The sequence below is a fragment of the Amaranthus tricolor genome, chromosome 2 (assembly GCF_026212465.1).
Source record: "Amaranthus tricolor cultivar Red isolate AtriRed21 chromosome 2, ASM2621246v1, whole genome shotgun sequence".
NCBI classification, from domain to species: domain Eukaryota; kingdom Viridiplantae; phylum Streptophyta; class Magnoliopsida; order Caryophyllales; family Amaranthaceae; genus Amaranthus; species Amaranthus tricolor.
This window is the reverse complement of record NC_080048.1, coordinates 37,540,586-37,660,191: the sequence shown is the minus strand read 5'-3', so window position 1 is coordinate 37,660,191 and position 119,606 is coordinate 37,540,586. Positions and strand designations below refer to the sequence as shown.

The window sequence follows — 119,606 nt, the reverse complement described above, 5'->3', positions numbered from 1 at the left end:
ATTATTAGTAATGTGATATAGTATGATGTGGGTAAATATATGGCAAAGGTTAAATTATTTGAGGAAAATTCAAATCTAAGATTATTCATAGTGTATAGGTAAAAGAGTGGATTATTGGGATCAATTTATTTTTTTATTTATTTTGTATGATTGCTGAAAATAAATTTAGTTATTTGTTTTTAATTGTTTGACCTATAAAGAAAATTTAAAGACGATTATAAATAATAAATGATTTTATTTTTAGTTTATAAATGGAATTATTAAAAATAAACATTATATATAAGTTTATTCTAAACAGGTAAAAATTATTTTATTAATTTACAATTTTAATTTGCATTATTTTTTTGGGAGAAGAAAAACTAATGACTACACCTAATGAGTAATGATTCTTATCCAAATCATTTTTCCTTTTTCTTTATATTCGTGATAATCTTCCTGACCTCAAGTGCACGGCTTCAATTTTTTGTTTGTGATGATAGTTTATACATGAGACTTGAGAGACTTTTTTTTACGGTGTTTGTTTCTATGAAAATGCACTTAAATTATTTTTGGTGAAATTTATTAAAAACTGAAATTGATTTGAAAATAAGATAAAAAATAAATTGATGATAAAAATTAGTAGTTAAGATAGAGAGAGTATATGAAATTTATTTATAGGCTAAAAAATGACATGGTATTCATCTTGACCAATATTTTTACATTAAAGTATTTTTTATTAGCATTTATCTATAGTTAAATTGAATAATTAGGGAATATAATATACAACAAAATATATTATTGACAATTTTCAAAATTACAAAGTTAATTTATACATATAACTGTCAAAATCGAGTGTTTCTAATGCATAATATCTCTGACTTTATTTTTTCAATCATCATACATACTAATAAAAATATTAGAAGATGACAAACGTCATCCTTAGGGAGCCTTGACAATCATATCATACATAGTAATAAAAATATTGAAAAAATGAAAAATGTCATTCTTAGGAAGCCTTGACAAATGGAATTATTTTAGTGGATAATAGTTGATTACATAACAATATTTACCTAATTTAAAATTTAATTTTTTAAAAAATTGGAGAGGTAAAGTATTTATATACTCCCTCCGTCATGAATGATTTGCATCAAAGAGAAAAGTATTGTTTTTTAAGAAAAAAGTAGATAATAGTAATAAATAAAGAGAGAAAATGAACTGTATGGATGAAATTGAAAGAAAGTTAAAATGTATGGATGAGATTAAAAGAAAGTGGAAGACCATAGTCCAAAAATAGAAATGATGCAAATTAAGTGGAACGGACCAAAATGGAAAATGATCAAATTAAATGGGACGGAGGGAGCACTCATTTGTCCTCTTTGAATTGCATCAAATAAGAAGTGGGTAAGATTTAAAAAAGTGGTAATAAATGAAAAGAGATAATGAATTGTGCGGATGAAATTAAAAGAGAGTTAAAATATATGAATGAGATTAAAAAAAAGTGGTGGGCCATTGTCCAAAAATAAAAATGATGCAAATTAAGTGGGACGGACCAAAATGAAAAATAATGCAAATCCAATGGGATGAAGAGAGTAATTTATTATAGCAAGTCTATATAACTCATCTGGAATTTGATATATTTAATTGAATGAAAAAGTATTGTATTTGACAATAATTATAAATTTATCAGCATTTAATTTTTGTTTTAAAAAGTCATGTATTTGATAAATTTAATCACAATATATATATATATTTACATTATTTTTTAAGGTTATATTTTCATATATTTCATATTTATGTATTTGTACACGAGTTTCTATACTATTTTAAAAATAAAAGGATAAGTACTCCTATTAGTTTATTTTAATGTGCGGAATAAAATAAATTAAAATAGTATATGGGCAAAATTATGGGATGAAGGAAGTAACTAGCGTTTTAAATGCAATAGCAAACAAATGGCATAGCCATAATAATGGATCTTTTATTAAGTTAACTAAAATGATAATGTCACCGTCTTAATTCAATAAAATAAGATTGATTACATTAATTAATCAATTAATTAATAATCATCAATAATCAATAATCAATCAATAATACTCCTATAATATAATTTGAAACCTTAAGTGAAGTTTTCTTTTCAATTTAATTGTGGCTCTTTTTCATCATTTTTATTTGATTGTAAACTGTACTAGGTAAATAAACAAAACATAGAAAAAGAAAATAAAAACCAAGCAGAGACAATAAAAAAAACAAAGAATCCAAAAAAGAATATTGACTACAAATAAAACAAATATAAAATATGAGTTTTTACAAATAAAGATTGATTTATCAAACTATTTACCCTATTAGTATAAAACCTACATGGTAGGTTACCATTAACAAATATGTGGTATTTATCTAGCAGCGTTATATTCTTAGAACTTGATATAAATCAACTTAATCCCTGGTGAATGTAATGCCCAAAGCTTATACCACAAAGAAAATAACTTGAAAATAATTAATAATCTTATAAATACTCAATAAAATACATCTTTTAATATAAACTCGGTATTCTTAGTCCCTTGACCAAAGAGTTTATTTACATATGTATCCCTAAATCTAATGCACAAAATTTTACAATAAATTAATTATTACTTATTTTAGACAATAAATTATAATTATGAGATTTTAGGTCATTTTGATATAATGATTTTATAAAGTAGGATTACCAAGGTGTGTGTTAGAGAATACTTCAAGTATTCAAGACAATTTATTTGCTTTTAGTAAGATAGTAAAAACCAAAGAGGCAAAAGTCCTTTTCTTGGAGGAGAAGCGGCATACTCACATTAACACATAGTCTTCAAAGTGAGTTTGTTCGTCCGATGTTTTGTGCAAATGCTTAGTTGATTGTGAAAGATATCTATTTAGGCAGGATATTAATTGCGTACCGGTCTTTTTAAATAATATTGGTTTTTAATAGTTGTTATATTTTTATTTTTCACGCTATTCATTGTATGATTTTAATCTTTAATATTTTTAATTTCTTATAATAAAAAATTCTAAAAAGTTCATGTTATGAAAATATGCATTAAGACGAATGTAATAAAATCCCACTTGACTTTCTTTTACATTATACATAGAAAAATATATACCAAATAAGATCAGTTAATGAACAATAGTTGTTACATGAACTATAACAACTATTAAAATTTGGAGGAAGTATATCTTTTAGAATTTGATACGTATGTGGATTTTGTGTTGAATTAAGCTAACTTAATTCATCCCGCCTCATAGAAAGATCGAACCTAATCGGAACAAATAAGACTATTTAATGTTTTAGTGATTTTAAGATGCAATGCAAAAATTAAAATGAAATTCCAATCATCCGTGGGCAATAACTTTTTAGCGAGTGAATCATGATAATTCATATTTATTATAACAATTTTTTAAAATCTTAAAAAGAAAATTATAAAAGCACACAGGTAAAACTGAGCAAACACTGCTATAATAATAAAATAAGATAAAAATAGAGTCTTTTTCAGTTGAAGTAAATTTTATTTTTGTCCATAAGGTTATAAATTTGATTTTCATTTAACCCTCTATTTTATAGATTGCCATGTAAAAAAAAAAAACAAAAAACAAGAGAATAAAAAACCCAAGGAAAAGTTGAAAATCTATTATATAATTTTGTTACATATATAGTAGGTTGAGGGGAGAAAAAAAATGTAAAAATCAATCTTAAAATTTTTATTGAATGAGTAATATTTACTTTTCATCTAAAACTAAATTTATTCTCAAAAATTAATGATATAAAAGAAGAAAAAGGTGTAAAAAGTATAAAAAAAGAGTTATATATATATATATGATCAAATAAGAAGGATTTTAAAATGAGAATGGTAAGAAGGATTTTTGTTTGATTTTGTTTGGTTATTATATATACAAAAAAAGGATACTATGTTATAAATTAAGAACATTTTAAAAATTATTTCATAGTTACTTTTCTATGTAATATAATTATTTTTATAATTATGAGTTTTTTTGCTCAATCGTGATCATAGATTTTTTTTATTTTAGTGAAAAAAAGGGTGTAAAGTGATTCTTTCCCTTCTCATTTTCAACTCCTTCTCAATGGATTCCTCTTATTTATATATATATATATATATAATTTAATTTCAGTAAATAATCTTAAAAAGTATTGATAATAAGAAAAAGAAAATTTTAAAAGGAAAAGAAAACATCAAATACTGTCTTAATTGGAGTAAATTATTACTTTACTAGACAAAGGTCCTAACATCAATTATTATTAGACTCTTTTTATCCCGCTGCACATCCTACAATAAAAAACTATAAATCTTACAAATTTTTTTTTTCATCTTCTTAATTTAAAATTCATTTTTTAAAATTGAATTTCATTTTAATTGAAAATGAAGCAAGTCTATGTAATCATCTTAGGTCGTGAAATCGATTTTCAACTTGATACACCTTTTCTATGATAAAAAAAATCAATTTATCAAAATAGCTCAAAATCATTTTTAATTAATCCACAAAAATCCCTTTTCTATCCTCAGAAAAAAACAAACAGAGAAAAAAGAAGAGAGAGAAAGAGAGGAAGGAAAGGCGGAGAAGAGAGAGAAATCAAGAGAGAATCATCAAGAGAGAGAAAGAGAAATCTGATGTTCGAATGTTGAGAATCATAGACCTGACATCTTCATAGAAATCTCTTTGATCTTTTTCAATTTTTTTCAATTCTTTTTCTTCTCAATTTGATCATTTTGCCATTACTGATTTTTGATCATCAACAATCATTGATCAAATTATTAATCAAATGAAGGAATAAATAAACCTAGAAATATCTTGCCTTTTGATTTTGACCTAGGAGAGAGAAAATAGAAATTCATAAAGAGAAGAGAGTAAGCGGCGATGAACGGTGGCGATGGTAAGGGTGGAGAAGCTTCTGGTGTGGGACCGCCACCATCTCCGTTAGAGTGGAAATTTTCTCAGGTTTTTGGCGAAAGGGCAGCTGGTGAAGAAGTTCAAGAAGGTCAGATCCATTTCTCTATTTATCTTTTTAAGATTTCGATTTAGTAAATTGTTTTTTCTTACCGATCCATGGCTGTTTTTTTATTGAACTAGATTTTGACATTTGCAATTGTTGTTTTTAATAATGTTGAATTAGGGATTTTTATTAGTAGGTTTTAAGGAGCTTTTTTTATTGTTATAATTTTGCAGCTAAGTGTTAGTTTTAATATTTTGATGCAGTGGATCATGAGTGTTTTGAGGTTGATTTGAGTTTATTTGATGGCTTTAGTTACTGGTTTGCTTAATGCAATATTATGTACATTGGGTAAACATGGAAATATGAAGCTAAAGAAAACCTCTTATTGAGTTTTGGGTTAAAGCTAACTGAGTTGGTTTTACTTGAGGTAATGATAGTTTTGGTTGCAACTCTGCTGAAAGAGTTTTTAGTGTGTAACTGACTAATTTTGTTATGTAGGAATGTACCAGTGAAGTATATATTTGAAAGAGTGCGTTCTGATTGGTATTTCAATAGCCTTTGGAAATGTATTTCTTATATATAAGAAGTTTATGAGGAGTTTTCCTGTTAATGGTGAATCGGAAATAATTACTTTGTTCTTACAACTTACAAGGTTAAGGTTGAGTACCCCTGGGAGCCTAGTGGGAGCCTTTCAATGGTACTGGGTTAATCTTATGTTGATATCCCAATTCCCAATCCCATTATAGGTGGAGGAATGTGGTTGCATATGATTTCAGAATTTCTATGCACTTTCCCATGTCTTCCCATTTCTTCACCCAAACATAAAAATGATTCTTGTGATTTGGGTCACTGAATAATGGCCATTAATTCTGATGGGTTTGGTGATTGAAGGTTGCTTAGTCATATTATTTTCAGATTACTTATTATGAACAAGCCATATACTTTTGGTTGCAACACTTGCATGGTAATTCTAAGCTATGTGAAGCATGGTAAATCGCTTGATGTGCATTACCGTCATCCACAATGCTAAAGCCTGATTGTAGTTTTATCAATTGTTTCTCGTCCTTCATGCATTCATATAGCTTGCCTTATTGGCTTTTAGGCCTAAATCCCTTATATTCTTCTTCAGTTTTTCTTTACAAGTCATTTTTGGCCTCTATCTTCCTCTTTGAATTCTCTTTAGTTCCAATCTTTAAGTCGCAGTGCAAAACGCGTTATCATTCGTGATGTAGTAATGATTGTGATGATGAGGATAGTTTAATCTTAGAATTTTGGATCATACACTTCTTCACTTGAGCCAACAACATGATCATATCTTAGTCAATATATTTTTTTCTCTAAAAATACTGTTTGAAAACAAGGCCTTAAAAATTTTATCACTGGATACGTAAAAGCCTATACATTTGTTGATATTACATGCATCTTAAAGATGAAAACAAAACATATTTTTTTTAACCTCTACCGATATTTGGCGTAACAAGAGCAACACACATCACCACCGTTACCCTTGCATAAAATATTCTTTTCACAAATACTAAAACGACATTTCATATTACACGTCTTACTTTGTGTTGACCTATATTCTTTTGGGCTTTTACAAATTGAAAGTGTGACTCCTTTAGCTCCATTCATTAATAAACTCTCATTAACAAACAAGATACACAATGACTCTAATTCAATCAAGTGTGCTATATTTCCTAAAATAGGCGCAAATAGGAAATAACTTAGAATAATGTGAAGTACAGCAACTATACTTTAGCCTTAATCCCAAAAGATTAGGGTGAGCTACATGAACTAATAGGTGCCACATGAATTTTCTTTCCCCATTCATTTAAATTGTAGCATCAAAATTTCCAAATTTTGACCTTTTATATTCCTTACTGGTTCACCAATACTTATTCGCTGCACATGACCAAACCACCTCAAAGAATTCTCTCTCATCCTATACTCAATATCAATGACACCTAAATCTTCTCTTATATTTTTCTTTCGAATCCAATTTTTCAAAGTATGTCCGCACATCCATTTAAGCATTCGAGCATTCACATTTCGACAATTTCCATCTTCTTACTCCGTTCCTTCCTACAGCCTACACCCTAATTGATGCATATAGTAGCTTTGGTGTAATGACCATTCAATAAAGAATGTGAAGTCAACCAATAATTATAAGAAACTCATTTGTTACTCCCTTTATAATATGTATCTTTAACTATGTCAATGTACTTGAAGGTAGGGGTGTTCAAAACCGAATACCGGGTCGATCTGGATCCGGAAATTTAGGTACCCGGTTTTTCGGATACCAAAATTCGTGACCCGGTTCGGTTTAAACCGGGTCGGACCCCGAATATTCGTTTTTTTTCTATTTCCTTAAACATGCAATTTTTTTCTCTTATTTCTTTTAGAATTTTTTTTTACCTAAAAGCAGGCTCCTCCTTAGCTGAGACCATTAACTAAAAGCAGAAACAATTAATCATTCATACCATCTTGACATAAATATTTCCAACTCAAAACTACATTTAGAGTGACTTTTCCAACAAGAAATGTAAAATGTTTAAAAGGGGAGCAATAGCATTAGGGAAAAATAAAGGGACTCCATATTGACATTGTTTGGTCTAATGCCAAATGCCACATGCCACAAAGAAAGTCACTCTCCATGTCAAAAGTAAGATAATCTCCACCATTGTTCTATGCAATCAAGGCTTTACCATGACATCATTTTAACTGGAAGCTTTTATAGAATATAGGATATCTAGTCTATCTACATGAAAAAACGCATAAAAGCGCAGAGAGACAAAAATAACAAGGAAACTGGACAACAAAAAATGCAAAATAACTACCAAGAAGGTTGGCTTGAAGAAGATGGTGATGAAGAAGACTGTAGTCGTCGGCCATCTCACTTGTCAGGTGATGAAAATGTTAGGGTCCAGTTCACTTTCAGGCGATGAAAATGGTAGACAAGAGAGAAACAAAATTAAGTATGGAGAAAACAAGAAGAAGGTGGCGGCATGAAATATTCCAGGCTTTAGAAAAAGCCCAAGTATACATTAAGGTTTCCATTTTCCAAAACAAATATCAAAAAAAAAATTATAAACCGGATACCGGGTATTTGGTTTTTTTAAAAATGTGATCCGTATCCGACTCAAATACCCGGTTTTAAAATCGGGTACCTGATCCGGATTGCCCGGAATTTGTTGACTGGGTAAATTATCCGATTTTTGTATTCGGATACCGGATAATTCAGGTCGGGCTTTCAAAATCGGATATTTTTGAATACCCCTACTTGATGGTATTATCTTCTTTATTACTACTCACTGAAGTACTTTTTTGGGCACTTTTTAATATGCCTTTTTCACGTCAATGAAAACCATCTATAAATCTTTAGACTTACTCTGTATTACTCTGTTAGTTGCCTCATCAATTTCAATGCTACCATGGTAGACCTCAAATTCAAATTGTTTGTTCTTGAGCGATATTGTATCGCTTTTTTGCCATAACTAAATGGTGTGGCTCATCAAGTTTATACCTCTAATCCAGTTGGTGCAATCTTGTGCATTTCCTGGTAATGATTGTGATGCAGTATTGGAACAAATTCCTTTTGAAAATTGACTTTTGTGAATGAAATATATCATGTTTTGTGCTAGTTTTTCCATCTTCAGCAATTCGTTAAACTTGAATTGAAGCCAGAGTAACTATACAATCATGATAGACTGTATCAAATGTGTGTAGCATGTCAATTATTTGAGGGTAGCAAGAGATAAAGGTTTACTAGTATGATTTTGATGACGATCATTCATTGGAATGGAAGGAGGCATTTATCTATAATTACAGTAAGCTATAAATTTAATTGGGCTTTTATTGTTTAGGATAGTATTGACATGGGAGTTGCAATGCAATAATCCTAGTCCCAACTCTCTATCATGATTTTGTTTGTGGATAACTTTTAATGTTCATCACCATTAGACATTTCTTCTTGTTCATATAATGCAAATTTAGCCCTTGTGTAAGTTGCTTAATAAGTATTTAGCTATGTGGTCCGACAAGTGTATTTGTGTCTGCAGTTGATATCATTTCAGCTATTGAGTTTGATAAAACTGGAGACCATTTAGCTACTGGTGATCGTGGGGGCAGGGTGGTTTTATTTGAGAGGACAGACACAAAGGATGTAAGTCCTTTGCAAACTATACTTTAATGTTTTAAACATAATCACGAACTCATTCTCACGTGTCTTATGTGTCATTGTGCAGCATGATGTTTCTAGAAAGGATAAGGAGAGGATGGATTACATGTTTAGTAGGCATCCTGAGTTCCGCTATAAAACTGAGTTTCAGAGTCACGAACCTGAGGTACCTTTAAACTACTAGTTTGCTTGGTTGTCTAGTGTATGAACTCAGTATTACATTGACTTTTTCTCAGTTTGTGGATGACGTTGGTTTGTCTTTTTGATCAGTTTGACTACCTAAAGAGTTTGGAAATAGAGGAGAAAATCAACAAAATCAGATGGTGCCAAACTGCTAACAGTGCATTATTTCTTTTGTCTACCAATGATAAGACTATTAAGTTTTGGAAGGTAGGCACTTCTTCTGATGGTGCTTTAGTTGTCTCATGCTTATTTGCAATGAGTTTGAGATTATAATTTGTTCATTGCCATCTTATTGTATGCTTGCTGTAAATATTTTTATGTCTCCTTTTAGGGGATGGGATTGATGTATTTTTGTGTACTTTTACTAAATTAAGTCCTTAGTGGACCTGAGTTTTTTTTCGCTAACAAAGGACTTTTAAAATGGCAGTAGTTATCTAGTTATTGATGAATATGCATCTTGGAAAAGCCAATTTTGTGCACAAGATTATAATAAAAGTTAAAATTTTAGGCCATTTGCACCTTTTCGGTGCTCATTTGTTTTGAAAAAAGTATAAGACTGATAGAGGAGTTGTCTTGTTTTCTGATTCAAATCAAGATACTGTTCATCAGGAAGACAGATTAGGGAAAACTGTCGTCTGCTGAATTATTTTCTAACGCTTTTGTCTGTCATGAGCCATCAACTATTCTTGTTATGTATTCCTTAATCACTATTAGATTGCCCATCATAGATATCAGTAGTTTTTAAGTCACAAAGATAATAAGGTAGAGTTAGATAAGTGGGAGAAGAGAGAGAAATGGGGTGCATTGCAAAAGAAGTCATGTAGCAAAACCAAAGGAATACCTAAAGTAATACTTGAGGCAAACTCTTGTGGGCAAAGGGAGTATATATCACTATTCTTAAATGGAGTAATTGATCTTTACATTTTCCATGCCTGTGATTGAGATTTTTGCTTGCTTACGCCATTTCTTGGACATTAAACAGTATACACAAGAGGGATTTTCCTTCCTCAATCATGAACATGTTTTACATCTTCAATAGTTAATTTCCTTGCCTTTTGATTGTACTCTATGACAGGTCCAAGAAAAGAAAGTCAAGAAGATAACTGAAATGAATATGGAACCTTCCAAAGGTGCAGGGAACGGTTCTGTTGCTAGTTCAAGTCTTCTAATCAGTTCCAAACAACATCTTTTGAATGGAGGATATCCAGACAAATCGTCCAGTACCTTGAATAATGATCTCTCTGTCTCTTCAGGAGGGATCTCATCTCTGCGTTTACCTGTGGTAGTTGTATTGTAACTTATCTGATTTTTCTGATTTTCTTATTGGACTGCAGTCTTTGGTTTTTTATGCTTCACTCATGATAGGAATTAAATTTCCTCGTTTTCTCCTTGTTATCCACCTTTCTAGCATGTATTTTCACCTTGATACTTGGCTTTATCTAGCCCATCATTTGTATGGCAATGTGCAGAATGTTTCACTCTGGATTTAGATGTTAGCTGATTGAATCTTCACTTCAGATGGAAGTTCTGGCATTTAGATGCCTTTTTTGGTTTAAAGTGTCGAATCTATATTTGTATCCGCTTCAACATGATTTGTTCTTTAATGTTATACAAGTCACTTTATTCTTTATAATGCTTCAGTTGTTTGCACTTTACCATAAGAATGCGCTCCTGCATGCCCACTCTTTTTTCTTTTTTCTTTTTTTGCGTTATTGAGGTCTATACTGGTTATTTTTTTATAATCTTGGTATCAGTGTACATATCATAATCTTCCTTGACAGCTCTGTGTGGGTTTTAAGCTGGAATAAACCTGAATAATAATCTAGAACATAATAAATTGAGTTTGCTGTCAATTGCCTTTGTATATGTTTAGTGATAAGATATTTGTTTTTGGCCCTTTTATTTTACTTGTTGTATTTAAGTTGTATTCTACTAGTTTAGTGGAAATCGTAGATGCTAATGTTAAGTGCCTTGGATGTGCAGGTCACTACTCATGAGACTAGCCTGGTTGCTAGATGCAGAAGAGTTTATGCTCATGCTCATGACTACCACATCAATTCCATATCAAATAACAGGTATATTATTAGTAAGGCATGTAGTATTGTAGCTCACTAATACTGACATGGTATCATTCTCATTTAAAGTCACGTGCTTTTGTTTTTTTATTTTTGTGAGATTATTTTGCTGTTGTCGTTTTAAAATTTTGGAGGATTATACGTTTGTGTGTGTTTCTTCTTATTTAGGAAAAATTACAAAAAACTACCTAATTTACAGCATCTTTTACAAAAACTACCTAATCTAATTTTTTTTTTTGCAAAAAACTACCTTATATGATATTTTTGTTTTCAAAAGACCACCACTTGACGAAAATCGTCACTTGACTGTTAAGTGGGGCTTTGACTTTGCATGTGAGAGGCATCTGACTTCATTAAATGTCTTCATTCTCTTCAACAAGAAATTCCATTTACCTCAATTCCCTGCATACATACACTGCCTTCTAATTCTTCTTTTCTTTCTTTTATTGTACATCATGTCTTCATCCTCTTCAACAAAAAATCCCAAAGTTGATAAGTGTGGTTGATAAATTTTCAAGTGAGTTCTTGATGTTAGCAGTAAATGTTGGAGTAATTATCTTCATAACTTTGAATTTGAGAAAAATTTTTGGGGAAATTTGGAGAAGATAGAGCAAAATCTGTTATTTTTAATCCTTTTTTCTTCTTTCTCACTTCCTAATTTAGTTGAATTTGAGGAAACTTTTGGGAAAATTTGGGGAAGAACTACACTACTTTGATTATTTTCATTCTGGGTTTTTGGGTTATTAAAGTTTTCAACTTTAGTTGATGAAATTGGAGAGATTTTAAGTGTAATTAGATTAGTTTTAGTGTCATTAATCTTAAAGCTTCAACTTGAATAAATGGAAGTTGAGAGATTTCTGGGAATTTATGAGAATTAATTTGTATGCTTGAATTGTGTGGAAGAACAAAATTTGTTCATTATGGGTATATGAGAAACACTACACACAACCACACTCACCCACTCGAGCACCCTCAAGAACAAAATTTGTTCATTATGGGCATATGAGAAACACCACACACATGAAACCGTCTTCTTGGATTTTCCTTGGTCCACAAAATTCTCTTTGCAAAAGGAACTCCACACCCACATTTATCGAGCTTTGATTTTCCTATGGAAGGAGAAGAGATAATTCAATTTGGGGAAAGAATTAGGGTTCTTAAAAATTAAAGGGGAATGGGGAAAGAATTAGAAGAAATCATGTCTTAGAAGAGGAACAAATGTTGACTTAAGTAACTCACGTCACCCCACGTGTTGGTCAAAACAAAATTTTAACGATCAACATACGAAAAACGTTAACTGGTAGTTTTTTGCAAACGTTTATGTCATTTAAGGTAGTTTTTTGCAAACGTTTATGTCATTTAAGGTAGTTTTTTGCAAAAAAAATTAAATTAGGTAGTTTTTTGCAAAAGCTGCTATAGATTAGGTAGTTTTTTATAATTTTTCCTTTTATTTAAGGTAAATACACAGGTTTACTCGTTTTGGAGGATTGGTAATTTTTTTTCTTAATGGCTACAACTGACAAGTACATAGCTGTGGTCATTGGATCACCTAGAGTTATTATTTTTATTTCTTTGAACAAAACAATATGAATATTTGAATATTCTATTTTCTTTATCCCCTTGCACTTGCTATTTGTAGCTTTTCAATTGTTGGTTGAGAGTGGAAAATGAAAAAATGAATTAAATAGAGAGAATGAATTTGTGGATGAGATTGGTGATAGGAAATGGTCTTATTGCCAAATTTAGAAGTGTCGCAGAAAGGGGATGGCCTAAAATGAAAAGTATAATAAATCAGAGTTTGAGTAAATGTCAAATAAATTTTGAGAATAACTTCTCACTGATTTGTATCTCGTTCTTGTCTTGTCACTGGGGTCTTTTATGGTCAATGAGGATGCTTTGTATCTGTTAATTTATATAAAATAAATTAAGTCACTGCCAAGTTTCATGACTTCATTTATTGTATTCTGTTTTGATGGTTATTACTTCGTTAATGGCATTCAGGGAGAGAAACTAGCAACTGATAATTGGTTTTAGATAACTAGATTATGCTTGATTGCTGGAGTAAGGATAATGTAACTCTATGTGGCAACATGTGTTATCACTTTCGAGGCATTCATAATTTCTTAGACATATGTTATAAGATTTTTCCTTTGCCGTTACAATGATGCTTAGTGCTTAAAGTTAAAACAGTATGCTGGAAGCCAGTAGATGAGTTGTTTTACCATTTGGGATTAGTTTCTGGTCCTTGCTGTAGATAGATCACTGATTCAAATCTGCCTATGAGCCACCATGAAATCAAGTTTTGTGATCAATGTTGATGGTCTTTTCTCTCTATCAGTTGTAGCTATACTGAGTGTTATGTTGTGGTTTCCGACTTTCCGTGACATTCATTTTATCTCTGTTACAGTGATGGGGAGACTTTCATCTCAGCTGATGATTTGCGAATAAATCTTTGGAACTTAGAGATCAGCAACCAGAGTTTCAATATTGTTGATGTAAAGCCACAAAACATGGAGGATCTGACTGGTACTTTAATTTTGCACTTGTCCCTTTACCGTTTGTTGATTTTGCAGTTGTCCCATGCATAAGCAATTGGTAGCTTTGTTTGACTTAGCTCTAGGATTTTTATAAATTTTTTGATGTTTAAATCATGAGAAAGTGAAGATCACATTGAGCTAACTGAAAGCTAGCTTTTGGTAACATACTAGTAAGCTTTATTTGATATTGAGACATTGTATTAAATATTGGCTTCATCACCTTGTAGCAATTTTAGTGTTGACTGTGAGGTTATGGAAACCTCGATATTAGGTCAAAACTATGAACTGTCACAAACCTTCCACGTTGCCCATCAGGTGGTTTCCTATCGTTATTGCTATCAAAATTGCATCTGAGATCTTATACCATTCATCTTGCATTCAACTTGATTTTTATAGTTTCAATTCTATTTATTTATTGTCAATTTGAATATTATGGGATTAAAACTTTGGCAATGTTGCCACTTGTTAATATGGTTTCAATCCTTCCCTTGCAAAATCACATTTAAGTTCCATTATCAGATAACGTCTGCTTTTACTTCCCCCTGTTTACACATTGATTTTTTTAATTGCAGAGGTCATCACATCAGCTGAATTTCATCCGTCCCATTGTAATACGTTGGCTTATAGTAGTTCAAAGGGATCAATCCGCCTCATTGATTTACGACAGTCAGCGTTATGTGACAGTCATGCAAAATTGTAAGTGACGTATATTTCTGTTTCTTCTATCTCTTTGTGAGAGGTATTGCTTATTTCTTGAAGACAGGAAAGAGAATGCATACACAGATATACATGAGGCTATTTTTTTTTGTCCCTCCTCATGTGCTCTATTGGATCTTGGAGTTGGGTCTTCTATGAGAAGTCAAAAGTGTATATGAAATGAACTTGAATTAATGGATAGTAATTTCATAAGTTTGAGACATGAATTTTTTTGCGTGCAGGTTTGAGGAACAGGAAGTTCCTGGTTCAAAATCCTTTTTTACGGAGATAATTGCCTCCATTTCAGATATTAAATTTGCGAAAGATGGGAGATATATACTTAGTCGAGACTACATGACTCTTAAGGTTTGGATAATCTCTTTTGCTGCCATAATTGAATGTATGACTGGCTGCTGACACTGATGATTTACCAAATGGTTTTTCCTTGGGTTTACTGTAGAGTCTAGTAAGTGTATAATCCTTAGGTTCCAGTCTGCTTCTTCCTCTCTAGCGTATCAGTCTCTCTTCTGCTGGTCATTACAATCTATAGATGCAGTTCGCAAAACCCAAAATATACGTTTTTTTAAAAAATTTATGAGAAATGCATTTCAAGTGCTAGAGGGGTACTTAACTGATGGCTGTCTTTGCAAAATGCCGCACTTTTTTCCAACATAATCTAGTTATAATGTTTAAAAATAATTTTACGCTGTGCGTCTAGGAGTTGTCTGTTGTTGGTTTAAATTGAAGCGAGGAAGTGTCATAGTGTGACACTGCTACTTCATGCTGAGGGCCGAGGAGAGTGTGAGGTTGGCAATAGATCTACGATCTACACATGGGCTTTTTGGTGAACTGTTAACTGCAAATCTATGCTAATTTTATGCTGTACTGTTGAGTATCACTATGAGCTGTTAAACATAATGTTGTTGGCTTATGGCTTGAAGACCTTTTGACCTCCTGTTTATTTGTTGGATATAATTTGCTTCTGACGTAATTCTATTCATCTGGGTATTCCAGTTATGGGACATCAATATGGATTCTGGTCCTGTTGCAACCTTTCAGGTCCACGAATATTTGAGGCCTAAGGTGAGTTACGATGTCCATTGTGATTTAAATGATATAACTTGTATAGATTTACTTATATCGTAATGGATCCTCTTGCAGCTGTGTGATCTATATGAAAATGATTCTATCTTCGATAAATTTGAATGTTGTCTTAGTGGTGATGGACTTCGAGTGGCAACTGGTTCTTACAGGTATCTTTATGTATATGGCGCTGGGTGTTCTGTGCTCCATTATCTTAACCTTATTTCTAAGCAATTTGTTTTGATTTTTCAGCAATCTATTTCGTGTGTTTGGCTGTGCTCCTGGAAGTACGGAGGCTGCAACATTGGAGGCCAGCAAAAACCCCATGAGGTACCTCAAAATTTTCTGATGATATAGTAGGGAGATAACGGTGTTTATTTTTATGAATGAAAATTTGCCTAACATGAGTCTGACAACTGCAGGAGGCAAGTGCAGAACCCGACAAGACCCTCAAGGCAGACGAGCAGCGTTCCGCGTGTTGTTAGACGAGGTTCCTTCTATTCTATATCTGTGATAATTTAGGATCTTGTTTTCCACTCGAGTTGTAAAATCACCTGTTCAATTTATCAATCATAACCGTTACACTCAGCAAATTGGAATTTGTATGTCAGGATCTGAGAGTCCGGGTGTCGATTCCAACGGAAATTCTTACGACTTTACCACAAAATTGCTCCACCTGGCGTGGCACCCATCAGAAAACTCAATTGCTTGTGCCGCTGCAAACAGTTTGTACATGTATTATGCATAAATGGTGGAAGATATATTTGTTGCACAACTTTTTTGAAGGTTAATATCCGAGAAGGGCAGAAGCCTGTTTTCCCCTCACAGCACCAACAGTAAAACGTGAGTCATCCGGCCTTACCTGTTTGCCTTGTCGTAACTCGTAAGTGCCTCTTAAACCTGCAGCTGCTATTACAAAATCGGTAGACAACACAAATCGTCTTCATTTTTTCAGGTCGCAGCTCTCATTATTTTATAACCAACGCCCACAGATTCGTTTTTGTTTATTATTTGTACCCTCGACTGTTGCCAAAACAGATAGGTGCAGCTTGTTATTTACTCTTTGTCGGGATTAAGTCCGGGAAAATTGTGATTGTAGCTCTCCTACAACCAAAAACTAAAATGGATGTTTCATATTTTGCCACTAGAAGTTTAAGATGATTGTAGCCTTTCTTGTTTTCCCCTTTATTGACCTCAATTATTGGTGAGAAAAGGAGCTCTTCGAACATCTAGTGAATTGATTTATTTATTTCTTTTTATCATTAGTACTATCTATCCTTTTTCTTACCTTTTTCTTTTTTCCTTGGGGTAATTATGATAAATACCTTTTATTTAGAGGGATACTTTTCTTCTGATACTGTTGTAATATTCAGATAGTATATTTTTTTAAGAATTAAATTTTTATTATGTTGCACATCATTACAATGCTTTGCATTGCTGTTGTTTGAAGGCAATGATTGCTGACTAGTATTTATCCACATTATTACAGTTTTGTCCTAGTGGGCATTACTAATAATGACCCAAAGTAATTGTTTGTGAGCTACTTTTGTGAGCTCAAACAAGGAGTCTATATTTTCATAATCTCTTAGTGAAATCGTCTTATACAATAATTTCTGATCAGCAAATCTGGTATGAGACCGTCACACTATGAGACTGATATATTCAATCAACATATTTCTTTAATTGATAGGATTATAAATAATCATAAGATTCTAAATGTATATTAGATCAGCCTAATAGAAATAATTGTATCATAAGTTTATCTCCTTTGAGAATTTTTAAAATAAAAAGTTATGCAAATTAATTTTAAGGTGGGGACTATAGACGTATGGATAAAGAAACATTCTCTTACAAGGCCAGTTGCCAGCCTTGGCTAATGAATTACTTCTCGGTGCTTATATGCAAATTTTTGAAATAGATAAGCGAATTTATGTAAAAAAAAAAGCACGAAATAAGTCAATAATCAACTTATTTTAAAAAATAAGCGTTTAATTTTTAAACCTGAGGTTTGGTGCTATTCGCAGTTAATAACTGCGAACAGGTGCTTACTTTTTTAAAAAGGCAAAGAAGCTGTTTGCAGTTACTAATTGCGAACAGGGCTGTTGATTTTTTTGACCCTGTTCATAGTCACTAACAGGCCCATTATGCTCGATGTTGTTCACAGTTAGTAACTGCGAACAGGATAAAAAAAGTCAACAATCCTGTTAGCAGTTAGTAATTGCAAATAACTTTTTTACCTTTTTAAAAAAGTAAGCAACTGCGAACAACACCAAATTTCAGATTTAGAAATTAAACGCTTATTTTTTAAAATAAGTTGATTATTGACTTATTTCGTGCTTTTTTTTTTTTTTATAAATTAACTTATCTATTTCATATTTTCTTATATGTGGGCCCAAGACATTACTTCTACCATGTGAACAGTGGACACTTTGTGAAAATTTGAAAAAAATAAGACAAATAAGCAACTTTTTTCCCAAAATAAGCTCCTTGAAAACTTATTTCCCAAAATAAGCGTCCGTACATCCAAACCTAGGTTTGGTATAAGTCGCTGTTAGTTACAGCGAAAAAGGAAAAATAAAAAAATTAAAAGGGCCGAAGTCGCTGTTAGTAACAGCGAAAGAAGAAAAAAAAAAAAAAGGCCTAAAGTCGCTGTTACTAACAGCGACTTTGGGCTTTATATTTTTTCCAGTTCCTTCTTCCTCATTTCAGTTCGCGCATTTGCTATACATACGAGATCTCCCTCGTTTTTCCTCCATTAAAATGACATTCAATCCTTCAACTAAAGTCATCAAATTCCAAGTTTGTACCAGTAATTAGTTTTGTAGTCTTCCTACATCGACCTAAGGTATTTTTTTTTGTGGTTTTTTTGAATTTTCGAAAAATTAGGGTTTACTGAATGTTAATCAATTTTTACATTAATGTAGGTTCATAAACTTGCAATTTACTAATTCTTGTTGATCTACAGCTTATTGAGGTACGTTTTTATTATAAATTTTTTAATTTGGTGTTGATTTTAAAATGTATGTCATGTATAGTGGTCATTTACACTTAAACTCTACGAATATGTCGAATGTAGTTGTTATTTACCTTGATCTTCATAATTAAAAGTTTGTTCGAGAATTTGTTGTTGAATTTAAAATGTATAGTGGTCATATATTTATGAACATGATGGTGATGTTGATTTTGTATGTGTTGTTGTAGAAATGGATTCATTTCGTGTGACTGTTGTATGCTTTTGGAATGGTTCAATTCGATCAACTAGTAACAATGTTAAGTATGTTGGGGGAAGACGTAAACTGTTTGCATGCAACTCATACATGGGTTTGAATGAATTTAAACATTTTATATGCTCTAAGATTGGCATTGACACTACAAGAAGTACTGTTAATTTAAGTTTTAAGTACAATCTGAGTGGAGACTTGTTAGCTTTTCCGGTTGAGGATGAGGAGGCCATAGATGCAATGTGGGAGTATTCAAGGTCTACCCCTAGTCCTTCTTTAGAGTTATATGTAGAAGAGGTGCCCTTAGGGAATGAAGATATCAATGTTGTGGAAACAAATGCATTCATGAATATAACTCCTTCTGCTCCTTCTCATACGCCCTTCTCTACCCAAAAAACCCAAAATCCCTTTATGCCATCTTCCTCTTATCTTTTTAATGAACCCAATCAATTCAATTTCAAGTCACAAATGATGATACTTTTAACTTAGAAGATACAAATGAGCCGTGGGATGATGTTAATAGTGAGAGTAATGAATTCGTAGAAGCTCCTTCTGAGGACGATGTGGGTGTTGACGAGGAGGCTCTAGCTAATGACATGAGCTTAGGCAACATTCCAACAATCATTGCTCCTACACCCTATGCAATGGTTCCCCCTTTTAGATGGACACATTGAGGACAACTCTTGGAGGTCTTGGGATTGTGATACAACCTACACCGACACGTTAAACATTTCATTAATACTTAAGTCTTACTGCAGGCACAGGGCATTGCATCAGTCATCAGCTCCTCCCAAGAGGAGCCCGTACGGGAGATTGCCCAAGGCATACTCCGAGGGACGCAGTTTCAACACTTCATTCTGAAAGTGACTGCGCCCGACACCACTATGTACCAGTACGGTTTATCTCCTCATCATGCCAACGTTCATCTTGAGGAGGTTGACTTAACGTGTCTGGACTACGGTGCCGGGTCCTCACAGGGTGCCACATCATCAAACTATCAATCACCTCCCCTACCCGAGCGTCATGCGACTGCATCTTACTATCGTAGAAGGCGTCGTAAACCGTCACAATTAGACAGGGTACAGGAGGAGGATTAGCATTACAATAGTGTTTGTATATATTGAAGATTAGTGACATTTTGTATATATTGAACACTTGTACATATTCAGTATTTGTAACATATTGACTTTTGTGTATAATTTGTAATATATGTGTACATGTATATATTTTAATCGTATTATCAAACGTTTATTATGAATGAAATGATGTTAAATACTCAGACTTTTCGGCGATGAATCATTCCGCCAAGAATGCAGTATGAATTTAATCAAAAACAAACAGACAATCATATTCAAATAGGGATGTTGCTATCGGACATTCAACACAATTTCAAACATGTTCAACAAATCCATATCAAATTACATACTTCATTCGTTAACTTAAACTACCGTCGCTAACTAAGAAGGCTTCTTAAACTTTCTCATAATCCTTTCAGTCTCTTTTTTCCTATGCGTCATATCATCCATTTGTCTCTTTAGATTAAATACCTCATCTTTAAGCTCTTTTTTTTCCTTTTCAAGCCGTATTATTAAGTCTCTCTGCCATTTTGTACCCTCCGGAGCAATCCATCTAAAGTATGTGCATCCTAATCTGTCAACCAAGTAGAAAGGGTAAGCAACAAATTCACGCCCTGGATCGAAGTCGCTCCAATCTGTATTAATCTCAACTTCATAACCACAATCACAAAGCTCTTCAATACAATGCTCCTTTGACATCTACATAATACATATAATATAGTTACGTAAGTGAACTTTCAAAAATAATATTAACATTTATAAATTGAGAGTAAAACTAACATAATACCTTATGTTACCTTTAAAAATTGATTGAAAAGAAGAAGAATGATGTAGAATGGATATAATGAAGTATGGGAAATGATGGAGCTATTTATAGAGCATCATTACAACGGCTATTTTTCTAATTAACAACGATTACTTTAGTTCATAAAAAAAATAAATAAATAAAAATTAAGGGCTTAAGTCGCTGTTACAGCGACTTCGGCCTTTTAATTTTTTTTTTTCTCTTTCCTTGTTAGTAACAGTAATTTTACCCGAGGCTAGGCTTGGATGTACGGACGCTTGTTTTGGAAAATAAGTTTTCACGAAGCTTATTTTTGGAATTAAGTTGTTAAATAATCTTATTTTATTCAAATTCTCACACTTTGTTGAGTTGCAACTTCTATGTGGGCCCAAGACATTAGCTCTGCCTTTTAGAGTTTGTTAAGATTTTCAATGTAAGTTTTTATTTTCAAGTATAATGAAGCAAAGTTAAAGAAATGAAAAAATATTGATTACACCATAGCATAAATGTAATGAAAAATTTAAAACCTTTAACTTGTTATTTTTTTTTTGTATAAATTTTTAATCTAATGAATATTGTTTTTGTATTATTTATTTAGCTATGTGCAATACAATATTTGTTATTATGATTATTAACTTAGGGGCACAAATCACACGATTTATCATATGTAATATGTTAGGATTATTAAATGAAGATGAAAATATAAAATTTTTAAAGAGATATCTTTTTCAGAGACGTCTCCTCTAATTAGACCAATCCAACTATTATAAAAAATAAATATTAAAAAAAAAAATTCAAAAGTGAAATTTTATTTTGCTATCAAACATTCATAGTTGTTCTCCTTCTTCTCCATCAAATAAGTTTTCACCTTCTCTATCAAACCATTTATAGCTACTCTTTTTTCTTCTCCAATTCAATTTTCATCATTAAATTCACAAAGTAATTTACATTAATGGTTCATCTAAAGTTTATTTTTAAGTACTTTCGTCATTGTTAACCCTAGAACAATTTGAACCTATAATTATAATTGATACGTTTTTTTAGTTTGTCTCGTTAAATTTGCTATATTTCTATTCTCAATCATGACCCATAGTGTTTATTTTTTAATACTCATCCACACATTTAACTTACATTTCATTTCATCTACACATTTATCTCATTTTCCCATAAAATATCACTATACCTACTTTTTTTAGTTTTCTCACCCATTACCAATGTGAATTTTCATGGGATAGAAGGATATACATTATTATTCTTTTATTTTTTTTATGTGTATTTGATTTAGCTTATGAGACTCATCTCTTAAAGAGAAGATCTTTAATAAGACCGATTATATGAGAAAATGGTAATTGTTATCCAATAATATACAATCGATATGAGTTTATTTAAAAAATGCAGTAACTATTTAAACTGCGACAAAATTCAATTAAAAGATAATTATATCTCGGGTTATTTATAGAATTCTACAAGTGACTACAACATCTATGCAATCTAGTGATATACTTCTATCTACTAACTCTAATATTAGAGTCATCCCCACAATTTTGGTTGTATATATGACTTTCCAAATATTTAAAATATTGATTTTATAAATCTGTCTTTATCATAAAACGGTTTTATAAACAATTGGTTTACTTTAAAGCCAAATTGACTCCATTAAAGAATTTGGACCAAATGGGATTTAATGTAAGTTGGTTTGAGCATATAAACCCTCACTTTGCGGTCCATACACATATTAAATCGGATTCTTCATGTCTTAGTCGGTGCACTTGGTTTGGATCTATCCGTTTAAGTGACTTGTCATATCCAAATCCAATAGTCAAATATTAAAGACCCCAACTGGAAGTCTTCACCATCATCATATTCAGTGTATCCCGCTCATAGAAAAAATTATGGATAAAATTTGGGGAGGAAAGGATCGGCGACAACTCATAAGTCATACCTATAAAGGAGAGCGCGGCCAAAAGAGTCCCCCAACTTGAGAGAGATAAGAGGACGTAGCTATATGGGAAAAATAAAATGAATGCATATAAATAAAATAAATAAGTAGAACCAACTATAAAATAAAAGAAAACAAAAAACTAATAAAGATAAAATGATTTAAGGGAGTCTACCATCTTAAAAGTTATACTTTTGTATGGATAGCACCTAATTTATTAGGTGTAATATTAATTTATAGTTGAAGAATTAAAAAAAATGTAAATAGATGGAAGAAGATATGGGACGAGATAAAATGAGAAGAAAAATTGCGAATGAAATTAATGATAAGTGAGTGGAAATATTGCTAAAAAGGTAAAGGTGCAAAGTAAATAGAAATAAATTTGGGCCGCCTAATTTGCGCGTGTAATAATTTAAATATTTTTTTTTATTTTTTGGGCATTTTCCATTTTGATCTTAAAGATATTAATTTTCAAAATTGATGATAAATGCCCAGAAAATTAAAATGTTACTACACGCGCGAATAGGACCGGCCCAAATTGACGGTGACGTTCAAGTTTTTGTAAAATTCCATTTATTAGGAACTGTCAGATCAAGTTGGCTAGACCGGCACATAGGCTGCCTAAAAACAGCCCGCCTAAGGCACAAAACTACACGATGCATTACTGTTGATAACACCAATTGGCACAATACAATTTGACACTACATAACTTGGCACGAAATAATTTAACACGACACACAACAAAGGCAATACATAGGCAGCCAAGCACGACACAATTGATTAAACTATTTTAGTGTTTATTCTTTCAAATGGTGTATAACAATATAAAAAAGGTAATGCTACAAATTGGCTTTTGACAATTTAATTTTCAAACTCATTTTTTCTCTTCACTTCATATACATTTTAATTTTTTTTTGTTTTGTGTCTTATCCTTTCACTATTAATCAATAATATAATTTTATCTCATTAAACCAAAATCAAAAGTACTTCAATGATAGCTAATATTTGTTTAGTGTTACAGTTTGCATCTCATGACCTTAAGATTATTTTTACCAAGGTACTTTTAGGTAGAAGTGTCTCCTTCTTTCCTTTTAAAAAAATAGTAGAATTCACGATTCTATGAAAATTTTCATTTATTCAATAGCAGCTTTTAATTTATATTTTATTTTTAATTTATAAGCAAAGTTCATGTGAGATCTTATTTGTTTCGTCTCAATTTAAAGCTAATACTATTAACTTTTTATAATTTTAACCAAACACAATTAGAAATACTTAGGATTAAAATAATAGTGCATCGACAAGTATGCAAAATCAGTGAGACATTTGATTAAAATAAGAGTAAGAATGAATTGTAATCCCGTATTCTAACTAATGTCATGCTTACTTTTTTAACATATTTACAATAAATATTCTATTTTCTCATTTGGTAACTTTTTTTTTTTTTTTTTTTTCATACTTATGACTTTATGAAAACCAATTATTACTATCACCCAATTTCATTAAATCATGACTTTTTCGCTTGCCCACCCCTCCCATGTAGAATCTTTTCTTGTTTCAACAAAATGGTTAATCTGCAAATGAGACATTTGATTTAACTAACAGTATGTAAATTTTTGGTGTAGACGCAAATTCAATTATAAACACTTCATATAATTGTTCCTTCTATACATTATACTCCTTCTATTTGAGTGACTTTGTTGCATTTAATTTGAACACGTTTGTCAAGGTAATTACTAAAACCTTAATATATTTGACTGTGCATGACTAGAACTTATAAAAAATTAATATTATTAATCTTTGCGTTGAGACAAATAAAACAAAATTCCACTTGAATACGATTTCACTTATACAGTAAAAATAAAATACAAATTAAAAACTGAATTTTGAATAGTGTCAAAAAAACCAAATGAAACAATACAAGCAAGGATTAATAAATTTTTGTTAAATAATCTTTCGCTCTGGGCGCATAAGAACCCAAGGCCAACCCTACTCTTGGGAAAATAATTAAAATTTTTTTTTTAAAAAAGCAAACTTTGTAAAAGCGCCACTAATCAGCTGAAAAGCGTTCCAAGTAGATGCAAATCGAAAAGATCTTAGTAAATAACGATTATTTATAAGGTTAACAAATCACCTTTATGTGGTAGCATTTGATAGGATGAGAGATTTATTGTTTAAATTTTTCTTTTTTAATTTTGTTTATTCTATTATTTTTTTTTATAGTGATTCACAAATCACGGTGATTAATTAGGAATTTTTGAATGCAAATCACTTATGCCGAGTCAATAATGATTATTGACATTTTTTAACGGTTGCTGAAACTCAACGCTACGTAATCTATTCATCTCTAAAGCGTCGCTAATAACCATTACCCACTTGGACGGTTGCTATTTGACGTGTATGTCCTGATCAACGGTCAACTGTTTATGTCGTTGTTTACTCTAATGATGCTCCCTCTATTATATGCCAAATCTACCCATCATGACTGTCCCGTCATGACCGTCGATCAGTAAGGATAAAACGGGTTTTCGCTTAAGGCCATAAATTTTTTAAGGCCCAAAATTATATATATAATTCATATTTTTTACAATATATCATGATTTATTTGAGTTCTTTTATAAAATAGTTAAAATATCAATAGCACAAAACAAAAGAAGTATTATACAATTTATTATGCATTAAGTTTTTAAGGATCTTTTTAATCTTTCGCTTCAGGTCTAAAACTGAACGAGACGGTCTTGTAAGTACGGGTCTAGGCCTAAAACTGTATAATTTTTTTTTCTTAATGTAAGATTGGAATTATTTTGTTGCGGTTTATGGAGCTTTTTTATTTAAAAAAAAAATTTCAAGAATATTATAAGTTCATTGGAGCAAAACCATAGTCTATGATAGTTTGAAAAATGATCTTGTGAAAAACAGTTGACACATGTTTGCACTACTTGAATCAACTTCCAATCAAAAGACAAAGCTTGCAATTGAACTAATAAACTAAAAGTGTATAAAAAGACTTCATAATTACCTATATATATATATTTTTATTTTAGAAAAATAAACATTAATAATCTAACATTTTACTCTTTTGCTATGAATAAATTCTCTTAATTTGGAATCAAAATTTTGCTATATATTCGCCCACAACATACCCGAATAATATGCTACCTATGATAACCGAAAATATATTATAAAAAGAAAAATAACATATATATTTTAGAAAAAAAATTGACCCTTTCCCCACACCTCTAACATCGACTTCTTAAACTCTAATCCCATCCCAACCATCCCTTAACCACAACTCCCCCTTTCCAAAAGGAGAACTGTTCACGCATGGGAGGAGGACTGAATAGGTTTGCGATTGAGAGGTGGTTGAAATGTGTAAGGATTTAGGGTTTGGGTGGCGGAGGTGGTGGAAAAGGAGACGGATTTTCTTTTTTCTTTTATACACAATTACATGTTATAACATGTAATAAAAAATAGTGGTAGGCGTGGGCAAACATATACTATAATATATGTCGAGTTGTTAGAAAAATAATCAAAATTAAGATTACTCATAGCGAATAAGTTAAATGTTAGATTAGTATTTTCAGTTTTAATTTATTTTATTTACAAATTATTCTTCATACTTTTATGTCTTTGATCTAATTATTTTTTCTTTTTCTTTGAACTTACTACACAACAAATAAAAACTTACTTTAATATGCATTATTTAGCAACTTTAAAATGACAAACCATAAAAAACTATTATTTATCGTATTCTTAAAGCAAAATTTGTGCAAACATCAATTTTATTTAGTTGAAATTGTTGACTAAATTCGTGGACTTAAACATCTATGAAACGATGAAAGTTCACATTGTGTTTGTAGGCTTGTCCCTTGTCACTTTGTGAGTAGCAAACTGTCAAAAGTAGTCAGTAGTCACTAATTGTCTACAACTATCTTCCACATCAGGCTATACTCATCATCTCTCTTCCAAATATCTTCTCCTTTTTCCCCACTTTTCTCTCCATTTTCCTCTTCCTTCTTAAACCCATCATCCAAAGAACCCACCTGAAAATTCTAAAAAAATTAACAATTTTATTGCTTCAATTATTGTATTATTTCTCAACACTTTATTGGGCTATATAAACCTATAAAATAGTTGTACAAACCCCTTTTCATTCTACTATTACCTTACAAAATTGTACTTCAAAATCTCTTCACAACTTAGTTGTGTTGGTATTTGTTAACTTTCTAGTTGTGCGGGTATTTGTTAGTTGTCTTCAAAATCTCTAACAATCTAGTTATGTGGGTATCTATGTACTCTATTTAACAACTTAGTTGTGTGAGTATCTGTTAACCGTTTAGTTGTGCGAGTATTTGTTAGCTGTCTTCAAAATCTCTAACAATCTAGTTATGTGGGTATCTATTTACTCTATTTAACAACTTAGTTGTGTGAATATCTGTTAAGTGTCTAGTTGTGCTGGTATTTGTTTGCTATCTTCAAAATCCTTTAACAACTAGTTGTGTGGTATCTTAACTATCATCAAAATCTCTTTTAGAAACTTAGTTGTGTATCATTTTATAGGTAGAAAAACAAGTTTTACTTGCTCTTTTTTCCACATCACACTTCAAAATTCAATCTTTTTCTAGAAAACAAAAAACCCATTAAAAAATGCAAGATCCATCATCATTATTAGTATTTCCACAACTAAAACAACCAGAATTTCCAGAATTTCCAGAACAAGAACAACTAAAATGCCCAAGATGTGATTCAAATAATACCAAATTCTGCTATTACAATAACTATAATCTTTCTCAACCTCGCCATTATTGTAAAAATTGCAAAAGATATTGGACTAAAGGTGGTTCTCTTAGGAACATTCCTATCGGTGGTGGTACCCGCAAAATCACCAAACGTACCTCTTCAAAACAGCGTTCTTCTACGGATCCGGGTCCGGATCTGAACTTGGCAAAGCCAAAAGGAAGCGGGGTGGTGGGTATCAGTATGGTATCAGAAGGGCAATTTGGTAATATGATACTAGAGGATATGGGCTTAAATGGGTTGAAAACGGGTCAGGGTAATGGATCGGATCTGAATCTGGGTTTGGAGTTGTTACATGAGAATAATGGTTCAACATCAGAAGGGTTGATTTTGGGTGGTGGTGATCAATCTTTTTGGAATGGTACTAATAATGGATGGCCTGATCTTGCTATTCACACACCAGGTTCTAAATTTCAGTAAAATTATTTATGTATAATAAAAATTCTTATTTAATAATATTTTGATTTATATAGAAGAAATGGTTTATTTCTTTTATGGTTTTGATTAATCATCAAAAATAGAGTAGTTTATTTATTTATTATTATACTAAATGTACTATGTTTGTGATGACTAATGAGTAAATGTTTACTTGAGTTATGTGTTGTCATATACAAGTAATCAATTGATATCTTATTGAGACTGCTGCATCTTTTTTTTAACTTTTTTATTCTCAATAAATATTTTATTTGTTTTTTAGCATTATTATTTACTTTATTTACTTTTATTTTATATATTTTCTGTGTTCTTATTTACTTGTATCATTTGCTTTTTCACACTCTATTGTACTAATTCAATCATTAATATCTATAATTTTATATATCGAAAAATTATGAAAACTCAAAATTAATAAACTTTAAATCGAGAGAAGATCTCGTATGACTATATTTTTTTAACTTATAGATTAGCGATAATATAAAAGTTAATTTTACTTAATTAATAGTAACAAAGTCAACTATATTTACTTGATCGTGGGATTTACTTGACCATACAAATCTTTACATATGAATTATCAGGTAATCATGGGGTTGTTGATCAATGATCATCAATCATGATATCTATGTTACTCATACATGACCTACATGGGCCATTTTTACATTCTCTTTATGTGTATGATTTTTTTACCTTTATTCCCTTTCCAAACCTTAATTGTAACTCTTATACGCGAAATATACCGAGTTCGATAATGATGATGCAAATCTTTTCACTACATGGTCATACACACATTTTGTTTCATTTGTTTACAACTCTTTGGTTCATTGAATTTGCTTTACGAATTATAGCATTCATATAACTATTATTAAAGTAAAAAATGCTTACATCATATCCAGGAAGATAATGAAGAGTCATCTTCTAAAAAAAAATTGGCATTAATAATTTAACATTTCACCCATTCACTGTAAATAATTTCACCTTTAGATTATTTTCTAATAATCCAATCTTTATCAAATATTTGCCCACAACATACCTTATTACAAATAATAGGTAATAAACTAATAATAGCGAATGTTGCAAGCAAACTAAAACAAAAAGTGGATTATTCCCAATGAACTAAGGGTAAATGTTGAATTACCAGAAAATAATTTAAATGTGAGATTATTAACAGCAAACGAACAAAATATTTGATAGTTAATATCAATTTAAAAAAAAATAAAATCTTCCAAAACCTTAAGATAATGTCAGTCATAACTTTACTACGCTTTTGGCTTATTGAAAATGAAAATTTATTGAAAATAAAAAAGTACTACAAAGCATCACAAAATTTCAATGTTTTTAGGATTTTTGCATCATTAATTTTTAAAATTATTTTTTTATATTTACTTTTTTACATTTTTGGTTGAACTATTTTGTTATAAAGTAATAAAATATTAATTTTCTATAAAAAGTCGTTTTTATTAATAATAAACACATACTTTTGTATTGCTAAAGTACTAATCACTTTCTATTTAAAAAAATTCAAAAATATAAAAATCGTGATTTTTTATTAATAACAAACACATACTTTTCTATTGCTAAAGTACTAATAAATACAATACATAAACATTTTGTAGGGTTAAATGCTCCAATATATATAATTTATTTCTTCAATTTTTCTACTATTAAATATATAGATACTATCAAATGAAATAATATTAAAAAAAATGACCAATAAATAGTGAGTAAAATTATTGATGTGATGAGTATCAAATTTATGATTGGTTGGAAGTTCACATTTAATGGGTAGAGCATCTTTAGGCATAATAATGTATGTTGTGAATGTTGCAAAATACACTCCATATGCATGAATAATGCATAATAGTATGGAAGCTGAGGTGGATGTCTCTAAAGACCAAGACAAAGTTCACATCTTGCAATCAAATCTTTTCTATTGCTTTTTGACATTATTCACTAATTATTCTTGATTAATTTGTATTTTATTGTCAATTTATAAATTTAAATTATAGTTAAGTAAGATTTTATTTGATTTATTTCAGTGTAAATATTATTAAAATTAACTTTTTATAATTTTAATTAAATAAGTGGGGTATTTGATTAAAATAGGTGGGGTATTTTCTTTGGATATTGTACTCCTATCTTCTTGTTTGGTGGACTGTTGTTTAACTATAACTACTGTGTGTTTCAAATGAAGTTTGTATTAGTGTATATAATGTATTAGTCTAATACAAAACAAACACTATAATCTCAATTGGTTATTCGTACTAAATGGTAGTAATAAGAGTGATTTAGTGAAAAATTTATCATCATTAAACCCAGTGTATCTCGCCCATAGAAAACATAAACAGGGTCTAAAGAAGAAAAGAAGGCGGCAACTCATACCCATAAAAAAAAAGCGCAGCAAAAGAGTCTCTCGTCTCGAGAAGTTTTAATGAAAAGTTAATTATAAAAAAAATATTCACAGTTTTTCATCACCTTCTAATACCATATCTCCAAACGATAATGCATTAAATAGAACTTTACAAAAAAAAAATGAGATAATTGAAATAGAACAAGCATAACCTTTAATTATATCATGAGATTTTGCCACCATCTTATATCGACTACTAGATGGATTGTATAAGTCTAGACATGACATAAAGTCTTCCACAGTAAGTTTTATTACCAAATTTAGAAAGAAGTAATTTTATTGGCAAACGGTGATGAATTAATTTTTTTAGTTGAACTCCTTAAATTTGTAAAGTTCAAAAATATGATATAATGAAAATATTTGCGATTTCAAAAAGTTTTCCTTTTGGGTGATCCGATTTAAAAAATCTAATCTTTTATTAATTTTAATAAAAAACCACCTTTAAATTCTTCCTTTGATAATCCATGAAATTCGGTTGAGACCAAAGTTCCTTCAAGACCAAACCCTAAGAGGATAGCAATGATTAGAGTTGTGCAAGGTGCCCGCACAACTGCCCGGAGGCTCGTAGTGCCCCCTATCCCTTATCCGTCCTTCTAGTACAAAGAACAGTTCCTTTATTTGAGCTCGGCTTGAGTTAGAAAGAGATATGTACTCACACAAAATCGTAACTCAAAACTCAACGAGAAATGCTTTTAACATAACGGAAAGTATGTATACGACTGGCATGTATGTGCACAGCCGCCACAATGACGCAACTACAAAAATATCAAAATCTTTCGAAGATTGACGAGACGAGTGTTTACGATAACGCGTTCAATGGTTTTTCGGGCAGCTCCATGCACACCAAAACTGATACTTAATTGCTGCTGTTCACCATTATATGGAATCTAATTGATGTAATGCTCCAAAGAACAATTATACAAGAGAACCTGTTTTTGTACAGCAAAAATCTATCCATTTGAAGCACTTAAAATATGCAACATTCTTCTAAATGTTTTTGTACCCAAGAAATTTTCAAGATCGAAACTCATAAAATCCTCCACTAATCGTCATCTGAATCTGCAATGGCAAAAAAAAGGCATCTTATTTTGTAGGTAAAATAAAGGGATGGAAAATAAGACTTGAAAGAAAGTCGAGTCACAAAGTTAGCCGAAGAGCAAGCTTCCCAATCACTCGAAACCTTGTCAAATAGGTTACCTTGCTAAAGGAGCAATGTTAAGGTTATATTGTGTTTACGAATTTTAAACAAATGAAAGTATTGTGCTAAAACAAAACATTCACTAAAATTATGAAGGCTAGCACTTGACCTACCCCGTCAACAATATAAGTTTTAACTGCTACTCCATTTGTCACTCTCAATTAGCAACATGTGCTTTTTTGGTGAAAATTAGTGGAAATGAAAATTAAGTCAGAGAATAAGACAAATAACAAAGTTGATGATAAAATGAGTGATTAAGATGGTGAGAAATAATCAGTTTGTGGATGAGATTAAAAGAAAAGTGTAGACTGTAGAAGGTGTTCAAAACAGACTCGATGACCCTATATTCAACCGACATTGTAACCGAATTCGATTTGACTATGTAAAAGCCGATGTGGACACAAGACCCGAATTTGAACTGACCCAAAACACCTGACTCGAAAATGACCCAATAACCCGAATGAATACCTATAGGAGAGTGGAACTATTGCCAAAAAAAAAAATAGTACAAAATCAGTGGAACAAATTACGAACTAAAATGGAAAGTGTTACTAATTGAGAAGGATAGAGCCTAGAGGGAGTATAACAAAAAACTCGCCCCAAAAACAACAGCTAGAACACTTCAAAAACAAAATGGATACTACGAAATGCGTCACACACTAGCCTGCTACCTCTTGCTATAAACTCCAATCGCACAAAAAAATTGCCAAGAACAGAACGGAAGCATAGAGCTCACACCAGCAACAAGAAGCAAGTCTAACAAATATTCTACACTTTCAGACTATGGCTTCATTTTCCTTTTTCACATATCAAACATATGGTCCAACATGTTGGAAAAATAACCCACATGTGATCACACATCGAAAGATTATAGAGAGATTGAGTAACATATAAGCTTGATGGGCTACTCCTCCTATTATTAGTTGGTTTTAGGATGGAACCTCATATAGTTTGTATCCAGTCAACTCTCCTCTTATGCTAGTCTTATTGTGTACAAGCCCAATAACAAATGTATCAGAACACACAAACTGATGTTTTGTTAAGGGGAGGGGAGTTACCTGATCTTATGTCTTCGCCAACTTTTCCTTTATTTTTCAGCTGCCGCATTATCATTGAGCATATGAGTATCCACCAGTACACATGGAAAACAAGCAGCATGATCAACATGGTGTTGAAGACATAGTAGAGAGCCCTATGATATGGGTCTGAAAGCTTCAAGCAAAATTGGAGATCATAGCTGCAATAAAACCAGGCGTTATATAAAATGTCGATGTTTTAACCAAGGTGACATAAAACACTTTCACACAACTAACCTGGAAGCGCTTATCACCCAGAAAGGATAGAATATGAGCCGTAACAAGAGCCATGAAAGAGCAAAAAAACCAAAGAATACACTTGCTGCAAGCTCTTTATTCGAATATTTAAAAACTTTAGCAGCTTCCATAAAAACATCACTCGCATCATGCAGTGCTAATATAATTGATCCGATTCTGAAAAACCTGCAAACCAAGAGGAGATTTGTTAATAACCAAGATTTTACCAATTGTCCAATCTTGAAGGAAACAAAAAATTATAATTCTTTGGTTCTAAATTATAATGGACTATAGTAAAATGACTCGTCATGTGCACGACTTATTAGTGTGAAGTCGGAAAGTTGTAAACGACATTTACTATAAAAGTCAATCGGAACAACTTTTTTGAGCTTACCCTACGAAACTCCATTACGTAACCCGTGATTTAGATCATGGAGTAACAACCATTTTAATCATTCCAGAATATTAGCCATTATAATCATTTTTTTATGTATTAAATTCTAAAAAGTCTCTCATATGCTAAATGAAATATATGTTCTAGAAAATATATTTTTGAATTAATGGTAAAATATGGATATTTTAAAGTTAACAAGTCACATGTCTGAGAAACAAATCATAACATCGTGAGGTGTTGTGTCCGCAACATCACAACCATTACCATAAGTTATAGTAAGATATAGGGGGAGATGAGAATGAGAAAAAGGGGTACGAAGCTGTCAGTATATGGTATTTTACGTATTTTTCTTATGGTAATATGAGGAATTTAAGTAAAAAATTGAGGAATAGAGTACTTCAATATATGAGGAGACCACATTTAGATCTCAAGTACTATTTTAGATGCCATAAGTAATCACTTTTTCTCCAAGGTGTAACAAGAATACACTTTTGATAGAAGCTAAATTAAATCTCTACACAGCACAAAGAGCATGAAAAGATAAAACACAATGAACCTTAACACTATGTTTGGAAAACAATTTTGGAGAGAAAAGGAAAGAAAGGGGAAGGGAAGAGAAATGAAATGAAAGTAACTCCTGTTTGTTTGGAAGGGAAGCAAAGGTCGAGAAAAGGAGATGAGAACTTCCCCCAAATCTTTCCAACTTTGATGAAATTGAGACTTTAACAAAAATTATTCACTGCATCCCTCCAAATCCCTTCCTCCCATTTTGTTATCTAAACAAGGGATTCTTCATCCCTCCAAATCTCTCTCCTTTCTTTCCCTTCCTTTTCTCCTATCCAAACAACCTAACACTATGTTTGGGTAATGATAATTATAAAGAGAAAAGAAAGGAAGGAAAGGAGAAGGGGGGAAGGGAAACTCTTGTTTGTTTAGGAGAGAAGGGAAGGGAAAGAAACAGAGATGAGAGTTTTCCTTCCAAATCTTTCTAACTTTGGTGAAACTGAGACCTTAACAAAAAATATTCATCGCATCCCTCCAAATCCCTCCCCTCAAACTCCATCCCTCCCATTTTGTTATTCAAACATGAAATTCTTAATTCCACCAACTTCTTCCCCTTTCTTTCCCTCCGATCCTTTTCATTCAAACACACCCTAAATGTCTCATATAGTCATACCTAAACAAACCCTCCTCCCCCAAGGTCTAAGAAGGGCGTATTCTAAAACTACCAATAATTTTCACATGAAAACCAATACTATCATCCTAGCACTAGCTCAACACAATTTTAGAGGCAAGTTGGTCCTACTAAGGAAATTCAAGAATAATTTCTTAAAAAACCTAGAACTAAAAAACAATGTTAATTGAAGTCAAGCAACCTTCAAAATTACACAAGTAATACCACATGCATGCCTGACGATTTGAAAACAAACTATTAAATCCTTCAAATCCCTTGAAGACTAATTGTGGATGAGAAATTAAAAGAAGATTGTCATTTTAAAGGACAAAAACCAAACTAAACAAGGTATTATATGTGCAGATATTAGGGTTTGTCTTCAAGGACTAGAATATGTCTCAAAACTAAAAAGAATATCCAATCATAATGCCCAAATACCCAGTGCCAAACCAAAGAATCATTTGAAGTAAATCACAAATTCAATGATGCTAGCAAGGTCACAAAGTTAAAGAGTATGATTCTCCAAATAAGGAAATTGATGAACCTTAATATTCTTTAGAAAAGTTAATCAAGAATCAAACAACTACAGCATAAATAGAACCGCTAATATTTCCCAATATTGAAAATTTTCATGATAGTGTGATAAGCTGCATTCTTTAGAACAATTCTTCAATATAAGACAAATGTTTTATGGACGGATTGCCACTAAACTAGCACTTAAACTTATACTAAAATCTCTACTATTTGACATAATATGTAACAAAAAATAGTGGATGACATATGAGATATGTGAAAATACCGTGTAATATATGAGATGCCTATTAGAAGAACGGTGATAACATGGTGAGACATCATCACTGAGAAATCCTTCCTTCGAGTTTCCCATGTAACAAGGGCAGCGATACTGTAGAGGTAGAACCCGCATTGGCACATATAATAAAGTTTCAAAGGAAACCTGGAGTAAACAACAAACCGAGTAAAGCAACCAAGTTAAATAAAGAGGAATAATAGTGAGCTGTTTCTGGAGGCCGCAAGTATAGAGAGCAGCCTAATTTAGATGATTCTACAAGCATATGCAATTGTGAATTGACATATCATGGCAAGTCATGCCAATTTAAATAATTTCATAAGAGAACAAATTAATACCATATGCATTAATTTTACAAGCATGGTACTGATAAGTTAAAGATGAATACCTTCATTACATACATCGACTTTCTCTTTCCTCATAAAACAACAGTGATATGATAGGCAATGTTAATCGTGTACAGGAGACTATCGTATAATAGTGATAAACCATCAATTATTGTATTTCAAGTTTTTTCTAGGACAAATTAGTATTTTAGCAGCAAATTATTTGTTAAGCCAAATGACCAAACATACAGGGTCTTGAACTCATGGAAAGAGAAAGAGGTGTGAGGCAACTGCCTATGTTTTCCTATCATATATAAGAATAAAATCATACCAACAAAATCACAATATTGAGAATTATTTCAATGCAGATTTGATATTCCGTCACCATTTTTTAACATTACCTGGAGACGAAAAAACACTACAAGAGGAAAGTATTTTGCTAACACAAGGATTTATACTCATCATGTTGACAAATGGATGTGACAATTACAATCGTGGAACATTACAAACGAGAGTAGCCAAATATAACCATAACAAAAAATTAAACAATTATGTAGCAAGGAGATTATCTGTTCATTTATAGGATGCACAAATTGAAAATGCAAGTCAAGAATCAGATAACAATGAAGGAAAAATGCCTCACGCACTTAAGCTCTTGATCGGGCCATCCTTTAAAATACTTCTGTGTATCTCTAAACCATGGTTCACTGTAGGAAATGCGAAGAATTGATGCCTCCACTATTGCATAGTAAGTAAGCTTCCATAATGACTCGGAACACTTGATGATTTTTGCTCTTGTAGCATCATCAAACATCAGAGAAGCAGGTCTTCCATTACGCAACAACCATATGGCTAGCCTCTGAAATAAAAATGATGTCAAGACTCTTTGGTCGAACTGAAGTATCAGCGATTAAGGTCCCAAATTTGTATAACAGGAATTACAATACTATAAACCAGATAGCTTCTTATCCCCAAGCTAAGAGGGTGAAGGCAGAAGCTCCCTAACACAAGGATACTTTATAAAACACCATAAAAGTTTTTATTCAATCAACTCTTCTAATTCAATTGTACCACTTAAATGATCAACAACCAAATCAGACCACATTGGTGCAAATTTTCCAAATGTTTGCATTTAGAGAGAAAAACCTATATGAGAACATTATCATATATTGCTGCAGTTGGCTAACATATTAACTCTCATACATGATTGGAATTAAGCATCAAACTTGAAGCTTTACAAAAATCCCATAAACTGATAGTTAACACAAAATTTTGATGAAAATGTGGTATGAGATGTTGAGAATTTCCATGGTGAAATGGAATGCAGACTTACCAAGAATAAAGAGCAACAAGCAAAGGTATAATCAGTATTCAGTGGCATGAGAGAAATGAAATGGAAAGATACTTACACGAAAGATAAATTTGTCAAAGATGAACCTAGCACCAACAAAAAGAAAAGAGAAATAGATCGCTATAAGGAAATGTGAAGCCTCCGGAGCACCACTGGGTTTCAAGAAATATTCCATGGAAGAATCGAGATCTTCAAATTACCATCACTTTCTTTAGTCAATTGCAGCAATCAAATAAATTCAACTTTGTTGTGACTCACAGCATGAAAACCAATCACAAATTTGTAGATCCCGTCAGCCCTAGCTACCTGGAAGACAAAGGCCAATGGAAAATCGACATTTTTAAAATGGGTGGCTTGATTTGACAATATAATGCAAAAACTTAAAAAAATGCTCGGCAACAAGCCCATATAGTCAAAATAACAACTTATTCCTATAAAAACACAAACATGTATTGAACTATAACATTTGTCTTCTATAGTAGGTTCACATATGTTGAAAAATTTTACAACTTTATCAGTGTCAAAAAGGATTTCTTTCTTGTAAGGAAGCCAAATAATCACTCAACTATTGATTTTTGATATAATTTTCTCATTCATGTTAGGTTTACTAATTGGCTATTTGCTAACTTAATGATCTCCTAATAGTTAGAATTCAGATTTGCCAAGTTCAGGGCTCAAGAAATAAGTGTTAAATATACCATTGGTAGAAGTAAACACTATTTTCAAGATCTACAATACAGCATCACAACAAATCCAACAGTAAATGAAAATACGGAAACTCACAGCTGTTTGCTTCAATCTTTCAACATCTTTGTAACCAGAAGTGTTCCCCAAGAAACATTCTAGAGACTAATCAAAGTAAGATAAATTTAAAAACAAAAAATGTACATCGAGGAAGATGAAAATCCCTTAAATTTCAAAATTCAATTCATAAAAACTCACTATGCCCCAATAAAAATGCCATATGGTTACTTAAAAAGACTAAAAACTGATAGTAGATTTAAAAAAAATGTTTAAAAAAATGTTAATATAGTGAGTGAGTTTACTTTAACCTATGTTACTTAGACTCAGGCACTAATGTCGAATACCGGTATGTGTCCAAGTGTTGGACACGTCTAAATATTTAATTTTACACTTAAAAAGAAGTGCCTAAGAGTCATACCAATGTCCGAAGATCAAGGATCAGACACGGGTACGTGAAGCAAGATGAAGAGTCCGAGAAACGTAGACTTTAACTAAGCCTGAAATGTCTCATGCAAACATCAACCAGAAAGCATAAGATCTTCACTAATTTTCATTACTAATAACCACATGATGAAAACATATGAAGAGCTTAGAATAACCCAACAAATTCAGAGCAATTAATTTTAATTCCTTTAAAATGTAATTTAATCCGAGTTTAGCAAAAGCCTTGAATGCATAGCCCAAACAGAACCAAGACCCTCGATCTGTTCTAATCGTAAACAATCTATCAAACTCTTTAATGTCTAATCATGTTTTGTGAGAAAATGTATCTGTTCTAAAGCAAAAATATAACTTAAGTACTCAAATTTTACATACCCATTAAGCAATCTTACAATACCTAACCAAATAGCTCATTTTTTGACAAAGCCATGGAGAAAATCACATCAGAAAAAGCAATTGCAGTCCTTAAGTTGCACAAATTATATTAATAGAGATCAATAAACTTCATCAGCAACAAAGAACGGAAAAACCTGACTGCAAAAGTGAATTAATCATGACCAAAAGACCCATGAATCACCCAATCAATTCAATTGATAATACTTATACTAACATGTTATAATTGAATTGAACAACCAAAATAATTAGCATTTTCGTAACTCAATAGAAATGTAGTTAAACAGCATTACACACTCAAACTAACAAAATTAACCATTCAAGATTGCCAAATTCAACCAAAAGAACAACAAATTCACTTTTCGATGCTAGTAGATACACAAGATACCCAATAAACAACAACAAATATTGAGTATCAGAAGTATAAATGACAAACCCAGATTGTTTTTCTCTTTTACTTTTCTTTAGGAAAGATACCCATCTAGATTTAGAGTGAAAAATGGTACAAACTACAAACGATGAGACGGGTAACAAGAAAATGAACAAAAAAATGAAAGAGGATAGTGAAGTACTACCTGCAGTCGATGGTGGGTCGGGGATTTAAATCTTCAATGAAGCAGAGCAGTGTATTCCGTAGTAGCAGAGAGCGAACCAGAGAAAGTCGTGCACTCTAAGGAAAAATACTTGAACAACCACTATATAGAAAGGAAAGGGAAAGGGGGAATGGAAGGGTTGGTGGTACTCAAACAAACAAATGAACAAGGTGCAGTTTGGTCTGATCTGACGATTAAAATTTTTTAATCATATTAAAAATTTTGAATTTTAAAATTTTCAAATTAATTGGACCATTTAAACATCTAGTTTAAATTGTTATATAATGGTATGGTTTGGTGTCTGGTCTATAATTTTCTAGTTAAACTTTTTTTTTCTAATCTATTATATTTGTTTATATATATATTTTGTATCTATAATCATTAAATATTTAATTCGTAATTGGTTAATTGCATCAACATAATTCAAATATGTATTGCCATTAAAAAATTATATCTCGAAATATCTAGATAACGAACTAATTTGTAAAAAAAATAACCTTCATTTATAGTACGGTTTTCAGTCTAGTCTACTCTTAAAAATAAAAAATTAGTTTTAATCCGAAAACCATATTTAAAAATTTTTTTAAAAAAAAAAAAAACAAACCATACCATATTCTATTTTAAAATATCACAATCATATTGAATTGTTTTTTTAAAAATATTTATTATGTTCATCTAATTGCATTCATATATTTTCAATTTCTTTAAATATCTTTCAAATAATTTAAATTAAAATTATTTATCATCAATTCCAATCTCAATCACCGTCGTAATCCAAACTAAAATTTAATGCGAAAATAAACTTGGACCTTTTGGACCCAAATCTGATCTTGAATACATCGATACAGATATGCGTCCTAAAATTTAGCCACACAGACTTGAGTCCAAAGCCAATCAATGAACGGATTTGGATCCGAATCCACCTAGACCCGATCCAATTTCAACCCATTGCCATCCACCCTACTAGTGTATTGAGCAAGACATAAAAACGCAAATATTTCTACATGAATTAGTTAGATTGTTCACTTTTGTGACAGCCAACTATGTTACTTCTCCAATTAAAGTTTAACAATGCAAGCCATAACTTCTAACTTAGAAAACCTACATACTATCAATTATACAGATCCAGCAGAGACTGTCCCGGCAAAGAATTCGGGCCTGCGCTTTCATCGACATTTTCTCCTACACTACATTCAAATTTCAGCAACCTACTCTTCATCATAGTCCTCGTCTTCATCTATTCTCGAGTTAAATTGCGCTATCTGAAGTGGGTCGATAGCCATCCCATCAACTTCCGAGACTAACTCCTCGTTCTTGCTTTCAGGTGGGGGCTCAACCGGTGCAGCAACAACATCTTCTGTTGCTACAGCGGGTTGTGCCATCTCCAGATTTTCGGCTACTTCAGCATTCAAATCAAATTTATGGACTGTCGGGTCCTCACCATCACCTACAACGGGGCTTTCCTTCATTGGGTCAAACTTATTAGGATCATCTTCTACGTTGGGTACTTGGATAGGGATGGGTCGGTTGCTAGGCTCAAACGATGGTGATAGTTTAGTTTCCATCTCATGGTGAGGTTGCGGATCTCTTTCTAAAGGAGGCCTTCCCCGTCCACGGCCTCTCCCTCGGCCTCGGCCTCGTCCCCTACCGCTGCTGCTGGCATGGCTTGTTTCTTGCTGCTTCAAGCGGACAAAGAATGTTACTTAAATAAAGTTGATGCCCTTCTAAATTATCGCTCAAATAATATCTTGACACGGATTCTCAAAAAAAGGATTGGCAAAAACAAAGAGTACGCAACTATTTGCAAGTGTCTTACCATCCGGCTTTTCTTCGACTCTTCATCGCTGTCGTGATACTCATCAACAGCAGATTTTCTGGCACGAGGTTTGACAAGTCATTTTTTGAGAGTATTTTAAAAGTAAATTCAAAATAAAAGGGAAAAGGAAAAAGTTATCGGAAAGCATTTGCACTAACCTTCTCTTGGTAGCAGACCGATCATCTGCATTAGCATCAGATTGACCATAATCAGGAACTTTGCTCACCACATCCTTAAGAAAATCAAACATGCTGAAGCTATGTATGCAATGCTTTCTGCATTCATTCAACAAAGAAATATCAGTAGCCGAACAAATTGAAAGCAGTCAAATCTACAGAATATATCCTTTTGTGTTACTCGGACTCTTCATTTTGCTTATCGTACCTGTGTCCAATCCTTGATCCTCAGACATTGGTATGGCACTTAAGCACTTCTTTTTAGGCGTAAAATTGAATATTTAGACGTATCCAACACTAGGACACGTACCGGTATCCAACATCAGTACCCAAGTATCGAGTCCTAGTAACATAGCTTCGTTTTTCTAATTGCAACATTCCTCGCAAACATGTGAGCTTTTTGGGAGAAATGTCGCAACTATTAAAGAGGAAGGAAGTATTTGAACGAAGCTAATTACGTGTTAGAGAAGGCAAAAATGTTTAGTTGTCAAAATCAAGGGGATTGTTAGTTAGAGCACAAAAGGAAGGGACAAACCAAAACAAACATTTCATACAACACCAAAGAACTTGAGAATGCAAGAGATCGAACAGTTACAAATAAATCCAGGAAAAAACTTACAGATGAAGAGAACTCATAGTCTTGGCTCCTCTTTGAAGAGTTACATCATAAGTACGATCACAAAGGTCTTGCAAAAACAGTTCCAATGCCTTAGCTGTTTAGATATAGATTCAGAGAGTTAGCACAAGATCATACTTTAAAAAGTTCAAAGCCCAGAATCAGATGATACTTACATACTAAAACTGGAACTGCCATTGCTATCTTCCCAACATCTTCATCAGCTTGCATGATTTTTTTTATTCGAGCCTGCCAATTCAATCAGAATACTAATCAATATGACAGCATAGATAACTGACCCTCAAATTGTAAATGCAATAAAATAGAAGTCTCTCAAGTGCCATCTTAATGTATATAATACACAGTAAGTTAGTAGCCATTGTAATAGATCGGCCAAGGGCCCAAGACCCATTACTAAAACCGATAGTATGGACACTTCCAGTCTGCCCAATAACTCCCAAAAAGGACACTTCGTTTATAAATCACTAATCCAAAACTAATGAATTATTACAAGGGTGGCTCTATATATAGCCTAAGCCCCCAAGAGACAATTAAAAGATAACAACTATTCTAATTACAAAGTACAAAGACTAATTAATATGAAATGTCGACAATGCCCTTGGACCCTTTGACCCTAGTCATGTTAGTTCGTAGTTAGTTTCTTTCTCTTTGTTTCCCGCTTCTTTTCTTCCTCTCAGTCTATACATAGACTTGTTTTCCCTTTGTACAAATCATCAATTAATAAATAAAAGATTGATCAACACATTTTGCATCCTTATTGAAGGATTTTCATGGTATTAGACAGATTTCTGATCCTGTAGTGAAAAAGACAACAAATCAACAATAAGGTGTATCATCTTCATGGCAGCTCATCACAAATGGCCCATATATCATATAGATGTTAATGATGTTTTTCTACATGGAATATTACATTAAGATGTTTATATGCGTATTCCTAAAGGTATGCATTGCACAAAAGGATAAGTATGGAAGCTGCAAAAGTTAGTTCCTTATACAAGTTAAAACAAGCATTGAGACAATGGATTTCAAGACTCGTAGAAGAGCTCCTCAAAAAAGAATACCAACAGTCAAAAGAGTACTCACGTTTCATAAAACAAAACTCCTTTCATCTCACAATCACAGTTGATAATCTATATGATATATTGGTTCCTGATAATGATTCATGTGAAATCACCAATATCAAAACCCATCTAAATGTAACCTTCACAATCAAGGATCTTGGCAATCTTCACTATTTCTTGGGAATAGATTGTTAGCTATAGTTCTACAGGAACAATTCTCACTCAAAACAAATTAACACAAGAAGTACTTACAGCAAGGGGTCTGAAATCTTTCAAAACAATTACTACACCTTTACCAGCCAACTTAAAACTATCCAGATGCCAAGAGCTCTTCTTCATACTCTCAACTACCCATATTAAACTTGTGGCCAGGCATTATGATTCAAGATAATACAAAGCTCGCTTTACAAGCCTACAGTGATTCAGATTGGGGAGCTTGCAAAAATTTCAAAAGATCAGTAACTGGCTACATCCTTCTACTTGGTAAATCCCCTATCAATTGGAAGTCAAAGAAACAATGTGTAGTCACACGATCAAACTCAGAAACAGAAAACTAAATCCGAAGTAACCTGGGTAGTTAGATCACTACAAGAACTAGGAGTCAATAATCTCAAGCCAGTCAAACTCCATTGTAACAGTCAATATGCTTTGTCCATAGCCAAAAACCACGTTCTTCATGATTGAACAAAACATGTTAAATTGGATTGCCATTTTACTAAAGAAAAACTTCTTGAAGATCTCTCTAATTATCCTACCTCCCTACTACTCACCAATTGGTAGTTCTCACCAAGATTCTTCCTTCTCTTCAGTTTAAAGAACTTCTCAACAAACTTGGAGTTTCAACATCCACTTCTAGTTTGAGGGGGGATCTTAATGTATATGCAGTTAGTTAGTAGTTAGTTAGTTTGTTATTAGATTTCAGTTAGTTTCTTTCTCTTTGTTTCCCGCTTCTTTTCTTCCTCTCAGTCTATATATAGACTTGTTCCTCTTTGTACAAATCATCAATTAATAAATAAAATATTGAAGAAAGATTGATCAACACATTCAGCATCCTTATTGAAGGATTTACATGCCATTAGCAAGATATAGTCATTGTGCACATAGAAGGAACAATGAGGCAAACAAGAGAAAACCATAGAAGATTGTTTCTTCAAATAACAAAAATTAAAAAGAGCAAGGAAGAGAAAGATTAGTTTTCTTGTTTAGCCATTATAACGAGATAAGGACTTAAGGAGGGAAAGAAATAAAACGATTGTATTTTTATTTACTCTCCAATAAACTAGAACCTCTGCTCGAAAACCACTTAGTTAAGATCAATATAGGAGATAGCAACAATGAAAATTCAAAATCATCATCAAAATCCAACAAAAAACTAACTCAAACCCTATAAATAAGATTCCCACAAAACCAACAAAATTAAAAGGTGAAAAAACACCCAAATAAATACCCCCACCACAAAAAAAGTCGAGATTGAACATGATCTAATTCATTTCATTTCATGTTAACGTAAAAAATAAAATACAAAACTGTAATAAATAAATATACTATCAAATCAAACAAGTAAAAAAACATAAAACACAGATTTGATTACAATATCAAAATAAATCAATATGAAAATATGAAAAATGGAGTGGAAAAAGGAGAGAGAAAACTTACAGCTGGGAAACGAGTATCGAGCTTCTTCCTCATGATTTCTTCGAATCTTTCTCATCAAAAAAGACAAAACTTAAAGGAAGAAAATAATGGATTGGCAGACTCAAATCAAAAGTACAACAGTCAATCGATTTAAGCAAAAAAAGGGATCAATTAAGAATAATTACACAGAAAAAAGAAGGAAAATAATAAGGGTAAAAATGAGATCGGCTAATTTTTGGTATTTTTCGTGCCACAGAAAACAGGAAAAAAAAAAACAACATATACAAATTTTAATTTTAATAAATAATCCTAAAAGTCAAGGTAAAAGAAGAAAAAGTAAAGTGGAAAAAATAAAGTATTTAAAATACGGTATAAGTACAAAAAACACAAATTAACTCCAGCAATGCAATTTGTATTCTTTCAAAAGAATCTAATTTAATCTTCATCGAATGCTATTATTTTTATCAAAAAAATAATGAAAAAGCACAAGTCAATAAATGTAATGCTATAATAATACGAGTTGCAATTGATTGATACTCATTCATTAATTAAGTTTAACTACAAATCAACTTTGACCAATAAAAAGAAAATTGTGGATTTATACAAAGCTGGAAAAATATATCTCCCTTTTAAGTCATCCAACATTCAACAAAAAAACTGTCATACACATTCAATGTTCATGTCATCCGCTACACTATGCTTGTAGGAGACAACAATTTGATATTTTTGAAACAATCAAAAGCCCATAATAAACCTAATAAAATTCAACAACTTTGATCAATTAAGGGTATAAAAAGGGGAAATTCCACGTGATGACCCTGAGTTTTTGGCTTTTCCACAAATGTTTTTTTGAATCTGCGTGGTGACCTTGAACTTCCAACTTTTCCAGACAAAAGATTAAGTTTTTGGTTAAATTAAGTATTTATTTTGACTGAATTTCCAAATATGTGGTCAATGAGGGTGATCACGACTTTTGTTTATTGAAAAAAAGGTCATTTCGTTGGATAAAAATATCGTAAAGCTTACAAAAAAAACTTCCCTTTTGTCTACCACGTGGAAAAATTAAAAGGTGAAGGTCACCATGTGTATTAAAAAAAAAGGTTTGTCTACCACGTGGAAAAACCGAAAATTCAGAATTACCACATGGAATTTCCCAAAAAATATTAAAAATGAGAAAGTGAAACTACAACAGCAAACAAAGAATTTATAGAAAGAATTAAAAACAACAATTAATGGATAATACGACTAAACTAGAGTAACAATTAATGAAAATAGCAATAAATATAGAGAAATAACTAAACGAAAGTAACAATGAGCATATATACAATCAAATACAAGAAAGTTAAGGAAAACCTAACTTATTAATCTCACAAAATCAAAGATATAAACTTTACATGGTAAATTTAATGTATAATTTCACCAAACACAGCAGAAAGAACACATATGATAGAATTAAATTCACAAAATTAAAGAAAACATATAAAGATCTTATAAATAGTATTTGCATAACCCAAAAAATTCAGAGCAATTAATTTTAATTTCTTTAAAATGTACTATTAGCAAAAGCCTTGAATGCATCCCAAACCGAACCAAGACCCTCGGTCTGTTCTAGTCGTAAACAATCTATCAAACTCTTTAATGTCTAATCATGTTAGGTGAGAAGATGTATCTGTTCTTAAGCAACCATATAACTGAAGTACTCAAATTTTACATACCCATTAAGCAGTCTTACAATACCTAGCCAATTAGTAGCTCGTTTATTGACAACAAATTGCACAAATAATATCAATATAGATTGATTAACTTCATCGACAACAAAGATCTGAAAACCCTAACTGCAAAATTTAATCCATCATGAAAAAAATAACCCATGAATCATCCAATCAATTCAATTGATAATACTAATATGTTAAATTAAATTGAACAACCAAATAAATAGCATTGTTCATAATTCCGTGAATCGTCCAATAAATTAAAGATTACCATATTCAACCAAAAGCACAACAAATTCTCTTCTTGATGCTAGTAGATAAACAAGATAAATCCCAATAAATAACAACAAATATTGAGTATCAGAAGTATAAATGACAAACCCTAATTGTTTTTCTCTTATAGTTTTCTTTAGGAGAAATACCCATCTAGATTTAGGATAAAAGATGGTACAACTACAAACGATGAGGCAGATAACAAGAAAATGAACCCAAAAAAATGAAAGAAGACAGTGAAGTATTACCTGCAGTTAAAGGTGGATCGGGGATTCAATGAAGCAGACAGTACATGCAGAATAGCAGAGAAAGAATAAGAGAAAATCGTGTACTGTAAGGAAAAATCCTTGAACAACCACTGTATCGGGAACGGGAAAGGGGAAGGGGAAAGGGAAAGGTGAAAGGGAAAGGAAAAGGGCAATCCTTTCGTCTCAATTTTATTTTAGGAAAATTATAGATAATTCTGCTCAGTTTTGACACTTTTTTAATTGTACCCTCTTATTATTGATCTTTCTACGACCGAAATCTTTTTTAACTTTTTTCATACTAAATTGTCAAATACTATTAATTTTTTTTCTTTTTCTTTTTTTTCAATTTAAAACATAAAATAAAATTAACAGTTTTAGATGTTTTTGAACATAAATTTTTTAAAAAGATTACAGTTTTAAGACGCTTAATAATATGAGGGTACCATTAATAATAAAAAAACTTAGGGGTACAATTAATAAAGTGTCAAATCTCAGGGATACCATTCATAATTTCCCTTTATTTTATTAACAACCTATTCTACTTAAAGACTGTCTCTTAGCGAGACAACGACGTTAATAATTTGTTTTTATTATTGGACTATTTAAAAGTTCGTTTTGTATGACGTTGTCACATGGTGAGACCTCAAAATAAGGAGCTCATAAGTTAAAAGTTTCTAATATTAGACTAATTAACCCAAGTATGCGACATGTCTCACGATGAGACCGTGTCATACAAGAATTTATGATTTTATTTATGTATAAGGCGCATTTTACGTTAACATCGTGTCATACATGAATTTGTGTTATTGATTTTTCTACAATAATCTCAACTTTGATTAACCACGAATAATATCATCTTTAAAGTCACTTATCCAATAATATTGTTGCCTAGATGAGACCAATTTTTGTAGGTTAATTGCTTTAAAAAATCAAAATGACTTATCAAAAATTATAAGTCAAAATCAAAATAACAAACTCACTTGATTTTTCTTTAATATTTTTTACTTTTTATAGTTTAATTTAATTTTGCAATTGCTTTAATCTTTTTATGTAAACTGACTTATTGGATGGTAAGAAGTTATCTTGTTGTATTCTTAGCAAACAATAATAATAGTTGGAATTATTCACGTTTAACCAAAATTTGAGATTGTTATAGAAAAATAGGTAAAAGATTAAATAATTTTTCCCACTTTTTTTAAACATCACAATTATTTTGCATTATTTTTTTGTTTGAAAAAAAAAGTACAACATTGTTTTAATTTCATTCATGTAAATTCAACTCTTTTTTATAACATTCACACAATTTTATATCTCTTTATTTATCATCAAACTCCAGTATTTTCTTTTAAAAAAACCTCAATTTGTATTTGATGCAAGTAATGGATTGGGAGAAATAAATATATTTTAGTAATTTGATTGTTATACTTTATCCCAAATACTCTTAGTTTTGATCAAGGAGTAGCAAATAAACTAAATTAAGTGGAGTAATTTTTACTTAGGGTGTAAATATCTTCATACTTAAATCTAAATCTCTATAATTCGTCATATCAAATTTTAACTAACTTCCATATTTTGGAAAATAAATGACCTTTTAATTATAAAACATGTTAATTTCCTTGTAAACGTCACATTTATATTTATTTGAAATTTTATTAAAAGATGATTGAAAAATACAAATATTTAAAAGTAAAATCAGATAACTAATAAAAAGAAAAGCAAAAATAAATAAATAAATAAATAAATACTTTTATGAATAGAAAAAATAATTTAAAAAGTATTAATATAAATATAAAAAATTTAAATACTTAAAAAAAGTAGAAAGATACAAATTAAATTATAACAAACCCTTTATATTTATTCAACTTTATCATAAAAAATTATTACTTGAAACTAATTTAAATGTATATCTTATTTGTAATACTCTATATGAAATTATATGAAATATTTCACTATGACATAAATTCATATAAAAAATTTAAATTTTATAAATAAATATTTTAATATTCAATATGAATATTTTTATAATTTAATTGAATATTTTTGCTCAAATTTACATACATCTCGAAACGTATTAACAAATAACAATTTGTATTTCCCCAAACCCGATTCTAAACAAAAATTTAGAAGAAAGAGAAAATTCTGTAAACAATAGTACATAATTTTATTTTTATTAAAATTAAAATATGTACGAGAAGTCCCAAAAATTAGGACGGGGCGGCGGAGCTCGCGGCGGAAGCTCCCTCACTAAGAGAAACTCATTCCCACCTCCGCCGCCACTTCACCGACCACCATCTATCCCCGGCAGTCGACGTTCTATCACCTTGCATAAACCCTCGCCGGCGACACCTTTCCTGGCGACATCCTCTTCTCAACCTGATGAATCCTTCAGTCTCATATCCGGTGATTCTCTCTCTTGCGTGGCCATCATCCGTCTGGCTCCTAATCTAGTAGATGAGATCAAACGTATTGAGTCTCAAGGCGGTGCTGCTCGTATTAAATTCGATTCTAACCCTACTAATTCTTCGGCCAATGTAAGTTTATCTATCTTTTCTGGCTGTTTAATGTAATTTGAATAAACGTGTCGTTTATTTGAATTTGGAATTTGGAATGTTAATAATATTTTGAGTATCGACATTTTGTCTATGAAATTATCCATTTATTTGGTTGCATTTTATTTTTCTTTCATGATAACAACAGAAATGTGTTATTTACTTTTCGAAATTCAGTAGTTTTGCTTGCGTTAATCACGAAATAAATTGGAATAATTTAGTTGGAACCAGTGGTGAAAAACTTCCTATTGAATTCTGTTTAAGAACCTTAGTTTTCAAAACTCTTAAGAGTGTGTTTGGATGGAAGGAGATAGAGGGAAAGGAAGGGAAGGGATTTGAGGGATGAAGGATCCCTTATTTGGATAACAAAATGGAAGTGAATGGGAGGGAAGGGATTTGAAAAGATTTGAAGGAAAACCTTATCTCCCTTCTTTCCCGTCCCCTCCTAAACAAATAAGAGTTCATTTGCTTTCATTTCTCTTTCCTTCCTTTCCCTTCCTTTCCTTTTCTTTCAAAAGACACTATCCAAACATAGTGCAAATAAAGGTTTTGGAAACTAGGTAGGCCGATCTCCACACTAATTTTCTAATAAGAAAAAACAATTTAAAACTAAATAAAAAATGAAATATTATATTAAAAGGACCCTGATTTCTTCGTTCTCCAAACTCTAAATTAACGTTTCGTGTATCCGTTACATTGGGTGAAACTATGGTGAAAAATTAAGGGCGCCAGAAATTAGGTAAGCAAGTAGGCATCTTTCGGCGAGATTCTTGAGACCTCATTATTCACTTGACTTTAGTTAAGTCTTTAGTCGAAGGTTGGAAGTTCAAGAGGATTCAATATGCTCCTGTTTCAAGGAACTTTTTTTTCAATATACTAACCCATCAAAATTAAAATTAAGTGTTGAAAGGGGGAATTGGTATACGGAAAATTTAAGATACTGCAGTTCCATTTCATCTAATTGTTTATGATCATTTTGGATTTTTGGTATACAATTTATCCTGTTGTTGTCTAGGAATTAAACACTAGCTTATATTGTTTAAACTCTGTTATTTTCTCTCAGGTTATTGATGTGGGTGGTAAGGAATATCGATTTACATGGGCGCCTGAAATGAATGCCCTTTGTGACATTTACGAAGAATGTCGGAGTGGGGAAGACGGTAATGGTTTACTTGTTGAATCTGGGACTGCATGGCGCAAGCTGAACGTGCAGCGTGTCTTAGACGAGTCCACTCAGAAGCAAGTCAAGGAGAGAACTGAAAAATATGAGCAAAAACAAAAATCACGCAAGTATGTTATTCATTGGAATACATTGAAGTACTATCTAAATATGCATATATAGAACTAGAAGTGTATATGAGTGCGTATGTATGTATAGTTTCACTCTAACAAACAATCACGTGTCTACATCTGTATCTATAGATATATAGATATGCATACACGTATAATGTACTACCCCTTGTCTTTGTCAAGCACACAATTGCATAAATATTAAGAAAATGATGGGAACATTAAAATTGTGTAGATAGGTTTAAAAGGGTGACAACGTAAGAGAAAATGCGTGAATAAGAATTAAAGGAAGTGATGTGGATTGTGGATATTAGCGAGAATGAAATGTTGTGCAACTGATTTGATACGTATCTTTTACAAGAGAAAATACAGTGTGATACGTATCTTTCCATCTGATATGTTCTCAAAAAATGTTGTGCAACTGATTTGATGTTCTCTAACATGATTATTTATACACTCTTTTATCTTTAGAAGGCATTATCAAGCTCGTGTAAGGCACTTCTTTGTTCTTAGTAGCCTTAAGTTTTTAGGAACTCCATTTTAAGTGTGAATCTCGTTCCTTGTTTCAGACTTAATTATGAACATTTTTTGGGGTGCTTGTCACTTGTGCAATTGTGTTTCTGCCTGAATAAATGTGTGATTTATGCTTCTGTTTGACAATGTTGATCGTCTTGTCAATTCTACTGAATGCTAAGATTTTCTATCTCCACCTACCATCTTCCCTGTTTAGCTGTTCTATTTTCTGAGTTGAGTTATTTACTGGGTTTGCTAGTTTATTGATCTGTTGAAATGCTTATGGTGGATCCTTTATTAACTAATCTGTTTACTGGAAAGACAGCACTGCTGTTATGTATTTGGGGCTACTAGAGGGGTTGGATGATGTTAATCATGATGTACATTTGAGAGGGATTATTACTGGGTGGCATATTTTTGTCATGACACATAACTGGAATGGTTCTGTGTTGTTACATAAGCATAAAGATAGTGCTTGATGCGTAATGTAAAAAAAATAAAAATTGATGTGTTATTCTTTTGTCGTTTCAAGTGATGATTTTCTTAATGATCATTGAGTAATTTATTTAGGTTGTATTTTTTACAGGGCTATAGTCTTGGACAGATGCAATCCTTCATTGAAGAGTCAAATGCAAAAATCAGCTGCTATGGACGGTGAGTTATATGCAAATTCATATTTCATGCCCCCTTCCTCCTGATGCCAAAGAAAGGCTAAATAAAATGAGAAGAAACATGATCTAGTCCGTTAGGACCAAAGTTAGTCACATGTTAGAATATTGACATAAATTAACTTCAGATTGTACTTTTTCTCCTTCTCTAACTGTAGGATATAGCGATGAGACTCTATTGAAGTAATGTTTGTGTTACCAAAATTGTATTTTGCGAGCTCTTTTTTATTACAATGTCTAAAGAATAAGTCTGAATCTATTACTTGCCCTCTCCCTTCTCATCATCTTTTTTAGCTTGGGGTATTGGGGGGTGATGTTGAATAATACTTATAAGAATCTTTTGGGTAGAAATATCATCATGGACTTACAATTTTAAAAACTATAATTTATTATCATAATGCTGATATAACTGATCTAATTGTTTTTGTAGCTAATCTATGGAAGTTAAAAACAAACAACAATAGATTTTTTGAGCCATTGCAAGGTAAGCTACTAGATTGTTGACCACTATCTTCCTTGTTCTTTCCTGTTTTCTAATATTACTTTTGTACTTTTTGATGTTCTAGTCGCCAGCCAACCTGCACCTGTGAAGTTAACTACTGCAAAGGCAAGGGGTTCAACATCACCTCTGACATCACTCAAGAACCAGCCTGTTTCTTGTGCATCTGCTTCCCTAAGGGGTGATGTTACAGAAAGTCAAACTGTTGCAGATAATCCTACACCTATCCAAGCGAGGGCAAAAGACAATTTTGTTAACTCTAAGAAAGACTTTTCTGCCCAAGTTTCTGCCGGGATGCTAGAAGCAGCAATGCTCAAGAATGATCAAGTAACTGACATACCGGATCTCCAAAACTCACTTATAACAATATTGAAGAAGAATCCTAAAGGAATGAGCTTAAAGGTAGATAACACTTGCACTTTCTTCTGAAGGTTTAGTACTACCTGGAGTCTGGCATGTTTTTCTGGTTGAGAAGATGTTTTCCCTTGTTCACTCTCTTTGATTAGAATTAATAGGGATTTTTTTGTGTTTCTGTTTATGTTTAGGCATTGGAAAAAGCTGTTGGGGCATCAGCTTCTGCCCACAAAATTGAACCCATCCTTAAGAAAGTGAGTATGGTATAACTGTGTTTATTTAGGAGCTTTTTTGATTGATGTTTTCTGATGAGCTGTTCTTACTTCTGTACTAGATTACTACTTATGAACCTTCTGGAAGATATATTTTGAAGTCAGGGGTGGAGCTGGAGACTATGAAGAGGTTAGGATTATTTTTCAACTTTTATTGATATTAAATTATTGAATTAATTAAACTTATTTTTTTCTAAATGTACTCTACAAATTTCCCCTTGCATTGATGGCTCAAACATACTTATGTTTAGCTCAACCAGTGATCGAAGACTGGTATGATGAATGATGATGATGATGATGATGCTGATTAGTTTATTCATGTATTAGGAGAGTTTTTATCCTTACCTGTTAATGTATAATGATGGTTTGTTTCTAGATTTGACTGATTTATCTACCAGTGTTTCTTGATAAAGAATGATGCCTTTTAATTTTTTACTATCACCACCCCAGCTTCTAATGTTTCATTGTAGCTCCGCCATTCACTGCTGGTCCCAAGTTTGAATAAAGGAAAAGGATTTCAATAGGTTTATGATAACTTGCATAAAATATCGTTCCATCTTATGACACGAGCCGAATTTAAATTAATGTGGTAGAGCCCCTTGCTCAGAAACATGCAACATTTATCGGACCTCAGTATAGTTATAATTATGTAGGTCATCGCTTAAAAGTGCAACACCTCTTCGCTCGATGGAGTCAAATAAGCAAAGGCTTCACGCTTTACTTCTCGGACTCAACTCTTGAGTAGTGCTAAAGATGCAAGAATTTCTATGTCACTCCCTGCAAGGGACACATCACATCTCCTAATGTGGTATCAAACGAGTAAAGATTATTAAGTTGTAGTGATAAGAGACTAAAGAGTTTAAAGCTAAGATTATTGAGTTTAAAGCTAAGATTGACATCTTGGAATTTAGGAACTCCTTTAGAGAAGTACTTAGACTTGGTAGATGTTACAAAATTTGGATTATAATTTTTGCATTCAGGAGACAAATTGGACTAGTGCAGAGAACTAATTAAACAAATGAAGAGGAAAATAGGCTAACTTCGTATAAATAAGAGAATTGGAGCCGTTATTATGATGTTTGAGTGCCTAGGCTCGTTAGAGCTGTGTAGAATAAATTATAGAACTTCAAAGATGAAATTTCTGTATGGAAGAGAAATATTTAATGTTGCTGGTGTATATGCGCCTGAAAAAGCACTTATTTTTGGAGGAGTTGGATGCTGTAATTTAAAGTATTTGAATATTAGAAAATTTTTTTATTGGTAGGGATCTGAACAATTATTTTGGGAAGGCACCAATGACCTTAAGAGATTTAGAGAACATGGAGGGACAATGTATTTTTGTATTTTGCATAAGCATATGAGTTCCCCGGACCTTAACTTTGTGCGGGACACTGGCTGTTGACCATGACCATAACCATGCATAAGCATATGATTCGTTAGTATTTAGCACATGATATGAAACCATGAGAACACTTTTGTAATTTATGGAACTGTAACTCAAATTGATTGTTTCTTGATTAGGGAAAATGATAAGTGAGACTTCCTTAAGGTCATAATTGGTGAATATCTAGTCACCCAATACCAAATTTTAGTCCTCGATGTTGGTATGTATTCAATCTTGCATAAAATAAAATTTAAGGAAAAAAGAATCAAATGGCTAAGGGATTGAGGATTTCCTAATTATAGAGAGTAAAGAAGAAAGCGGATCTACACATGATTTTTGATGTTGTACTATGAAAAATACTTTAGTATGAGGAAAAGCAAGGTGTACTGCAAAACTATATCATTATAATAAAAGATATGTATGAGGAAATACAATCCAATGTTATGACATGTGGAGGGGGGATCGAAGATTTTCTAATCACGATTGATTGAAGTTTTTCTTTGAGTCAATTTATGTTTGCACTCCTTCCTTCCCTTTGATTTTGCTACAATATGAAACGAAAGTGTGAGCTATTTCTATTTGTAAAAAACCAAAGGGACATATGCGCAAGGAAAATAGTGGCTGATCTAGATTTTATATCAAATGGGATCAAAAAAGCCAAAGTCCAAGTCAAAGTAAAAAGTTAACTTTAAATTCAATGTTGCCGAAAAAATATAATTTTACAATATAAAACAATTAACTATATTTCAAAATTTATTATATAAAGATTTAATCTATGGTAGAACATTCTTTATGGCCTGCCGGGGAAGATCGCCCTTAAGTTATTATTTATTTAAATTCTTATTCAGCTCCCTCCCCGAGGATTTTTAAATTATTGAAATTTTTTATTAAGTTGTTCGCCTTATAAAAAATGCTTAAGATCCACTGCTGAATAAAATAACAACAAACTAGCAGAAGTCCAATTTATTTATTTATTTTTTTTTTCTGATAATTTTTCTTGACACGGTGTTATTTTGAATTGGAATATTTTTAGTTAACTCTGTTTAATTTTTTAATTTTGGACCACATTCCTAAATAAATATACTTTTAAAATATATTAAAGTTTGTACAAATTTATGGAGAAAATTTGAACTCGATGTGGGGTCAATTGACCGCGTCCCTCATAATCTTCCTCTGCCCCTAAAGGGAAAAGTTATATGGCACATGTTTGCTAATGACATTATATTTGTAGACGAAACTAGAGATGAGGTCAATGCTAAATTAGAAATGTGAAGACAAGCATTAAAATTTAAAAGGTTTAGACTAAGTCAAAATAGGACAAAGCATAGAAATGCTTTTTTTGGCACAAGGGATCGCACCTGAGGTGTTGTAAAGTTATATATGAAATAGTTTCTCTTAGTAAGTGGTACAAGTATCTGGACTTGATTTTTCACAAGAACTAATATTGATCAAGATGCAAATTGTTACACTTGCATGGTAACTATTATTCATCACGCAATGTTGTTTTACTTGTTCTTCATGTATAACAAAAACATGTCAAGTCAAATCTTGTTTAATATGCCTTGATCTATATTTTTTTAATGTTAATTTAATAATTAACAATAATGCTAGAGCCTTAATCCCAAAAGTTTGGGGTCGGATACATATTCAATGGTCGTCTATTTTTGCCACACCTTGATCAATATAGTAGCTTTAGAGGCACACCTCGATCACATAATACCTAGTACCTTCTCTCCATTTTTGTCATCCACTCTTAATTCTATGAGTCATATCTTGTTGGATGTCCCTGTGTTAAAAAAAATACACAACTAAAAATATAAAGGGTCAAAATAGTGCATTGAATAACGTGAAAATAAGTGTAGCAACTAATTAAATCCATAGGAAGTATTAGATAAAGCCAATAAAGTATATATTATTTATTAATACCGATCTTTCACGTTAATATGTTTTGGTTCATGTAGCCAATTGCATGTGGCTTTGAAGTTGTTGATTCTGATGTGGTCTGTTTCTGTTTAGATATTATTCTAAATTTCTAAATTGCTTCCTGCAGTCGTTATGAGCATTAAAAGAAAATGACGCTAGTTAAGAAGATTAATTGTAATGGTCTTGGTTATACATTTTGTTGCCATGTTTACTAGTCAGTAAAATAATTGCAGAATGCACATTTTAGATATAACTGGTTGGAGTCATCATTCCTTTTCTCATTTTTCCTATGTATCAGTTGTCCTGAAGACCATAACCAGAAGCAGCTTATTCATGAAGACAACCATGGTGAATTACAAGCTCCAGATTCAGGATACACAGGGAAATCCCCAGATGAGGAATTGGAGAAACATGTGCAGAAATTTGACAAGGAGTCAAATATGGTCGAAAAATACGGTGCCTCACTGCATAACCCTGCTCTTTTTGACGATAAAAACCACCCTGAGCACAGTGGAGGGCAAACACCCAGATCTAATGACAGCAGTGACACTGATACCGATAGTGACAGTAGTGACAATGGCATCAATAGTCCAAGCCAAAGTAGAAGCAGAAGCATGAGCCCAACAAGAACTGGAAGTGCTAGTAGCAGTGATAGTAATGGTGATGATTCTTCTTCCGACAGCAAAGAAGCATCTGCTGTGGATGTTGATATAATGAGCAATGGTGAGAAAGAACTTGAAAAGTTGCAAGAAACTGAACATGGGTTATCTAAAGCATCCGTTTCATGGAGTATGCCTGAATCTATGCCCCAACAAGATAAAAGAACTGGAGATCAAAATGGCTATGCATCTGAGGATGTTGATATCGATATTCTTGATGATAATGAAACTCAGCAAGTGACCCCTCATAAGCTTAGTATAGCTACTGAGAAATTGATAACCTTGTCATCTGATCATTATCAAAATCAACCATGTAATGAGACAAATGTTAATGTGCAAGTGGACTTGGAAGATGAATTTGAATATGAACATAAATTTGCTAAGTCTGTTACTAAGTCTAAAAGAAGATCCAAAGACATACAATTTGAGCATAATGCTGACCGTGCCAAAAGATTTAAATCAAATGCTGCTCAGTCAGTACCTTCTAGTCATACGTCCTATATCTTTGGGAGTTCGCCAAAAAGCTTGGCTTGTATAGTCAATGAAGACAATCGTGAGAACTATACTATTAAAGTGTCGGATCAGCTTAACAAGCATGATGATGTGACTGCACATCCGTATTTACAGACTAATATCTTGGGTAAATCTGCTGTGGAGTCTCTGCAGTCAGATCGAAGGCTTGCTGCACATCTCTATAATAATGTTGAACCTTCAGACAAAGTTTTCAAGAACCCTCCAAAATTGGGGGTAGATCTAAAACTCTCAGAGACAAATGTTTATACACAAGAATGGTCTATGAAACATGTAAACAAGGGTTTTCAAAAGGTTCGAGATGAAGAGGATAGTTCAAATGCAAAAGCAATGGGTAAGGTCAAAGACAATCCTCTTGCTCAGACACATTTATCAAATCCTGAGTCCCATTATAGAAAGTATAATGAACGAGATAGAAAGTCTCATTTACTAGGAACTTCATGGAATGGAAAGTCTTCATCGAAGAATAGTGGCAAGGCTGTTATTGATAGGTCTCCCGCTGACAAGAGAAGACTTCAAATAGAACTTTCGAACATGGAGCTGGGTGAACTTTGTGAGCCCTTGCCTGAGGAACCAGATGGGGCTAAAAGGCAGAGAGTAGACTCATTGATGCAGTCAGAGACGAAATTAGGCATTTCAGGTTCTCGGATTGCAGAGCTGAAAGGTAAATCCATGAGCAAGCCAACTGCCGATTCTGGGAACACTACACCCCTTAATGATAAAATAGCTCCAAATAATAATGAAAGTTCATCAAGAAGAGGTTCTTCAGAGCCTCATGCAGATGGTAGCTCTCTTCTTCGTGGGGACCAGCAATCTCAAATGGAACAGTCAAGGAGTGGTCATGCTGAAGTTGGATCCCTGCATAACAAACCAGCAGATCATAGTAGATTGGTGAATAATGACGCTGTTGCTAATCAGGGGACTGATGCCAAAGATTATGGAAAAACACAAAAAAGGTCTCTTGTCAGCTCACAACATCAAGACTCCAGGCAAGGAATTGGTTCACGCAAGGGAAAGGGAAAGAAGTCCAAGAAATCTAACACATTGAAAAATGCTAATGACAACAAACGTAAAGATGTTTCCAATATTCAAGGTCATAAAGATAAGTGCAAAAGGAGTGTATCTCCTGCATATGATGATACTTTGTACTCAAAGTATGACAAAGCAGAGCCAGAGCTTAAAGAACCTATCAAAAGTTTCTCTCAGTAAGTACTTTCTATACTTTTTTTAATGAATGGTATGCTTTTTATATGGTTTTGTGGTGCTCTATGCCATTTTGGTGTTGTAGAATTTCTTCACTGATGCCCCACCTATATGGTGTCTTTAGGTATAAAGAATATGTGCAAGAATTCCTTAAAAAGTACGAAAATTACTGCTCATTGAAAAAGATCTTGGAGAGCTATAGGTATGGTGCCTTGCTATTATTCAATCCCAACAATTTTCTTTCCCTGTAAAGCAAATGTGTGTTTTTTCTTTGTCATATTTCCGGTTGCATGTTAAATGTTAAAAAGGTTTTCCCCCTTTTAATCTTGATCTTGTGTGTTTTTGAAGGAATGAATTTCAGAAGCTTGGAATGGACCTTGAGAGTGCTAAGGATAGAGATACAAAAAGATATTATGAGATTTGGGCACGGCTGAGAGAAAGCTTTAATCAGTGTGGAATGGTATGCATTTGTGATTTGTGTGCATTGCTTAGAGTTGTTGGACTCTTTCTTTTGAAAAAAACCAAATATTTTATTGAAGAGAATGTTAATGTGATTATTGAAATTAATATTTGGTTATAATTGCAAACCAGAATGCTAAATTTGTGTGCTGCTTTTCATAGATTGCCTTGTCTAGGTAATTGGCCTAACTCATTAATGAATTTTATTAGTGTGTGAGTACGGGACAGGGAAAAAAACCGAAGAAATATTGAAAAGGTAGAGAAGCGTGAAAGAAACAATTTAGTAACAGAGAAATATAGTGAAAGTGTAAACATTAGAAATGAACGTAAAAGCTGTTATCCAGACACGACCCATGTGGCCTTCTTATCCGTGTTGACATGATTCAAAACGAATACGGACATGGGACACGGGTTCCCTACTCCTGCAACTACCTTGTTACTTGCATTTATTTTTGCCTTATATCATAGATGAGTAGTAGCAGTCAATCACGCCTACCTAGTTATTTTTACTTTTACCCTATATGTTGAGATGAATAGTTGCACTTGCTATCTTTAAGACTTTGTTCTCTAGTGTGTGTTTTGATGGAACAAATGAAGGGAAAAGGAGAGGGATTTGGAGGGATAAAGGACCCCTTGTTTTGATAATAAAATGGAAGGGAAGTGATTTGAAGAGATAAAGATGAATAATTTTTGTTAAGGTCTCAATGAAAAGATTTGGAGGGAAAACTCTCATCTCCCTTTCTTTTCCTTCCCTTCTCATCTAAAGAAACAAGAGTTACTTTTCTTCCATTTTTCTTCCTTTCCCTTCCCTTTCCCCTTCCCCTTCCCTTCCCTTCCTTTCTTTAATCTCCAAAATTGTTATCCAAACATAGTCTTAAAGTTTTACAGTAACACAATAAGAAAATTAAAATATTCAAATTTTGATTTCAGTTATTTATATTTACAAATCAATCATAGTTCAAGTTATACTAGACTTTTGTATAGACAAAATTTCCGTGTCTGTCCAAATTTCGGGTGGTGTCGTATGTCCAAAATTTCCAGGTATCGATGAGTTCAAAAGTGTGAACATTAATATGAAACTGAGAGTATTTGCTAACTTGTGGATCCTGCTTTTTACTCCTATGAAAAGTTTAATATGGTCTCTCTTCTGTCTACTTTCTAGACTCTTATATTGAAAAACTTTGGTAAACTCCATTGATGTAAAAAAGTTATTTTAAAACAACTTATCAGGCCTCTTAGATTAGTAGGATTTATCTTGTTTTATAAACCATCATGAACTAAAAGATATGTAAATGAGTTTTGATATTCCACAACATTTTTATGGCATTAGCTCATCATTACCACTTACCAGTGGATATTCCTAAACATCGTTTTTATATGGCGTTGGCTCATCGTTACCACTTACCCGTATGATCGCAATTTTCGTTTCTGTTTATCATGTATAAATTTCACATTGTACAAGCTTCTGATTAACTCATTGAATGATGTTGCTCTGCAGCAGCACAAGCGGCGTAAGAAAATGTTTCTTGTGCTTCATGATGAGTTGCAGGTATGACTGCATTCTGCCTTTTCCTCCTAACTTACGGGCGATCCGCCTTAATGTGCTTTGCTTTGGTTAACAGTATGTATAATTTTTGTGCGTTGCAGCATCTCAAACAAAGGATTAAAGATTTTGCTGCAGACTATATGCGAGATTGAGATTGTTCTGTTCTCGATCATAAATTTTTCGTGTCTATACCAGGGATTACTGTAAATAACGGCCATTAGTTTATAAGGTATGTGAGCTTTAGTTCTTTTTGCTGTAGATAATGTTCTTGGTTAGATTTATAATGTTAGTGCCTTAGCGGAGCTCACTGAAATGTAGAAATGGTTTATGAAGTATATAATTGGATAACTATGTTACTTGTTACTGAATAGGAGTAACTTGCAAAATCTTGAGGTGATTTTTTCTTCATGGATTACTTGAAACTAGACATTAAATTTTAAACCAATCCGAAATACCAAAAAGGTGTTAAACCCGATTGAAACCCGAACCCGACTGTTATGATCCATTTTCAATTACAATCATCAATTTCAGTCGTGACCTACTATATTTCTAGTCTATATTGATATTTTAAGCAGAACAATTTGTTATTATTGCACGGAAATATAAGAAAATGTTTTCTTTACAAAAATATTGTATACTACACTCGGTAAGCCTCAACACAAAACTAATCCGACTTGAAAGTCAACCGACCAAAATTGACTCGACTCGGTTATTTTTATCGCCTTGTGCGTGAGCATTACCACACACTTTCTAAAACCCTTTACAAGCGTCAAAACCATGTTCGTTCACGCATTGCATTTTGAATTAGTGATGACTTGTTGATTCCACCAAACAATTTTCCATTAAATATGACACATTTTGACGCTTCTTACCCAATTCCTACGCAATCCAACTTTTGATCAATCACTTTAATAATCCATTAATTCTAAGCCTAAACCCACAAATTTGATCATGTAGCCACCACTAATTGTGTACGTAAATACTCCCTTCGTCCCACAACATTTATTACAAGTACACGGAAATATACCTAAAAAAAGGAAAAAAAAAGTAATATATGAAATGTGTGGATGAGATAAAAAGATAAATTAAAGAAAGAGTGTAGATCATGGCCAAATACAAAAGTGTAGCAAAAATTATTTGATGAAATAAAATAAAAAATATAACAAAATTCGTAAAACGAAAAAATTAATTTTTTTCCTTATTAAATGCAGCAATTCTTACAAAGTATCCAACTATAGTTTAATTATAGGCAATGACATGATTGGAGTTAAACTAAGCAAGCGCCAAATCATCTTGACGTATATGCGTAGAGGCTTTCTTGCCAATTGTCAACCATTATTATGTGATTATGATTATGATTATGATTAGTTAATTAACAATTGAATAATCACATAAGAATTAAGTTTACTTGCATTTGGGCCACGTCAATCCCAATAAGATTTGTCGTCTTCTTCCAACAATGGAGGGCGGTGGGGTGATTAATCAAATCTTCATAGCTTGCTAAATTAATCCTTTGTCTCTTTGAATTCTTTACGTTCTACATTCTTCTATTTTAAGCAAATGTTTTTGGTCGCGTACCATGAAAATGCATGAGAGGACTAATAATTAAAAAAAGTAAATAAAAATAATAATAATTTAATGACATTTTTGTGAATTGTTGGATTTTGTAATGGCATAAGTGAATGGAGTAGTTACTAATTCAACGAGGAATGATAAAAGGAGCGAGCAAAGTCGGATATTTAATTTGAAACATTCATTTGAAACTGATATTCGATATCGGAAAATTGATATATTAGATATCCGATCCCACTTGTATATTAAAACTATTCAAATTGGGTATTCGAAATATTCAATATTTGATGCCAATAAGAATAACTTGAAAATGTAAATTAAATATTTGACATTCGAATTTTGTCAAAATGAGTTTTTTTTTCTTATTAATCTTGGCTATTTGATTACTTATAATATGCGGATATATCTAACTATCTGAAATAATGTGGGATATCCACCACCACCACCATCATATCCGGTGTATTTCACTCATAGTTTCACTCATAGAAATAATATGAGTTATCGGATATTTAATATTCGACTATTCTAAAATATCAAATACTCAGATATTCGAATCTCAAAAATTTAATATATAAATCCGTAGCTATTGGATCATCAGATTTTTAAATCATCTAATACTCAATGTATGGGCGAATGGCCAAGAAGCAAGATGTCCATAAATAAGTTCTATATAAATTTAATATGTATTAAAATAGTACATACTAATTTAATAATTCTCATTTTTTGCTTAAATCCCTTAATTTGACTCTTTAAATGAAACATTACAAACTATTTCAATGTAAACTACCTGCATACAAGATTTTTACTATCACATGTGTCAAAGGACAAAACTCATTACTCATTATCTCTTCAAGTTTACGCCTTTGCTTGGAGTATTACTCTATTGACTCAAATATATGGGAACTTTTAAATGACATAGTATTTATTAAAAGTATAGTTATTCTTGTAAGAGATCGTCTTTTAAAGAGACGACTTTAAAATAAGAAGCTTTTATTATTATTTTTTCTTTAATTTGTATTAATTGAATTATTTAGCCTATATATCTAATGTGTCTCTCGGAGAGACCGTCTGTCATAACAATTTGTGATGAAAGTTTGTACAAAATTATTTTAGGACAATTTTCAAAATACATTTCAAACCTCAATATTCTATAAATGTTTCATAAAAAATTATAATAAGTATATGTTAAAATTCTATATATCGAGATGTATATTATACTAAGATTTTAGTTTTATCTGGAGAGGGAAAAAAAGAGGCAACTCTTACCTATAAAGAAAAGTGCAGCTAAAAAAACCCCTCAAATCGAGAAAGGTGCTTAGATAACACCTCACTAGTCAAAAACATATAAATAAATAAAATCATATAAAAAAATTTTAGGTAAAAGCGAATAAACGAATGTTACGTAAAAAGATAAAGACAAAAACAAGAACTCCAAATGGTAAATGAATAAATTATACATAACTAAAAATTTTAAAAAGTTAATATTTTAAAAGTTTACAATCATACGGTTAAAATAAGATCATATTTGACTGTTCTTATACATTAACTCTAATATATGAAAAATAAGCTTGAATGATAGTGTCAATAATAACAAATATTCAGAACGGAGAAAATTTTATACATCCTCCATTTCATTATACTTGTTATATTTGATGTTTTACATAATCCAATGTGTTATTTTGATCAATTATATATAAAACTATGAACATCTAAAAATTATATATAGTTAATATTATAAAAATATGTAATTAGACGGTTCAAACAAAATTTTAATTAATTATATTTTTCTATATATATTAGCCATAATATATAAATTAGTTTGAAGGATAAATAGTATCATAAGGGCAATATAAGAAGTATTTGAGATTAGAAGAACTAGTAAATTAGATTCAAATTTGGACATCTAAAATCCAAACGACCAATAGTATATTCCTTCATATTCCCGCCTATATTTCTTACCCTATCAATGTGCCCATGAATCTAGTAACACCCACCTTTTTAAACCTCGATTTTTCAAATATTTAGTCATCAACGGTCCTGATTTCATATGGGTGCAATACACTACATCAAATCTACACCAGAAACTACTAAACTAAGAAAAAACGCGTATTTTCTAGACCTAAAAAAGGGGATGAGTCTTTCATGGCCTATCAATTCCCATACAAATACGCATCAATTTGTAATATTCCATTGGTATCATTTTTTGGGTTTTATTGATTTCATTGTTTAATTAAACCTATAAATACCCCCACTAAACTTCTAGGTTGGTATTCAAACAAAATTAGAAAAAGAGATTCAAATTTCTGGTTAGGGTTTCTGTTCTTGAAACAAATGGAAGGAATAGTTGTAGTTTTTGATTTTGATAAAACAATGATTGATTGTGATAGTGATAATTGGGTTGTTGATGAATTGGGTCTTACTGATCGATTCAATGAGCTTTTTAATACCATGCCATGGAATACAATGATGGTAATTTTTCATTAGTTTCTGGGTTTAATTTGATTTTATTTTCTGGGTTTAATTTGAATTTGATTTTTTTGTTCCAAATTTATGGTTTTGATTTGCAATTTACTACTTTTTTCTATTTTTTGTTTCTGGGTTTAATTTTAATTTGATTTTTTTGTTCTAAAAATCTGGGTTTGATTTGAAGTTTATTATTTTTTTCATTTAGAATTCGTTTTTCTGTTCAGAAATATATCTGTTTGTTTTCAAGTATACTACATCATCCATTTTCTTTTTTTGGGTTAGATTTAAATTTGATTTGCTGATAAAAAAAACTGGGTTTGATTTAAAGTTTACTTTTTTCTATTTGTTATTTCTGGGTTTAATTCAAATTCGATCTAAATTTGATGATTTTATCTTGTTTATTTCTAATATAGTTCAGAAAAACGTGGGTTGAATTTGAATTTTACTACTTTTTTTCTGGATTTGTTTGGTTTTTACAATAAAAAGGGGTTTGATTTGAATTTTACTAGTTTTTCCAATTAATTTTCCTCTTTTTTACTGATAATCTCAAATATTTTTCTTCAAATTTTCAGGACACATTGATGAAAGAAATGCATTTACAAGGAGTAACAATAAATGATATTGTAGAAGTCCTAAAAAGAACTCCAATTCATCCTCGTATTGTTCCTGCTATTAAAGCTGCTCATTCTGCAGGGTAAGCATAATTTTTTTTCTCTTAAAATATATTGGTAATAATAATATCCCTTATTTCGATACGGTCGAAGACTTATAATTCATTGGTTTTGTATTATGATGGATTAATAGTAAAATTATTCATTAAGTCGCACACACTTCTTATTTGTGTAAAGTTGCATACGCCGTTTGCTTACAAGGGTCAGTCGAAAACGTGAAATCTCTAATAGGAGTAAGTTTTCATATTTCTCACCCCAAATCCCACACTGGGAGCCATCTAATGGCATTTGGTAATGAAATGTGGTTATTTTTTTTTTGAAAGGAACCTAATAATCATTAATAAAAATGTCAACCGTCATCACAAAAAAAGTAACAATTGATCAAATACATGATAATTTTTATCAAACAATTTTAGATTTTAGTTATATTGGTAATAATCAATTTTCATATTTTACATATATCTAAATAAATTTTGGTATTTTTGACATTTTTATAGGTGTGATTTGAGGATTGTGAGTGATGCAAATATGTTCTTCATCGAAACAATTTTGGATTTTCTTGGGATTAAGGATTGTTTCTCAGAAATTAACACTAATCCTGGTTATGTTGATGAACAAGGAAGATTAAGGATTTTACCTTATCATGATTTCACAAAATCTCCTCATGGATGCTCCAATCCTTGCCCTCCAAACATGTGCAAGGTAATTAGTACTTTTTTCTTGTTTTTTTTCTTAACATTTACTGCTCCGTTTATTTGAATTTGCTACGTATCGAAGTGAGATCTTCTTGTGTATTTTGTGTATTGTGTAGCAAAATCAAAGGATATAGTGAGTATTTTAATGACATTAATAATTCCGTCATTGTATCAACTGTTTTAGTGAGATTGTTGCATTTTAACCAAGTTCTCGTGTAAGAGACTAGCGATTTAACCGAGAGTAGAAGTTTTTATGAACAACAAACATATGAAACTCAAAACATACTTTATGAACATAAGGAACCATTCAAAAGATAGTTTAAGCAAATTGTGTTAAATAGAAAATATCAACTATTTGCTTGGATTTTGTAACAAAAAAAAAGCTTGATTGTAACTTCATGGTGTTGTTAAAATTATATAAAACTTTAAAGAATGTAATATATGTAGATGAGGCAGCTTCAAAAATCTTAGCGGGCAAAACATAATTATACAGGAGAGATTTCGAACATGTACAACATGTATGATTGAACAGGGTCTCTAAAATTATTTGAATCATTTGCTCGCTTGTTTCGTTGTTAGTTTAGCTAGACAAGATACATATGAATCTTACACTAACAAATGATAAAATCTTAATTGGCGAGTCATAATGATACAGGGTAAATTCCAAGCATGTACAACACATCCGATTGAACAGGGTCTCTAAAATTTTTGAATTATTTCCCTATTTTGCTCCATCCCGTTTCATTGTACATATGAATCTTATATTAGCAAATGGTAAAATGTCAATTGTTTATCTGAATTTTGTAATAAAAAAATTCAGGGCATAGTGATCAAAAGGCTATTAACAGAGCATGGAAACAAGAAATTCATCTACTTAGGAGATGGAATGGGAGATTATTGTCCTTCATTGAAGCTAAGAGAAAATGATCATGTTATGCCCAGGAAGAATTTCCCAGTTTGGGAATTAATCTCAAACAATCTTAACTTAATCACAGCCAAAATCCATGAATGGTTCGATGGCGAAGATTTCGAACGAGTTTTATTGTCTATCATCCATGATATCATCTCAAATACTGATGCTGCTCCTGCTCAATTCTATGATTGCAAGCTTGAGTCATTCCCAGTTTCTTCTCATGTTCCTCAAGCTCTTCCAGTACCTTTTTAGATACCTTACTACTAGTTTTTGTTTATGTATTACTCCTTCCGTTTCATTTGTATCAGTGTTACATGATTCGCTAATCTCATTGAATCGAAAAAATAATTTATGGTCGGTTTTGGGCTGTTCTTGGGCAAATTTGAGTAAATCGTAAATTCAGAAAGCGAATTATGTTACACTGATTTGTTTGTTATACTTTGATCAAAATCGAGATTTTTTGATCGAATGTAACAACGTGAAACGAATGGAGTAATGTCAATTATTTGGTTTAATCACCCACATAAAAAGAAAAAAGGGCTTGAAAAACTCTTTAGTGATTGTTTTAGATGCCTTACTACTACTTGTTTTAGTTTATGTATTACTCCTTTCGTTTCATTTGTTTGTTATAGTCGGATCAAAACTGAGTGATTTCTTTGGTCGAATGTAACAATGTGAAATGAATGGAGTAATATCAATTAGTTTAATCACCCACATAAAAAGAAAAAAGGGCTAGAAAACCCTTTAGTGTTTTTTTTTTTTTAAGATTAAAATTAAACCTAATCCTTCATTTCCCTTTAGGCTTATGTAAAACTAACCATTAATACTCATTTGAAGCAATTAAGTGAATGAAGAAAATAACCTCTATTTTTTTGTAAAGTAGTATTACCTTTTTTATAAAGTCAATCAAGCATCGATTCGAAACTACCTCTTGTTATTATATTCGGTTTTTGTAGATGTATACCTAGACGAAAGTCGTTTAGTAGCATTTAGTTATCTCCTCTATAATCTTTCAATAATACTCCTTTGTTCCTTTCAAAGAGACGAGATGTCAGAGTCTTTGTTTTCTTGCCAAAGAAACGACCTTCAGAGCCCGGGGAATACCAACCTCAAAAAAATTATATATACTTAGACAAAAGTCGTCATTTAATAGCATTTAGTTATGTCCTTTATAATCTTTCAGTAATACTCATTTGTTCCATTGAATTTGCTACCAGTAAATTCAAAGAAACGAGATGGAACATCACAAAACATGATTAGTACAATTGCGATAATTTAATTTAATGTAATTAGTCTAATGCATGGATTATATAATTTGAACAGGTACAGAATGGAAGACAAAAATGCTGTACTATATTGCATCCATACAAATACAATCAAAGGCTTATATCTTTTGGAGCATCACAAAACAGCAAACTTCTGGGCTCACATGCCTCCACAATTTCAGGATCAAATCTACTGGCTATGCTACCTGCACGATTACAGCTACGTTCACAACTAACAATGCCAATTTAAAAAACTCGCAGTTTCAGATGTATTTTTTATTGGATTCAAATCGGAGAATTACAAACATAAAAGAGAAAATCATTGACCACTAGATGAGTCATGATTCTCTAAAATTTTTACTCTTGAGGCAATTATGTCACTCCAACTCCTCTTTATGCAGGGTTATTTCTTTTTTGGTTAAAATTGATCGCATTTTCTACTCCCCTCTTTGAAGGGAGGACGGGTATGAAGTGTTTGTTATCTTCCCTCGTTTGGACCCTGTTTACAAACGGAATATTGGGTTGATGATGATGATGATGATGACGATGTTTGGTAATTGGTATTTAATGGTGAAAATGAGAATGATCTGTAATGGAAATTCTCATGATATGTATCATGTCATTTTCATGCTAATGAAAATTTGATCACAAAAAAGTTTTTGTACGTAAATTTCTATTTCTGTCATTTAGTACCGATTACCAAATGAATTGTTAATGTATTTGAAATGTGAATGCACTTCATTCTGTAATATTTGATGTAACGAAAAGTCGAAAATATGTCGTGAGGCGGGCCGGACAATATATGTTGATTTGTATGGGTTCAATTTGTGCAAGCCCTTTTAAGGCTTGTTTGTGCCTATGTTTGGTCTAGTTCATGTACCTTGATGCTATTTATGGATTCTGTCGAAGTGTTTGAATGCACTTTATTATTCTACGTTTCTTATAATTTTATGTTGTTTTAACGCGTTTCATTTTTTGTATTTTGATTTATCTATTTCTATAAGATTGATTTATTTGTTTATTTATTTATTTTTTTGTTGCTACTTGTGTATTCTTTCTGTTGTTTTATAATCTACTATTTTCTCGGCTTGCATGTTAGCAAAATAAGCGTATAAGTATTCATTTCTGTGGAATTTTCAAACTAGGCTCTCTTTAAAGATGATTTTGAGTCTATGTTTTGAAAAGAATTTGTTAATGTACGTAAAACGACATTACATATCTTCTCGATTTGTGTAAAAAATCATTGTACGAGTATCCAATTTGATTTGTTTTCAAACTAGGTGTTCATAAGGGTAATCACGACGTCTGTTTTCCAAAAAAATATTAGCTCGATAAAAACGTTAATTATCTTCTATTTACGTGTTAGAAAAATCGAATTAGTTATCATTTCAACTAGAAATTAAAATTAGACATCCTACAAAGGTGATTGTGACATCCGTTTTTCAAAAAATAACTGTTAGTGCTAGTAAAACTAGAATTACATATCTTCTTAATTTGCATGTTGTTGAAATCGACTAACACTAGTAAAAAAAAGATCGTTAAATATATTATTAGTTTGTGTCTAGAAATTCAGCTAATGATTACTCATTTCAACTACATTTTTTTAAACTGGATTTACATGGAAATTTAGCTTATGATTACTCATTTCAGGTAGAAAGTATCTAATACATATTATGTAAATACGAGCTTCTTATTTAAGGCCATTTTACAAAGAAAGGTCTTTTAATAGAATATGTCAATCATATAAATAAAATTGAGATGTTAAAAACATAATCTAGTCATATCTTAGTTGGAGCAATGAGCATGTATCATATTCGCTTGTAGAATTTGAGTTCGAATACCACCTAGTCAGATCTATTATACTCCCTCCGAACCATTATAGATGTCCCATTTTCTTATTTGGCAAAGTCTTTTTAGTTGTCCAATTTCTATTTTTGTCAATCTTTTTTTACCTAAATATCCTTAGTTCACACAAGTAATTACGAATATACCCCCATATACCTTACTTACTCAACTATTCTTCACTACTTACCCTTCACTATTTACCCTTTTTGATGGACCCCACACCATTTTTAATAACCGTGCCCAAGCAAGGTTCGGACGGAGTATATAATAATAATAAAAAAAAAACTAAAACAGACAAATTGAGATTGGTTGAATTAGTCCGTTAAACGTTCCTAACGGCTAAAGACTCGCGGTCTCGTCTACTTAAATTTACCCCATATCCCCATCTCTCTTTTCCCCAAATCCTATAACATAAACCCTAAACCGCGACTCCTCTTTCCTCCCAATTCGTATGAAATATGGAGTTCTTGAAAGGTGATTTTTATTTTTCCTCCTTTGTATTTTGTGCATGTTATTAGGGTTCGATAGTGACGTTTATTTGTTGAAGAGGTAAGAGTATTGGATTGAGAGGTAAACAATGGATGGAAACTCTCTCTTGGAAGCACTATATTTTTCTGGTCAGTTTGCTTACTTTTTTTTCTTTCAAATAATTTGCTTATTTCCGTTTGGTTAGCTGATGAATAAATGCGGAATTGATCGAGTTTCAACTTTCATTGTGTTACATTAGCTGATGATGATGTTTTGTTTGTTAATGTTTTAAATTTTGTCCGCCTTCGTTTGATTGGTGATCTGTTTGATATGAATTTTTTTATAAACCCTAAAGAATATTGTATTGTCTTACTTTCCGTGTATTTTTTTCGTTTGAACTGTTACCTGAAAGTATTTTTTTTGGCAAATCACTGCTTGGATTGTACTGTATGGTGATGTGTTTATTGAGATTATAGAAATGTATTAATTAATTAAATTGTACTTGGCCTTCATTTTATTTCGGTAATTTTGCTTATATTCTCCTAACTTTCTGTTTATGAAGGTCTACATGACTGTTGCTATTGTTGTATGAAGGGCTATTAGCGTTATAAATGATTGATATTGCATATATACCGATAATTTACAGATACTTGTGAGCTGTGAATTTCTGCTGGATTGTTGAGTTATTTTTTTATTTTTTATTTTGGTGAACTTTTGTATCTTTATATTGATCTTTGACCATGTAAATGTCGTTGTTCTTGTTGAAAAAATCCCTTGAGAGGCTTATTTGTTTCTCAAAGACATTATGCTTTCATTTTTGTTGGTTATGAACTTATGTAGGTTCTATAGAGTATAAATGAATGTGTTATAAAAGTTTAAATTATTCAAATTCCTAGTTTGTATTTTGTGTGATGATTATGAGTTAAGCGATTTTTACGAACATGAAATACGAATGAAAAAATTATGATAATTTAATGTTTTGTAAATGTTGTTGGTATATTTGTAGATTTTAGTGTGTGACAAAATTTTCCCTTTCTCAATTTAAGGCTTATCCCACTGCCAAGGAAAATGTAAGGAAGTCTTAAAAGATATATTTGGGAAGACTTCAGCCACAACGCTTCATGCCCTGCAATACAATATCGTTTCTCGAGCACCTTCGCACTAAGAGTGCAATGCTTCAAGACCTCAAAGCCGGATATCTTGAGATTTATGAATACGAGCAAGTTAATAAGGTGATTTGTTGTCTACCTAACAATGATGATCGACAGTCATCGTTCAAGGCTTTATTATCTCATAACATCAATTAGAAACTATTTTCTGAGATTGCTCGTCATGCTGAAATAGAGGAAGAATGCCCACATTTTGAGAAACTTTTGAGAAAGTGATGATCCTTTTTCCTCACAATACCTTTTGAACTTATAAATGAATGTGTTTAGAATATGATTTCAAGTTGACCTTATGAGACGTTAAAACCTATTGTTACGCAGTGAAACACATTGTTGACTTGCGTGTATTGAGAATTCTCAATATCTCTAGCTTTGAGGTCTCGAAGCATTGCACTCATAGCGCGAAAATGCTTGGGAACAAATCATGATGAATCAATCTTTTATTGCAGTTAATTCAAATGCAAGGTATGCAGTCTTGTGGTCTAAGTCTTGCTTAACATATCTTCTGTATTTTCCCTCATTTCGTTAGTTGTGGGTTAAAAACTATGGTTGTCCAATCAAATCGTCATGCATGCTCTATGATTTTTTTCCAACTATTCATCAAATGCCTCCTTAGCTTTATACATAGCAAGAGGAAACAATCTTGGTTCATTGGGTGCAATCATAGCACTCGAGACGTGTTTTATCACACCTCTTTCATTTAGAAGATACTGAGCCCGTTCCATATGTTGTATTGGCTCTATTCAGTTTGTTTGAGGTAAACATTTAAAAAATGACAGTAGGTAGAACTTGTCATATTTACTAGTATACTAATAAAAAGACATTAAGTACACTATTTATCATAATGTTTTTGTTTGTATCTCATGTTCGAAAAAATCGTTCAACATATATTCATCACACAAAATACAAACTACAAATTCAAATAATTTAAAATTTTATGAAACACATTTATTTATACTTTACTGAACCTACATATTCTAATTTTATGTGAAGGTCTATTAGAATTACACATGAATGAGATTGCATGTATTGAGATACTTGTGTGTTGTGACTCTTTGATAGATAATTGAATTTTTCTAATTTTTGAGAATTTGTGTATTTGTATATTGATCATTGACCATGTATGTGGGTTTGTAATTTCAATGGTGTTGAACAAATCCCTTGAGACTGTTATTTGTTACTCAGAGTTCAGACACACTCTGCTTTCTTTTTTGTTGTTTATGATTTCAACCTTTGACTCTATACGTAAATGTTGCCAATTTTTAGTGCTTTGTAAGGATCATTGTGAGCTCAAGTAGTTTTTTTGGGTTGACTTTGGAATGAATATTTTGTAGCAATCTTATCAAGGATATCTTGCTACATATCAAAGTATGGGATCCTCGAATAACTTAAATATGCTAAATTTTTTAGTTCTTATTCATCCTTATTCATTGCAGAAGTTTTAAATTGTGATATTAAATTTCCGTAACTTAATTTTGAACTATAAAGAATGAAATGAATTTTTTTGTACATGTATGTGTGTGAAAGTAGTTATAGTTTTAATTGATGCGTAAGAAAAATTAATTATAATTTAAATTAGTTGGATTGTATGCTAACAAAATTACGATCCTACTAAAATTAAGTTCCTACTAAGATTTAGATCGTTCACCGTAGAAACATTGGATCATAAATACGAATCATGATTTTAATAGCATTGGTATGCTTTAACACTAACTATATTTGTTCATTCAACATTTTGCACCAAATGCTTCAAGTAGTAGTTGTTCATCCTACATTATTCCACTACCAAAATTATTAATTAATATAATCTTGTTGAATTAATGGTTAATCAAGCCATTATAGATACAAAATTAATTGTCGAAATTTACTACTTGAAGTATTTAGCTCTCCACAAAATTTAAATATTTTGTACTTGGAGGAGAGTATTATTTGGCAGCATTATGATTGGTAGAAAGGTCTCTACAAATATTCTGAAAGTAGAAAAGCTGCATAAAGATTGTCAATTGAATAATCTATGAGTAAAATTTATGTCACAGACTCACAGGGCTCATAAGGTGATGGCTTTTATTTTGTGGTTGATTAGAAGCTTTTTTTTTCAAGTGCAACACTTAAAAGGGCTTATTTAAAAAAAAAAAAATCATACCTTTAGATATGAGGTCAAGCTGGGCCGGACTTTCAGGTACAACGCTATTCAACTCGTATTGATTTATTAGAGCATTTTTCCACTTGGATCCATTTTTGCTCGAGTCCGGCTCGGCAGATACCCATCTCATTGCATATCCCTATTGCCTAATGTTTATTTTGCCTTTAGTAGTTTAACAAAGGTAAGTATGAGATTGCTGTTTTGAGAAAAAACTTGTTAATGAATATGAGAGCACCTAATTTATCTTGCAACCATTGAATGGACATGACCCTATGGGCTATACCGTGACACAATAGCATTAATATGAAGCTTGTCAATAGTTTGTTTCCCAAACCCTGGATCATTTCTTACTTACATTATCATTGATTTAAGTAAAGGAAGAAAGGTGCTGAAAGTAATGTTTGTGCATTTGAGTGTATAATGGCTTAGAGTTGCACCGATTTAACTTTTGGCATCATGGTTTGTTGATTGATAACTCTGTTGTTTGGTCTAGTAAAAATTTACTTGGCTCATGGTTCTTTACTTATATCTTCATGACTTGCAGTTGCAATTTGATGGTATTACTAGCATAGAAAAAATTTGTAGATGTCGATGCGATTGCGGTAACAGTTGCGATGTCGTGGACGCGGCTCGCGGGTATGACTCATTTTGGGGGTATCGCAATGTGAATTGTTAACTTGACAATTTTATCGTAGTAATTCTAGTTTTCTAAAACATATAATTATATTAAAACTGATAATTGACCTTTTAGAACCTAATACTTGTAAACCAGATGATAATAGCTAATATGTTCAAATAATAATAATAATTTATAATGGTTGTTACACTATTATTATAAATAACTAGATAAGTAACGGGGTTTCGCATAAGATCAAAATCCTTTATAAAGCACCTGTTATGCTCATTTTAATTTCTTCATTACATGTTAATATTCTTAATATGGTGCGGTGAAGGTTACAGTGGTTTCTTGATTCTAACACCCTACATTAACTCTTGGATCATATGCGAATTAGTGGCCTAGTTCTATTCTTTCCTCTTCAATTTTCTTTCTCCTAAATCTCAAGAAACAGTGTTAAAACTTGCATTGAGAAAGTTATTCTTCCTCTTTCTTTGGCTTCTTATATGTATTTTTTCTTTTGATTTTTGGTGATTCAACAGGTAGAGGTTTCATTATACAATTACTCCAATACCGCTAGTATGTTAACGGCCGGTGTCAGTCATCATTAAAATCGCATACCAGGTGTTAGATGATATGCCTGAATGAACCAGACAACTTCTGAACTGTATCTGTACTGAATTTTGTTGGTTTGGACTGGAGTCTGATTAATCCCCGCTGTAATCTTAAGCTATCTTTTTGACCAGCATTTATCTGTTAACAATCCTATCTGATGGCTCTCTTATTAGCCAGAATTAGAATTTGCAGACTCCATCAACAGCTTGAGAACCCTTTTCTCAGATTATCCTCCTTGTACGCAGGTGTTTCCCAGAACTCAGTTGAGGAATCCCTGAAAACAGTGGTTACCAACAAGAAATATGAACAAATTCCAGACCTCTTAACCTTTTTAGAAGAATCCCACAACAAACAAAATCCCTTTTCATTTCTTTCTTCATTCACACTGAGCCAAAGAACTCTAGTTGTTGATGAAATGTTACAATCTTTCATCTCTCTTAAACCCCATTCCCGCCTCAAAACTTCCTATCATTATCTGCTAGCTTACACCCTTCAATGCCCAGACCTGTTTCCGCATGCTCTTGCAACCCTCCAACGGATTATTCGTTCAGGGTGTACCCCTGTACCTCAGACTTACCTTTCTATGTCCTCTGCTTGGATTGATCAGCAAAAACAATATAAGTCGGTGCCAAGAATTCTTCTAAGCATGAAATCTATTGGGTATCGCCCTGATTGTGGAACTTGTAATTTTGTCATCAAATCTCTTTGTGCTGTTGATCAGATGGAAGAGGCTGATGAGGTTTTAAGGGGAATGCTTGAAGTAGGGTGTTTTCCTGATGTTGAGAGTTACTGTACCATTATATCTGCATTATGTGCACTCCGGAAGACAGACAAGGCAGTAGTTATGATGAAGGAAATGGCTGGGAAACTAAGCTTATCGCCAAGGCAAGGGACATTGGTGAGGTTAATGTCAGCATTGCGTGCAAACAAGGAGATATGGAGAGCGGTCGAGGTTATCGAATTCTTAGAGAAAAAAGAGTTCCATATTGGGTTTGAGAGCTATGAGCTTGTGCTTGAGGGTTGCTTGGAGTGTAAGGAGTTTATTTTGGCGGGAAAAATGGCAATGATGATGACTGATAGAGGGAACATTCCATATATTAAAGTTAGGCAGAAGGTGATTGAGGGCTTGGCTGGAGTTGGTGAGTGGGAGCTCGCTTGTTCTGTAAGGCACAGATTTGCCGAACTGAATTCATAAATCTGGGAAGGAAATGGAAATATTTGTTTGTTTTTGTAAGTATGTATTTTTGTTCAGTTCGTCTTTTCTAGAACGACAGATATATGCAAAGCAGCTTATACTTTCCACACTATTTTAGTAGTTCTTGCATATATGTGAAATGTCTCATTCACATCTTTATAACTTCCACACTGTTTCATTATTAGTAAGTGTGAAATGTCTCATTTGTGTCTTTCAGTCTTTATAGCAGTCAACAAAAGCGTACCTTATGTGGCTGCCCTACTTTTCAAATACTATATTTTTTTCCAGTATTTATTCTTCAGATTTTGTGAAAGTATTATTGGTTATAATTTTTTGGCTGTTCAATTTTATGGCGATCAAGCCTGTTATTCTGTATAGTAGTTTAGCTTGTATGCTTTTTGTGACCAAATAAATTGTTTTGGATAATGCTGAGTGAAATTTTTTGTCAAATATGGAACACATACTAGCGATGTTCTGAAGTTTATTGCACTACACAGTGCTCTTTACAGGCACCGTACTTGAGAGTTGCTGTTTTCTTAATTTTAAGTTTCTCATTTTGTAGCTAAAGAAATGGCAATCAATGTCTTCTTTTCTTTGCAAGATGGAGGTTCAAAGTGATTGTAATAATGTTGCTGCACTAGTTTTATATGCCATGATTTTTGACTTGTGCTTTATGAGTGGATATAATAATAGTAATTTCCAGATGTGCTCTATCGTTCCTACCATTACCAATGGTGCAGTTAAGGCAGAGAATTTAAGAGGGATGTACGGAGATCTCATGTAGGTTTTTCTTGGTTTCATACTTGGTTGGATAATTAATTCTTGTTTTCATTGAATCCTACAGGAACCTAGGAAATAGTCAAAGGAAAAAGAGAGATGATAAATGAGATTTCACGAGCAAGAGATGAGATTACAGAAATCAAGAGTCTGAAAATGGTGTGATGAATGTCATGAAGAACAATCTAATGTAAGTAGCTTTAAATCTTAATATTGAATATGCAAATTATCGGTCCATCCGTCTATTGTCTATATATTCAAACACAATAGGCAGTTGAGAGAGACAAAATCTAATCTTCCTTCATTTCTTTTGTTCAAGAGTGACCTAGTTTACAGATTTGTGTTATGAGTGCTCCCATGGTCTGACTTGTAGTCTTGAAATAAGCTTTTTGTGCTTTTTTATCCTTTTAACTGTTTTTGTACCCGTTGAATGGAAAAGATGTTAGTAGCTTAAATTATAGAATATGCAAATTATTGGCCCATCCATCTATTATCCATCATTTGATACTTTAACTATGATAGGGAAAGAGAGATAGGGCAGTAGGATGGAGGAAGTACCTATAAAATTATGCATAATTTCTCGTGGTTTTCACCAACCACTGTAAGAGATGCCATACGCTATGCTATGTGAAGAAGACACAATCCGTATGTGACTCGGCATAGTGCATCTGGACACTGTTCACTGTCATGAGAGAGGACTAATGAGGAACGAGAGCATGAGAAGCGTGATATGCGAGAACAACAAAACATACTATTATGTACACTAGTTTGTTACACACATAAGATGGTCAAGACAACGGTGAAGAAGAAAGAATGTTATCTTGTACTAGGAAATTGCAAGAATGTCAAAAACTTGGCCAAGTATAAGGATGTTAGAGCCAAGGTGAGATTAGTATTCGCAAGGCAAAGTTTAAGACTTCCAAAAAGATGTTTTACAAAATGAAATCTAAAGAAAGGTGGATACATATAGAGGATGTCGAAGAGAAGACAAGAGAAGACTAAGGACACAAGTATGTTTATGTGTATCAAGATTAGTAATCATGAAATTCTAGTTCATTATATCGATGGAGAGAGTATTTTGACAACTTATTTAATGGAGAACAAGAAATTGTTTTAGTCGGTAGATATATTGAGAAACTTTCAAATTGACTGCCATTCCTATGTAGTAGACTAGTTGTGGTGCTCAAAACACCAGAGTTAATATGACCCGGTTACCCATATCCTATATGGCTGTTCAAATAAAGAAAAAAAGTTTTTAGTCGGTTACTCTGACCCGTGCATCATGGGCTGTGTTTGTCAAGCACGGGTACACAGTTTAGTTTTTGAGTTTTATGTTTTTTTTTTTTTTTTTAGCTTTTTTAATGAGTTGGACTTTGATCCTAATGGTTAGATTTTATTGCATGCCATTTTGCTTGTTATGCCCTTTCTTCTTCATCTTCTCATTATTCTTTGATCAAAAAGACTTCTCATTTAGGCAAATTTCACACACAATAAAATAAAGAGTCTAAAACTTATTATGCTCCTTATTCCTATACAACCCGTCTTGTGTGATACTGTTTCGGATCCACTCAAACGGCTCATTAGTAAAAAAACAGAAAAAATAAAAAAAAGAAGAAGCTCAAGTTAATTTCAAGTGTTACATAAAATCTTGTGTGAGAGAGTAGCTCAAAGTATTTTTGGTGATAAACGATTATTTGGTGTTTGTGTTTATTATTAAGGAGGACTTGGCAAAGATGATTGATGCTGGAAATGATCAAAGAAGCTCCTTGCAATCGGAAAACATTTTTTATTGGAATTTATATGTAAAATTTGTTGGCGTTGAAGATCGAGTTTAATACATGAATATGGTAATATCATATCGTAATCAGTTATAGATTTTTATTTTTTAATGAAACGCATCATGTTGTCATCTTTTTAGATTAATCTTTTTTTGTTTATTTGTTTTTATCAACATTTTTTATGTCGTACTCTAAATTTATGTATCATCTATTGGTTGTTGATACTCGATGGAAAAAATGTTATTATTCAGACTTTGTTAAGCGGAAAAGAGCGATGAGTATTTAAAAAAGATGGTTGAGCTTGTGGTATGTTTTTTATTGTTATACTTTTGTTGTATTTCAAACTTGATTTTTATTAGCTGATTTTCATCTGTTTTTTGCTCATCAGTCTTTTTTCATTGACTTTTTTTGAAAGCAATGGTCATGAATATATCATATGATATGAAGATTTACAATCTAAAAGGGTGATGAATGATGGAAGAAATGATTTTGGTTTGTATGTTGCTTACTCATATGTATATTTATTTATTTATTTATGTTTTTGACTACTGAGGTATGAGTTACTGAAGGATTCTTTGGCCACACTCTCTTTTATGGGTATGAGTTGTCGCATTTCTTCCCTTTCTACCTACCTAAACCCTGATCATAGTTCCTATGAGCGGGATACACTGAGTATGATGATGATCATGCTGCTTACTTGATGGAAGAATTTGTTGGTGATACCAATTTGAGATGACTATCTACATCGGATGACAGGATCTTGTACAGGTCCTAACTTTGTTTGAAGCTAGTTTTGTCAAAAAGTAAAATAGAGCTTATCAACCTCTAATATTGGCCCAGAAGAAATTGCTAGCTCCAACGATTGATGAAATTCAATCCAAGCAAGTAGAAAGTAAGAAGCCAACGTAGAAAGTCCGTTCAAAAAGGGGAACAAGATTCAAGTCAAGCAAGTGATTTGCATTTTGGTATTAAACATTTTGATGTTTGTAAATTTCTTTTATGTCATGTTTGGGAGGGAAATTTGGAATTAGCTTAAATTTATTGTTTGGCAAATAAAAAAATTTTAAATTTGAATTTGGATTAAATTTCATCATTGTTTTTAAAGTAGTCAAGGTTGAGAATTGACTACCCAAAACCTTGTCATTCTCAAAATTTTCATTTATGATTTCATAATTGAAATTTATAATTTAAAATGAAATACTTGCTCCCAAACACTACATTAAACAATTATAATGACATTTGTAATATTTTAAGTGATCAAATTAATATGAAAGTGATCACCAAAAGGTACTCGGTTTTATAATGTAGATGATCAATATAACATTATTGATCACGCCTTTTGCTTATATTTTGTCATCCAAATTCTTTTAATGTCCCCTAAAATATTGTATGTACTATGTATTGATCTATTGATTCTATGTCATGTTATATGATCAATTTATAAATTTAGTATTTTTATTAGAGATGACTACTTAAAAGTATAAAGTAATCACTTACTATTTCAGTGATTATTTATAACTTTTAAATGCTTCATATACAAACTTGGCGATCAGTTTCAATCTTTAAGATAAATGACCACTTAAAGGGTTTCATCTACAAATAATTGTGTGCATATTAATACAAAATTGATCAATTTTATGTAGCAATTTTTTCAATTTAAGAATTCTTGTTATATGTTGTAATTTTTAACTGAAAGGAACACTTAAAGTTATAAAGTGGTCACTTAAATTACCAAATTTATTATTAAAATAATCAATTGACAAATTAAATTTATCACATCCCATATAATGTTTTTGTATTACCCAGATTTCTCTTACAATATTAATGTCATAAACATAACACTTCCCATTAAATTACCTTATATGCATATTTACCATTATGATATCCCAAAAGATCACTTTAGGTTTTAAGTACCCTTAAGTGATTCATTATACATTTGATTTAAGTATATAAACTAATGTAATGTACGTAGACTCAAATCCATATAAATATTGACTTGGTCTCGAAAAAATATCTACATTTGAATATGTGGATTTAAAAGACCCATTTTATTTTGAAAAATCAATATATATATATATATATATATATATATATATATATTAAAAATACTAATGTCTACTAATTTACTTTGTTAATTATGCAGCATTATTTTGAATGTTATATTATTTTATGAAGAAACTTTTGTTGATGTAAGAAAATTTGAAACTAGGTTGATATTTTAACGATATTTATAACTTGTACAATATTGTTGGATGTTTTTAGATTTTAATTAATAGTTATATATTATTATTATTGCTATTATTAATCAAAGTCTAAAACACTATCGGTATCGCAAAATAAAAGAAGAATTCAATCAAATGTCTAAAAATAAGCTTGGATTTGTTTTGAGCCTGAATCTCATACTAGATCCGTGGATCCAGATTTGGATATTAATAAATTGGGTCATGAATCCTCATTAAAAAACGGATCTGAATTCGAATTCATTTAAACTCAATTTAAATCCGACCCCTTATCATTCCTACCAACAACTTGATAACAATACTTAAATGTTTAGATTTTTTTTTATGTTAGTAAGTTACAGACTAATGAATTGCAACAATTATGCAAGAAATTTAGTTAGGGTAAAATATTATTTTCACTTGTGTTCTCTAACTTAGGTTATTTTTCTGTTAAGAGAAAATAAAGTTGTTATGTTAGGGTCAACATATGCTGTGTATAAATTGAACTATTTACAATTGTAAAGTTAAGTTTTATGAAAATAAAAACCGAGATAAAATTCTCAAGTATTTTGTATATACACATTGAGCGGAGTGATACAATTTTCAATTCTGGAAATTCAGATGAAAATGAATCTATGCGGAATTGGGGATAGAGTCACTATACAAATTTATACAGTTCCATCATAATCATACCCAACAAAATTCCAATTATTTTCAGTGGAATCACAAGTTGCCACATGGTTAATGGTGGTCTTGCCGACATCTTTAATCGGTACCTTCTTAATTTTATAACTAAATTATTCTACTTTTGCTGATTAGAATTATGTAATCTAGGACAATTCTAGTACTATTTTAATTGAATTGAACTCTTTAAATTATTCGGCTTAGATTATATGGGTCTTGTTTTGATTCTAAAAGTCACCTTTTTATCAGCAATACCAACATTATTTTCTCTTTTGGGTTATTGTTTTTGGGTAAAGATTCAATTTTTGAGTTGGGGATGATAAATTATTTTGGTGGTATCCAGAAACTGGACATTATTATTATTATTTATTATTATTATTATTATTATTATTATTACTCCCTCCAATTCAAAAAGTTGCCCCATTTATTTTTTTAGATTTTAAAATATATTGAAGTGCGATGTTGTTTGATTCGTTTTAATGTAAATTTTATTTATATTAAATTTTTATAATTTTAATTATGTAAAATTAGAGATATTTAGAATTGTATTAGTGTATTGAAAGGTGTGCCAAATAAGACAACTTAAAAGAATTAGAGGGAGTATTATATTATTATTATTATTATTATTATTATTATTATTATGATTTTCGAGTTGAACGTAGGGTGAGGGAAGAGAAGGCCTAGGGGGTAGGCAGCGAGATTGAAACCAAGTCTCCAATCGAGATAAAACCCGATATAATGGTGATATAGGACAATGATGAGAATTATTTTTTGATTTAAATAAATTGGTATTCAACTTTTTTCCAGATAGTGCTATATGACTGTGGGTATATAACTTAGAAGTTACTTTATTCTTGGGGTGAAGATCTATGGCCATATGATCATATGCTTTTTCTTTTTCTCTTTTCTTTTAAAAAAATTGTATAATGTATTTTTGCAATGGACATGATATATATAATTATTGAGACAAACTTACTTGCACATTCCATAATATTAAATGTATTCATTTGCACATTTTTGTTTGCTATGCTATGGCCTTTTTTTTCATCACAAAATTATTGAAGTTGAAAGTTGAAACTATTAGATTTATTGTGATGAAGCATGAAAGGTATTGAGTTCTTCATATAATTGGATCCAAGTACTTGTATTATACACATGTATTTTTTGTCTCCTATGTATAGAATCATACCTTGTTCAAAATGTATCAGGGCTGTACTACAATCCTTGACATTGATTTTTTAAAGTCCATAATTAGGCTAGTTTACTATTTTTTGGCATATATAGGTGCATTTTGGTATAGCTAAACTTGTTGGGTATTTCATAAGGAATGAAGTTTCTTTGTCTTCATCATGTTCGTCATTATACCTAGTATATCCCGCTTATATATAGACTTCATCACATGTTTTGTTAAGATAGTTTTTATGTTGTAACATTGAGAAATTTTGGGTTGGGATTGATCAGTATGTGGTTACTCTATTCAAAGTTAAGGTCTTTTAGTTTGGATCAAAAAATCTGTTCTATTTTGGATATGTTTAATTGTTGTTGGGCGTTAAATTTATAACATTCCGGTGTCTCTGACTACTCATTGAACAAAATCGTAATGATTTTGGTTCGTTATTGAACACACATAATTCTAGTTAGGTGTAATGTTTCTTTGTGGCTCACAATTACTTATCAGGTTTTGAGCTGAACTATATGGATTTAATTTTTATATGATAGGCTCTTCTAAATAAGGTGTACTATTTTGATATTTTTGATTGTTGGTGGGCGTAAAGATTACAATATTATGGTGTCTCTGACTACTCAAAGAAAAAAAATTGCAATGATTTGATTTGTATGATGCTATGAACTGTTTAGTCAGTTATTGAACACACAAAATCTCTAAGGTGTCATTTTATTTTTTTATTTTTTTTTGTGGCTGACAATTGTTGAACGAGAATTGATTAAGAAAGGGAGGCTAAGGAGGGTATGATCTCAGTAAACTTGCCTTGCAATAAATAAGATCGGTGAACGAGAATCCAGAGAAATTAAGCTTAAATTCATGGTTTGTTGCTTCCGTTCTTAGGCAGTTCACCTCACTTGTTGTGGCAATACACGGTGCTATTTGTGATGAATATTTTGCGATTTAACCGTGACTATCGTGAATTATGCACCCTACTGCTTGTTTGTACATTTGAGTACGAGTATTTTGTAAATGTATTTGACCGAATGGTCAATGGTACTGTACTCTTTGCTGTTGTGATGCGAGTTTGTCAAATATGCCTTGATGCCTTCGTAGAATGATGAGTTTACGTTATGATATCTGCTTTCGAGATTTTCTTTCATTCTTTTTCTGCTATAATTTCTTTATAGTTTATATTCTTTTTCACTATCTTATTGCATAGTTTATTGCATCCTTTATTACATTTCTTATTTCTGACATTGCTGTCATTGTATGTGTTTATGTGCAGGATACATTTATATGACCACGCGTTAAGCAAGCTTTCTAAGTTAACGAACTTTCTAGACTATGTCTGAAGATCAGGCCAGTTCCACACGAAGAAATGAAATATCCGACAAAATTCTCTCTAGAGGACGAAGGTAATTTAGGCTTGCTATTGCTGTTTTACGTACCACCTGTTAGTAGTATCTTTTCCTGTTCTACTCAATATATTATGGGTCTGAAATGCCAAAGCTGAGAGGCTTTATTTATGTTCATTTTTTTTTGTTTAGTGTCATAGAAAAGATATTTAGCATTTGCTTTTGATAAAAGTAGACTTTTAGTCTCAATGGTTGATAAATCTTCCAACAAGAAAAATTATTTCTATGCATTGTTAAATTTAGACACCATATGGCAGTGTTAAATTACTAATTTTTGCTCCACTCATGAGTTTCATATTCATCTTGAACTAGACTTGGCTAATGGTATTACCTGCTTGGAATTATTCTTCTTAATCCTGTAAACATTACATGAGTTGAGTTTGTGCTAAATTGTAATGACTTGATTTGACATGGAAATTATTGTGGTCATTGATTGATTGATTCACTTTCTTTTTGAAAGTCAAGCTTGATTAAATTTCAACTTTTTTGATGTTTTAGTTACATATGCATCAAACCATCATGTTGTGAGCTCTTGTTGAAGTTGTCTTTACGTGGATTTTCTTTCAAATACAAGATTTGTAAATTTTTTTTATTGTGTAACTGTTGAATGTGTGCATTAAAGACAGTTGATAGGGAACTGATTTGTTGGAAATGAATAAGATCTGCATACAACAAGCTAATTGACAATAGAGCTGAATTTTTTCGAAGATTTATTATAAAAAAAATCCAGAAGTTTTTAAATATTCATATAATAAATAATGTGGTGTAATACGTCACTCCATGATACCCAACCTGCTCTCGCAAGTTACCTGCAATCTTTTGCACATGAGCAGGTTGGGTATCATGGAGTGACGTATTACAACACATTATTTATTTTATGGATTTTTAATAGCTTTACTTTAGTATTGAATTTTTTTATTAGTAGATGAATCAATGGGTCTTTGTGACTTAGAGTAAAAGTTTGATATTTGGGACTTACTTTTGTTATGGGGATGTAGTAACCTTCAAATTTATTTCATTTTGAGTTTAAGTTTCTTGTTGGATTATTTATTTAATTTTCAGTTTAACATTTATAATGTATTTTGAAGATATATTGAAGTCATTTTGGATTATGCTTAGTAGCACCTTCATCTAATTATGTAGATATTAGATGGGATGTTACACTTATCACCTAAATTCAAACTGAACCAACCCTTTGTGATCGACTTGTTTGGCACGCCTTTTTAAAGTTTATTCAGATCTTTCTGTAAATTCTGCTTGTTAGATGTGTTGAATTGACCATTGAACCCAGTTAAACAATCTCTAAGTTGTCATATAGGAGCAAATTAGACATATATCTAAGTTTGCCAACCAATTTGACTGGATTGTACTTCACGTATAGTTTCAAACACTTTTAACAATGCTGATTAACAATGCTGACTTAGGGAAAGGGTTGAGTTTGGGTTGCGGGCTATCTTACTAGGACTCGAGCACTTTAGTGTTGGAAACAAAATAATGTTCAAGTATGTGACTCGACAATTGTCTGAATAATTGCCATGATTTTGCTTTAACCGAAGTGTTTTGCATACACATTCAGAGTTTCTAGGCTATGTGAGGTAAAATGAAGAGTTTGAGTAACATAGGTTGCGGAATGAGTTGACGAATTAGCGGGTTCCGTTTGGATGAGTCAAAGAGGATCTAATGATGCATTATTTTCTTAAATTTTTTTGTGTTGTCTCCTATGAGTTAGAATGAAGTTTTGTGTTTGAACAATTGGTTATTTTTAGTTTCTCTTTGAGTGTCTTGTGCCCTTAGTCGTTACATGTGATCTTTCTATTTCTTGTATAATTCTTATGAATAAGGGTTATGGGTGGTACACAACTGGTGATAATTAGGTGCTATGCATATTGTCTTGTGGGCCTTGCTCCTTTTTATACATTATTGAAGGTTATCAAAAACACAACAGTATATTGCCTCAAGACTCTATGCTACCATAATGGCTAATCCCTATGAGGGGGGAATTGTGATGTATCCAACCTTTCTCTTGTTAGATTGACACTGGATTGCAAATACCCTTTGTAACCTCACATAACTAAGAAGCGCACTTGTTTTGACTTTTTGACTGAGATCGTGAATTAATGTTGTTCATCGTCCTAGTGAATTCTTCTTTTAGAGTTATTTTCATGGCCATTTTTTGTGATAATTTTCTAAACATTTTTGTGTAATAATCCCAGGCATAGGATATGATAACCGTAGTAAATTGAATTAAGTTGTTTAGCAATTTGTACAATATATGCTCAAAAAACTTGATACAATTGTACATTTTTCGTTTGATGGGTGTGCTTCGGTTTGATCTTTGTAAGCAGAATGTCAGATCAGGAAATTTTTTTAAAGTTAATATTTCACATTCCTGTTATTGTTCTTTCTACTTAAGTTGAAATTTTCAATGCTTTCCTACGAAAGATTACATGGACACATATTTTCTTATGATCTTGATTGATTCAATACTGATGAGTTGCAAAATTTCAAATTGTTGTTCGATGGATCATTTTGATAATTGTAATTGCAGGCTTCTAGGATCTTGGAACTTCCATCATTGTGGATTTACCATCTTAAGATGGGAATTGATTAAATGAGGAATATTGATTGCCTTACTTCTTAGATGGGCTTATAGATGTAATTGTCACAAAAAGCACATACCCTCTTGTGAAGGATATATTGGAGGTATGTTTATGGTGCAACTCTTATTATAGAGCCCTTTTTCTTATTTTATGTCAATGTCTGATTCTGTGTGCACATGCATGTCTACATGATCATGTGATGCATCATAAGTGCATGTGCATAGTTTGTGAGTAAGGGTAAAGTGTGGCCTTCCAAAAGATTAAAAAAGTAGCATACAATTTTTTAATAAAAAAAGATGATCTTTAGTAGATTTCATAGTGAATGTGTCTCAACATTTAGGAAAAATGATTTGCTTCCATCAAAGAAACCTTGCTAATTGCACTCCTAACTAGCAAGCTGCCCCTTGCTGTCTTGTTTCTCAACCTTCATCCTGTTGGAAAAAAGTTTATCTTTGTCATATGTCTGTGTGCGTTCTATCTACAAGTCGTAACTAGCATTCGTACGTTTTTAGTAATTTCCCAATTTCTCCCTCTCCTTCCGGTTTAAAGAGTTTAGCTTTGTTATATGTCTATGTGTTCTTTCTAGATTTTTTCATTGCAAAAAAGTTTGCTTAAGCTGGCAAATAAAACTTTGTAAGGAACTTTTAAAGTCAAAGTGCCTGACATTTGCCTTAAGATATAAAAATGTAGTTTTCTGAATTTATGAGATCAACATTGAAATATAGAATGCAGTAATTGAAATTAATCACGGTAAGTCTATGGAAGAAACCATTAGTTTGGTCGGTCTAAGTGTTGCTAGCTATTGTTATTGTGGACATTCTAAATTAGGATACTTAACCACGAAATTGATCTTTTATTTGGTTTTTGTTTCTAGATTTCGACACTACAATCTTCATTTGATTTTCTAAATTGAATGTCAAGTGTTTTATGAGGACTTTCTAAAAACTTTATGTTGGCCGAGTTGTTGCTATGGATTGAAATAAGACAGCTTTATAAGAACAGTGGCTTCTATAAGAGTGAAAGTTGCTTTGCATGGCCGTATGAGAAATTTTCTAAAAGCTCATACTCTTATCTCCTAAGCCTATATAGATGATAATTGTGCATATAGTAGAGACAATTTTAGTTCATGGAAGAATATAATATTGACTAGATTGAGGAAAGGAACGTTCATTATAGGTCATGGATTTAGTTTTATTAAGAAAATCATTTTTTGATGTCGCATACTCTTTGGGCCCTAAGAGTACTATTAAAAAGGCAAAGAGTGGCTTAATCTACTTGGGAAAGGTGTATGCGTGAATGAATGACTGCTTAGAGAAGTTCTTTTGGTGCATGTATAGGTTCATAGTTCATTCGTTCGGATCAATGGAATACTTGTCTGGGGATATTTGTTGGTCTTGTTCTTAGGCATAGTTGTGGATATCCTCATTTTGTCATGTCCGTTGTGTTTTCTGTTCTTCCGATGTTAGTTTTTACTTCTTTTGATAATTTTGAATCCACACTAATCTTTGTATGTTGCGAGTTGTATAAAAGTTTATATTACGGAGGTAGTGGTGGTGCACGAGTGTTCCCTTTGTCTATTTAGATCCTTCTCGTTTTTTGTGTTTGTTGTGTTTTCTGTTCTTATTCTGTGTTTGTTTCTGTTAATGATTTTGAATCAACACTAATCTTTGTTTGTTGCGGACTGTACAAAAATGTATATTATTGAGGTAGTGGTGGTGCATGAGTATTCCCTGTGTCTATTTGGATGCTTCTTTGATATATTTCTAGTCATCTTAGAGATACAAGAGGTAAATTTTTGTGTTTGCCGACATGAAATGGTACATGCTTAGTTGTTTGGGTTGTCTACTTGTGGGTTTTTCTTGCATAATTTAAAATGATGTAAAATGAGGGTTCCATGCATAATTACATATTTTACTCACTTCGCATTCATGAAATGATGATATTAAGCTTTTCTTATAAATTTGGAAAGGGTAAGTGCTTTGTTAATTTAATGAAAAATCATTAAAAAAAAAAGGAATAATAAATAGGGGAGGATTTGAATTGAAAATATCGCTTCACAAATTCATATATACCATTACCATCATCATCATCATCTTCATCATGCCCGCTATATCAAGAGAGGGATAGAAGACGCCATACCATACCCTTATCACAAGGGATAAGTAGATTGCGACTATAGATACCCTCGACTCAAGACAAACGTGCAAATGACTACACATGCCAACACAAGACCCAAAACATGTAATAGGCATTAGGCAAGATAAAAAACATGGCAAGAATAACTGGCTAACAATAAACCATAGAAATATAAAACAATCATATCAACACCAACAATAAACATGTCAACAATAACTACCAATGGTATAGGATACGAATCATGCGTCTCCAACGAGGTTTAGTCCTAGTCAAGTCCTTAGAGAGGTGCAACTCACCCATGTCATTCCTAATATGTTGAAAGTTTTAGAGATGGAACCAATTAGTCAATGTAGTGTGACATGTGAAAGTAAATGACTTACTCCTCAAATCTCCATTTCAAAAAGCAATTATCATTTATATGAGTGAATTAGCTGATTTTCTTATTTCCTTTAAGCTAAATCTAAAATTTCTCTTTTGGTCACAAAGACTAAACCTATTTAGGCAATCTCATATTTGATAATTGTCCTCAAATTTAATTTCTCAACCCATGGTGAATTATTCTCAATTAACTTTTTCTCTCCAATATAACTTGTACACACTCTTAATCTTGGAGAGCCGAGTAATTTAAGATCTTGAAGATGCATATTTTTTTAACATCCTTGAAAGTTTGATTGTGAGTGGTGTTGGCTTTGTTAGTTACAATTCTCTACTTTTACCTAGTATTTCTTAAATATATTATATTATATTGCGAATGTTTAGCCTTGTAAATGATACAAGGGTTCTACTCTATCAATGTAGGAGGTAGATCAAATTTGAAAATCTTGTGGATCATGGATTGTTTTAGATAGTAAGGTACTATTCCTCATAAGCATTTGCTATCTATAATCTATGATTAATTTGATGTTTATGTTAGTTTATGTTGATATTTGTTAAAATCTTAGTTTTGCTTGGTTAGTAAAATTATGAAGTAAATTACCTTGGCTCACCATGCTTAAGCTATCCATAACTATCATGTATTTAATCAAACTTTTCATTTTACCTCAAGTAGACGTGTAACATGCTTGACCTGTCAACTTCAATGATACCTTTTTGACCTAAAACCTTGGAATTTTTCTCAAAATAGTCGAGTCAAACACATGGATATGTACCTAAACTTGACACAAGTACCCAAGTTTGCGTAACATAGATGAAAGGACTACCCTCAAGTACTCAAGCTAACGAAAATAGTTTCTGATTTTATGTGGGTTAATTTTATCACTATAAAGGAAATGAGTTTTTCTCGTGGAGGGTTTAGGTTTACAATACTGACCATAAAGTTCTTTTTTTTTGTTTTAGTTTGTTCTATAAAGTTCTTCTCGATTCACTTTATATTATTTTTGCATATAGTCCCCCTACTTGACCACCACTCTCCAAACGAAATTTGTGTGTGCGAGGAAAACACAGATATGTTACATTCTAAATAATGTTTGGATCTTTGTAATTAAGGGTTTTCCACTTAGGTTTCCATTCCATCATTGTCACTTCAATTTCTTTTTGGGGTACCTTATAAATTACAAAGCTTTTTGTTATTTATAGAATAAAGTATCCTGGATCATTAGAGACATCGTGTTCTTCCAACAGTTTGGCATGCGCTCAAAATAAACTATTTAATACAGTGCAAATAAAAGAAAATTCAACTTACAAGATATAACTGCATTCCCACTACTTAGAGAAAAATCTCTGAAGAGTCAAATGTTTAGCTGTTTAAGACCCAGCCAATCAACACTCTTGCCACTCAACTACTCTTGGTCTTGGGCTTTCAGGAAGAACTTGTCTCTGTTATTTCAGCTAGTTTTTGAAGATTTAATTTCACGACAGTATCTGCAAACATCTTTGTGTCGTCTGCTGTGTTCCCCTCTGGAATGTCCACAGTATACGACTCTAAGACGATAGTGTAAATCTTCCCCTTAAGGCTAATGTCATTCACTGTTGTAACTGAGCAGTAATTCTTAAGCCTGTGCTCACCTCCTAGGATCTTGAAGCTTAATAGGCGTCTCTGATCGTCAAGCATCTCTAGTCTCTCTGTGCTTCTTTCTGCTGGAATTCCCGAGATTACCGTAACCTCCCTCACGCTACCTACCCCTCCATCACCCCTCATTGTGCAACTTTTGATGAAATGCTTGTATGCTTGCGGGTTATCAAAGGCTCGGACATACCGCCAAACAACATTTGCTGGGGCGTTAATGCGCTGTGCTATTATAGATGTGCATTTGTTTGGGGGCAAGTCCGGTTTGTGGCATGTGTTGATTGTATTCTGTAGCTTACTGTATTCTTCTGCTGTTATACCTTGGAAAGATAATGGGTTCTGATCCATTAGCGGGTGTCTTTTTTTTGTTGAAATAACAAGTGGGAGAGACAGGAGGAATTCTGAAAATGGTTTGAGGATGGAAAAAGGACTTATATATCCCCCCTCATGTGACAAAAGGCTTATTTTTTGGCCTTTTCTTTGGGAGTGCTTGGGAGAATGGTTTTTGGACTTTTCTGGGTGAGTATCTAATATGTTAATCTGGAGAAAGAGATGCTTTTTTGTTGTTATTGGACAGCACAATGATCTTGGTGAAATTACTTGGTAAAAGTTGGTAGCTATTTCATCAGGCAAAACCCTTAGCTGCCTTAGGGTTTACTGTCATTACTCATTTGCTCATTCTTTAACCATGGTTTATACCATGCCGACATGATATTAAATATTCATGAAAAAAAGATTCTTGAATTAAGGCACCTTTTACCTATGCTTTATGGTCAATTCTTTATGTACTAGAAATTGCATTGGACACGTATTAGAGAGGGAATAAAGAACTACCTTATCATCTTCATCATCATCCAAATGAGTCTCGCATAGAGGCAGGGTCTGGGGAGGGTGGGAAAGAAGGCAGACTAGTGCCCTCATCACGATGAGGTTGCGATCGAAGAGAGCCCCTCAGCTTGTGTATTGGGAATAAAAAACTACCTGAAATCTCTAAACATCCCTAGCCGGAAATTGTTTTAGTTGCAGTGCAGTTTTTGCTCTCTTTTGTGATTGTGGAATTGCTCTTCTGCTTTTGTTGGGAAAATGTTTCCAACATCTCACTGAGGTTAAAAAACTCATTTTGCATTAAAATTCGAAATGTAGCTAATTGAGTGGTACAAAGGAGTAATAATTTATCTTTTGATTTACTATGATCCACCAGCCATCAAGATAGCCTTATTGCACCTATATAGCTTATTAGTTTTGTAGGACTAGTGTGGAAAAAGGATGCCTTTAAGTCTTATAGTTTATGTTGTATGACCCTTATTTGCTAATTACTACTTGTCCTATTGCTACTATTAAGAGGAGAAATTGGTGTTATAATTTATGTTGGTTTCATGTAGATATTTTGGGGAGGATAAAATGCAAATGTGATTTTGTTGTACAGCCTTCTGTGCTGGAAAAAAAATGTGATGGTTAATAAACACAAGCTTGGTAGTGTCTTCGCACTACCGAATTTTACTGCAGTGTACGAATAGTTGCTGCTGAGTGCTGATTACAGATGCTCCGACTAGTGCACAGTTAAGTAGTTGAAGATTTTAGTGTCATGCTCTACGTCTGGAGATGGTTCGAGTAGGTTAAGTTTTCTTGCACCACTTAGGGTTTTTCCTTACAAATGTAGTCCTTCAAAGTTTTCGTCTGCTCATATCATCTTTAATTAGGCCACGCTTAAGGAAATAAAGATGAGTAGAGGTGAATTTGAAGGAATTGAAATGGTGGCAAAGAGAAAAATATGGATTTAGAATGAGGATGATGTAAGAAATACGGGATTATTTCCCCTTCATTCGGGAGAAATAGTTCCGTACCTTTCAATAGGGTAAATATTTGCCCGTCCCTCTCCTTCTTCTCAATCGTTTTGCAACTATTTCTTCCGCTTTCCAACGATCACATTTCCTTGATTTTATATCTGATATCCTTTGTGTTCAATCACTTTTATTTCCCTCTTAAATATCTACTTCCAATACAAGCATGACCTTAGTGTGACAGAAAGAGTTTGCACTCCCTCCTGACATCACAATGATGTCATACTTGTATTTTTTTCATCCATATTGTACTTTAATGCATGAAGGTTGTTTGCCATTGTCATGCACTGATATAATTCTGAGTTTTTGTGGTTGGAGCTGTGCTGTTTAGGGCCTGATTATATTAGTGTAGTGAACAAATTACCTAAGAAGCATAGATTAGTGAACAAACTGTCACATAGATTGAAGATACACCTAAGAAGAATCTTCTCCCTTACTCTCTCAAAAGTGCTGAAAGTAACTGAGAAATGAAGGACCAATGTTCATTGCGCCATTATCAACTGTTATGAAAATTGGGAAGTAATAACTACATGTATATATGAATGAAAAATTTTTCGCGTATTGGCAGTGGCGGATACAGATAAAAAAAGAGTGATGTTAATTTAAGTAAAACACGCCTACTGGGTTTTTATCTCTGGTCACGTATGTGGAAGACAATATACTAACCAACTCATATAGGGTATATTTTCATGTAATATTTGATTTTGTTTTGGATTTAAATGATGTCAACTGACCTCAATGACATCACTCTAAATCTGCCTCTCCTCCACTGTGTATTGGTTCTTCCTTCAGGCAAAACAGTTGGATAAGTTTGCACGATTGCATCTGCTTTTAACCTAATAAAAATTATTTTAAGCATATCATGTATGTCATTTTTGCAGGAAAAAAACTTCATTGTCATTTGCTTGTCTTGAGGTGGGAAGGAGTCCGTTCTAGATGGTTTATCTCGTTCTCGAGGTTAGTTTGTATAATTGTTTCATTTGATGTAATAGAATTCCTTTCATTTGCGCTGTCAAGTACTGGTAAAAAAAATTCACATATTCTTGTACGAGACGGTCTAACTGTGAGATACCCCTTATATATGGATTAAATAGCCTAATAATACAAATTATTAGCATATATACTTTTTGTTTTGAGATCGTCTCTCACGCAAAAATAACTCTAAAAAGTGTAGCACCTCTTGAGTTGCTCAAAGAGTCTTTGAAACATGTTCATTATAAATAATTGAAGGAGCCGCAATGATGGGCTCGTCAAATACTCAACTTGTTATTTATAGTAATGAGACAACCCCACTTTTGTGAAAATGGTGTCAAAGTTTACTATATCGAGAAAGTTAGGTAGGTCCCTTGAAGGAGGTTGACTCTCTTTATCACATAGATCTTATAAAAGGCTCCTGCTCATTAATTTATATTTAGTGTCATTAGGGATCTGAACAAGTTGCCAATTTTAAACTGCAAAAATTTTGCAACTTGTGCATAATTTACCATTTATTGGTTAATACTTTTCAATTTAAGGATTTGTGTAGTCATGGTAAGTTATTCCTAACTGACTGATGAATTAAGTAATATACCCTTTGGGCTTTGAATATGTGGTTCTTATTGGTCTTCTGTTCATGCTTTTTGTAGTGTTAATAACTTTATTAACTTTATATTTAGTCTGTACTAAGGAACAAATTTAGCTTCTATAGGAAGAACCTTATAGAGTGGGCAGAAAAAATTCGAAACGAAGATATAAAAAAGGGTTTAAGAGTCGCAAATATTGAAGAAAAGATGAAAAATAATCTTTTAAGATGGGTTTGGGCATCCTAGACATGACATTAGTGAACCAATAAGGAAGACAAAAGGTTGGAATTCGAGGGACTTAAAAGAGGACTAGAAGACCGAAGATGACGAATAAGAGTTCATATAGATGACCAATGAAATTGATTAAGGCTATGTCATTGTTGGTGTTGTTGAGGAAGAACCTTATAATGAATCTTATTTATTGATATAATTTAATAATAGCTTCTTAGCTATTGTAATTGTATTATATGATGTACTTTTTTAGAGGATAATTAATCAACTTATAGCTTAATTATGTGAACGGATAAAATTATGAGTAACTATATTATAAGTGATTTGTAATAATTTAAGTTAATGGGTATTAATGAAATATTAACGGGAAGATGTTAAAAGAACTTCTACAATTTAAAGAGATGTTACAATAAATTTTAACCTCTTCTCGACAAATAACGTTGTAATTGTGTAATATTGGCGTTAAATGTCACGTAATGGTCAACACAAAATTTTAACATGGAAATCCATGCACTGTTATATGACAAAATTTAACGCCACGACAACCCTCAAACATGTCTTATAATGGCCATTACAAAACATAACGAGCGAGTTTTTATTCCGTGGATAAGGATCGAATAAAATATAATCTTTGTTACCAGCAATTTCTCACGTTGATTTGCTTTAGTTCATGTCTAAACCTCTCTTAACCTTTGTCTTCACCTTAGCCTTGTTGTCTAATAAAGCTCTTTGAAGGATTGAGTATCAAAGTTGTAGGATGAACCATACCTTATTCTAAATTTGTAGTTTAAAATTATAATTATATATTTTTTTATGTAGCAAATTTAAATGGGTTGAGTAGCATTCATGATTAACCAGCTAACCACACACATCCTTAAATTTTCACTATCTGTTCAAACATCAAAGTCACCCTTCAAAATCATTCTGTATTCCATAAGGCTATAGTTGTATAGTTGTCATCTTAATGGCTTATTCAATGCTCACTTCTGTCACTCCTATTTTAATCAAATATCTTATTTAGTTTTGTATATTTGTCGATGCACTATTTCAATCCTAAGCATCTCTAATTGTATTTGGTTAAAAATTATATTTCTAATTATACTTGGTTAAAAAATTTTAAAATTGTATATTAATAGAATCTACATTGAGACGAATCAATAAGATCCCACTTGACTATATTTTAACTTATAGATTAAGAATAAAATACAAACAAAAGCAATCGATGAATAGTGCTAAAAATTAATAGGACATTTGATCAAATAAGGTGGGAGTACATGTTTTCTAAAACTACTTATCTATTTTTAGAAAAATAAATATTAAAAGCAATGGAATGCATTTGGTTTCTAAAAAAATATGTATGTCTAAAAATGTTTGTAATTGGAAGTTCTTCATGCTTCTAAGATATTCTAGAAGTTGATATTATAATTAGTACTCTATAGTCTATACTACTACTACTACTACTTAGTGTATTGCAATAATTGAAACTTCTTGGTGTTACAGAGGTTTCTTTCTGGAGAAATCTGCTTGTTTAAAATTAGTAAGATTTTACAATTCCCATGCAAATGTTGACAAACTTCTCTTTATATTCTTTCTTTGAAATAAATGGGTTTGTTTATTTATATTCTCTCAGCCCCTTTTAATGGATGAAATTTAGTGGAAGAGAAATTGGGTTAAAGAATCCCACAAAAATAAATGGAGGATAGAATTAATTGTCTGTTTGATAGATGGTAATAAATGGTGACAATGGGAATAAAAAAATAGTATAATTTTGGTTGAAAAATTTCTTGGCTACCTTAATGGTCATGTTTGTCCAACTTCAATCATCTTCGTAATTTATTCATATGTATTACTATTTGGAGATGTGGTATTAGGTGGTAATGAAAATTTGTAAAAAAAACCTTTTTTGTGATCAAAATTTCATTTCTATGGGAATGATATAAAACTTTTGATGAAATTTTACACTATAAATCATTTCCGTTACCACCATTTTATTCCCCTAATCAAACGGGCCGTAAGTGTTTAAAATGTAGAGAGATCATAAGTTTGTACACGAGTTTAAAAGAATGAGAGTGAGACCATTGCTGAGAATGGAAAGAGTGCAAAATCAGTAGTACACATTAAAATAAGAAAGTGGTACGAAATAAGAGGGACAAAAAGCGTATTTACGATCCGTGTATAAACCTTAAACTCAAGTTCCCATATAAAATAAAATAAATCAACATTTAATAAAGATTATATTACCCTATCTAACAGTAATTCAAAACTAAATAAATTCATTCCAATGAACAATAACATATATTCTCTTCCATTTGTATTTTGTTCCTATCTTTTGTCCAATGCTCTTAGCACTTGCAAATTTCAATTCTTTATTCTTATAGTGCTTATCGCTTATTACTTCTCCTAAATTCAAATAAAGAAGGAGAGTGGGCAGCAGGTTAGTGGCAATCAACTCATTAAAGCTTAGTCACCGACTCACATCTAGGGATGGGCAAGGGTTTAAGACCCTACCCGGACCCTAATGGACCCTACTCTTTTTTAAGGGTAAGGGTATATTTTTTGTGGACCCTAAGGGTCCGGGTCTAAAAATATTATAAGGTTTCGGGTTCGGTAGACCCGGACTCGACCCTTAGACCCTTTTTATTTTTTATATTTTCAATTTTTTTTGGATTAATGAGTATAATTTGTAACAATTGAGAAAATAAATTAGGCTTAAGTATAAAACAGTATTTAATCCCTCCTCATTTTATTTTATGTTTTTTTTTCCGTAATTTCTTTTTTTTTCTCTTTTGCCAAAATGAAAATCAGAATTTTCATTATCCTAACACTATTCATCATCTTCCCCAAATTTTTTTTCCCAAACCCTATTTATGGTATGGTTCTAGACCCAAAGGGTTCGGACCCTTAGGGTCAGGGTCTAAATTTTTAGATCCTTAATATCAGGGTCCGGGTCTGGACCCTACCCTAAAATTAGAGTCCGGATTCGGGTAGGGTCCAGGCCCGACCCATACCCTTAAATGCCCATCCCTACTCACATCCCATGATTATGAACAAAAAATCAATTCTCGTGGGTGCGTCCCCTGCTATCCATATGAACGACCATTGAAATTAATATATTAGTTTATATAGCCTCAATCTTTTGGGATTAAGGCTCTAGCATTGTTGCTGTTGTATGTCATTCCTCTTGATATCTAGATCATCTTCAGTTTAGTTTGAACCTTCAACTCTGTCAATCATTAACAAATAAGAAAAAATATGCTACCACTTTGTGCACTTTAATATATTTAGTATACAATTTTAATCTATAGTAACTTATTGTTGAGAATTGTCATGAATGAGTAGTTCATGGTACTATGTATCATAGTGTAAAAACAAGGCCGCATCGTATTGGCCGCATTGTAAAGGTTTTTAACGATATTTAGCGCATCATAAAGGTGTAAAAAATCGCATTTTAGGTCGTATCAAGGAATATTTTTTGGTTTTGACTGATATTTAGGCGTTACGATAAACACATCACCATTTTGTTACCGTAATCGCGACCGTTACCGCATTTTTATTCTATACTATCTACATTGGATTTTGTGCTAATTTGCACCTTGAGCTTTTGTTTTGTTTTGGGAGAATTCCTTAATCAATAATTTTACTTGAAACAATTAGACAAGATAAGAGTTAAGTCTTATTTGAGGAGAGAAAAAGAAAAGAAAATTGAATTTGTTCTAAGTATTAAATTTGCATTAGAATTATTTTGTAGTTTAAAAATTTCTTCCTAGCCTGATGGTATATAGTTGCAAGGGCATATTACTCAAAGACATCAAGGATTCGAAACTCAATAGCAACATTATTTTCTCAATTTTTCAATTTTAAAATGATGAATTTTTTTTTTTTTTCTCTTGGATTTTTGTGTTTCTTGAATCTAGATATAATTTCCAATAAATTTTGTGAAAGCATACTCTTACACCATATTTTGATATCAAATTAGGAGAGAAAAAAAAGGACAGAGAAGGGGAAGGGGAAGGAAGGGTAAGGGTAATAAGAGAGAGTGCACTTTGTTTGTTTAGAAAGGAAGAAAAGAGAAAAGGAAAGAAAATGAGTATTTTCCCTTCAGATCTTTCCACTTTAGGAGCATGTTTTCCTTTCAAACCCCTCTCCTTTATTTTTGTTATCCAAACAAGAAATTCTCCATCTTTCCGAATCCCTCCTGTTTCTTTTCCTTAATTTCTCTCTATCCAAACACAGTGTTTGGCTCTAGCTGAAGGCCATTTTCCCCCATTCGACCAAAATCTGTCCGACTAGATGGTGTTGCATTGTCTTTGATTTTTATCAATTGTCACTACCGTCTTGTTTGCATATAGTTGAGGTATTTAAAACATGTTTTTCCTTGCAGGTCGTATCAATATTGAAAAACATTTGCATCAGAAGAAAAACATTGCTACAGGTCAGTACAGAATACCGATCTCGACACATGATCTTAAACATATTATCTGCAACTAGCGACTTCTCGATATTTTATAAAACTTATGGTTATGTGTTATATGTAAGTGATAGTCCATCCCGTGTAACATAATTTGCTTTTTGAATTTGCGATTCGTTCGAATTTGCCCAAGATAAACTTGGTGTGTAAGTACTCATAAATTTCTTGACCCCATTAGTTGGGTAGCTACCTGAAAGTTGACTCCGAAGTACCTAACTTTGGAGCCAATAGTAGTTTGCTTAACAAGTGTCTCTAACGGTATAAGTATCTAACTGGTGTAAGAGCGGCCGCTTTGTTACTCTAACTCTTCAGTTTGCCTCAAATACACGTGTCAGATCCTTAATACTTGGGCATTTGTATGATACTTAGACACTTTCATTTTGAACTAAAAGTAATGTATTTTTCTATAATTTAGTTGAGTCAGATCAGATACTTAAACACGTACCTGTGTCGGATGTGAGTTTCCAAATCTGGTAACAGAGAGTGGGCATACTTGATGCGGATGAATGATATTCAAGTGGGGATTTGGCCTTTAGAATTGGAGATAGAATTCTTACCATCCTTGAGGATTCAACCAGAACTAGAATTCTTACCATCCTTGAGGATTCAACCAGAACTTTGAGATGATATCAAGTGTGGAAGTCTAGGACACCATTTCTCCACATGCTTGGGTTTGTAAACATTTAGTGTATGTAACGCAACATTCATTCGAGGTTCTATAAACGTTTACATTATAATTTCGAACCCCTCGAGAAGTAACCGGATAAATGGCTAGACGAAAGTATCTATTAGCAATCGACAACACGCACGAATCTTTCCCGTGATTATAACTAGGTAATTGTGAATTGAATAGAATGTAGGAGGAAGTACAAATATTTCTTTTGATCTATTCAGGTGAGTGAGCGATTCGATGGCATGGTATAGAGGAAAATGGAGACGACGGGCAAGACTTGTGTGATAAGTGATCTAAGGCTTTATATAGACTACACTTCCGTTGCTTGATACAAATTTTGTTTCAGGAGATATATAGAGTTGCAACCTTAATTGCAGGGTATGGCTAGTGAAGTTGAAGTCCAACGGAGGGGCATGGAGAATCAAATCCAACATTTTATTTGAAAAAAAATTATCAGATTGAAGTTCAACTTTTTATAATTTTTAATTAAAATAATTAGAGATATTAAATGTTAAAATATTATTTGGACAAATGTGAAAAAACTAAATTAGACTACTAAATTAAATAGGAGGGAGTATTATATTTGTCAATTCTATCAAGTTTCACCTTTCTTTAGTGTGAGTGTGTGACCCTCTTTTATGTTTGTTTGATAAGCCACCGAAAGCAACGCTATGTAGCTTGAGGATAGCATTGCAGTCTTCAGAGTGCACAGACAAGGGTTTGGTTAGGATTAGGATCATCTCTATTACTTTTTTCAATTACTTATGTTAAGATTTTGACACTTATTATAAAATAAAAAATAAATCTTAAAATATATCTTAAGTAATGAAAAGAATTCTAACTCGTGGGTTAGAGCAAAGACTGAAATTGAACTGGAGTGAAAATAATTCTAAATGACTCGCAATAAAAACGATAATCTGAATCAACACAAAATATAATTTAGTACTTCTATATAAAATAAGATCGTATGAATATATCAACTCATACACACTATTTAAAAATGATCGGAGTTAAAAACATAACATATCAACCGTACACACTTTATTTAAATATAGTTTGATACAAAACAATTTTTTTATATTAAAAGTAAAATTGGTCTCCATAAAATAATTTTTTTTTGATGTAACCATAAAATCATTTTCACTTTACACTAAAGGAAGAACTCATTTTCCATTTTTTTTCATTGGTAGTTTATTTTGCGAGTTAATTCAAATCAAACACTAGTATAAAGTTGCTATTCTAAGTAGCGGTTTTAAGTATAAAGTCGCTACTCTAACTACTGGTTTATTATTAAACAATCTAAAATAAATTTTAACTTCAATTCTACGTAAATGATACAGAGGAAATCAATTTTTATTAAAAAAACTCCTCATAACATTAAAATTCAAAATCATACAATAATTTGAATAAACATCTTATATACTCTAAAAAATTTTAAAAGTTGGTGGATGGTGTGGAATAATAATCCATTCATTCCACACAAAATAGGACATTTATTTTTTTATACTATTTACTTAGCACTTTTAATTTGTATTTTATTTTTAATTTATAGATTAAAACATGGTCAAGTGTGATCTTGTTTGATTCATCTCAATGCAAAAATTATTAATATTTATTTTTTATAACATTTCGTTATGAATAATAACGGATATTAAATATTAAATAAGTATATTAAATAGTGTGAAAAAATAAATAAGACATTTGAAGTGGAAGGGGAGTATATTGCGGGAAGGGACCAATACTAATTACTAGAAGTATGATAAAGCCTGCAATACAGTCTAATCCCAGACGTGTGCTGCCCATTTTTTGCGGCATTATATTTATGGAAGCCAGCCTCACCCGGCACCACTGTCGACCGATAGAATAAGAGAAATGACTTTTTATTATTTATATAATAGGCTTAGAGAAGATAATATACGACTTAAAGATTTTATTAAGAAAATACAGTACTTATTTCAATTAACATAGGATCTGATTCTCAGAAGAAAGGAAATTAAGCTAGGATTTTAAACCTAATTTGATACCATGATAAAAATTTTTGCGGTACTAATATTGTCAAATGTTTCATCTGTTCTAAAATACTCACTATATGATTGTTATTGGCACTATTTATAATGTAAACTTATTTTATATATTGCGGTTAATGTGAAAAAAGAAATATAGTCAAATGAGATCATATTTGAATCGTCTATTCTCATGCTTTCATAATATTAACTTTTTATAATTTATAGTTATGCATAATGCAATTTATAAATAAGTAATAAACATATTAAATTGCGTAAAAAGTCAAATATAACAAGTATAATAAAATAGAGGAGGTGCATACGAAAGTTATTGGCTTGATCAAAGGATCGACTTAGCTATTTTAATTTTAAAATAAATTATTTTACAATACTTTGTATTATGTCATCTACCCTCTCATATAAACCAATATACATCACTACGTATATTCATACTCCCTTAAATTAGCAAGTGTCGCATTTGAAATTCAATTTTTGATCAACTTTAATAATCTATTAATTCTATGCCTAAACCCACAAATTTCTAGCCACCATAATTGTGTACATAAATATTCTCTTCGTGTCACGATATTTGCTAAAAGTACACGTGAAAATATATTTAAGAAAAGAAAAAAAAAAGTAATATTTGAAATATGTAGATGAGATAAAAAGATAAATTAGAAAAAGAAGGTGGATCATAGCCAAATACAAAAGTGTAGCAAAATTCATATAACGGATTTAAATGAAAAATATAGTAAAACCCGTAAAACAAATAAATAACTTTTTCTTTTCTTATTTATGTATTTCTATCACTCTTTATATTTATTACTAAATTTTTACCCTTTTTTTTCTTGAATTATAGGGTAGATTGGAAGAAGAGAAAATTACGTAAGAACCAATATCAAAAAGCTAATAAATCTCTTTTTTTTTTTATTTGAGGGTTAAGACTGAACCGGAGAATCCCTTTCATGCAAGAAAAACTTTTTCATATACGTTGAGAATCAATTCTCTATCATAATAAGATCATAAATTTTTATATTAGACGGTCTCGCTGTGAGACGTGCCCCATACTTGGGTTAAATAGCCTAACAATAAAAAATTTTAGTTTATGAACTTTTTGTTTTAAAAACTAAAACCGTCTCACTGTGAGACAGTCTCTCATAAGAATAGCTCTAACAAGATTAGTTAAAGAGCCAAGGCGTCCCCTACCAGGCCTCACGGGTGAATAATAATGCAAAATTACTACTCCAAAATCCAAACAATAAAAGAAATATTCTCATAAAAATGATGTTATCAATTGAGATTTGAGACAGACATTTTTGTTATCAATTTGTCGGGCAAAGTCAGGCATTTACATCTCATCATTCATCATACTATCCTCAAATTATATAGAAGTATGAAGAGAATCCAATCACTAATCACCCTATGCCAAAACAGAAGACTCAGACCGTAAGATGATTTTTATTGAGATTATTTTTATTGGGTTGATCTATAATACGTTTAGAGATTTTAAATGATCACTTATACTCTTAAAATGGTTACTTATATTATTAAAGTGATTATAACCTTAAAATGATTGCTTTATAGTTTTGAAGTGATCACTTATAATCTTAAAGTGAACAGTTACAAATTACAAACTTAAAGCGACCATCTTTTGATAGTCTTAAAGTAATTACATATAACCTTTACTAAATGAACAATCACTTATAATCTTATGATCAATTAGAAAAATAGTCTGATTACAAGGGTGTTTGGCAATTGGATGTTGACTGTTGGCTTTTTTAGTTGGCTTATTTGAAAAGATAGGAATGTTGGTTGTTTTTCCTGACTTTTAGGCTAGCTAAAAAAGTTAGTTGTTTATGTAGATTTTTGGTAAATATTGGTACTGGCAGTTGACTGTTTATTAGGGAAAAAGTGGGTCAACAAACCAAAAGCCAACAAAAAAGCTAACTGGAGTAATTTTTATTTTAGCTTAAAAGCCGACTTTTCAATAGGCTTAAACGTCATTTACCAAACATCAATCAATAAGCCAAAAGTCAACAGTCAACCAAAAAGTCAATGAAAAAGCCAATATTCAAACATGCCCATATGAATCAGTCTTATGATAAACAGTTTTATTGAACACTTAGCTGAAAAAAAAGCCAATTAGCTTACTCTTAACATGGTTGTGGTGAACTGATGATGGATGAAGAAATAAGAGAGATATTGTCGTTTTGTAAATGGGATTTAAGAAGAAATAAAGCTCTGTAAAAAATGCGTTTTTCAAATAGATGTAGCTTTTAAGCCATTATAAAAACTGATTTTGAAGCCAAAACTAAAAAGCATTCATGGATTTTTCATTCATTTTTTTGCTTTTCTTCTCGTTTTTTTTCTAATAATAAATAATTAATAGTCAACAATAATTATTTACTAAACATTTCACTACTGTCTCAAACAAGTGGAATAACAGTTAAAATTTAACACTACTACATGGCTAAAAAAATTTTAGCTAAATCTTCCAACAACAAATCGTCTACATATATATTTGTTATGTTTTAAAAAATAGACTCAAATACAAATTGTGAAACTAAAAAGGTGAATAAAAATGACAAAAAGAAGAATATTTTATAAGAAATTTAGAGAAATTTATAGCTGAAATGAAAGATAAATTAAATACATGATGTAAATTAAAAAAAATTAAATTTAATAAAACAGGCTAAAAAACTAATTTTTTAGAAGAGAAGCAAGGGTTGGTGGAATTGGTAGGAGGGTTAAATCGTGACGAATAAAAGGACCAGTAAAGCTAAGGAACAAGAAAGGCCACCAATACAAGTAACATAACTCCATACCACATGCAAACATTAGTGTTAGGACACTACCCCTATTTCGTTAGGTTAACAATTTGGTGGGTCTCATCACATCTCAAATCTCCATCATACATTCATATGTACCATGCATTATTTTTGTCTAAATCCGTCCATACTACTTTTTCGTTCTATTATACTTATTATTATTGATATTACTATTTGTTTCATTAAATATGTCACTATCAATTGCAAGTATTTTAGAATGGATATAATGTTATTTATCGAAAAAAATTATATTTCATTTTGAAAGCAACTATCACTTTTCTAGAATAAGTACATACTGAATTCATTTTCACATATTTTTCTTTTTTTACTCAGTCTACCCTGTAAACAAAAATAAAAAAAGGAGAAAAAAGGTTAAATAGGTACACTTTACAGTGTAGGGGGAGAAATATAAGCATGAGATAGAGAGATAAGTTAAATATAAATACGAAAATAAAAAAAAAGTGTGAGAAATGGAACAAAATCCAGAAGACAGACTAAAAAAATGGCGCAAAACTTGTGCGTAGAGGTATTCATTTGGTTATCAGGTTGATTTTGGGTTAGATTTTTCAAGCCGATTCAAAATCAAATTTTTTTATTGATGATAATTTTTACATAATTGCTAATTATTTTTATGTAGGTTCAAACCAAGTTTGATTACACGGTCGGTGAATATTGGATCATCAGGTCTATGTTAAACCCCTCTACTTGTGGGACAAAGAGAATATTTTACAAGAGTGGCATGTTTTTTCTTGGAAGTTGTTGCCATCCATCAATATAGTTGGGTCAAAATGGGTAATGGGCCGAAGCATCAATTGGGTCGGTACCCATTTTATAAGGGACACACATGACAACTTTCATAGTGTATAAATACTAGGTTGTTTCATTGTTGTGCCATTTTAAGGTGATTATTAAGAATAAAAAGTGCATATAGAGGTGAGGTTTAATTGTGTTGATGATCATGGGAGATTTCAAACATTTGGTGGTGGCAAAGTTTAAGGAAGGAGTAGTTGTGGAAGATATTATTAAAGGAATGCAAGATCTCGTCTCAGAATTAGATGCTGTCAAATCCTTTGAATGGTAATTTAATATTTTAACCTCGAATATTAATTAATATTTACGCCATTTTGAATTTTTGATTTTTTTTTTTTTTATGTTTAATTTTGTTTGAACTTATTTTTAAATGAAAACGTTATAAAAATAGATCATATCAGGATATATATAGTAAGATATCACTTAATTATACTATGTTTTTTCTTAGTCATTTGTTTTAATAAGATCAACATCATGTGAAGAAAAATATAGTATAAATTTGTATAATACTTATTTTTTATTGGGATTTGGGAGTACCTTTACTTATAAAGAAAATAAAAAATTGTTTTATGATGTAATCTATAGAATCTTGTAAAAGATGAAAGATTTATGAATTTAGAAACTCTTTCTCGGCGTAAGAAGTCTAAATCACGTTTAGCAATTGACTGATAGCTAATTACAGTGGCTGGTTTGATCTATTAATTTTAAACCCGCTTTTATGAGCAGCTTGTTCAAAAACAACTTATTTATAATTTTGATTATTAAATGATTTGATCACTCAAATTTCTATTTATATCAAAATAAGTTAGCTAAATGGCCCAACAAACACCTATAAAGTAAAGTCGCATAGATTGAATCTTTTTTATCTATCTATTTTATATTAACGTTTTTCAAAATTTTAAAACTAAGTGTAAAAGTAATGTAAATTAATAACAACTAAATTTTGAGGCCACTATATAGTCTAAATCTAAATTATTTTATACAATCGATCATCTTACACATGCAAATAACCATCAATCTGTTCAGATACAATTACTTAAAAATGCATAAATTTGTGTAGGGGAGAAGATGTGGAGAGCCATGAAATGCTTAGACAAGGGTTTACACATTCATTCTTAATGACATTCAACAACAAAGAAGAGTTCACTGCATTCTTGGCTCATCCTAAACATGTTGAGTTTTCAGCCACATTTTCACAAGCAATTGACAAGGTTATCTTGCTTGATTTCCCTACTGTTCTTGCCAAGCCCGTCAAGCCAGCTGTCGAGCCAGCTGCTTAGGAATCTGGTCTGATCTGATTCGATCTGAACCATCCGAGCCTGAACCTTAGACTTGTTTCTATGTAATATAGTATTTTAATTGATATTATTATTAGATATGTATTCTCTCAAATGTGTTTAATTACCACTAATGACTTGGGCAAGAAGTTTGCATGGTATAATAACATGCATATTCCATACATATGATGCTTTCTCTTTTTATTGCTCTTTTTGGTTTTTGCTTGTCTTTTTTTGTTGGTAATTAGTAAATTCATGGCTACTTGATGTTTCTACTTATGTTAAATGTGGTTAGATTTTGCTACTTAACTCCCTTTCCTATTTTTATATTTTATATATAAAATAAAAAGTTATTATAGGAGTATATTTGTAGGGACTAGTTAAAGAATAAAAAATAATTGTATAAATTAAAACAATGTAAATGAAATAAAGAGAGATAATAAGTTTGTTAATCTGAATAAGAGAGAAAACATAAAATCATAACAAAAAAATAGAGTAAATTTTTAAAATAATATAAAAATTAAAGTACGTATATAAATTTAAAGAAATAAATTAAATATTTATTGTTTTTATTTCATTTTTATTTTTAATTACATGTTATTTATTATAGTAGTAATTATTTTCTTATATGGGATTACATGTTAAACTTCACTTATTTGCTATTTTTGAGTTTAGTACTCATAATAAGAGTTTTTTTACGATATGTATCTTTTACTTTTAAACTTAGAGGGACAAAAAAAGTATAACCTTCGTTCTAATACTACATTATATGAGAAAATATCACTATTAATTGCAGGTATAATAAAATTTACGATAATAATTAATGGCATAAATGTTATATGAAATATACGTAGAGGTAAAATCATAGATTTGCATGTGTGTGGCAGCTAAAAAGGAGGGATGTAAGCTTTTTAGAGTGTGCATTTTCTGAACCATGTTGGATCTACAACTTTGTTTTCAAAAACAATGATGTTAAGTTATTGACTTGACATTTTGATGTCTGCCACCCACTACTTTGTCCCTATAAGATAGTACTAATTAGATTTTTATTTTAATAAGATATCGATATTTGGATTTTTGGTTGTTTTATATTTTTATTTTTTAGTAATTAAAATTTATTTTCGAATAAAAAAATACTGCAATATAAATGAAACAATTCAAAATAGAAATAGATTATATGTAGATATAGGTAGAGAGTAAGTACTTCAGTTAATTTTTAAAAGTTGGCCAATGTATTGTCTATTCTCAATGTAAGGTAGCATCTTAATTGGTGTTGGTTGTATTGCAATGTAATCCCTATTTTAAACCTCAATTGATAGTCCATGTGGGTGCTTAGAACATAGCTTGATGTTCATATTTTTTAAATAAATAGATAGTTAAATGGTTAAATTATTAAATATTAATATTGGTAAATTAGATAGTCTGGTTGAAATAATTAGTTATTATAATTCAAGTATTTTTAAATAAGTTGCTCCTAACATGTTAAAAATCAGCTTCAGCTATTAATTATCAACTATCAACTAACAACTATATTTATCTGTATGTACTATTAAACTGTATCAGGTATCAGGGGATATTTGGGGTTTGCATTTGAAGGCTTTAAAAAACATAATCAATTAAGTGATACCTTATTTAAGGTTTGTTTTTGACTCACTAGACAAGCTTTAGGTTACTTTGTTGAAAGTGATTCCCTTACTTATCTATTTTGTGTCCATTACATTTCCATATTTATTTGTAAAGCTCTAAATATAATTTTCAAGTTGCAGTAAATTAAAACTTATTATTCAAGATTAAAGTTTTTCTTATCTTAAAAACTCGTTTTACATGGTATAATAAATAAACTAAGAGGAGCTCAAATTTAAAGTGGTTTGACTTGAATAATTATTATAAAAGAAAAAAGGGTTCAAGCGTACGCAAAAGCATAGATAAATCAAGAAATTAGTGAAAGATGATTAGAAAAAACATGTAATGAAAGAAACACAAAATATAAAATCCATTATAATATGACAGTATAAAAACACACCTAGAGCATTAAGGTGATGGAGCAAAAAAATAAACTCATCACCCAATAAATAAATACATAAATTGTTATATGAGACAGTTTTATCATAAGATGCGTCTGATAATTACTAGGTTAAATAGTCCACCCAATATATATTACGAAAATATAAGCTTTTTGTTTGAAGTCATCTAACTGAGTAACGGTCTCTCTTAAGAATATCTCAATAAAATTAGAATCAAGTGTGTGCAGTTTACCAAGTGAAAATCTAAGGCTTTTTTGGAGTTATTTGGTGGATGTTAATTGTGGAAATAGATTTCACGGCTGCTATTTATAGCATTAATTTTTTTTCGTCTAAAATATCTTTACTTACAAGAAGAGAGAAAGAATAAATTCTTTTTGCAGGTAGGAGAAATGATTAAATTTTTGTCATAAAACTGAAAAAAAAAATCTCAATCCCCTAACTCAAAGATAATTAATTTATACGAATTGTTGTAAAAGATAGTATCTTTGAAAGATGCATCCATTTGGGTCAAACCAATATATTTTTTAAAAAAAATTAAATTGAAAAAACAAACGCTTGCTTTATAACTTGTGTTAACCCATTTGAAGTTGTTGTTTTAATATACTGAAGTTGATATTTTAACCTATTTGAATTGGTGTTTTAACATATATATTAAAGTTGGTAAGTTAATCTACTTGGAGTTAGTTTTTTGGCAGGTTAAGTTAATCTATTATAGTTGGTATTTTAAAATATTAAACTTGGTATTTTAACCTGTTGAATGTGTTATTTTAACTTGTTTAAGTTGATGTTTTATGCCGCTTAATTTGGTATTTTAACTTATTTAAGTTGGTCTTTTGACATATTAAAGTTTGTATTTTAACACATTGAAGTTGATATTTTAACCTATTCGAGTTGATAGTTTAAATTATTAGAGTTAGTATTTTAACATATTTAGAGTGGTGTTTTAACATGTTAAGTTGTTAACATATTGTTAACATATTGAAGTTGGTATTTTAACATATTAAAGTTGTTATTTTAAGTTGTTGAAGTTGGTATTTTTGACCTATTTAAGTTGGTGTTTTATGCTGCTTAAGTTGTTATTTTGACTTATTTAAGTTGGTGTTTTAACCTATTAAAGTTGAAATTTTAAAGTTGGTGTTTTAACCAACTACAATAGGTTAAAACAACACTTTCAATAGGTTAAAATACCAAATTTAATAGATGAACAACTTAACGGGTTAAAACAACAACTTAACAAGTTAAATACCAACTCTAAATATCAACTTTAATAGATTAAAACACCAATTCAAATAGGTTAAGATACGAACTTCAACATGTTAAAACAGGTTATAGGGCGCGTTTGTTTTTAAGTTTCTCATTTTTATTAAATTGTAAAATGTTAGTGGACCGGGCCTGGAGAACCGTCTCTATAGCTTATCTATCTATAGTACACAAATTCTTGTGAGAGACGGTCTCTTGAAGAGACCATCTCTAATTGGGCTAGTCCATTATATATTTTTAAAATAGTGTAAGTAGGCATTAAGAATTATGTAAGTAATAAAAATTTAAGATATTGAAAGTAGGCATTAAGAATATGGTAATAAGCATTAAGAATACGGTAAGTAAGCATTAAGGATAATATAAATAGGCATTAAAAATACGATAAATAGATAATAATTTTTAATGTGCTGGGCTTGAGATACGTCCCTCAAAGAAAATATCTCTCAAGAGACCAGCTGTTCATAGTATCATGTTAATAAGTTGGCTGCTGCTTAAATTATCTAGAAATCTCCATTACTTTTTTATAGTATCATGCATGGTGAATCTAAAAGCGCTGAGAACACAAAAATTTGATACTTCCAATTCAAAGAGAGGAAAAATTGAAATAGATAAGCTAATTTTAAAAAAAATACGAAATAAGACAAAAATCAACTTATTTCAAAAATAAGCATCTAATTTTCAAACTTGAGGTTTGATTCTGTTCAGGTGTTTAATTTTTTAAAAAGGCAAAGTAGTTATTTTTGACCAGGCAAACTTATAGCTAAAAATTATTTTGCCCATTCCCTTAAATTCACTCTACTTTTAATTTAGTATGTCCACCAAATTTATCCATTTTTATTTTTTATTATTAGCATATCCTTTTTTCAATTCTCATCCACATATTTTTAATTGCCTTCAACGCGAAATTGGTGGAAAAATAGGAATGGTCTAAGTCTCAATCATCAGTCTAATATCCTATAAAAGAATAAAGTTTGAGAGAGAAAAAATAACGGACTAATCATACTCGTATTCCCTCAGTAAATACGGGCAAGAATGGGAGTATGATGCAGCTCCTAGAAAGTGTCCAATCCTTGGTGATCTGGAGTATTATTAGAGTACTGAAGCAGCAATTAACTGTGTCATACACGCTCTATCACATGACATGACATTAAATTGGAACCATGATTAGTTGCTCATACTGCTTCTCACGAGTCAGGACATGCATGTATGGACTATGGCGGGACCAAACCATTTTATTAGTTATGGGTCACAGTTGGCTTTTTAAGTTAACTTGTTTGATCACCTGAATGATATTAACGGTTATTTTTATTGTTTTTTAACTTAGCTTGATTAATTAATTGTTTATGAATATATTTGATCACCTGAATGATATTGACCGTTTATTAGAGAAAAATTAGACAAAAGTCATAAACCAAAAAATAAAAAATTTCATTTGGGTTTAAAAGCTAGTGCTTTAGCTTAGATAAAAACCATTTACCAATTTTTTTAAAATTTTTAACTGACCGATAAATCAAAAGTCAAAACAAAAAAAACAACTAGAAAATGATTTATCGTCTTAATTCAAAGTAAATTGACAATATAAAATTGTCTTATTAATCATATGTGTTTTGAGAAACTACTTTATATAATCTATTGTTTATAATAATTAAAGTTGGTTCAATTTTATTTTATTTTTTTTAAAGGCAAAAGTGTTCAAAAGGTATTTATCAACATGATGAGGATAACTAGTTAATTAGGCCGGGCCCAATCCAACTTAACCACTTAGGTCCAGCCCATACGGGCCAATCTTGATCTGTCTATTGAGCATCCAAACGAAGTATAGAATGAGCACAAATTTTTATATGAGATGATCTTATTGTGAGACGCACTTTATTGATAGGTTAAATAGCCTAATAATACAAATTATTAGTTTATGGACTTCTTATTTTGAAATTGTTTCACCAAGAAATAGTCTCTCACAAAAGTAGCTCGGAAATAAAATAGTTAAGGATTCAAGTCAAAAACTTATTAAAAACGCTAACATTTTTGAGTTACATGTACTGGAGCAAAATGAAAATGAGGTTCCTAGTAAATTATATATATATATATATATATATATATATATATATATATATATATATATGATCTGAATATCATGTTGCACAAATTAATGACAAAAAACTATCAAAAAGGGCAATTGCTTTTAATGTTGAATTTTATACCATTTATATTCCTAAAACTATTTTAGAAGCTCTAAAAAATAAAAAATGGAAAAAGATAACGGAGGAAGAAATTGCCACTCTCAGAAAAGTAAGATATCTCAAAAGAACTAGAGGCAAGGGAATTCTGTTCAAGATGAACAATCACCTGGATGATATGGTCAGAGCTGTATAAAATTTGGTCTAAATCATAAATTACATTGAATTAAATCGCAGTTTTAATATTTGAACTGATCTACGGTCTAAATAGTTTGGTCTAGGTTGTTTTAAAAATATTATGGATTCGGTCTGGTCCCTTTTTTTCAAACTAACTAGACTGAAAACCGTACAATAATCAAAAATGGTAGTTTTTTTAAATATGTTGTACCTAGATATTTTGAAATGTATTTTTTTTGTTGTAATATATACTTATGTTGATGCAATCAACTAATTACAATTTATTATATTTGTTGATAGTAGGTGTTAAATATTTACATAAATAAATATATTAATTTAGAAAAAAAATTAAAAAATAAAAATTGTAGACCAGACCATTGTAAATCGGTCGGGTCCGATTTGGTCTAAATTGAAGGTTTAGATGGTTAAGTATGGTCTAAAAAATTTTCAAACCGAAATTTTTAATCTAATTTATTTTATCAGACCAAACCAAATCAGACCGTGTGCCATTGTATATATACTGTTTGTTCTCTATTGAAATTAACAATTCAAAATTCCAAATCATAAGAGTACTTTTGTATGTTTAGTTGATTAGCAGTTTACAAATATTACATTAATATACATATTTTAAAAGTGTTAAAAATAAAAAGAGACATATATAAATATAATACCATTTTTATGCAGTTGGAAATTATTATAATTAACAAAACCTCCTCTGCTACTCCTATTAAATAACAACAAGTCTTGTATGAGAACGTCTCATCGTAAGACGGGTCCATACAAGCAGCCTAAAATTAAACTTATATAGCAGTTAACTAAATAAAAGCAGTTTTTTCATTAAATTTTAAAAAATTAAAAATTGAGTTACTCCATATTAAATCGTCTCACGGTAAAACGGCCTTAATTAATAATTTGGCATTAAATAATTAATAATGATGACTAAATTATCAAAAAGAAGTTTAAGCAAAGATCTAATGCAAAATTTTGGTTTTCTAGTTTATTGCAATTGCAAGTAATGCAATACAAATGTGCACTTTACCTTCAAATTACGTAATTTAAATATAAATTTTCTGCCAAAATCTTCTCCCTCTTTTGTTATTGCTTACTCTTTCAAAATATGCAAATTTTTGAAAATTATATTTTTTTGGGTTAGAGAGTAAATATTACTTTTCAATTTTCATGAAAGATTCAAACATTTGATTTTTACATATCCTCTTTTTTCCTAGCCTATCTTGTCATTAGAGAAAAAGTGCAAATTTCATGTCTTAATTTTTTCAGAAATTATTAAATGAGACGCTTTTTTAATATTCAGACCATTTCTATTGGGCTGACTGAATTAAAATGATAACTCACATTTTTGTAAAGTGATCAATTAAAAAAATCGACTAATTATATGATCCGTCTCAAAATGATCTCATAAAAGATAAACTATGATTTTTTGGCCTATTATTTTTCTTTATTATTTTTTTTATTAGAGGTTGAGCGAATTCAGATCTGTGTTATTGAAACCTACACAAATTGCTGAAAATTGGAGTGTACAATCTTTGGTCATGAAATCAAATTCTCTTACATTCATTTTTTTCATTTTATTTTTAATGTTTTCTCTTAATACAAGCCTATGGCCGGAGGAGTATCGAGAATCGAACCAAATACTTATAATGTTTGACCTACTTTGTCTCATTTTAAATTTATAGTGCTTGAAAGAGCACTTGTTGTATTCAAACAAGCACATTATCTCATATTTTGGGTGGGTGTCCTCAAAGGAAGGAGCCCAAAAACAATTAACCTCACTAAAAGCATAATAACAGAAACAAAACACAAATTTTTTATTTCATCGTGATTCACATCTTATACATGGATTAAATAATTGAATAATATAAACGCTCTCACAAGAGTAGCTCGAAAGAAAAAGGTATTGAAGAGAGATTTAAAAAGAAACTAAAAATAACCAAATTGCCAAACTAAGTAAAGCAACTCAGGCTTCAGGTGATGCTTCTGTTGAAGATCTTTTAGGACCTCCATGTAACCTCTTTTGGCATCTAATTCCTTCAACCTTTACCACTTTTACAGTGCTTTATACATTTCCATTGCTTTCCTCATTCTTACTAAAAGAATAGAAAGCTATTATTCAACAACAACAATAACAACCTTTCACTGATCAATGCTATTAAGTGGCTCTTACCTATGATGGAATTTGAAATCTGATATATGCAATCTAACCTATATTATACATTTACTAATGATAATAAAAAATTTATTTTTAATTGTCCCTTCATATTAAACATCATCTATAACTTCACGTGAATATAAAATTTACATCAATATAATGAGTCATTTTAGTATGGTTTTTTATAATCTAAAATCAAAGAGGTATAAACCTTTAGCTCTATCCAAATAAAAGACTTAAAATATATTATTCAACAATAAAAAAAAATATTCAAAGAGATGAAGTCATCACTTTAAAGTAAAAAACTGATAATGCTAACTTGCCTCATTCTCATCAAGATTGAGTTAGTTTTCAATCAACTTCCATATAAAACTGATAGAATCATATACATGTGCCTTCAACCATAAATTTAATGATCTTTGGTTGAATTAGTTGATAGAGTTTTTAACATATTATAGTTTATAGTCATATATTTAAGCGTTTGGTTGAATTGGTTTCTTATTATGGTATCAAAAATCAATGCAAAGTGACGAAAGGTCACGGATTTAAATTTTCAAATACCTCTTATTTTAAGTTAAATATATAGCACTAGGTATGAGAAAGGTTATATTGTATTATAGTAGTAGTATAACATATCTCAACGATTCAACCATAAACTTAAACTTTTAATTGAGTTGACTTGACATAATAATATTAGACCCGAATTTGTTCTTCTATACCCTTCATACCCAATGAATTGCTTAGCACATATTACCTCCATTTTTTTAATAGCTATTTTTTATTATTTTATACGAGAGTTTTTTGAATGAAGTATAGCTATTTAAAAAACAAAGAAAATTTATAATAAAGGATTATATTGATCTACATTTTTCAACAAAAATTAAGTGTTGAGCTATTAACAAATGTAATAGAGTATAGACGAACTTCAAACATAAGTTTGATCTTGTAAATGAATTCATCACTTAAAAAAACCAAAATCAAAAAGAATGTAAAAGATGGAAAACAACAAAGAAGTTCTAATAAATAAGAAAAAAAACATTTTAGAAAGAATCATTATCTATTTACTTCCTTTAAAAGAACAACCCATATCAATATTCAACCAAAAAATATTAAAGTTGAATATAAAACTATAAAAAATATAAAATAAAAACAATTAAAAACTAAAATAAATTAAAAATAATTTCTAATTATTCTTACTAGCATATATAATCAAAGAAAAATCAACTTTTTCTTGATCTTTTTGTCCAAATTTATCTTCCAACCAAAGCCTACTTTCACCCCCACTTCTAGTCTTAAACAAAAACACAGCAGAACCAGAAAATGGATTATAAAACCAATCATGAACATCCCACATCAGATCAACAAGTAACCCATCAACGAACACCGTCTGATTTCCTCTGAAATTCCATTGTAACCGTCTGATTTTGATCACAGTTCTCTTATCTATACTCACATACAAAACAGGCTGTTTGATCTTATCATGGTCCTCACTACACCTGATCACAATCTCATGACTTATACCAGAATCACAAAACTGTACCTTAGTAGAATACAATGTATTATTCCCTGTATAATACTCCCTTTGAGAAATCAATACAGATTTAGACAATAATTTATACTGATTATAATCATTTTTTAATCTCTTGGTGACGGCTTCTTCTGCCAAGTCACCAAGAGATAATAATATAATATCTGGATCCGCCACTAATAATACATAATACCCGTTTACAGGTTCAGGACCCGAATTGTAATTAGCCAATGAAAAATCCCAATAAATGTTGATTTTTGATGAATCAAAATCGAGTAATTTTTGCCCTTTTTTCTTACGAAAAAGGCGAGAAAATGTGTTTAATTTAAAGGAATTTGATGGATTTTCCCCAAAATTAATGGTAAGATCTCCATGACCTAATGGGTTTTTAGACCATGTAATGGTGATTAAAAGGGTATTTGGGTTAGAATTAAGGGTAGTTTTGTAAAGATAAGTAAGTGTATTTGGGATTGATGGGGTAATATTTGAATGATGATCATGATTTATGTATGATGAACATGTAGTTTCTGAAATTCTTATGGCATGTTCACTAAAACATGTGACCATATCTCTCATTTTTGGGCAAAATGAAGAATGGAGGGAGATGGAAGAAGAGGAAGTTAAGGGATTGTGAGAAAGGGTACGTGTATGTATTTATTAGGGATGATTCATTAGCTGGTTTACCTTAAAATATGTAATCTTAAAGTGTTATGGAAGGAAAGAAAATAGAAGGTTTAAACTTTAAAGTTGGGGGGAGGTAAGGAAGGGGGGTACATGGTCCTGCCTGTTCACCTTACCTATTTTTTTTATAAGGGAACAAATTAAGTTCTAGAGATTATTATTCGGGTTATTAGAGTGATTTTGAGTCAGTTGTTTGGGGTTTGTTTAAAGTCAAATCTTGTATCACCTTGGTTTTTATACATAGTTTTGAATTCATCTTGAAGTCGGATTAAAATCGAATTCGGTTTCAAATCAGGTGTTTATCAAGTCATCGGGTTTATATTATTACCTCACTCTATTTTTGTATATGAATTTACCATACTTTTTATATTGATTTGTTTCAACTTTACAACATTTCTATTTTGTGTAGTATTCTTACTGTTTCTTTTAATTTTATTAGTAAATTTTGACTTGTTTTCTCTCACTTTTAGTTATATTAAGTGATTTAATATGGTTTTGTAATTCGTGGGTGTTGTATTGGATATGGAAGGGTATTTATGGATGATGTAGAAATATAACTTTACAAGTGTTAATATATATTTTCATTTTGGAGTTGTTTAGTTTTGTTTAGCTAATTCAAGTGGTTTAGACATTAGGGGAACTATGTAATACCAAACTCTAATCCCCACAAGACATAAAGCATATATCATTTGAAATATATTAGAAGTTTTTGATAAAAACCTCATATTTAATTATTTGATTAGTTGATGACATATATGTTAGTGGAAAAACTTATAAATTAGTTGATTCATAATAATAAGTTGTATTATTAATTAGTTGATTCATTAAACATTAGCGTTAGATGGTTAGACCATTAATAATCTATTTATGTCTAAATAAACTAAAAAAATTTCAACAAGTGATTTTCCCAAATACACCTCATTGTATTCATGTTTAGGAATTTTGTTGGGATGAGTTATCCCATATCGATAAATTAAAAATGGTGTGCACACTTTATAAGCTATTAGAGACCTTCTTCCCATTGCCATATGGTTTTGGGATGGTATATATCTCTTTGGCTTATGAAGTGTGTGCACTTGTGTTCCCCTAATATGCTGGCATTCACAATAAGTCCAGCCTAATTTAACAAATTTGCTATAGATAATGATGTATTATAAAAAGAAATCTACTTATTAATAACAAGTTTATACACATAGAGGGAATATCTCTTATTAGATGTTGTAGTGTATGACGGGGCAAATTGAGGAGTCTAGAAATATTCATCTCAACATATATGATGAACGACTTTAAATTTCATTCTTTCTGTCATATGTTAATTGTTACATAATAATTTTTAAGTTTGATCTCTAAAACTTAAAATTTTTTATATTTTTTATCAATCCAACTTTGTTGAATTTCATGTAAGTTTAGACAAGCAAAAACAACCCTAGTCCCTATATATATATATATATATATATATATATATATATATATATATATATATATATATATATATATAATACCCATGATTCCTAGAGTTTCATTTTCAACATAGGTAATTAAGTTGATTTTAAAGAAAAGCAAGTAGAGAAGGTAATAAATTAAGGAATTGTGTCCAACTTTTCAAAGATTATGGTTGAAAAGTTACTTTAAGAGATCAAGATAATGGTATTAGAAGATGATTTGAATACAAAGAGGAAGCAATAATCATGTCCATATAGTCATTTAAAAAAAATGTTTGTGACAAATATTTCTCACTTGTAAGTTGTAAGCATGTAAATTGACCCCACAAGGTTTAACTAACCAATTAGGATTCTAATGTGTCACATGTAAAGGCTTATTGCTAATTAATCATAAGTGATTATGAGTTAACAACCTCAGCATTTTCATTGCCTTCCTAATTTATTACATTAAAATGATGAACCTATCATGATAACAATGTGTCTTTGCATAACTACTCTTTAAAATTTGAAATACTATTAGTATTTGTTTATTAATAATTTTTTTCTAATTTTCTTGCTATCAAATGATTTTATAGGAGATTTAAAGAATTGGTATCTTTGTGTTAAAAGAGATAATTATAACTTTTATAGAGTTGAGGGTTAAAGCTAATGAGATAAAAGGGCAGGGGAAAAGCTATGGCAAAAATAGACATCTGTTTATTTACTTTTTTCCAAATATAGTAATGTAACAAGTAATATAAAACAGATCAAAAATAAACATGTAATAAGATAATGAAATAGAGGAAGTACTACTTATAAATTTGTTACACTTTTTTCTTTGTATACTTATTTTGCTACACTTTTGCATTTGAAAATGAAATTATATATGATATTATATTTTTGTTCATAATTCATTCTTTTTCTTTGTCTTATTAATATGTTTTTCTATCCACTTATTTTTGTCTATTTTCTAACTACTATTTACTAAAAAATTATTAAATTCAATTTTAATTATATGAAAATAATAAGAACAAAGGAAATATTTTTAATACAATGAACCAATAGATAATTGCAAGTTAGCATTGATGATCCACGAGTCCCACAATGAGTATAAAAATACTCCTTGTTGATATATATATTTAGATAATTTTGTATATATTTTTCTACTAAAAATTTGTTTTAATATTACTTTTTATTAATAATCAAATTATTAAAGATCATGCAAAGCCCCCTTAAAACTTTTTTTAAAATGTTGAAGTCAAATGGTCCCTCATTTTACTATATATTGTATGTCTTAGTTGTTCTTTAACTCTCATTCAAATTCTAATATTCTATTACAACTTGTGAAAGATATGAAGAAAAGCAAAAAGAAATGTACACTTGGCTACTTGATTGACATCATGAAAAATAGCAAGTTGAATAAAAGAGAACTGAAAAATAACAATTTTAAATTTAATATTTTTATTTTTTTCACTTATTTTCTATTGTTCCTTAAAATTATTTTATAATTTACAATTTCTATTTAGTTCTTTTTAAAAAATTTTAAAATCTTTTCCTTTAACTCTCTT

General features: G+C 31.3%; 10 protein-coding genes and 1 long non-coding RNA gene across 30 annotated transcripts; 7 read left to right on the top strand and 4 right to left on the bottom strand.

Moving 5' to 3' along the window:
- Positions 1–4,497: 4,497 nt before the first annotated feature.
- Positions 4,498–17,616, top strand: LOC130805143 (serine/threonine protein phosphatase 2A 55 kDa regulatory subunit B beta isoform-like). Of its 3 annotated transcripts, none has more exons than XM_057669804.1 (14): positions 4,498–4,996; positions 9,010–9,113; positions 9,196–9,294; positions 9,399–9,518; positions 10,387–10,593; positions 11,295–11,386; positions 13,794–13,912; positions 14,496–14,619; positions 14,862–14,985; positions 15,634–15,702; positions 15,781–15,872; positions 15,955–16,032; positions 16,125–16,192; positions 16,314–17,614. In XM_057669804.1, exons 1-14 carry the CDS (start codon positions 4,876–4,878, stop codon positions 16,448–16,450), a joined length of 1,554 nt encoding a protein of 517 aa, XP_057525787.1. In that variant the 5' UTR covers positions 4,498–4,875; the 3' UTR covers positions 16,451–17,614. The 3 variants fall into 3 exon arrangements, with proteins under 3 accessions (XP_057525787.1, XP_057525785.1, XP_057525786.1); XM_057669802.1 differs by having other exon boundaries at positions 4,517–4,996; positions 10,387–10,599; positions 16,314–17,616; XM_057669803.1 differs by having other exon boundaries at positions 4,518–4,996; positions 10,387–10,596; positions 16,314–17,615.
- Positions 17,617–26,565: 8,949 nt separating this feature from the next.
- On the top strand, positions 26,566–28,130 carry LOC130806897 (dof zinc finger protein DOF3.1). Its single transcript, XM_057672124.1, has one exon. It carries the CDS (start codon positions 27,367–27,369, stop codon positions 27,934–27,936), a length of 570 nt encoding a protein of 189 aa, XP_057528107.1. The 5' UTR covers positions 26,566–27,366; the 3' UTR covers positions 27,937–28,130.
- Positions 28,131–31,027: 2,897 nt separating this feature from the next.
- LOC130806896 (ceramide synthase LOH2) lies at positions 31,028–39,260 on the bottom strand. 2 transcript variants are annotated; one of them, XM_057672122.1, is made up of 7 exons: positions 39,076–39,260; positions 36,981–37,228; positions 36,219–36,430; positions 35,237–35,392; positions 32,870–33,055; positions 32,615–32,793; positions 31,028–31,417 (listed from the first exon to the last, which is right to left on the bottom strand). In XM_057672122.1, the coding sequence occupies exons 2-7, from the start codon at positions 37,095–37,097 to the stop codon at positions 31,401–31,403; spliced, it is 867 nt and encodes a 288-aa protein (XP_057528105.1). In that variant the 5' UTR covers positions 37,098–37,228; positions 39,076–39,260; the 3' UTR covers positions 31,028–31,400. The 2 variants fall into 2 exon arrangements, with proteins under 2 accessions (XP_057528105.1, XP_057528106.1); XM_057672123.1 differs by having other exon boundaries at positions 38,937–39,091.
- Positions 39,261–40,041: 781 nt separating this feature from the next.
- On the bottom strand, positions 40,042–46,873 carry LOC130806895 (uncharacterized). Of its 2 annotated transcripts, none has more exons than XM_057672120.1 (7): positions 46,652–46,873; positions 44,440–44,485; positions 41,878–41,950; positions 41,705–41,798; positions 41,068–41,184; positions 40,910–40,967; positions 40,042–40,769 (listed from the first exon to the last, which is right to left on the bottom strand). In XM_057672120.1, exons 2-7 carry the CDS (start codon positions 44,470–44,472, stop codon positions 40,302–40,304), a joined length of 843 nt encoding a protein of 280 aa, XP_057528103.1. In that variant the 5' UTR covers positions 44,473–44,485; positions 46,652–46,873; the 3' UTR covers positions 40,042–40,301. The 2 variants fall into 2 exon arrangements, with proteins under 2 accessions (XP_057528103.1, XP_057528102.1); XM_057672119.1 differs by having other exon boundaries at positions 40,042–40,772; positions 46,652–46,865.
- Positions 46,874–48,735: 1,862 nt separating this feature from the next.
- Positions 48,736–60,898, top strand: LOC130805355 (uncharacterized). The gene is made up of 12 exons (XM_057670124.1): positions 48,736–49,182; positions 50,264–50,490; positions 51,590–51,657; positions 52,102–52,155; positions 52,238–52,572; positions 52,716–52,778; positions 52,859–52,926; positions 56,402–58,498; positions 58,621–58,698; positions 58,845–58,956; positions 60,454–60,504; positions 60,603–60,898. Exons 1-12 carry the CDS (start codon positions 48,835–48,837, stop codon positions 60,651–60,653), a joined length of 3,552 nt encoding a protein of 1,183 aa, XP_057526107.1. The 5' UTR covers positions 48,736–48,834; the 3' UTR covers positions 60,654–60,898.
- Positions 60,899–63,981: 3,083 nt separating this feature from the next.
- LOC130806914 (inorganic pyrophosphatase 2-like) lies at positions 63,982–69,386 on the top strand. The gene is made up of 5 exons (XM_057672151.1): positions 63,982–64,542; positions 65,112–65,233; positions 65,708–65,912; positions 66,726–67,062; positions 68,146–69,386. The coding sequence occupies exons 1-5, from the start codon at positions 64,405–64,407 to the stop codon at positions 68,331–68,333; spliced, it is 990 nt and encodes a 329-aa protein (XP_057528134.1). The 5' UTR covers positions 63,982–64,404; the 3' UTR covers positions 68,334–69,386.
- A 361-nt stretch (positions 69,387–69,747) lies between these two features.
- On the top strand, positions 69,748–80,124 carry LOC130806912 (pentatricopeptide repeat-containing protein At1g06270-like). Of its 14 annotated transcripts, XR_009040398.1 has the most exons (6): positions 69,749–70,545; positions 71,443–72,027; positions 74,864–77,098; positions 78,627–78,755; positions 78,938–78,992; positions 79,102–80,120. XR_009040398.1 is itself a non-coding variant. In XM_057672149.1 (4 exons), the coding sequence occupies exon 3, from the start codon at positions 75,094–75,096 to the stop codon at positions 76,129–76,131; it is 1,038 nt and encodes a 345-aa protein (XP_057528132.1). In that variant the 5' UTR covers positions 69,750–70,545; positions 71,443–72,027; positions 74,864–75,093; the 3' UTR covers positions 76,132–76,166; positions 76,976–78,620. The 14 variants fall into 14 exon arrangements, 3 of the variants coding, with proteins under 3 accessions (XP_057528133.1, XP_057528131.1, XP_057528132.1); XR_009040400.1 differs by having other exon boundaries at positions 69,748–70,545; positions 74,864–76,170; positions 76,976–77,098; positions 78,630–80,111; XR_009040396.1 differs by having other exon boundaries at positions 69,748–70,545; positions 74,864–76,170; positions 76,976–77,098; positions 78,627–80,105.
- Positions 80,125–81,400: 1,276 nt separating this feature from the next.
- LOC130805133 (uncharacterized) lies at positions 81,401–101,825 on the top strand. Of its 2 annotated transcripts, XR_009040145.1 has the most exons (6): positions 81,401–81,677; positions 84,040–84,169; positions 86,718–86,872; positions 89,704–89,757; positions 93,633–93,708; positions 98,926–101,825. It is a non-coding gene; the product is annotated as an uncharacterized LOC130805133 (long non-coding RNA). The 2 variants fall into 2 exon arrangements; XR_009040144.1 differs by lacking the exon at positions 89,704–89,757 and having other exon boundaries at positions 81,405–81,677.
- LOC130805131 (abscisic acid receptor PYL2-like) lies at positions 90,053–91,735 on the bottom strand. The gene has a single exon (XM_057669787.1). It carries the CDS (start codon positions 91,256–91,258, stop codon positions 90,704–90,706), a length of 555 nt encoding a protein of 184 aa, XP_057525770.1. The 5' UTR covers positions 91,259–91,735; the 3' UTR covers positions 90,053–90,703.
- Positions 101,826–104,788: 2,963 nt separating the features above from the next.
- On the top strand, positions 104,789–106,785 carry LOC130805132 (stress-response A/B barrel domain-containing protein At5g22580). Of its 2 annotated transcripts, none has more exons than XM_057669789.1 (3): positions 104,789–105,042; positions 105,154–105,593; positions 106,387–106,785. In XM_057669789.1, the coding sequence occupies exons 2-3, from the start codon at positions 105,469–105,471 to the stop codon at positions 106,604–106,606; spliced, it is 345 nt and encodes a 114-aa protein (XP_057525772.1). In that variant the 5' UTR covers positions 104,789–105,042; positions 105,154–105,468; the 3' UTR covers positions 106,607–106,785. The 2 variants fall into 2 exon arrangements, with proteins under 2 accessions (XP_057525772.1, XP_057525771.1); XM_057669788.1 differs by having other exon boundaries at positions 104,789–105,061.
- Positions 106,786–114,811: 8,026 nt separating this feature from the next.
- LOC130806862 (uncharacterized) lies at positions 114,812–116,705 on the bottom strand. The gene has a single exon (XM_057672087.1). It carries the CDS (start codon positions 116,510–116,512, stop codon positions 115,592–115,594), a length of 921 nt encoding a protein of 306 aa, XP_057528070.1. The 5' UTR covers positions 116,513–116,705; the 3' UTR covers positions 114,812–115,591.
- Between the last annotated feature and the right edge of the window lie 2,901 nt (positions 116,706–119,606).

Bases quoted from the DNA above. Each gene is read 5' to 3' on its own strand.
- LOC130805355 (XM_057670124.1), top strand. From the start codon at position 48,835: ATGTACGAGAAGTCCCAAAAATTAGGACGGGGCGGCGGAGCTCGCGGC. The intron at 49,183-50,263 runs GTAAGTTTATCT...ATTTTCTCTCAG, and splicing joins CTACTAATTCTTCGGCCAAT to GTTATTGATGTGGGTGGTAA. The intron at 50,491-51,589 runs GTATGTTATTCA...TATTTTTTACAG, and splicing joins CAAAAACAAAAATCACGCAA to GGCTATAGTCTTGGACAGAT.
- LOC130806896 (XM_057672122.1), bottom strand. From the start codon at position 37,097: ATGGAATATTTCTTGAAACCCAGTGGTGCTCCGGAGGCTTCACATTTC. The intron at 36,431-36,980 runs GTAAGTATCTTT...TTTTTATTTCAG, and splicing joins TTGACAAATTTATCTTTCGT to AGGCTAGCCATATGGTTGTT. The intron at 32,794-32,869 runs GTTAGTTGTGTG...GTTTTATTGCAG, and splicing joins TGGGTGATAAGCGCTTCCAG to CTATGATCTCCAATTTTGCT.
- LOC130805132 (XM_057669789.1), top strand. From the start codon at position 105,469: ATGATCATGGGAGATTTCAAACATTTGGTGGTGGCAAAGTTTAAGGAA. The intron at 105,594-106,386 runs GTAATTTAATAT...AAATTTGTGTAG, and splicing joins GCTGTCAAATCCTTTGAATG to GGGAGAAGATGTGGAGAGCC.
- LOC130806862 (XM_057672087.1), bottom strand. From the start codon at position 116,512: ATGAGAGATATGGTCACATGTTTTAGTGAACATGCCATAAGAATTTCA.
- LOC130806912 (XM_057672150.1), top strand. From the start codon at position 75,094: ATGGCTCTCTTATTAGCCAGAATTAGAATTTGCAGACTCCATCAACAG.
- LOC130806897 (XM_057672124.1), top strand. From the start codon at position 27,367: ATGCAAGATCCATCATCATTATTAGTATTTCCACAACTAAAACAACCA.
- LOC130805143 (XM_057669802.1), top strand. From the start codon at position 4,876: ATGAACGGTGGCGATGGTAAGGGTGGAGAAGCTTCTGGTGTGGGACCG. The intron at 9,114-9,195 runs GTAAGTCCTTTG...GTCATTGTGCAG, and splicing joins AGAGGACAGACACAAAGGAT to CATGATGTTTCTAGAAAGGA. The intron at 10,600-11,294 runs GTATTGTAACTT...TTGGATGTGCAG, and splicing joins TGCGTTTACCTGTGGTAGTT to GTCACTACTCATGAGACTAG.
- LOC130806914 (XM_057672151.1), top strand. From the start codon at position 64,405: ATGGAAGGAATAGTTGTAGTTTTTGATTTTGATAAAACAATGATTGAT. The intron at 65,234-65,707 runs GTAAGCATAATT...ACATTTTTATAG, and splicing joins AAAGCTGCTCATTCTGCAGG to GTGTGATTTGAGGATTGTGA. The intron at 67,063-68,145 runs CTTTTTAGATAC...TTGAACAGGTAC, and splicing joins TCCTCAAGCTCTTCCAGTAC to AGAATGGAAGACAAAAATGC.
- LOC130805131 (XM_057669787.1), bottom strand. From the start codon at position 91,258: ATGGATCAGAACCCATTATCTTTCCAAGGTATAACAGCAGAAGAATAC.
- LOC130806895 (XM_057672119.1), bottom strand. From the start codon at position 44,472: ATGAGGAAGAAGCTCGATACTCGTTTCCCAGCT. The intron at 41,185-41,704 runs GTAAGTTTTTTC...GAATGAATGCAG, and splicing joins ACTATGAGTTCTCTTCATCT to AAAGCATTGCATACATAGCT. The intron at 40,968-41,067 runs GTTAGTGCAAAT...ACCTCGTGCCAG, and splicing joins CGGTCTGCTACCAAGAGAAG to AAAATCTGCTGTTGATGAGT.